This window comes from Pangasianodon hypophthalmus, chromosome 23 (genome assembly GCF_027358585.1).
Source record: "Pangasianodon hypophthalmus isolate fPanHyp1 chromosome 23, fPanHyp1.pri, whole genome shotgun sequence".
Taxonomy (NCBI): domain Eukaryota; kingdom Metazoa; phylum Chordata; class Actinopteri; order Siluriformes; family Pangasiidae; genus Pangasianodon; species Pangasianodon hypophthalmus.
In genome coordinates, this window is record NC_069732.1 from 16,198,304 (window position 1) to 16,300,789 (window position 102,486).

A 102,486-nucleotide genomic window follows, 5' to 3' on the forward strand; every position below is an offset into this window, starting at 1 on the left:
CTTATTATAATGATCTACAGTGCATCTGTCATTGGAACACATCCAAGTTGATTAAAAAATAACAACAACTAAACTCATTCAGCTCTTTTTCCCAGGTAATGATGTCGCCTTTTAGGGAAGATTTATGGGGTGATTGGTGTGGGGCAATGAATTAAAGTGAAGGACCCATATTGAGCTGCCATGTGGACCTTTATCTTTGTGTTTCCTCTGCATGATTGGCCCAGAGAATGAGTTGATGAGCCTGCATAACCTGGATTAATTTGTTTTAAAGCAATTATCGTACTCAAATATAAAAAAGAGTAACTTTTTTTTTTTTTTTTTTTTTTACAAGGTTTCGAGAATGGCATGCAGATCGATAGCCTTGAAAGTGACCACTGCCTGCAATTTCTCCTTCAGCAGTAGGGACAATTTCCTTCAAGTCATGAGATCAGCATTATATTCACTTTCTACTCATAATGCTTGTAGGGTTAGAGGACATCATATGTGCTCTCATGTCCTGATTTATTACACTTTGCACTGTTAAGGTTAATAGAGATAGGATCAAGGTTAAAGGAGCAAAAATAATGAGCATTTGTCTCTTACTGCTTAAAGGGAGATTGGAGTTAATGGCCTAGTGCAGATGGTAAAGCTGTAAAGACTGTAGGTCCACATGGGAGAAACCCTGAGTTGTAAATAAACATCACAAAATCAATGTATCAGTGTATCTTGAGATTTGGATTTTCAGTCTGAAGTGGATTTTCAGTCTAAAGTTTGGTTCATTCAGAATGTGAGCTTCTGTAATTCTTTATTACTTTTTAATTAGGCAAAAGTAAGAGTTTAAACTAAATGACCATGATTCCATGACCATATTTTTTCATTGTTGCATTTTTCATCTATATATGTGTTAATGTAATAGGTTTATTTTACTGAAATCATCCATTAAAGGTACCCCATTCATTCATTCTTCTTGAGTATTCATCTTCACGTGATCCTGGTCAGGGTCACTGTGGATTCTGGAGCTTATTTAGGGAAGATTGAACGTGAGACAGAAATACAGTCCCCTCCGAAAGTAATGGAACAGCAAAGGCCAATTCTGTTGTTTGAACCCACTCATTTTTCAAGTGATCAAAAATATTGGAATATGTGACCGAAAGATGTTTCTTGCTGCCCAGGTGTGCCGTGTTAGATTGATTGTTTAAAGAATTAATAGCTCTGAATGTCTACTCTTGGTTTGTGCCCTGGGTTTCGCGTGTGAAGACTGCATTTGTTGTTAAAAAGGATAAACCAACATGAAGACCAGAGAGCTGTCTATGGGAGAAAAGCAAGCCATTTTGAACCTGAGAAAAGAGGGAAAATCAATCAGAGCCATTGCACAAGCATTGGGCATAGCCAATACAACACTTTGGAATATCCTGAAAACGAAAGGAACAACTGGTGTACTAACAACCGGGCAACAATCCGGTCGCCAAGGAAAACAACAACAGCAGTTGATGACAGAAACATTGTGAGATCTGTGATGAAAAACCCAAAAACAACAGTCAGTGACATCACCAACAACCTCCACAGGGCAGAGGTGAAGGTATCACAATCCACCTTTTGAAGAAGATTTTGAGAGCAGAAATATAGGGGCCACACCACAAGATGCAAACCACTTATCAGCAGTAAGAATCAAAAGGCCAGATTGGAATTCGCAAAGAAATACAGAGATGAGCCACAAAAGTTCTGGTCAAGCACGGTGGAGGTAGCGGTGGAGGTAGCGTCATGGCTTAGGCTTGCATGGCTGCTTCTGGAACGAGCTCACTAATCTTTATTGGTAATGGTAGCAGGAATGAATTCAGAAGTCTACAGAAACATTCTGTCTGCCAATTTACAGAGAAATGCACCCAATCTAATTGTGAGGAACTTCATCATGCAGCAAGACAATGACCCAAAACACACTGCCAACACAACAAAGGTCTTCCTCATGGGAAAAAGTGGAAGGTTTTAGACTGGCCAAGTCAATCCCCAGACCTTAACCCAACTGAGCAGCATTTCAACTCCTGAAGAGGAGACTGAAAGGAGAAACCCCACAAAACAAACAACAAGTGAAAGAAGCTGTGCTACAAGCCTGGAAAAGCATCACAAAAGAAGAATGTAACAGTTTGGTGATGTCAGTGGGTCACCGGCTTAATGCAGTTATTGTAAGCAAGCGATATGAAGTCACATTAGCAAAATGGCTACTAATGATGTAACATTTGGCATTTGATCTTTTGTTTGCGAGCTACCTGAAAGTCATAGATTCTATTTATTTTGAAAACAATAAATGATGAAAGGGAGTCATAAAGGCTGTCAGACAGGCTGTAAAGTAAAATGGACATAATTGAAGTGAAATAAAATGGACATATTTTGTATAAAATTGCAAACAACAAGCTGAATCTACTGAGGTAAAGGAAAGTTGCACTTAGATTTAGCAAGACATTAAAACTGGCATTTGTCTTTGAGAATCACACACAGTCAAAGTCAGTTTAGACTTGTTTAACCCTTATGTTGACTACCCTATACCATCTATTGATTTTATAGCAATACTATTATAAAATCCATCCATCCATTTTCTGTACTGCTTATCCTACACAAGGTCACAGGGAGCCTATCTCAGGGGACTCGGGGCACAAGCCAGGGGGACACCCTGGACGGGGTGCCAACCCATCACAGGGCACACTCACACACACTCACAATTTGGAAATGCCAGTCAGCTTACGTCTTTGGACTGGGGGAGGAAACCAGAGCACTTTGGGAGGAAACCCCCAAAACATGGGGAGAACATTCAAACAGGGCAGAGGCGGGAATCTCCCAACCCCCGGAGGTGCAAGGCAACAGCGCTAACCACTAAGCCATCGTGCCGCTATTATGACATGTATAAATATAAAAATTGTATAAATATAAAATCCCTTCACCTGATCGTGAATCTTTCTGATGGTAGTGTGAGAAGGGGAGAATGTGGCTGGCTCTTAATTTATCACATTTTTGTTTCATAGTTTTCTTTTTCTCCTTTTCTATTGTACCATATTCACATCAAAAGTATATATTTGTATATATATTGCATTGAGATCTCCTTGGACTTCATATTGGTAGCTCCAGTGAAACAGCTGCCAAAAGCCAGCTAAATACCTGATATCAACTCCAGATCTTTTATCTGCTTCATTTGTGTTGAACCGCACCTTGTCAATTAACTTCTTGTCAGTCAATTGTCAAAATACCTTTAAGCCCCTGAAAATGGAGGTACTTTGCTTAAAATGGCTGTAATTCCTAAATGGTAAATGCCATATTTTTGTGGAACCTCTTAAAATAAAGCTGAAAGTCTACACTTCGATCACATCTTGATTATTTTATTTCAAATCCATTGTGGTGGTGTATTAAGGCAAAATCACAAAAACTCTGTCATTGTCCAAATACTTCCGGACCTGACTGTATATACATACATACCCACAAACACACACACACACACACACACACACACACACATATATATATATATGCTTCTATTTTGCATTCTTTTCTAATTTAATACAACCATTTTCATTACAAATTATATTATTGACAACAACTTGAGTGAAAAGTAGAATCTTTGAAATATTTACTATTAATATTTATCGTAAATATTTTGAATTTCAGAGTTTCTTAGTATTAGAGTTGTCCTCTTTTTGCTTTAATGACAGTGTGCACTCGAGCTGGCATGGACTCCATAATTTTGTGCAAAATCTTATGATCCATTTTAGATCAGATCCATCAGAGTGTCGTCTGAACACACGCTTCAATAGAAGAGATTAGACATGAGGGAATCTGGCCTTTTGTACAAAGCAGTTAACATGATCAATATCACACATTTGCTTACATTTAAACAGGGATCTAGAAATAGTGCAGAATCTTGAATATTAAATATTCAGGATATTGAACATTTAAATTCTGTGTTTTAGACATTTCAAAATTCTAAAACTGTCTGTTTATTTATATTTTAAATGAAAAAAAAAATCCCAGAATTTCAATGTGGTCTCGGAATTTTGGACTGTATATAGTAGAACAAAAAATTAAGTAAAAAATAATGAATTGTGTCATTTTGACCCATCAGAACTTAAGATTTCATGTCACACCATTTCATAATAAGAATCATGACAGCACATGCACTTGACATCTTCCAGATAAATGAGATGACATCATGTAGGTCCAGCATGATTTACTGTGGAAAGGGCAAACAGGTAGAGTGTATCAAAACAGAAGTGTATATCACATGTACTGTATATCACATAAATAACTTGTGGAAAGTGTTACAGAAACCAGATTGTAGTAAATTCTTTTTTAGCGTGAAGCTAAAAAATTATCCTTTGATTTCTTCAATGCAACACATTCCTTTTATTATATAATATACCTTTAAATAAAATTATAAATTCTAATTTAAATTGTTTGGGAATCTCCCTTTGGTACTATGATGGTGTTTTAGGGCTTCTGTTTAAAAAAAAACACAAAAAAAAACAAGATTTTGAGAATGGCATGCAGATCGAAAGCCTTGAAAGTGACCACTGCCTGCAATTTCTCCTTCAGCAGCAGAGACAATTTTCTTCGAGTTCATGTGGCTCTTTCTCCTAAATAAACATCATTTCTTGAACAGTCATTTCAAAGTTCTAATACTACTAATAATAATCTGGTGCTGATGTGCCAGGAGATTTGTAAAACTAAAGTATAACTTCACCAAATCCTCAATATCCCTCAGTTTCACACATAAACTTTTCTCTGATGACTTTATTATTGAAATATTATCACTTTATTCTCACAATATCAGAGATTAGGATACTTTTCTTATAATGTTATGACTTTTTACCTCAAAATATTACTTCTTTATTTTTGAAATACTATGAATTTATTCTCAAAATATTTCATTACTTACAACACATCCATTCATACCATTTACCATTATTCATTCTTTGTAACACACACACACACACACACACTATATGGCCAAATGGTTGTGGACACCCGACCATCACACCAAATGTGGTTCTTCCCCAAACTCTTGCCACAAAGTTGGAAGCGCACAATCCTATTTTATAAAACAAATACAAGACAATACAATTTTATAGAATGTTTTTGGATGGTGCAGCATTACAGTTTCCCTTCACTGGAGCTAAGCGGCTCAAATCTGTTCCAGCATGACAATGCCCCTGTGCACAAAGCGAGCTCCATGAAGACATGGTGTGTGAAGGTTGGAGTGGAAGAACTCGAGTGTCCTGCACAGAGCCCTGACCTCAACCCCACTGAACACCTTTGGGATGAACTGGAACACCGACTGAACCCCAGACCTCCTCACTTAACATCAGTGCCTGATCTCACTAATGCTCTTGTAGCTGAATGAACACAAATCCCCACAGCCACGCTCCAACATCTAGTAGAAAGCCTTCCCAGAAGAGTGGAGCTTATTATAACAGTAAAGATGGGACTAAAGCTGGAATGGGATGTTCAGCAGGCAAATATGGGTGTGATGGTCAGGTGTCCACACCTGACCAATAGTACTTTTGGCCATATAATGTATTTTGTGGACATTTAAACAAGTAATCAGATGTGTATGTTCCCACTGTAAAATGGCTCTTACTGTTGCCATTCCCAGAGATGCCACAGTCATTACTTACTAATGACTATTTTATCGCTTGTGGACAGTTGAAATTGCCTACATTGCCTCATTCACTTTGTGTAGTCAGGCAGTAGTAATTTTCTTCCCATTATTTTTTTATAAGCTGCTTAATAGGAGTTTATTTTGGCCTGTTAGTTAGTATAATAGTGAAACCACGATTACTTTAGACTGGGATATAAATGTTCAGATGGAGAAAGAGAAAATTGGTCTCTGGCTGTGCTACACTGCCACTAAAACCAAGAATTTTAGGCGGATGTCCTTCCATAGGCCCTGTAAACTTCAGTTACCATCCTATGATTGCACTGCTTTTTCTATCCATTACCCTTCAATTAGGTATTTATTCTTTGTCAATAAATTAAGGATCTGCTATGTATTTCAAAATCATAGAGAAGTGTATTTGTTGAGCTGTAAGACTCAATACAAATGCAAGATGTGCTAAATGTGATTGAGTGAACTGAAATCATAGAAACCTTAAATCTTTAATCATGCTGAAGGCTTGATTGTGCAATAAGGTTAGTGACTCGTGAGCTTGACAATTTACTGGGGCAAGATGACATATGAAACATCACTTTTATACTTGATGGATATGTGCACTGTGGGGTGCATTCTCTCTTTCTCCAAGACCAGAAATGATTGTTTTTTTCCCTGAAAAAGAAAAGGACATCTAATAAAAAGTCTAAATAGTCAAAATATGAAAGACTTATCTGCAATTTCTGAGATTGCTATTAGAAAAAAAAAGACTATTTCTTCTGATTATAATAGAATAGTCAAGATTCTGTGAGTATAATGGTTATGGAATTATAAAGCCTTCAGTGCACACACTCTAAAGCAAATTAAATTGGGTGTGATTCCCTATACAGAAATATATATTTAGCCAATTAGAGTTCTTCAATCTGTTCTTCTCCTCAATTCTTGCATGTATTAAATTAAATTCCACTACTAGTATATGGAAATTTACAAACAAAAAAGAAATTAGAAAGACCCAGGTGCCTTGAGGTTTAAAAAAATTGCCAAACTAACAATTTGACAGACAAGCCATCACTGTTTTGTTCCAACAAAACATCTTGAATCAATACCTGAGCAAGCTGCAGGCAAAAAATGTAGTGTAAGACATAAACAGCTGTCCACATCGTAAATGTAATTTCCTTAAGGGACAGAAAGAAATCAAGTCGAATACTTGTTCAACATCTGGCAGCGTCATCTGGCACCAAGGTCAGTGTTTTGACTGTGAGGAAAAACTGTCTCATAACTGTTGTAAATCTTAAAAATGTGGTGAAAGACAAATCAGAAGAGATTTTACACTGTGTTAAAGACTATAATGCATGGCACGGCAATCAGAGGCAAAATGTCTTCTGCAGTAATAAATCCAAATTTGGGATTCGTTCACAAGGTACCACTGTGTTTAAAGAGAGCTTTATCACGGCTACTGATTGCCATGAGATTAATGTAGATGGTACCACATGGATACAAATTCCACTGATAAAAACCATCTATGCCCAGGCCTCACTCCTTGTTCAGCAGATTACTTCACTTGGATATTAAAAATTTAAAGCTAAAAACTCATACTGAAGGTTGTTTTAACACACTATAAGGTCATATAAGGTATATTTCTCTCAAGGCTTCTATCTCATGTTGTCTCAGGGGGTTTTTCCTTGCCACCATCACCTCTGGCTAGCTCAAAAGGGATCTAAATCTATGTCCAGATATCTTTAAAGCTGCTTTGTGACAATGTCCATTATTAAAAACGCTTTATAAAATAGTTAGCTCCAATCCACCAATTTGATTGGTCGAACGGCGTTCCAAGAGTGCTTATAATTAGTATAACCACACTGGGACGTTTCACTGTGTGTTTCACTCCACTGGTCTGTGTTCTCTACGTAAAATTCCACTTCCTAGTTCGAAACGGTAGTGTTAGTGACATCATCAGTGAACATGGCAAAAGATGCTTTTCAAGAATATAACTTTTGACTTAAAATATGAAAGCTCGTCAGATGAAGATGAAAAGGAAGAAAGGACTCCATTTTTATGGGAAGCAATTTTATGGGAAGCACCTTTAATGGGAATGTACAAATGAATTTGAGCTAGCTAGCGAGCTAGCCGACATACTATAAAGTGAATGTGGCTTCTTTGGGATCTATTTCTGTTAGATAAAAAAAACTGAACATATGTGTATATTGTGTCTGAAATGTCACTTACTCGATATTAATTTCTTGTTTATAGAACTGTTGTATAAAAGCAATATCACACTTGTGTGGTTATACTGAATATTGGCATAGCTGTGATTAACTATGGCCGAATCACAGCCGTGTCGATATTCAGTATAACTGCACTCTCGCTCATGCGATATTGCTTAAATATAAATAACAAGTATAACTTGATGCCAATGGCATCCACAAGGAAGTCTCTGCTGCCAACAAGTTTACTCCTTTCAGACATTTGACTTTGCTGGGACCTTGAGTGTGTTTGGATTGATTCCAAAGTCTAATCAATTCATTGTGCTGGTAACAATGAGGACTCCATATAAATCTTTCTGCCACTCCTTCTTGAATTATCATGCTAATGATGGTCTCGGATGGACGGGCGGACAACCGGAACATGTAAAAGCCATAAAAATTGAATTGAGCTGGTGAGAAGTGCATTTGGTGTATGCCTGTCTGTGAAACAGTATCAAATTCAAGGAATGTTAATAATGTGAACATAAAGATTTTGGATCACTTATTCCTTGTACACTGGAGCAGGTGATTTAGACTGGAGTGTAAATAAGCAGGTGAGATGGACAAACCACGCCATGAGACAACCCAGCCAATTTATGTATCTGTTAACTACATGAATCTGACTTTTTAAGGTGTGACAGTCACCTAAATTCTGTATTTTTTTTTTTAACTCATAAGAAACATACAGGTGGAATGTTGGCACAGCAGGTGGCTTTGCTGACTCACAGCTCCAGGATCCCTGGTTCAGTCCTGACCTTGGGTTACTGTCTACTTGGATTTTCGCATATTTGTCTCATGTCTGCATCGGTTTCTTCCGGGCTCTCTGGTTTCCTCTCACCTCTTAAAAACATGTAAGTGGATTGGCTACACTAAATCACTGTGTGTGTGTGTGTGTGTGTGTGTATATGCATGGTGCTCTGTGATGTATGCCCTGTATATTCGCACCTCACACCCAGAGCTCCTGGGATAGGCTCCAGATCATCCAGGATAAAGCACTTACTGAAAATGAATGAATGAAAAACCGCTTTCAAGTTCAACTTCAAGTTTTAAGGATATGGAGCAGTTTGAACGCAGAAAATACAGCGGAAGAGCCAAAAAACTGTCCTCAACTGATTAATAATCCATTGAGAAAATCTCCTAAAGGGACAGAAGAAATTCAGTCAGATACTTTTTCACTATCTGGCACCGAGTTATTTGGCACCGGAGTCAGTGATTTCACTGTGAGAAGAAGTCTTATGAGGAATGGTCATTTATTTTGCCTCACGGTTCTGGGTTATTTTGGCTCACGGTTCTGGGTTTTGATCCTGACTCCGTATGAACGTTCTCCCCATGGTTTCCTCTCACCTCCCAAAAACAAGCCAGTAGGTTAATTGGCTACTCTAAATTGCCCCTTGATGTTTATAAGCATGCAAATGTGTGTGGGTGTTTGTGATGCTCTGTGATAGACTAGTGCACTGTCCGGGAAGTATCCCTGACCTTGCGCCCAGTATTCCTGGGATAAGCTCCAGATCTACCGTGACCCTGACCATGATAACGAGGTTATGAATGATTTTGAATTCTCAACAGCATGGCACAACAAAGGTTGAGAAGTTTAGAAATATATGGATTGACGTCTGCGGGTTTCTATGAAGCACAGCGACAGCTCAGCCATGGTTGCGGTGCAGTTCAGCCAAAGCTTTAGGATATTTAGTGAAAAAAAAAAAACGTTGAAATGATTAATGCTGTTAAATCCAAAAAGATTCATTTTGATTCATTATTCTGCACTTCTAGGAAAACAACTGATTACGATATAATGGCAATAACACAATTTCAGTTGTGCGGCCAAACAAATCTATTTTTTATATATCAGGTGGACTTTTCTTATTATTTGGCATGACACTGTAGTTCTAGGTTGTTTCCTGTTTAAAAATCCTATCATAATTCAAATGTTTGGTCAACGAGAGAAAAGGTCACAATGGTGCATTGAATACTGTCTCAAATGTCACAACAAGCTGAGTAGAAGCCCAACGATATGCAGATGGCATGATTTAAACCACTGCACTGTGTCCCACATGCACTGTTGTTGTTGTTGTGCTCTTGTGTGTGTGTGTGTGTGTGTATGTGTTGTTGAATGCTGAATGATAAATTCCTTGTGCATGCAAATGTGTTTGGTGAAATAAAGTGATTAAAGTGAAAAAGTGGTTCTGATTCTGACGCAGAAACTGTTTTAGCAAAACAGCAGGAACCCAGATCCACCTATAACCACCCTAGATCTGCTGACCTTTAACCTCGTAGATCACCTGTTTGATGCCCTGAATCACAGGTTCCGTTGCTGAACTGTTGTTTTCTTCTTGTTATTTTTTTTGTGTGTCTGTTTTTCTTCAAAGAAGGTTGGAATTTCAGAGCAATGTGTTTTTCTAACTATATATTAAACAAATACCTTTTGAAACATACTCTTGAAAGTTTGCTTTTCTTTTTTTACTAATCACAGGAATAAATAAAATGAGAATAAATCTCTCATTCAAGCTTTGTCAAGATTGCATGCATGGAATAAGCAAAGTGCATAACTGAAATGACTTAAATATCATTTAGTAATACTTCCAGTGTATGGAAAAGCAGAATACTTGCTCTGCCAGGGTCTGTACCTTCTGTCATTTTTCACATCAATAGTTTATGCAGTTTTTGCCTAAATGAGGACATATCTTGGAATTATGTTTTCCATTAGCAGGACTTTCTCTCTCTCATGCAAGCTGGTTTCATAACACTTGTGAAAAATGCACTCTTAAGTTCAATCTCTATCTAATGTGTAAACGGGGCTAAATTTAAAGTTTGCCATATAATTTAAGCAGATTCTCGTTAATAAAGACACCTAATTCTGCCCCTATGCTTTGCAAAGACAAATGTAATTAGCATTGATTATAAGCCAATCAAATCCCATTCTTCAGAAGTGCTGATATGCACTGACGGGCAAAATTTAATGAATTTATTAGCATGAATATGAGGTTTAATTGCAGCACTAGGGGGAAAAAATCTTCAACTAAAGAGAGTAAAATGTTCCTGAGAGACAAAAATCATTTCCTGTTTTTCCTCCCACAAAATGGCTGTGCTAAACGTTTGAATGAGCCCTTAAAGGGTTCAAACACATCAGTATATAATCACAGCACTCATAAAATTCTATTTTGTCGTCTTTCAGTAGTCACTGGTACTTGAGCTTTTTATATCATTTCACAATTTATATCCTCCACAATGAGTTTTCTACAAGACTGAAATCTATTGTCCTAATGTGACAAAAAAAAAAAAAAAAAGACTTTGTTGTAAGGAAAACATTGTGAGATCACTTACAAAGACTGGACTTATATAGTATTTCTTATGAGACTCACCATTGACTTTTTAAATCAACAGTTAGATACAAATTAAATTACCTTGTGCTTAATCTCCTTGTTACAGCTGCAAGGTTGAACTGGAATAAGCATGCTACACCAGATTGGCTTGAATTGTCTGACATTTCTCATTTAATATGTAAAATATGTAATCACAGTCAAGGACAATTAATTTGCACAAACAATACTATTGTAAACAGTGCAAAGTATTTTATATATTCTGATGCTGCTGCTAATATCCTGTATACGACTACGGCTGGTAAAACTACAAAAATGGATTAACTAACACTGATTCGAACATTTACATATTTTATATGAATTTCAGAAAAACATGCCCATAGTGGACAATGCAGTGTATCCATGTTGTAGCTTTTAGGATGTTTTCACCATGGATTAAATGTTGTACTATTTGCTTGCTCTCTTTTGACTAAAAATGATTAGTTATTTATGCACAGTTGTGTCCGTGGTGGCACCACAAGATGATGAGTTTAAATTACATGTCGCTAAATCATAATTCATATCCAATGCACACTGACAGTTTTCCATTTTTTGAACAACTAAAGTGTGAGAGGGGAGCAAAGTAATTATGGGTAATGCTCTTAGTTAATCATGCTCACATCAAAACCTTCCCACACATCCAGTTCCACGGCCATATTTCATTGAATGCTGACGAGCAAACTTCAGCCATGTTATACCACAGGTGATAAGTTCTCTATCGACAGGCTTTTGAGGTCAGGTGTGCTCCTAGACTCAATCCTCTCAGACAGGCTTTGAAGAGACAGCATCTGGTTGAATTCCCCCACACTTGTGTGGGAGCACCAATCTGAGAGTGTTTCCTCAGACACCTGAGCCCCAGTCTCTTGCCTCTGGCTGGATGTCGGCCGCTTAAAAAAGAGCAGTCTTGGTAGCTTGTTGGAGCTTGAAGTGCTGAGGAGAGACAGCATTCGTTGGTTGTACTTGGACTTGATTACCTTGGCAGAGCGGTGAAGATCCCCCAGGAAACAGTAGCAGATGGGGTTGAGGCTAGAATTGGTGAGACCCAGCCACTGGGCAAATGGCCGGGTCTGTAGGATCCAGTGTGGCAGATGCGTCTCATGGTCAATTAAAATATCAGTCACGTACAGGGGCAGCCAGGAGACGGCGAAGAGTAGGACCAGGGTGACCACCACCTTTGCAATCTTCTTCCGCGTCTTCAAACATGAGGCATACATCACCTGACTGTGAGGGTCAAAGTCGTTGAAATGCCGTGATGCCCTCCAGAGCTTCCGCCCCGTAAGGAAACTGATGGTCAGGTTAAAAGCCACAGGTATGCAGTAGAGCGTGATGAAGAGGAGCACGTTATAAACCTGCTTGAGCCTCATATGTGGCCACAGCTCTCTGCAGACAGGAACGGCAATGTTTATCAAACAGATCTCATCCAACTTGATCATGAAAAGAAGTGGGGAACAGATGCTGGAGCTCAGAATCCACACAACACTGATGGTAATGTAAATCTTTCGCTGGGTGAAGTAGGAGCGGGCATTCAGTGGGCTGTGGACACTGTAATACCTGTTCACGCTGATGACCGTTAGGCTGAGTACGCTGGCTGACACAGACACTGCCTGGATGAAGGGCACCGCCCTGCAGAGCAGATCCCCATACACCCAGGCTGTGTAGATGGTATGGCCCAGGGTGATGGGCATGCAGATGCAGACTACCATCAGGTCACAGACAGCCAGGTTGATGAGTAAACTCTTTGTTGCGCTGACGCTCTGCACCCTCCTGTTTCTCTGGCTGGTGAGCATGCGAATCGCCGTGAGGTTCCCCATGAAGCCAACCAAAAATGACAGCGAGTACATTACAGTCAGGGATATAGTGGTTGGCTCATGGATGGTCAATAATATCGTTCTCTCCAGTTCACTGTTCTGGTGAGGGAACAAATCACTGCTCTCCGATCTGATGAACGAGCCATTTATTGACAACATCGGACTATGGAAATTGAATTCAGAGCAATTCATCTTTAAGATTTAATCAAGCGAATCAAAATCTCCACGCATCCCCGAGTGCTCAAGCTTGTGGCAGGCTGAGACAGTACAACTGTAGATTCAGATTTTGAATTACCAACATGCCTCAGTACACGTCGCTGTTGCCTTCCATCATTTCACCTCCTGGCAGTCACAGAAGTGTACTGAAAGGAACCTTTCCACAATTTAGCCAGCTGCCCTACAATAAACCAAGATGTTAGATGGTACACTTTTAACACCTGTTTACAGAAAATGTGTGCAGTTGCATGCAATAGTGAATGGCATGCTGCCTGTGGAGTAGCATTTACTTCACAGGGGTGCTTTTCCCAGTGACCACTCATGATGCTTCAAATCAGTAGCGCATAAAGCAACAGTGTATTTCCCAGATATATAGGAGATAGAAACAAGTCTACTTTTGAAAAGCAACTTTTGCAATGCTTTCCCTCAAAGGATGTGCATCACAGTAATTAATATGATGCACAACCACTTTTAATTAAGGTGTTTGTTAGAAAAGTGAGCACGTACCATGATGACTGCGGGAAATGTTTCCAGTAAGAGGTGCATTGCTGGTTCCATTTTTCTCCATGTTTCAGTCTCCTGAGAAAGGATTAGTTCTACATGCAACCTCCGTATGGCATGGTTGAATTATGTACGCTTTCCTTCTAGAGAACACTCACTGCTGCTGAAAGTGATGCATCTGACTGTCTGCGCACACCTCTCTCTCTCTCTCTCTCTCTCTCTCTCTCTCTCTTTCTGTGTGTGTGTGTGTATGTGTGCACGGCTCAAGCTGCTAATGCGCCTGTGCGACTCACTAAACAGAAGCTCCATGAGTCATGTTTATATTCGTTTTTTTATTCATTTTGCAGGTGTTCATTGATTTTTTAATTCATTCTTTAAAAAAATGTTACTCATTTGTCTATTCTAATAATTCCACATTAAGAATTATTTCCAATTCTAATGCCAAAGATTTGACAAATGCCACAAGTAAGAAAAATCACAAGGAGCAGACTACACATAGTCAGACTACACACTACATCAAATCACACAAGCTTCTAATACGAAATGGTCGTCTGTTATCAGTTACAACAAAATCTCTAGTGTTTAATTAACTCTTATGGTGCTGAAGATACATGACCAAAGGTTTGTGGACACCAGACCATCACACCCATATGTGCCTGTTGAACATCTCATTCCAGATTTATTCCCTCTTTGCCTGTTATAATAAGTTCCACTCTTCTGGGAAGGCTTTCCACTAGATGTTGGAGCGTGGCTGTGGGGATTTGTGTTCATTCAGCTACAAGAGCATTAGTGAGATCAGGCACTGATGTTGGGTGAGGAGGTCTGGGGTGCAGTCGGTGTTCCAGTTCATCCCAAAGGTGTTCAGTGGGGTTGAGGTCAGGGCTCTGTGCAGGACACTCGAGTTCTTCCACTCCAACCTTCACACACCATGTCTTCATGGAGCTCGCTTTGTGCACAGTGGCACTGTCATGCATACTGTTTGGGCTCATTAATTCCAGGAGAAATCTCAATGCTACAGCATAAAAAGTTATTCTAGACAGTTGTGTGCTTCCAACTGTGTGGCAACAGATTCGGGAAAGTTCACATATGAGTGTAATGGTCAGGTGTCCACATACACTAAGTACTTTTGGCCATGTAGTGTGGCTGACCCTTTCATATTAGGTGCAACACTTCTAATGTTTTCAGAGCTGGGATTCTCAAAGAATCAGAGAAAAAAATTAATTTTTGTATTTAAATAAAACATTTAAGAATGGATTGTATTGATTGTCACATTTACACCTATGTCTTTCGTTAGAATTAGTGTTGTCACTTAGTGTTTATGGATCTAGGGGAAGGTGTTTGTGAATTAATATTTTATCATACATAGTGATGCGTTTCCTTTGGCAGTTCGATATCGTAATGTGTATGACGTGATATTCCCATATTGCTCTTGTGTAAATATTTTAAAGCAGCTATTTAGCACCAGTTATAATGTGTTAATTGTACTGGACATTTCTGGTTATGTCTGAGGCAATTATTATTCACACTGCCAAGAGATCAACAGGAAGAACTGGATCCAAAAGGATAATCACCATTATTCATTATATAATTCCTAAAATTATCAACACAAAACACAAGAGAGACAATAATCCACTGTAAACAAGCAAATGCTCATTTCAGTTTATGCTTCCCAGAGGGAAGATTTAAGCCTTCATTCCTCTACAATTTTAGAAAAAATGTTTCTTGATGATCTCCACAGAGGAGATGTTGATATCATTCACCACTTGGACTTTAGTGATGGTCTTCAGGTCCTTGACGCGATGCTTATACTGCATGATCTTTGTTTCATCAATGTAAACATGGAAGTTGTCATCGTCTGAGTCAATTTCGATCTGGTGGGAGGAAAATGGAGAAAAAAAACTGCACTCAGTTTCTATAAGGACCGTATGCATGTATATACGTGGTATGGTGAACGTGACAGTTTTCCTTCACCTGAAAAGGCTCATTGGTGCCAAACGGGAGGTTGGAGCATCTCTCTTCCTGCCCCCAGCGGTTTGTGAGGAAGGAGTTACAGACTATGTCTGATTCAGTAAACCGGGGGTTGAAATGAAAGGCTATTCTGTCGTCCTGATCACAGAGGAAATTGATCTCAAACCTCGGTGAATCAGAAAGACACATTAGCGGAGGGTGATTTAGGAGTCAGAGGCAATTGGATCGGGAGCAATCTGGCTGATGGGATCTGGTCAACTGTGTCAGTTTAGATATACCACCAATAATGAACCACCAGCTGCGCTTCACTTGTCCCACATTTTCCGTGTGCTCATTGACAATTTATCATGGAAGAGATTACAGGAAACAATCTTGAATTCCAGCTCTTTTTGGCTTGGCCTGTGCTTTCTATTAACATATGAAGATCTATAAAATGTACAGCATAAGGATCATTCTCAGAGGAAAGCCATTCTTCTGACATTAAATGCATTGTCACATGTATTCCTGACCTATTAGTCTCCCAAATGCAGCTTTGTAGTGATGCTTGTTTGTGTAATTGTCTTTGGGGATTTTCTACGTCTAGTGTGATGAATAGGGTCTCTCTCACCAGGCATGATGAATTATGAACTCCTCGGAGTTATTAACGTCTCATGTTCTTAAATGTATTCCCATTTTGGAAGGGAAATAGGAACTTTAGTGCATAACTTTTAGCAGGATTAAGAACTGTCTCTTTGAAATGTTGCTGCCTGTCTGCTTTGAGTTCACTTGGATTTAGACACAGGAACTGGATTTATACACATGACTTGTGTTTTTGTGTATTCTGCTTCTTTGCTCAGAATCTAGTCCTTTTATATTCCCAGTGGTATTGACAATTTTCCTATTACAGAATAAACATTTGTGGAAATAGGACAAATGAAAACACATTTCATACGTACAAATATCCTTAAAGGTTTCTGGAAAATAAATTATTTACACACTTGTGGGCACAATGCATATTGTGATGCTGGTGGTCACTTTCATCTAGTCATCCACGCAGGTCAAAGAAAAATACATTCAGCATCATAACCCCGGAAAACTAATATCTACCACCTGTGTTTTCCAAATAATATTCTACCTCTTCTCTTTCTAGATTTCTCCACAGACCCCTAGAAAGGAAGTGGTGTGTTTGCAGATTTCTCTATTATCTTATGGTCAGGACCCCTGTGCTGGACTTACTTATTGGCTTGTGAGCTAGACTGTCCTTTTACAATGATGCTCCATCCTGGACACAGACCATCAGGACAGGAAGCTTCAAACTGGAAGAATCAGGTGAAATTTTTAGATTTGGTAGATTAGTTTTTGACATAGACACAGTGTGCAGTTGTTTGAACAAAGGCAGGCTGCTATAGAGCGCGTGTCTATAGCGTTCATGGTTTAGTGTTTAATTAAAAGGTCAGAGTCAATGTAGAGGGATAAATGTGTTGAAGTTAATGTGCTTTTTAACAATTAGGAAGATGCGTCCCAGTTTTTAAAAGTTGTCGTAATGGTTTTCGATATAGTATGCTAATATGTGAAAATGTAATTAACACCTTCTTTTTTGTTTTGTAATATAATCAATGTAGTGTGATTAGTACAAGCACTAATTACATTACATCAGTTTCAGTGTAGTTCAATGAAAGAGCATATCCTTTTATTCTGAACACTAATCGAGCATATTCCTTTAGCAACTTCTGTAGACAAAATGACTGATGGAAGGGTTCATTATTTAATATCTTCTACGTCCATTCTGTCTACACATCAGTGGATGCTTTGTGCTTTTAAACCCACTACTATTCAGTAAAATCGATTCATGTTTGACACTGAAAAGCTTTAATCATTTCAGATCTTTTACACTACTCTTTTAGATCTGGATAAAATGCTGCCTGAATTTTTTTTAAATCATATTTGCACAGCAGAGGAGCAACATCAGAGCATGTGAACAAACTCAGGATCATTAACATATTAGTGATATTGTCACAGCTGTACAGAGGTGAATACGAGGTTAATGTGAGGATTTGTTGGCGTCAGTGAAATCCGAGAGAGGTGAGGCAGCTGCAGAAGTGTGATTTCTGCGTCTCCACTACCTGATACACAAAATTCAATCTAAATTCAGGTCCTTACAGAGGCTCAGCAGGCGAAGTCAAGAGCGCCTATGAATGAACTGCTGAGTACATCTCATCCAGCTCTAGACTGTTAAGCTTTCAAACTCTATTCCCTTTCAAAGTAAACGAACGAGCTCCAAATGACACTTATCTTTAAGGTGGAAAATGCAGTTAATGTGCCCCTCCCATTTCCCTCTTCAAACTGCAAATTGCAATGATCACAGGTAAACAGTCAGTAATGTTGGGCTGTAGCTAACCTTAATGAAAGCACTGCAGCTTTCTCACTATTCTCAGCGATGCTGCCTGGAACACAATTTAACATTCAGCACTGAGAGAAAGTGAGCGAGTAATGTGCAGGACATAACCACAGCACTTAAGCTCCCCTAAGAGTCCCTTCATGGTCCATCATGTGGAGAACCATCATTTCTGTAATGAATATGTATTTCATAAACATGTCCCCAGTGCATTGATTATTATCTGCATAAAGTCCAGGCGTGCTATGCGATTTGCAGGCATGCCTAATGAAGGACCTGCGCCAAGCAGGTAATTGAACTATGAACGACCAGCAAAGCTTGTAACAACAGAATGAGCTAATTTGCTTTGATTGTGTCTGCAGTCAATCTGTGTTTCTTACCCGTAATGCCATCTCATCGGTGGTGTCTTGTGGCTCTGTGTATCGATCAGCTTTCAAGCAGAAGCTGGAAAGTAGGGATGCGATTTAAAGAGAGCAGCAGCACCACGTGAGCCACAAAGTTCGCTGTGAGGTGGGCCTTTGTCTGAGCTGAGCTCTATAAAAACAAATATATGTATACACACACACACACACACGAACACACAGTTCAGAGACCACATTGTACCACAGGGCTTAGACGTGACTTGCGTCTGCTATGAATAAGCATCAGTTATGCTCATATGCAAGTTTAGAGGTAATCTGTTCCATTACAATCGTTTTATTACATTCATTTTCCCCTTATTAGATTTATTGTTAGGTATTAGATTATATTCCTGCATACATCAGAGCCCAGGAAATGGAGTAGTAGCTAGGAGCTAATGTGCCATGACTGCTCCTTAAAACAATGGTGAAAAATCACTGCAACATTCACGCAGCAGCAGCACTGTACTCCACGTTTGTTCAGGAGAAGCATGGCGTGCACCGTTACTTTACGTCGGGCAATGCAATTTTGATCAACAGCTGTCAGCTTTCTTGAAGTGAAACTGCTTACAGACAGCAAAAATGAGCTTCAACAATAGAGCTGATGGCTTGCATGCCGTCCTATTTATATGAGTGAGCTATCAGCTGCTAATCCTGGGGATTAGATGATACGTGTGGGTGTCTGTTTTGGTTTCACAGCTCATCAGATTTGCCAGCCCTTTCGAATTTCCTGCCTGCGTCTGAACACAATGGCCGGGCAGAGCTCATAAGCGCCGGGCAGAGCTGCTTCTGCTTAGGGGACAAAATGCTTCACATTTCTCCACCATCACAACAGCACATCCACCAGGTGCAGACTATAATCACAGATACCACGTTGACTTAATAAAGACGACGCTCTTCTTTTTCTATGAAGATACCAAGCACACACTATATAAGGTGAATCATCAGCACTCAGAGCCCTGGTGTGAGACTATAACAGAATATAAATCAATGAAAAGCAGGAACCTTTATCTGTGGACATGTGCTGTGGGTACAGAATGTACATTCGCTTCTCGACAGGAGATATCAGTAGGCTCTCTTTCTCTCTGTGTGCTTTTCTGTTCACTATCCAGTCTCTTATCAGTGGTACAGTCTGAGACATGGCTGGTTTCGGCTGTGTGTGGATTCACATATAGAAATCTGTTCCTCCATACGAGAAGAGATTTTATCTCATCAGAATCCAGAAACTCCAGAGATGCCACTGGGCTTCAATACCAATTATGTTAAAGCAACATGGCTGGCATATCAAGCCCAGGTAGCAAATACTGATACTGACAAAAAGCAGAAATAAAAAAAATATCTATATCCATAGTTATGGATGGGGAACGTGGTGATACAGAGTGCCACAGGGGATTATATTTCATCCACCAAAACCTGAAAATGAGCTTAAATGCATTCAATAAAAAGAAAATACAATTAGCATATAGAATAGCTACTAGTCAGAGCTGTTAGAATTCATACTTTAACCAATTCCTAGCATATGATCTGTGGACACACGTCTATAGCATAAAGCTTATAGCTATACCAAGCACATCAGATTCCTCATAATATCAGCATGAACGCTAATATCTGATTAAAAAAAAAAAAAAAAGTACTCTTAAATGTATTACAATAGCAGTTTGAATAGAATTACAGTCTATGTGTTCATATTATATTGTTTATCAGGAAACATTACACATACTTATAATAATAAATATATAATTAAGGTTGAGGTTAAGATCTATGCAAATACTGTAGCTATAAATAATTTTTTTTATGTTTTGCATGCAGTAGAGAGCTGCGCATAGGGAGAGTGAAAAAAGTGAGGATATCCAGATTGGATAATTTTTTTTTTTTAAATCAGGATTTTTATTTTTTATTATTATTTTTTTAAGGGGATGGTAATGAATGTTAAATGAACGTAAACACCACAGTAACAGAAATGAAATGACGAACTTACGACAGTCAGTAACTCGCAGCCCATCCAAGATGTGCGTAACTGCTCCATATTTAAGGTCAAATCAAATCAAATCAAATTTTATTGGTCTCACACGACATGACATGCAGTGAAATGTTTTTTTTTTATGACTGTCTGGTGACATAAAGCAGAATTTACTTACAATACATCAAAGTAGAAAAGAAAAGTATAAAAATATAGAAGATAGATGGCAGAATAATTATGAACTGTATGTGGAATAAAGTGCAGATAGGTGCAGTTATATGTGCAATGTAATGCTGTACAACACCGAGCTGAGGGAGTTGCAGTGAAAAACAATATAATAAATATTTATAAATACAGGATGTAGTATATTAACGGGAACGTTGGGTGTGTGGGTGCTGTGCAAAGAAAGGTTTAAGTCATCTTGTTGTCAAACAAAAGCCAATGCTGTAATATGCAAATTTGCCAGACTGGAGTGTTTTTTTTTTTTTTAATTTTTTTTTTACTTTAATTAGATTTTTTTAGAATTAGAGTTTTGCAATACTGCAATACTTTCAATCCTTTCTATTGGCAAAATGAACGTTCCAGTATATAAATTAAACGCCTATAAAATAATGAAATACACATAAAACCACTGTGGTCTATGCACATAAAATGGCAAAGATGTGGACTGTAATGTGAATCAGATCATTTATGCATGTATTAGCACTTCTTAAAAGATGCTTCAGTAATTTGCAGCATGACATCTGTTAGTGAAATATGTTGAAAATAAAATGCTATGCTACATGCACACACCTTCTCTGTGGCTGCAAGAGATTTGGTGTGAGGCAAGTCTTCAAACCTCAAAGTAAGAATTTGGAGTCTGATGGGTTTTTTGTGTGTCTTATTGAAAGAGACATAAATCATGACCTTAAAATGATAGGGTTCTATCTGAGTGAAGAGCCATTTTGAGATTTTTTAAAATGTTATTTTTATTTATATATTTATTTTTTTGACATTTCAGCTAGCAAAACTGCCTGGAAAGATCATGTCAAAAAAGGAGCATACAGATGTCTAAAACCTTGCCAAGTGTGCTTTTCTTACGATCTGATAAAGTTTAGATAGCCTAAAGCCATAGTCATTCAGTTTGTAAGCAGATACACTGAGAAAAAAAAAATTAAACTTGAATGAAACCCTACAGGTGTGTCATGCTGGACATCATTACGAATGTTTTTCTGAATTTATGGGATTTTCATGAATACCACATTTCTTGTGCGAACGGTCGTACAAATGATTTACAAATAAATCCGTTCGTATCCAGCTTGATAAATGAGGCCCACAGTCTTTCTAGTGCATCAGGGATCATCAATAAAGCACATCCATCCATCCATCCATCCATCCATCCATCTATCTATCTATCTATCTATCTATCTATCTATCCAACTGTCCATCCATGCATCTATCCATCAATCAATCAATCAATCAATCAGTCAGTCAATCAGTCACCCAAAGTAAAGAATGTGCACCAACTTGTTGCAGATGTTTTTTTTTTCAGTTGAGACACACTGAAAGCTTTACCTACATATGATGCCATCTTTCTAAACTTTGATCCCAGATTAATTTTTTTCAGTGTACAAGCTACCAAAATGTCCACGATGCTCCTGCTCTGTCACACCATCAGCAATAAAACAGAGAAGAGTAATAACACCCTGTGCAGACACCAAAAGCACACAACATTTAAAATTGTTTAAATAACTTAATAAAAGACATCAATAAAAGGTACTTTAGCCAGCAGAACAGAACTGACTAAATGAATCATCATTATTTCCTCACCAATGTTAGTGTGAACAGAGATCAGACGATGGAAGGAGATTTTTATCGTTTAAATGCTCGTGTTAAAACGCTGCGAGTGACTTTTACCTCAGGTGATTATCAGAGACTGGTGTGGATGATGGTGATAATTAAAGTGATAACTCAATTCCTAATGGAAACCTTGTACATTTTTTTTTTTGCCAGTGATGCTGTTTTTTTCCCCCTATGTAGATTAGATTATTCAAGTAGAGATAAGTGGATAAATGGAATTGGAAGGAATTTTTAATGTGAATTTCTCTTGCATGAGATTATTGCATGAGAACCAGTCTTTAAAATGTTAGTACTTCAGCCTGAGATACATGCAGAATAGAAACATGTTTCAGTTTTCAATATGAAGTAGACAATTGGCCAAATTTTGAAATTAGACCATTTTGAAGGCTTTTCTCAGGCCGCCACACATAGCTCTGGGTTTGATTTGTGTCCCAAACCACACACTACCGTACTAAGTGATAAGTCATTACACCAATATAGTTATTTAGGCTTCCTATCTAATGCTTAGAGGCAGTTTGAGACGCAGCCCTGAATTCTTACTGAATGCCCATTATCTTCTTATTCTTGAAGACAATTTGTTCTTCTCCTGCACAGCATAAACAACAAATTTGTACATGCTATGTACGTGAGGACAAATTCTATGATAAAACTGTGTAATCATGCAAGTCAATCATTTATCACCGTTTCTATGAATTTATTCTTCAGCTTTGACAAGAGCCCCACTTTAAATAAATAAAAAAAACAAAACGAAACATTGCATGCACTTTTAATTTCTAAGAGACAGATCCTGAGCGCCTGGCACTGTCTCATCTCCATGCATTGCTAAAGAGTGTTTCCTTAGGGGACCTTTTGCAAAATGCTGAGTGTTGTGCTGCACATTTACTTCTTGCTGATAAATTTCCTTTAGTTTCACTAGGCCTCAGGTATTACAATACCCACCATATAAACCAAATAGGACAATTTCTAGTAGCTCAAGGCACAGTACAAAAGACGTAATAAAGATCAATAAATGTGTCATACACCACATGTGGATTCTTGTCCAGGTTCTTGTCTAGATGATCTGATTATGGAATAAGAGATCCTATCATAGATTTGGTCAATGTTTTAATAATGCTCTGAAAGCAGTAGAATGCTGGCGTGTCAGTGTGAAGCCCTGCTGATCTAATCTGCCTCATTAATGAGATTTACACATCACCAGCAGAGGGCGACCTACATTCACTTTTATGCATAATGTATGTACGTATGTACTAATGAGAGAACTCAGGAAGGAAATATTCTCGCTCATACAGGCCCTATATTCAAACCTCACATCACTAAGCAGTAGAAGAGTTCTTTAGTGACAGACTCATTTTTCCTTTGTAAACTCATCCCAGAATTGTTAAATGATCTATGCAAGAGTCTTAATGGTGTGCAATTACCAGTGAAAGCTGCATTAGGCTTACAGAAAAACCTTTGCGCTTGCTGGCTTTCTTAATCTACATACAGAAGCACATCTCCGACAACACCGCCTCCCCGTTAAAATTTGCGCTTGTAGAGTTATGATAATAACAGAAGGCCAGAGAATTGTGACAGCTGACATTTCCACATGATGTAACTCCTTAGCCTCATCTCCATCAGATAGTCATTAACCCTGAGATGACACCATTACAACTCAGGCATTCTTTACATGCCAGACTCTCAGACACACAAAGTATGGATCTGATATTATTTGCTTAGGCAGTATACATCCACATCCGCCAGGCTGGTTCGGCTCTTGTTCAAACAAGCTTGGGTTTAATATGAACTCACCCATGACCTGCAGAAATGGGGAAACATGGGAGAGTGTGGATGAGGGCTGGGGGACCGGGCCGCTGATACTCCCACAGTGCCGAGTGCAAACAACATGAGCCTCTGTGAAACAGTGGTGGCTGCAACATTATATTCTACAAATAAACCTTAGATGTTGACAGATGAGTGAGAAACTAAGTATTAATCTTGCACTTCCTCATTCCTCAAACAGATTTTGAGAACACATTTTAAATTGTTTCAAACGTTTATGTCACTCAGAGAATAAGAAACTTAAGAAAGTTAAATACTACTCAAATTGTAAAAAAAAAAAATCATTCAAGACTTCATTACATGACAATACACGCTCAGTGTTATCCATGCAAGGCTAAATCTTCTTCCATCAACCTAAGATTAGTTTACATTATATGCAGGTTCTATAGCTATAGGAGTCCAGACAGGTGGCAAAACCAAACACACACTTGTGCATGCTGGGGATCTCCAGTTATAATGCTAAATTCACCAAACTGTAGTGTAATGTGTGTTATAAAAGTGTACAGTAATGAAGTTATGGCTGGACACCATGCACTCAGCATCTCCATTTGCATAATGATGCTGTGAGATGCAGCTTTCCCAGTGCCTGCTGAAAGTGTGGCCATATGGTGCAGAGCAGAAAAGCTGGCCTGCTGGTGCTCTGGCTAAATTTTCCCACGATGACCCTGACAAGGGCCACAGTGTCCTCTGTATCAAAATCAATTAGAGTCTGTGTAATTAGAGCGAGCTGTCATGTGCAAATATAAAAAGACCATGAAATAAATGGCCCTCAGTTACGAGACAAATAGAGAATATGTGGTAGTCCAAAGACATCTTATGTAATCACAAGCGTAGCTATCATAAGCTTCTATTCAAAGCATATATATATATATATATATATATATATATATATATATATATATATATATATATACAAAGCACCAAAGTCTCATTACAAATGCAACTGCATGCACTTATTTTTGGCGACATGCTGTCTTTGTTGTAAATGCAGACAGCATAAACATGCATGCACATACACATGGTCGCACGCAAACGTGCACAATGATAGAGTAAGTGTGTCCAGATGGCAGTGACTAGCCCCAGCTGCTCTGTCTGATCATGACTATGCGCTTTCCCATCAGCTGCCTCATGCTGACAGCCTACCGCATAATCAGCGCCAAGGCAACCACATACGTATGCCTTTCATTAATAACATAAGCACATATGGGCAAGGTCTACAAATAGTTCAGGTAGAATGTTTTCAACCAACAAAAGAAACATTTTCACTTAATTATCCCACCTCATTATTCATTCATCATTAGTAAGCACAAGCCGGGGTTGTGGTGGATCCAGAGCTTATCCGAGGAACACTGGGCTCACCCATATTATTACTCCCATATTTCATCGCAGAATGTACTCTGCTGCTATTAAGATGTTTGTGCTAATATACAGTTCTGTGCAAACGTCTTAGGCACATGCAAAGAAATGCTGTAGAGCAAAGATGCCTTCAAAAATAATGAAATTAAATGTTTCTAAAAAATTTAAAAAAAAACTATAAAGAGCAGTAAACAGTAATAAATGAAACAAAGTCAATATTTGGTGTCACGACCCTTTGCTTTAAAAAAAATAAGGGTAGTCTCAGGTACAATTAGTGCAGTTTTATAAGGAAATGAGCTGTAAGTGTTACTGAGTATCTTGCAGAACCAGCCACAGTTCTTCTGGAGACTTTGACTGTCGACTTGCTACTTATTTTTTTTGCAGCGAAACCCAGCAGCCTTCATTATGTTTTTTTATTTGAAAAGTGCTGTCTTACGTAATATACTGCTTTCTTTACTGACATACAAATATTTTTGTGTAACATTTAATTTTGTGCTGGAAAACTAATGATTGGAAATCGAGAATGGTTTTGTACTGAATCAATAATGTAGAAGTCATAAAATAAAAATCTATAACAAAGTTTGTACTTAAAAAAAGTCTTAGGGTGCCTAAGACTTTTGCACAGCGCTGTGCAACTGAGGATTTTGGTAATGAGCCTACACAGGATGCTCATTATCACTTTTATTACCATTCTAATCTCTTCTCTCTTCAGACAGAATCAGCCACAGTACATTAAACTGCACGCCTCTCTGCTACACTTTATACACTATATAGCCAAAAGTATGTGGACACTTGACCATCACACCCATATAAGGTTCTTCCTCAAACTGTTGTCTAGAATGTCTTTGCATGCTGTAACATTGCAATTTCCCTTCACTGGAACTAAGAGGCCCAAACCTGTTCCAGCATGACAATGCCCCTGTGCACAAAGCGAGCTCCATGAAGACATGATGTGTGAAGGTTGGAGTGGAAGAACTCGAGTGTCCTGCACAGAGCCCTGACCTCAACCCCACTGAACACCTTTGGGATGAACTGGAACACCGACTGCACCCCAGACCTCCTCACCTACTCTAACATCAGTGCCTGATCTCACTAATGCTCTTGTAGCTGAATGAACACAAATCCCTACAGCCACGCTCCAAACTGTAGTGGAAAGCCTTCCCAGAGGAGTGAAGGAAAACAGCAAATTGTGACTAAATCTGGAATGAGATGTTCAACAAGCACATGCTGTATGAACGTTATGATCAGGTGTCTGCAAACTTTTGGCCATTTAGTGCATATGAAGAACGCTGATCCTTATTGGGTCACTAACCAGAGCAGAGATGAGAATATCTCAGTGTATATCTCAGTGTATATCTCTGTGTATATCTCTGTGTTCAGCTTTATACAATGTGGAGGGGAACTCTTGTGTGAAACATAACCTCTGAAAGAACATTCTTTAATTATTCAACCATAAAAGACTAATGTGACAAATCTATGATCACAGATCAAATGAAATGCAACAGTCTTTTTGATGTGAAGCACTTAGCTGCAGGGAATTCGAGGATGATGAGAACATTGCTCATGCTTATTAAAGGCTCGAGCACGTTCACTGTGAGTGCATCATTAAACTACAGGTGGTGTATGCGGGGATAAAACCTTTTCTGTTGAGATGAACAGAAGGATGGTATGGCATCTGTATAGGGGATACATGTTATTAGTCCCTAAAATACAGGGATGGACAAAGTGCTGAGGAATTATATGTAAGTGAAAGTATAGATAAGGTTTAGTTAATCTTACGTGGCTGTATCCAAAATGTAGTCAAGGGAAAGTCAAAATGTTTCTACTTTTAAATGTACTCAAGTATTCAAAAGCAAAAAAGTAACTGATGAAATTTAAGTTGTCATGTTTTCATGCGAAAGGTCAAAAATGCCTAAAACTGTCAGAATTTTTTTTTTTTTTTACAGCAACTACACTGTTCTGCTGTTTAACTTTGCAATAATTTTATTTAATTTAATTAACACTATCTCCTGGAAGGTTAGATGCTAGTCCTGGCATTAGCAAAGAAAACAGGCTAAAATAGTTAAACATAGCCTGTTCATGTTAGCAAATTAGGCAAACTTACAGTACCTCAACATGCTTTTTTAAATTAGTTGGAGTTCATGCCTTCTAATGCCTCATTTTATCTGAGTCTTTGCTTAATCTAGCATGCTGCAACATTTTACTGAGGTAGGGCCAGGAGCGCACATCCTCAAGTTCAACACTGCAGTCTGATGGCTTATCCATCTTTTGACACAGGGCTAGCTATAGTGCTAACTACACTGTTTAGCATGAGAAGATCACCGCAGATGATCAACTCGCACTATTCATGATAGGTTTACGTTAATGAACCTGATTGGATGCTAAACTGAAATGATTAGATGCTAAATTGACATGATTGGATGCTAAACTGAAACATGTGGATGCTAAAGTGAAATGATTAGATGCTAAAGTGAAATGTTTGGATGCTAAACAAGAATGATTGGATGCTAAAGTGAAATGTTTGGATGCTAAACTGAAATGACTGGATGCTAAAGTGAAATGACTGGATGCTAAACTGGAATGATTGGATGCTAAAGTGAAATGATTAAATGCTAATTAATGATTAAGAGAAGAAACTGAGGAGATTTGTAATGAGTATTTTGAAGGTCTAAATAAAAATGTAAGAAGTGAAAAGTATTTTTTTTTTGGAAATGTATTCAAGTAAGAGTACAAGTATTCAATTTCAATAATACTCAAATAAAGTATAAATTCCCTAAAATATTTCTTAAGTAGGTCTAGTAAGTAGTAACGAAGTACAAGTGACGTACATGTGTTTTCCACTCCTGCTAAAACAGAATGATTCTCTGTGCGACTCTCCGACAGGAAATAATTGAAATGTAGAATGGGTTTTAATTCCATGACTGTGGTGTAGAATGACTATTAATCTGTGACTATGTTTACATACACATCAATATTCCGACATTAATCAGAATTTGGCGATATTCTAACTAGTCACGTAAACGCCGTAATCCGTAATCCCAATTCGGATTAAGACAATATTCTGATTCCTCAAATTTCTGATTCCCACCCCTGAAATACAGTATGCCTGTTTTAATCGGTAATTTGTTGCATGTAAACACCTTATTCAGAAAATCCATTGAAAGGTGATAAATGGCGTATGCGCAGTCCGCAAGGAATTGTGGGTGCTAACAGATGATTAGCTTAACAGATGCTCACACGACCCTTTCCATTTTGAGGCGGTGATGTCGGGTAATTTTTGATGGTGAGAAGTGTTAGAGTTGTAATTAAATTAGTGTGAAAAAGTAGTAATAAAACTATATAAAACTAATAAAACTAAACTGAGCATACTCTATAACCAATGGTAGCATCTTGAATCACCCGGGAAATAACAGCGGGAAAGGAAAAGCGCAGGTGTAGATAACATCGTATACACATCAACATCGTATTCAGAAACTGGCTGCAACCCGGATATAGACCTTAAACTGAATTTGTTGTGCATGTAAACATAGTCAGTGACTCTCTGTTGGTTTCTGTGACACTAAACCAGAATGATTCTGAATTGACTTTCACATAAAATGATTCTGATTGAGTGACTTTGAACGAGATGATTGCAGGTCTGTAACTCTTGACTCTTTTACGTGGAATAATTTGGATTCTTTGTGTAATATAGACTCTGACTGTGGTGTAGAATGACTGTGAATCTGTGACTCTCTGTTGGAGAATGATTTGGTTTCAGTGACTCTGAACCAGAATGATTCTGAATCGACTCTCATGTAAAATGATTCTGATTCTGTGAATGATTGCAATTCTGTAATTGTTGACTCTTTTACGTAGAATGATTCAGACTCTTTGACTCTGTAATGTAGAATGGGTTTTAATTCTCTGACTGTGGTTTAGAATGACTGTGAATCTGTGACTCTCTGTTGGAGAATGATTTGGTTTCAGTGACTCTGAACCAGAATGATTCTGAATCGACTCTCATGTAAAATGATTCTGATTCTGTGAATGATTGCAATTCTGTAATTGTTGACTCTTTTGCGTAGAATGATTCAGACTCTTTGACTCTGTAATGTAGAATGGGTTTTAATTCTCTGACTGTGGTTTAGAATGACTGTGAATCTGTGACTCTCTGTTGGAGAATGATTTGGTTTCAGTGACTCTGAACCAGAATGATTCTGAATTGACTCTCATGTAAAATGATTCTGATTCAATGACGTTGAACAAGAATGACTGCTGTTCTGTAACTCTTGACTCTTTTACATGGAATGATTTGGACTCTTTTGACTCTTTGTGATGTAGAATGGGTTCGATACTTTGACTCTCTGTTATATGATGATGATCCTGCAATGCAAACAGGTTCTTATTCTGAACTCTCTCTAATGTCGAATCATTCAGACTTTGTGACTCTCTAATTGTAGTATGAATGATTCTGGTGCAGGTAGAATGGTTTTGATTCAGTGACTGTCTGAGTTGGCCATTATTGCAAGAGTTTCTTAAGCTACAGACCACAGCTACTGTATTAGTGGCGATACAAAGCTCCTAATGGACCTAATGGACCTGGCTTGTAACATACATCAATCATACACATGAACACAAGGAACATTTAATGCTGCTCAATCTATCAGAGTAACCTAATAATAAAATCATTTGTCTAGCATGGGTAAAGAAATAATCAGGCGCTCTGTATATCTGTATGTTGTGTGTCCTTGTTACTCAGAATACACACGCTGGAAGCTGCACTGCTCTTATAGTACATTTTACGTGCGTATAATCATTGTCTCATTTGTGGGTGTGAGAAGTCCGTAAATTCAAGCGACGGCAAAACAGTGGGAAATGGTGTAAACTTTAACATGCATTCAAAGTAATCCGCTGAGTTTTATGAGGACTCATAAACACAGCAATGTCTCCAGTGATAAAGGACTGGCACTGGCTGGGTAGCAGACATGAAAGGAAATGAAAGCCTTTTGAGTAGAGTAGGATGCTGGGGTCTTAACTCACTGTTGTTATAATGACACTGCGTGGGCATCTGCCTATTTTAGCCATTGCAGGCTAGTGACTACGTGCAAGGAATAAAATATTTCTAAACCTGATGAACTTATTTTATGTATTCAGACAAAATGTATTATGCATTTTTGACTTATCATGCTGAGCGATATTTCTCTCTGTTGAGGCTCGCAGCAAAAAAAAATGAAGAAATATTTGATTCACATAGTGATAAACATAATGAACCATATAAACTAAACACTTGGTTACAAATCAGTTACATTTTAATGGAAACCAATGGAATGATGGCAGATTGTATAATTTATAACTCTATATATGTGAAAGTTGTTTATGTGAAAGTTCACAACACAGTAAAAGCATGAACCCTACAGCATAAGCCATTAGTGAGCTTACCGGCTGCTACACAATATTATAGATAGAAGATCTATAATAATAATTTAATAATAATTTTCCTATCTGTATCCTTTTTGTTTGGAGGATAAGGGGAATGGAGACAGGCAAAATTGGGCAGCAGATTCGTTTGTTGACTTTCAAGCCTTAAATCTCAACTAAGAAAATTCTGTCATGCTTTGCTGAGACGTTACGGATGCTTTCATCAGGAAACATCCTGCTTTTGCTGTTTGGTTGCTCAGCTGGAGAGGAGAAAATAGTGAAGAGGAGCAGGGCAGGGAGCACTGAGAGAATTTTCATGGTGTCAGGGGAGAATGTCCATCTTTGCCTTCTTAAAAAAAAAAAAAAGGAAAGAAAACATTTTCAGCAGTTCCCAAAGGGTCCAGGAGTGCATTACTGTGTCAAAGCAAAACCGATCAGTCAAAGAAGATCTTTATGTGGACTGGCTTTATCTCATGAGGTTTAAATTAGACTGCTGTCACAGGCTGGTGGAGATGACTTGGCTCAACTGCGTCTGGGCACATGATGCTAGCGTCTGGGCACATGGTGCTAGCGTCTGGGCACATGACTGTCCTGACCCAAACCCTGCGCTGCTACCACCACTCACAACACAAAACCATTTTAGCCATCACAGCACCTCTTGGCTCATACCAGTGGTCGCTTAGTGGTAGCTCAGTGGTTAAGCTGTCAGCCTACTAACCAGAAGGTTATGAGTTCAAATCCCAGCGCTGCCAAGCTTCCACTGCTGGGCCCTTGTTCAAGGCCCTTAACCCTCAACAGCTCAGTGGTTTAAATGAGATAAATTGAAGTTGCTCTGAATAAGGGTGTTTGCCAAATGCCATAAATGTAAGTGTCTGCAGGTTGCTGCGTCCATGACGTTTGCAGTCATTTTATTTAAGCTGATTTAGTGCTCTGCTGATCTATTTACAGAGTGTCTATACAGCGTGTGCTCATACGTTTGGCCCATTGATGGCATGTGCGTTAGATGACTGAGTTGTTAGTTCAGAGACGTATCTGGCCTGTTTGCTCAGCTTTTAAATGGCCATCACCAAGAGGGTAATAGCAGCAAGCAAAACAGAGGCCTTATGGTGCTCGGTGGGGTTCCAGCATGGAGTGAAGTCAGGAGTGAGCTCCCTTTCCTTCTGTTTGTTGGGAGATGTGTGCAAACTGTTTTTTTTTCACCCCCCTGACTCAGACAGTGCTGGATCTTCCAATGGTATGTACGTGCTTCCATAAACCAAAGGCTCAATGCTAGAAAACGACTGTAATGTAAACCTGCTTTTCACATTAGATTGGGGTGAACTACTACTTAAAATTCGTCACATTTTTGTCAGATTATGACCAGTGGTCTGACTAATGTACCAAATACGGTACATTTTCAATATAACTGAACAAGTGGACACTGGGACTCAAGATCAGAGCTCTGGAAGCCCTTGTTTACTGTGTGGCATCTAACACTGAATGTGTGATAGTTAACACTTCCAGGGGCGACCTGAGTGCTGCTCTGTCGTCTATTTTTATACTGCTGATAAGATTACAACCCTCTAATCCAACAGGTCAACATGTACAACGTCAGAAAACACAGCTTGTCTGTCAACTGCTGTATCACTCACCCTCATAAGCTTCTTTCTATCTATATGATGTCGAATAATGAGAGAGTTGAACAAGTAGTTATTTTTGCTGATCACGTAGAACATCAATTCTTTTATATAAGATTTCTATGAAGTAGTTCTTGTGAACATTCTCTAGAGACTCTTTTAAGACTCCATTATGCTAAGTAAGGAATAAAACATGACAGGGCATACTCTTACGGGAAGAAAAGCAACAATAAATTGGTGTAATGCTATCACTAGCCTGAAGTTGATTATTCTCCACTAATAACACATCCCCAGATGTTTTATTAAAAACTGTTTTTTTTCTCTCTCTTGAGGTTCATAAGACACAAAATGCAGCTTGTTTTACAAAGAAAAAAATCAGTTCATCCTGAAGACCTTTACAGTGAACACATTAATATATAAATCTGTGATTTGCTATTATTAATAGAAAAGTAATTAACATCTACTTACCAATCAGAAACGAGAATTCACCAGCACTGGTATAATAATTAATTAATAACAGTGTTGAAATATTTTATCAGTAATTTAGATCTGTTTTCTCACAGAAAGATGATGTTAGGTCTAAGTTCCAGCTGGTATGAGCTTATAATGCAATGCTTAATCCATAAAATACAGTAAGCTTTTAACAAATGTCTTGTCTGGGTTAAATGTGCCCTAAATGACGTTCAACCATGTTGAGCACCATGCTTTCTTGTTTACAAAGTGAGCGTAAATCTCCCTGCTAGAGGTCTTTAGGGGCTCTGAGGCCATGCTGTGGGTCAGAGTTGGGTCATCCCACACATCTGCTCAAATCATTACCCAAGCAACGTGCTCCAGCTCATCTACCATTCCTGCTGCAAATCAGCCTATCTGCTCCCTGTTCTCTCACCCCTCAACCCCCCTACCCCCCCTTATCAAAACAGTACAGTATTACTGCCAAAGACAAACACGCAGCCAAGGAGCTTTCACTCTCTGCTACGAGTGTTAATATATGAGGCAGCAGATAGAAGCTCAGGACAGGTATGGGATATATGGTGATACGGTTCAATCAGGTTATGGGTTTGTAATTAGCATCTGTGAGCATATTAGCCAAGGGCCACAGGTCAGACACTGTGGCTTAGGGTCTCTGTTACTGACAAATGCACCACATGTGCAAGCATGAGGTGAACTGCTTAAATGATTTTGAGCGATTTTGCAGATGCCTGCTGAGTTTTTTAAAGCTTCCAAGAAAAGGTGCCTAAGGGTTAACATTTATAAAGGTTGCAGGTTGAGTTTTAGAAAAAGATACCTGTAAACTAATGTAATATTTCATATTGTAGAACAGCTGCCAAATGTTTGAGGACACTTCCTGTATCTATGCTTTAAAATAGAACATGTTATAGTCTATGTTTTTTTAGCATTATATTTTTATTATATTATATTTTTTATATTTATATAAGCAGATATTCCAAGTTTTAAGTAATATATATATATACCATCAATAACAATCAATAAAAAAAGCCACCATCACCCAAAAGCCATAATTCTTCAATCTGGTGTAAATTGAAATGATTTTCTTATGAGACTACCCAACTAAATGCCTCATGCTTCTCTCAAAATTATGCTAGGAGTGTTTCATTCTGCTTGCCAGCGTGAAGATGAAAGACTCTCCTCCTTTGAAATTCTCAGACATAGCAGCAGCCTTTAATTTAATATGATTTTTCTTTGTGTCAGCTTGGAGCAATGGCCCACACGTGTGCAAAAGGGGCATCACCAATTTAACACCTTGCTGCCAGATCAAACATGTATCCAGGTCAGAGGTCTGAGCACGGTGTGTAAAAATCCATCCAGGGGCAGCGTCAAACCTGATGTGTCTCACATACCTGGCAATTTAGGCTCCAGAACTCTGAAAGCAAAGGTTAGTGCAGCTCAGTCTGTAAATCACGCTGGGTGAAAAGCATGAGAACGTACTCCATATACCAAAACTATGTCTCAGCCTTCATCATGAGCCTTGCATTAGGTAACCAACTGATCTTTATGGTGACGCCGAGCTCCCCAGCTGCTTCAAGGTGGTCTCTTTCTTCACTGACTCTAATTGCTGTTGTCCGTCCTGGTGTTAATTTTCGCAGGATTCTCGCTCCAGCTTTCACACTCTCCTGTTTTCATTCTATAATGGTTTCCTTTCTGCTGGCGTGTAGCATGCCTCTCTGTCACCTTCCTAACTAATTACTTTTGAACGAGATCATTGTTCTACCACGGTGAGGAGCTTTGAAATGGAGCAGGTAATGTAAATAATGTTTGAAGAGCATTTGCAACTCAAAAATTCTCTGTTTGACAGTGAGTGGGAAAGATAAGCTGGAGTTAAAGATCAGTCAGAAATCACATTCAGATCCTTGTTTTTAATTGCTTTAATTTATCCTTTTGTAATGCTATCTAGCTTAATTCAGGTGAGAGCTTCTTATTATGAACGAGCTGCACTTCCATCCATTTTACTTCTGTTAGACTCAGTATTCAGGTCAAAACTGGCCAAGGTACAATAATGTGCTTTTTCAACACCTATATCATTTAAATGCTTTTTTCACTTTCCATTTCTGCTGCCTTAGGCGCATATATATATATATATATATATATATATATATATATATATATATATATATATATATATATATACACAGAATCTAACTTTGCTTGTGGACAAGAATGATGATGAAAAAAAAAAATTGAGAAATTATACACCAGGCTATTTCGCACTGAAAGCATTTTTACTCGTGTCTAGCAGACATATCTCACTGAATACTCTTAATCCACACCATTTAAATCCACACCAGCTTTTTTTTTTTTTTTTAAATTTTCCAGGAATCACAGAATCATGCATGTCTTTTAAGATGTAGTTGCTATGGCTTATATTGCCTCTATACTCTCGATCAGCCTGTTAGAAAAAAAAAAAAGAAATGAAAAAGAGGAAGACTGATTAAAAGATTGATTACAATGACAGCTACGTCCAGTAGAAATGCTTCCATCATAAGGTAGTTTTCTCTAAATAAATGCACGAAATACATAACAAACTTGATATAAACTTGTTTGTGTTCATTTCTTATAGCTGCGTCCTTGAGAAACCAAAATTGATTAAATAAATGAACCATTTGAATCAGTTCCTGCTGTAAGCTATTATACAAAGATAGAAAAAATATTTTGAATGGACTACATTTTCCAAAGTGTGTCCCCAGCGCCAGTTACGCCTATGCAGAGTTCATCCAAGATGCTGTGACTGCCCAATCTGAGTACACCCCATCCAATTGGTTTACAGCTCTCATCTATGCCTCTGTTTTTGGGAAAATCCAGTGTATCTCCGGGCTGAGCAGGTGAATGAGTGTGCATTGAACAACATGGCTAGAAAGAGAAAGAGAAGGAAAAAGGGCTGAGAGTGTACGAGCAGATGGTAAGGCAGAGTCCCTGGGGGGGTAGGAGCAATGTTATACCCTGGGATCGAGATATCTAATAATGCCCTGTTGAGCTTCCCACCTGTGGTTGACTTACAGACAATGTTATCTCATCTCCCTAACCTATTGTGTGTTTCATTGGCTGTAATGACAGTACAGGGACCCACACAGCGATGCAGGCTGCTCCCTCGAGAGCCAGGCCCTGGGAATGGCTCAGCAATCAGTGCTCTAGATCTCTCAATCACACCCTATTCCAAACAATATAGAACATTGCAAACTGCTCTGGGGATTTGTGAATAAGTTAGAAGCTTTACAGACAGCCAATAAAGAGTCTAGATCAGAGACAGAGCTCATAATGCTAGTAATGCTAGATGACTCTTCTTTTCATTCAAATGACTCCTGAGTAAATGTGAAACATCCTGCTGTTTGCGTTCAGCACTAAACTTCTCCTTCACTTGTGCTACTCCTGTAAAATAAACCAGTTATTTCAGACAGAGCGTCCAGACAGCTTCATGTCAGATCCGATCATAAACATATGACAGAGAGATGTTGCATGCCTTAGCTGGTCTGATCTCTTGCTTCCCTTATCACTCCTACCATGCACACTATCCTAAATCCCTTTGCTCACCCCACACAATTTAATCCTCACGTGGAATGCAGCTGACCCTTGCCTGTTAGCTGGAATGTGCCACAATGAGGGTCAGGTCAGATGCTACAGCTCAAGTTAATGTTTCACACATACGCCTGCAAAGATAACTCCAAAAATCCAAATATATAGGTTAGAAAGTATCCCGAGAGGTTCTTACAACATGACAAGTAATTACCCTTATGTTCATACTGTATCTATTCTGCAGGGGTTTGTGTGAATTTGATGAGGCACAAGTCCTTTAGGGAGTTCTTACAGAGGACCTGAATGCATCTCCAGATCTCCTTTGCTGATGCCAGATTCTCTTACACATTGTGTTTGTGCTCTTTAATCCACAATCTGTGTTTGCCAAACAAAAGAGGACATTGTGTCAGAGGATCAAATAGTTGAAGCACACCCAGGCACTCCTGGAAATAGCTTAGGCCATGATCCCATTCCTGAGAACAAAGGAATAGAAAGAAAGAGGGGTGACGAGATAAAGAGACCTCCTCACATGCTCTCTTACACCACTGAGAGGAATCACAAAAGTCTTTATCAAATTTAGTAGTACTATTTTGATCATAACCAGCATATGTTTGAAACTTTTATCAAAATATTTTTACCCTTCATTTCCTATTCACTCTAGTTTATATATATATATATATATATATATATATATGTGTGTGTGTGTGTGTGTGTGTGTGTAAAGCCAAAAAGTGCAATTTTTGTTTTTTAAAGTTTAAAGTTTAACCACCGCCTTAGATAGCCCTCTTCCAAGCTCCTAACTTTCTCTCCAGCTTTGCTAATCCACATTTTCCCCAGGGCAAAGAAGGATAATTAATTTGTATGCTAATTATCTCTTTAAAATCCGTGCTGTCTCTCATCAATATCACTTTATTTGCTTTCTCAGCGTCCCTTCCTAACCTTCCTAGGCAGTTCTCCTGGCCTGTGTCTCGTTAGAGTCTTTAGAGCTGTTTATGCTCACAAAAATTACACTGTATTTAAACCCTTTACTCAGACAACAAATAACACTTTAATTGCAAATGAAAAGCGCTGTTTAATAAGCGTTTATATTAGGAAATCAGAATGTCAGCTTCGGTCTTATATTAAGTAAGAGTGGTAATAAGGGTCTCGGGAAATGTTTTGTTAATGTGTTGTTTTCGAGAGCCTCTTAAAATCCTTTCAACTGATTACAGCTACAAAACATCATATATTAAAGAGTATTTAACTTTTAAACATGTTTTTAAAGGCAAAGGCTAATCAAATCTACAAAATGTGCAAGAGTGGGTTATATTAAGAATGAAAATAGATTTGAAAGTTTATGAAATCTCATTAATGTAAACATTAAATGTAGTCAGTATATAATATGTTGAGTTTCATTATGGAACGGGAAGGAAACATTCCACTGCAACAAAACCACTTCCACTGTAAATATCACGAACGTATGGCATGATTATTACCTTTTATACATTTGGTATTGATTGGTATTGATTGTTTCTGATATGATCTGTATGTAAACAGTGTAAAAGGAGCTCAGGAATGTCTGGAACCACCTGCGGCTCTGTCGAACCTGCATCAGAACAGTGACAACGAGGTGTGAGTCCTGAAACCTCTACCGCGAGCAGGTCATCTCACTCCTCTCTCCACATAGTGCTGCCATGAAAAAACAAGATAAACATGCTTATCAGTCTGACTACAGAGAGATAAGAAATGCTCCATTCTTTCTCAGTGTCATAACAAACAGCCATCACTTTGAAGATAAAAATCTCTCGTATCACATTCAAACAGAAGGATGAAGTAGTTCTTCTCATATCTCTTGATATTGACATGGTGTCTCTGGGGAATGGAAAAAACTCTTATTACTTTCATGCATCATCGAAGATTTCAGAGCTAAAGCCAAAAAACATACAGCATCCACTCAGAATAATCTTAAGCACAAGCTTACAGGCAAAAAAAAGGATATCTTCAGGATAATCAACAAGGTTCCTGGCTTCTTGTGGAATTCTCAATGCCACTAGCAAACACTGGGAGAAAAAAAAACAAGAGGAGGAAATCTGTAACTGGCCCTCTGCTGTAAACTGATGAGCCGGTATTTTCAGGCAGGAAGCTAGCCTGATCCTTAAGCCTCCCTGCTCTTATCAGAGCCTGGCCAGGCGCCTGTGCCCAGTCCACCAGCGGGAGGTTGAGGGAGGAATCAGATGCATACTGTTAGCTTGTGAACCACAGTGGTCATGTGTTTACCAGCCTGCCCTAATCCTGCCACAGCAGCCATTAGTCAAGATTTACACCACTTTGTTTTCAGAGGTATGACCTGAGGACCTTTCGTCAACATTCATCTGTGACCTGAACTAAGAAGAATAGTTGGGGCTGGTCTGTAATGTATTCTGGAGACCAAAAAAAAAAAAAAAAAAAAAGCCCATCAGTGAGTAGGCCTACTGGGGAACTTTATTCAAATGAATGATTCAGATATGGTTTGGACTGAAAATCCCCAATAACAGTCAAAATGAATCATTTATAGTTGCTAAAACACAAGCCTAAAGAAAGCAGAAAATGTTTTTTTTTCTCAAACTGGCCTCAAAAACTCTTTGAAAGAAGATTAAACAAACCTAAATGATCTTTTAATTCCAGGCTGGTATCAGCATGATTAGACACAAAAGCTGTGGGATATTTATGAGGCATACCAATGGAAAAACAACAAAAACATCACCAAGATGTTCCACAGCAGCACATCCGGTGCGCTGCGGCTGTCCCTGTGTCCAGCAGCGTTGATCTGTTTGCTTTGCGGCTATCGAGTGGAAAAAGTGACTCATGGTGTGACTCGACAAGTCACAACCCGCTGCCACTGTTGGCCTCGCTCCTCAGCTGAGCCCAGCATAAACATCACTCTGTTCAGCAGCACTGGGCAGACTTCCCCTCTATGCACTGATGCACACACTTCCTGCCGGAGCAATTAGTGTCCGCTGTAGATGGAGGAGAACTCTTCGACTTTATTCGGACCATCAGTTAAAGAGGTAATGGCTGAAGGACTAGAAGAAGGAAAGGTGGTTTAATGCTTATATACACAGTAAAACTTCAAGGAGATAAACTGTGGTGAGATTTAAGCTGTCTCATCATAGCCAGATTGAGTACTATGCACCAGCAACTAGTGAAGATCGATGTTTGTTTATCAAATAGGTACACAGACTGGGTTATTCTTTCTACCTAAACAATGAGATGTGTCTATTTGGACACTTTATTAGGTTATTTGCATAGTGCTGGGTAGTTTTTGTGTAACCAAACTGCTGGGTCTCAGAGACAGTGAAGAGAATGAAGTCTCTACCTCCTCCATTGCTACCAGATACTTTTTTTTAACGTGTTTACTTATCAGTCTGCATTATACATGCTTGGGTCCTAAAATCCTGTCAAAATTCCTGTCAGAAATCCGGGCAGAAATCCTGAAATCCTGTCAGGTTAACTCATATTAGCTATCTGTCTATCCTTAGCAGTGAAGATTATAAACATTTCTGACTATATCCTAAAATTCATACACAAAATCCTGTCAAAGTGTTAGTAGAATAATGTTATAAAAGGGATAAATTATCATCTCGTGCATATGACTGATGCCAGTGTTAATTCTTTATTTTTATTTTGTATGTTAATGTTCTTAGATGCACAGAAAATTGCTTGTCATGAAGTAGTAAAAGTATTTCAAACATTGCTGCAGGTATGTGCTAATATTCATGTAAGCTTCCATTTTCAGTAGAAGAAGTGACACTGGGTTCACTGATTTGCACTTTTTTTTAGCTTAGGTTATTAGATTAGAATTTATTAGGCTACTATATTCAACATACAGTATAAAGATACATGTGAAGTTCATTCTACAGATGCTAAAGGGAAACTTCACGGGTATCCATAATGCCTGTAAAAAAGTAATAACTGATTTTTTTTTAAATATGTATATTAACTAACAGGATTGTATTCATTCCAAAGCAATGTTAATTTAAATGCATTTTCTTATATAATTGTGTAATGTTAAATTATTGTTATTGTTTTTGTATAGATTTTATTTGTGTATAATAAAGTTTTTTTTTTTTTAATTAAAATGTGTTGACAATGTATATAATATGCATTACCCAATCTTTAGTGTTTATAGATGTATACTATATGTCCAGAATAGTTGCCAAGATTTAGCTGTTAGCCTAATCAGGTGATTAACAATTGAGCAGGAATTAATGTCAAAAATAAGAAAAAAAAAAACACATACTATAAGGAAAAATTGATCCAGAATTCCAGTAAATGTGAACCAAAATTTAGCTTGAATATTCTCAGCATGAACAATATACCTGGCAAACTGTTAAATGAAGAACCCATCATTCTGGTCATTTTCCACCCAGCCATTTTTTCCCCTGCAGAAAATGCTAGCACACCTACACAACTCCAAAGCAGTCTCCTTTCTGGTGCTTTTCATTTGATTAATCAGTGCTTTTAAGCAAGTGAAGGGCTATTTTTCATTTCCTGCCTTAAGAGGTAGATTTATATCTCCCATGGCACAGACCCAGTGGAAATAACCTCAGACCACTTTCCCCTGTATTACTGCAGACATTCTATTACTGATAGAATCTGCAGACCTGAACTTTATGCAGGCCCTACCCAGAGGAAATAGTTTATTGTTGGCATTATTGGGGAACAGTGCTGATGTGTGGTAGATAGATAGTGTGCGTGATTCAAGGCAGCCCTAGCAGGAAGTGTGGAGGAGGGTGGTCAGCATCGCCAGACCCTCATCACTTTCACTCTCATCAGTGAGAGATACACCATAGGACCTCGAATTAGAGCTCTCCAGAAAGCACTGTTTGCCATTTTTCATTCTTTGATTCAGCAATCAAAGACAAACATACTGTAAATTACTGATCTGGACTCCTGAGGACTGTTTTGTTCAAATGTGATTGTCCCATGCAGAGAAATTACTGTTGGCGCTCGGGTGGGAAAGAATTGCAACATGTGTATCCATTTTTTTTTTTTTTAGGAAGCCAAGTTTAGTTAATAGCGCTTTAGGACCCAGGACAAGTTATTTCCCTTGTCAGTCATTAATGTTCAGGCACTTCATTTCAGGAAGTGGGATATTCATTACAACAAATTGGGATAATTAGCACAGGCTTTAATGCTAATATTGTGTTATAATTGTCATACAGTGTACACATGTTGCTTGGTTAGAGAACACTGAACAATACAATGATGCCTATGTGTATGTCAGACACTCAAATAACAAACAAGTGAGGGCTCAGTTCTGGCCACCGTTCAACACTTTCATCTGGCAAAGAGCATAGGCTCTGGATCCACAACGACCCTGACCAGGATAAAGAGCTTACTGAAGATGAATGAATGTATATACACTATATGACCAAAGATTTGTGGATACCTGACCATCATATGTGCTTCCTACATATATATAACTACATCTCATTCCAGATTTATTCCCCTTTCCTGCTATAATAGCCTCCACTCTTCTGGGAAGCTTTCCACTAGATTTTGGAGCGTGGCTGTGGGGATTTGTGTTCATTCAGCTACAAGAGCATTAGTGAGATCAGGCACTGATGTTACAGTAGATGAGGAGGTCTGGGGTGCAGTCGGTGTTCCAGTTCATCCCAAAGGTGTTCAGTGGGGTTGAGGTCAGGACTCTGTGCAGGACACTCGAGTTCTTCCACTCCAACCTTCACACACTATGTCTTCATGGAGCTTGCTTTGTGCACAGTGGAACAGGTTTGGGCCTCTTAGTTCCAGTGAAGGGAAATTGTAATGCCAAAGACATTCTATACAATTGTGCGCTTCCAATTTTGTGCCAACGGATTGAGGAAGACCCACATATGGGTGTGAAGTTCAGGTGTCCACAAATTTTTGACCATATAGTGTACTTTAAACAAATGATATTTGAAACAAACATAAAAACTTATGCCCTTAAATTTACCCTTTTGATTAGTGAAATGCAGGACATTGTTTTATTTGCAGGATCATCCTTTGATTTTCAGGGCTATAAATGTGAGATGGATGGTCATCCTAATCCTTTTAGTAATTTGTGGAGAAAAATTAAGCACAGTGTAATAGTACAACCAGGGACTGATGAAACAATGGCATGGTTTCCATAAGACTAACACGATGCTTGGTAAATCCAGGCTATATATTGAATATTTTGGTGGTAGAGATCTTGCAGTACTGTTGTTTTTTGTTGTTGCAAAGCTTAAGCACTGGAGAATCCAGGCTAGAACTTGCACTGCATTGCCCTTAGGTAAAGTTAGGAAGCTGGAAGATTCAGTTCTATAATGAATACTGCAGAGCGGTAAAATGGCTCCTCAAGGACACTTTTTGTACATTTGTGCCAAACAGGGTTTATGCTCCAAATGGATATGATCAAGAGTTCCATGTTGTAGGCCAAGAAGCAGCAGTGATATGATAAATAACATTCGTAATCTTGTCTAGAAAACATGAATCCACAGACAGTGGTGGGAATTGTGATCAAACTAAGAGCTTGTGTACACAAACAGATGACTGAATCAAAAAAAAAATAAGGAAAAGTTTCTAAACCGCTTAGAGCTTTACTGAGAGCTTTTGTCTTATCAGTTGATATTGTGTACAGCAAAGATCCTGGTGCATCAACGTCCCAGGTTTTTTTTTGTGGAGGAAATGAGAAAGGTGGAGCTGAACTTGACCACTGGGTATTGCTGTAATCAAGAGTCTTCCGGAGGCTCACAGGTCAGAGGAGACGTATATGGACAGGTTGATAACAAGCACACCCAGAGGATCTTCCTGTAGACGGCAAGACCTGGAGGCATTGCTTTGCTGCATGTTTCTGAATGGACAGGATGAGTTTTTTTTCTTCTAATCTTTCTCTCATAGTGGATATCCTTGCTCTGCTAAACAGACAGTTAATGAAAAAGCCTCTTCCCTAAGCATAGTGGCTTGACAATAGTATAGATAAGACCCCTTTGTTTATGCTGGCCTCAAATTAAAAACAGGAAGAAGAGGGATGAACATCGCTTCTGGGTTTCTTTTGTAATGCGCTAACATATAGGGAGGTTTATAAGCGATTTCACCATAATCTTATTCAATTTGCTTTAAATCTATCCTAGGCACTCAAAATCTCTGGATATTGCTTCATAAGCTCTGGACAAGTAATAGGAGAAGGCATGCCAGCAATGTTTTTATACTGAACTATTAAGAACCATGCATAAGCATTGAGTAAGTATTAACCCATTCAGATCGGATTTGTAATAATAATATTACAAATACTAGTTAAGCTTTTAGGTAGTATAGGCAGCCTTTTTAAAAATTTACCTTCCTGGCTACAGAGAGTAATACTCTCAGCCCACGTTTCTTAATCTAAGAATCTTCAAACATGCATCACTTTTTCCCCCAGAAAACCCACACACGTGTTATTTTCCACTGACTATGTAGGAGGAGTGAGTTTATGCTCCTCCATAAAGTCAAAGTTCATAAAATGGCCATGGAGTGTCTCATATAACAGAACCATTGGCTGCAGCTGCCACTTGGTAACTAATACAAAAGGCCCTTCTGACCTCCAGCCTATCTCTATTGTCAAGCACGCAATTTTGAGACTAGCACACAAGCTTGGAGCACGCAAGCTTATGGTCAGTGATTTGGTTGATTTTACTTCAACCAGTGGGAGCACTAGATGAATTTGCTACCTCATCAACGCTTGTGTTTCAGTTAGTCCAAGAAAACCTCAAACTCAGCCAGCCTGCCATCATAACTGGAAGGGAAATTTCAGTCTGGCGACTTTTTTGGGTAAAATATAATCCTCGTTTCCTGAAACTGAAATGAGAGAGCCTGTCTTTTTTCTCTTTATTTGAAGGCATGGCCCAAATGTATTTTATAGTTTGATTGTAAAATACAAAGTGAGTATTTTGAAGGCTCTTAATCTGCTCTGTACAGACTAAATGGCCACCCTGAAAGCCAAGTAGCCGTGCCAAAAGGCCTCCATCTACGATTTGGCATGTAAACCAAATTACATGGAAAATCAACACTATGTCATTTTCTAATCTCACCAAGCACATAAAGCTGCAGCTCATATATCCAGAGAAGATACCCGAAAGCACACAAAATATATCTAAATGAGACTGTAAAAGCATCTGTCAACAGCAGCGTGTCAGTGTGATCCAATTCCATTTGATGCTTTAGTCTCCTGAGAATGCTGATGGAGAGGAGACTGCTGGTTCAAAAAAGGTGAAGGTTTAGACTTCCCTCATCTCCTTCATTGCATCGCTCTGCAGGGCGCCATCTCAACAGCTGCAGTTCTCTCGATTTCTCTAAATGCTTCACAGCGTTCACTTTTGAGGTGGAAATCTTGAAAGTGATCCTGTTGAACTCTGGAGAAAAGACTGGTCGGCTAATTCAGGGCAAGAAGGCGTGACCTGACCCACGCTTTCACTCAGTGGCTGAAGGTCGAAACTTGCCCCCCTGCATTCGCTAGGCCTGACCAATGCTTTTCTTCACACTGTGTCCCCTTTGACCCAAGCCTGCCCGGCCACAGGGCCTCAGATAGTGCTCCTCTATCATGCACTGACAGATGCGATACAATCGGTCAGCAGTGACTGTGAGCAAGCTGCCTGCTGACCCACTGCCACAGTGACGAGACCTCTGGCAAAGTACCAAGATTCTGGACAAAGGTGGAGACTAGCTGGGGTCATCCAGATAAATACACAGACATTTTGAGACAGTGTTCTTTTCCTTTCCTTCCCAATTTAATGCCTTTCCTGAAACAACTATGACCCCCATCTCACCATCTATTTACATTCAGGGAGGACTGCTATTCTTATTTGCTTCCCTCTCCATCCTCATTCCAGGGCTAGCCTTCAAAAACAGTTTCTGAAAGCCAGTTACAGGAAATAGGACAGTTTAGCCCTTTCACAAGAGAACTACAGGTATCTCACTGTATGAGACTGTTGTAATCATTTATTCTCTTAGCCCTGTTGTGTTTATAGAATGCATACATTCACATCTTTCTCCTAATCTTTTACTGAATCTCAAGCATGGTTAAGAGTAGCAACTGTGTTTGTACCCTGAATGACACTTGTCCTCTCAGCACATTAAAACACATTCCTCACAGTGCAGTGTAACCAGTTTTACATCAATCACGTTCTATATGCTCCATCTATTCTCAATGTCCCAGCGAACACTACTAGGTTTTAAAGCAGGAATGATTAATATGCTAATTACATTCACCCCACGTCCATGCTTTTTCTCATACCGTGTTGTTCCAAGATATCCCAATAAAACATTTTGAGGTTAGCCAGGCACACGAGGCCATTCGCTCTTGATTTGTGGAAAAAAGCCAAAAGTGCTTTGCATGCTAGTTTCTGGGTAGTTCATCTTATAGATTTATAAAGGATTTCAGCAACATCAATGGCCTGTCGTCAGTTTTATTTTTGAAATATGACTGTATGGTATTGAATTATTGACAGTATTCAAAGGTATTCAACGGACTGTGTTTCCCATGGAATAATTGTTAACTCCTGCATGCACTGTTGCTGGTTTTTTGGTCACTTCCAATATAGCTCTGAGCAACTCTCATGGTCAACTCTTGCATTCCACAGAAGCCATCTTCTGGTAAACAGCCCAGACAACAAGCTGTGTCTTTCATCCTTGTCTTGTGTCTGCAGATCCCCTTAGCTTTGAAGTGAGTGCAGTTTTGTGGTGGAGTTGTCCCTGGCCAGCACATTCCACAGCCTTTCTGTCAACTGGTGCCAGTCGCTGTGCAGCATGTGCTCCTAGCCTTAGGTCAGGGAACGGCAGCAGGCTCCATGGAGCCTTGTCTCCTCCCAGATAACTCTGGCAATCTGAAGCAAAAGCAAAACAGTCTGAATATATAATAATAATAATGTATGAGCATGCCAAGGGGCTGTTAATTGGACAATGGCAATCTTTCTTGTACCAAAATTGAGTGGTCAATGTTTCATGCCCAGCAGTTATGGGCCAGAAAAAAAGAAAGAAAGAAACAAAGCTTCCAGTTTATACCTCCTCAGGGCAGTGCTATACAAAGGGTAGAACTGGAGCATTCAGGCTGTAGATACTCCATTCATTCATCCAGTGTTGCTGTCACAGCACTAAGTTACCATGGAGATAGAGTTGAGTAGATTGTGTGTGTTTTTTTGTGTGAGTCCTGCTCTATTGTATCACCCTCCCTCTAGAGCTGCGGCACACTTTTCCCTGGGGGCTTCCCTATACAACATCTGTCCTTCTCAGCCACGTCCTGAACACACTCTGGGGCCTAGAACAGGCTCCTCTTCATTAAAAACCCAGGCGCACACACACCTGCTGAGAGGGTCAGAGGTCATCCTCGAAGCACACACACACTATAGTCGCTCTACTTGACTGCAGTCACCCAGTGCCCTATCAGAGCCCAGGGGTTTGCCTTTGTCCCTTAGTTTAAAACAATATTCCCGCTCTTTTTGCAGATCCATTCCCGCACTGATTCTTTAAATTTCTCACTAGACCCCTTGGCCTCAGAGGCTCCAAAAGAAACATGATGGCTACTCTTTCGCCAGAATATCTTAAGCACTGGCAGTCATGCAAAAAATACTCACTGAGCGCACTCTGTAACTAACTGACATTAAGAACTCTCATATCCTGTACAAGGAGGCCAAGCATAAAGAGCTTAGAGAGTAAAAAAGCCGTTCTGGGGGGGGATAGTTATCTGAAACAAGTGCTGACTTTAGGTTTAAGAGGATTAATGCTTAAGTTTCTTTTATCTGAGATTGGTAGCAGAGAAAGTTCCATAGAGAGCAAGAAAAAGTGAAGTACTTGTGATCTGGGATAAGATGTTAAGGAAGCTGAAGGATAAAATACCCAACAAGGCACAGGGACATATCAATTTAAATGAAATGCATTCAGAGGCTCAGAATTTCCCGAGAGGATGCAGACTCCTGATGCACATGGTGATGTCCATGAAGGAATTGCATGGACCATCATGTGCCTAAGCATTCCTTTAGGAAGAGACACTTCAACATCTCACTGACTGTGGCAGATGGCTTGCCTTGGGCTATCCAAGCCAAGCCAAGCCCTCATTGTTTATCTCTCTCACACACACACACACACACACACACACACACACACACACGCAAACCCACATTCACACACTATCACTCATGCTCTCTCTGTCTTGCTCACACCAGGAGACAGGCCATAGGTCTTATCTCTGTGGCACCATTATATCAAAGGCTTAAGAACGTCAAGTGTTTGCAGTCTCAATGGTGCATGAACCAGAAGTGGTCAGTCTTAATGATAGCGGTTAGTTACTGATGGCTTGCAGTCGTGGAGCACGCTACGAAGAAGTGCCTTGTGAACGGCAGTATCCATGCCCTCAAGGCTGAAGTTATGAAGTCGTGAATTCGATCGGCACACACTGGTGCCAGTCTGCCCCTGACATGGAGCCAAGAATTAGTCACTGTGGTACTGTGGTGGTATTGTGAAGTAGTTGTATCCATAGCATACTCAAGGCACGATATCAATGCCGCAAATGACTCAGTGTGGAAATTAGCATAAAGCTGAAGCTGACAGGAGGCGGGCAATCCATTCACAGGACCTGGTGATGGGCAGCCTGCGCTTTCTTTAATACATCTGCCGTGTGCGTGTTTGGGCAGCCCTCAGACAGGTCTGTCTACAGCATGTCCTTTCTAAGGCCATGAATGGAGGCTCTCAGCGCTCTGATAGATGGCCTTCATTTCAATAAAAATGGCCTTCCTGCAGAATGGGGAGAAAGGAGACCCACTACACTGCATGGCACGCACCACACAAAGGCCCTCAACCTCCCCCTTTAGAGAAACTAAATCCCCCTCTTAACCAGCCTGAGACAGAGGCTAATCATATAGAGAGAGAAAAAAGGAAAGAGCTTGTGGCTGAACCTTACTTTTTATATGTGCCCTTAAAGCAGAGCCCCTTTTCTGCGTTAACACTTTGGTCTTGACACAACACTGTAAACAGCCCCAGTAAAACCTTCTAAGAAAGGGATCTCCACCCTGGCTGTTATAAACAGCTCGGTCATTTTCCGAGAGCCAACGCAAAAGAGACGAGAGCAAACTAAACAGCAGAATGAGTCTCTTAACACTAGCGTTTGATGAATGCAGTGCCAGATAACAAGGTTTGGCAGGTCCATGCTAATTCAGTTTCGCCAGGCTCTCAGTATACATACAAAGGATGATGTAAGGCAGCTGGGAAATGGATTGTGTGTTATTAAATGTGCTGGTGTAATCATTGCTGCAGGTCTAAGTTCATGGCTAATGGCTCAAAGTTACTCTGACAGATCAAAGCCCAAGCAAAACAAATGCTAAATAAACCAGTATGATTAAAAAAAATATATCCTTGAGTTTTCAGGCTAGGGATGGGAAAGATTTATTTTAGACTCCAGGAAAACAAGAATAAAAAGACACATGAGAAATTCTGTACCACAAGAAGACCTAACGATTTTTATTTGCTAGTTTATATGCTATAATTGAATGGAAGAACCGAACATTAAAGAAAATGAGTCTCCATCTTTTTTTTAAGATATTACTTTTCAAAAGATAAGGTCAAAGTGCAGCTCTCAGTATTTAAAATGTATATATTACATTAGCCAACATAGATCTGTAATGCACTGAAAAGTTGGTCACTTGCTTATTTACATTGTAGATATTATATGAACACAATGAAGTACTATTATATGGAGGAAAAATTCAAAATGGCTTTGCAGGTATGGCAAATATCAGACAAAAAACATCTGGAGAATGATACTGGACTTAGGTTATAAAATACAGAAAAGACTATATGGATTAAATCATAATATGTAAATGCTGGAACTAGGGCATTATTCTTCTAAACCACAGTAATCATGATCTTAGAAAAAGCAATCAAACTGTTGTCATAACAAAAGTACACTCGTATATGAAACATATTTTGCTTCAATCTAATTGCTTTTCCATTGGAGGAATGCAGTGCCAGTGTGGCTCCTTCCCTGTTTTATGATATAAACCAGATCTAATATTTCATATCCATAGCCAAATCCATTCAATCACTACAGCTTGTAATGGTTACCATATACCCCTAGATGTAACACAGATCAGTAAACCACTTCACAATAGTTTTAAAGCATACAGTCTCCACAAGTAGGGCTACGATTGCATGATTGAAGGGATTAAAGAAAGGAGTCTTTTGTAACACTGTCCAAAGTGTCTCATAACTTGTGCTGTGTACATGTGGCCCAGTGTCCAAACTTGGATCCCTTTCCTCTGTGTTTCAGTGGTGCTCATTAGGGACTGCCTTGCCATTGCTCCTGCATTGTCTTGCTGTCGGAGACCCGTCCTAAATCTCAATAGACAGCTCTGAAGCAACACAATAGCCTTCATTGTCGGAGCCTGAAAGGCGAGCATGTGCTTTGCTAATGCCATCCCCGCGACAGCCAACCTCCAGGACAACTTCTACATTCAGTCTTTGATTAAGGAGGCACATTTAGGCATGGATGACTTCCTCAGAGGTGCCTGGAGGTTGTGGGAAAGGGGCGCAGAGTGAGCATGGGCTTATGTAGTCCTTCTGCCACCCTCGGTGAATAGAAGCTGGAGTTATTGATACACGGATCAGTCTGGCCAATCACGAGGTGCAGCAGGAACATGTGACTGCTTTGGATAGACCACAGACGTTTTCATATTTGAGGCCATTATCTGCATTGTCCAATAAACCCATGTACATCACATGAATAGTGCAGCGCATAACGGTTTTTTAAAGAATCAAAAAAAGTATTATAACAGTTTTATTACTGTAGGACATGTTCTCACCACAGTCTCATAATTTATCTCTCGTAATCACCATGAGTGTAGACAAATCTGGCAGTAACAGTTATCTCTGAAAGCTTGAGACTAAACATTTAAAAAAGGAATAAACAAAGCTGGAGGCACAGGGGAGGTATTCCCACACATAGATATCTCATGATGTTTTATCACACTTGCATGATCTCTCGGGAACACACCCTAGTCCAGCAGCTGGCTCATAAAATTGAAAAATAAACTAAAAATAAAAAAAGCCCCTTGTGTTAAAACGTTTTCTCTGCCCAAATGGTCAGAGTGACGACATCTGAATGAAAACATTTGTGGGTTCAGGGCAGACGATGTGGTCATCAGCTATGTGTATGACAGAACACTGTACATTTTCTGCTCTGATTCATTCCACTGTACTTGTTAAAATGATGCTCAACACCTCCCAGGTGCTGGTGTATGAGCTCAAGCACGTGGGTTACTGTGTGTGGTCGGTCTTCAGACCAAGATCTGGTTAAAGTCTCTGGCTCCAGTGAGAGGCTTGATGAATACTGCTGGCTTGTTTTCAGTGCTGACAAGTTACATGGCTTTGGTTTCACAGAATCCCCATACCATCCCATTTCTCCATGAGTGTTCCCTATAAACACTCCTGACAGGGCCTGCAATCTTATCGTAGCGTCCTCACACACTAAGCTGACTCTTTGAGCCAACCAAGAGCGATTGAGGATCAACTCATGATGCGTCATGAACACACAGTATGCGTCTACATGAAAGGAAATAATTCTCTCTATCTGTAGTGGGCAGTAGTCTGAAAAAAATCAGACTACGTTGTGGGAAAATGATATTGCACTAAGTAATATGACAAAAAAAATGTCACCTAGCTGTGTCCGTACCGATAGTCGTAGACTCCATTTAAAACTATTTTGTGTGAAGAAAAGAGATGCTCGTTTTTATGCATACTGCCTTGAGAGTGCCATTTCCTTGCTTTACTTTCTTTCACTTCACTTCCAGCACTAATGTGGTCTGATTCAACACACTCAAATTGAAAAGGCCCGACTAATGTCGGACACAGCTCAAAGAATGCCATGGATACTTAACTGCATCCAATGACCAAGCGTCAGTGTGGTGTGTCAGGGCCATTAGTGTTAATCTTGCATTATTTCCTTTGGGAAAATGGCATAATGTCTGATGATGTAGAACAAGCAAAACCAGCTGGTGAGAGAGGTGTTGGTTTTCTATTCATGACTCACATGTGAAAGTGAACAGTACAAGGTGCTTCTTTGTGAGTAAAACACAATGGCATATACATCAGCAGGCATTCTATAAACAATATTAGACCTCCTGATCTCTGACAACCTTTTCATTTGTAAACCCTAAGGAGCTATTCAGTCATCTATGGAAACTGTTTACAGCTCACCTGAGTGGCTTGGCTCCATCATGTAACAGCCCCAGATGCTCACAATGCTTTCCTTAAATAGCTCCAAATGTGGAGAAAGTTAACCCACTTCTCGGTAGCTCCCCATGGGAAATCAGGATCTCTGGAACCTGAGGTAATACAGTGTTTCCCACAGTCACTGGACAAGAGTAGCCTGCTCTCATACATATGTGAGCTTACCAGCTCTCGACAGGCAACGTCAAACCTCATTATGGGGCAATATGTGAATTCTGCATTAATTATGACCCAAACCTCCATTTGAAAATTGGCCTTAGATTATTCATACAGCTCTTAATGAGAAACATAAATTTCATGAGGCTAAGCAAAAAAGAGGGGGACAAAATTGGACCTGGCTCAGGAAAGGTTTTCCCTCACACACTGTCTCTGCGAGATGGAGTGACAATGTTAAGTGGATGAATCTAAACAAGAGGGCTCCTGGTTAACTATGGGGATGGATCAGGCCCCACTTCTCTTTAAAAAATCTTTTCAGTGGCCTCAACGAAGGCTGTCAGGTCCTATTGAGCACGCTCAATGCCTGGACGGCTGCAGGGGTCCTCCCACTCAAGGCCTGTTTGAGGAGAAGATGAGCCTGCATATTTACTGCTTGCCCAGGAAATGAACCAAGATCCAAATTTGAACACCAAATAGAGCAGAAGTTTCTATCAACTAGCCAGAACGAATGTGCAGGCGTGTGTTTGTATTTGTAAGAACGGGCAAGTGCCAGACAGCAGACAGGATAAATCTATGCCTAACAGGTGGTGGCCATTTCCATGTGTTGTTTCTTGCTTGTGCATATCCCTAATTTGCTGCTGTCATGGAAAAGCTGCCTAAAGCATTCTTTATTTATAAACTAATGAGGAAGTTATTAACACACTTCATTTTCACCTCTCACAAAAACCCAAGAGTCCATTATGAGGTAAATAATACCAGAGCTAACCGACTCACTAATTTATGATCACATAAAAAGGAAAAACAGAAAACCTTAAAGCATATTCATGGCAAGTCTGAGTTTCATTTCTGGTCCTGAGTAGACAAGTGATTTTTTTTTTTTTTGGATAGGTCTGAGAGCACAGCAACTGCACGGAAACCAGGGTTGTGGTTTATTTGCTTGAAAAGTACAGCATTATAAGAATAAGTATCCAAGCCCCTTCAGAATATGGTCCTTGCATTTTGCCCAAGTGATGGAAGACAGAGAGGATTTGAGAAGCACTTCTTTGTGTTCCTGGTTCTGCTTGTCTTGTGTCCTTTCTGTTGTAAAGCCATTGAAGAACAAAGCCACCGTGTCTGCTTCATATTACAGGGATGCAATGCTGCTGGCCTCACATGGAGCATACATGTGCTTCTTTCTCCTCTACTTTCCACATATAAATTTTGTTAGTCTTGAAAACAATTTCTGTAAATACTCAGAGATGACAAACACAATGTTCTTGGAGAATTATTTTACAGGCCCCAAATGATAAGGCACTTATGTCATGACTGTTAAAGCATATAGTTTGATCTTTAAGAGATCAGGTTCTTAAACAAATCAAAATATCGATGTCCACAAAATATGTTTAAAAAAATAAATAAGCGAAAAACATCTTAGCCCTACATACAGGGCACAACCTCAGTTAACTGTCATTCTTGCAGTTTTCCATAACTACTTGTGTTTGAACTGCTTACTAGATTAAATAGACTAAAAAATGGCTAACTCACATTATTTATGCTACATTAGTATTTCTCAACCCTGGATCTAAACATTTTAGTGTTTCCCCTGCTCCAAACTCACCTGATTCAACTTTTAGAGAAAGGAAAACACCTAGCTGTGCAGGGCAGGGGTACTCCTTTTCACAGGTCACAAAATATAAGGCACTTAGTGACAATCATTTTATGTGAATTGAGCTCCAACTGAGCATCTCATCCAAAAGATGAGGCTGTCAAATATCAAAATATCACTGTCCACAACATATCAAAATGCTCAGCAAAGGAATAAAATGCAAGAATGAGACCACAGAGGGGAAAAGAAAAAAGAAAAGAAAAGGCAAAACACTGAAATAAAGCATACACAAAAGATCATATTTGTAAAGATTGCATGGAGTATTTATGAAGAATTAGTAGCACGTCCATAACTTTCTTTCTTTGTGGAGTAAAGGGGATCAAATGCATGTTTGGGTGCAGGTTGATGAGGCATATTAGTCAGTCTAGCATCACAGCCCAGGGCTTCCTGCTGTAGTGAAAACTATTGGCTCCCGAGGGGGTGGAAGTCAGGAGCTCATAGGAGCCAGAATCAGCAGGAGGTGGATCAGATATCAGGCTGGTGTGAGGCCGGGGACATTTACGATCTTGGAGGAACTATGGCAGGTCAGGCCAGTGACACAGAGGCGCCTGTAAGTGAAGGTTGACCTCAGGGCTGCTTACCTGCCAGGAGCCCAGCTATTAATACAAGGGGTTGGCTTTCAGCATGGGAAACATCGTGCATTCTGAGAAACAGGGGCTCAGCTTTGGCCCTTGACCTCATGCCGAGCTTTCTCAAAGCCTGTGATCTTTTTTCAGTGAGCAGTCTTCAGTATTAATACAAACAAAATGTGATCATGAAAGAGATATAATCCACATTGAAAAGCTTAATTTCTTTTGAAAGCAGTCTGCAATAATATTTACAGTTACTGGGATGAAGTATTGAAATTGAACTGTCATTGTGCTAAAATTAACAACAAAAATGCTCTTAGCTGGAATTCAATTTCTAAATTCTGCAGACAGTATAATGAATATACATCGAAGTACACATAGAAAATGTATATACACACACACACACAGCATAAATCCTACAGTGGACTGAGAAAGAGAAAGAATATTGAGAACAAGCAGTAAATATTTAATGGATAAAGATACTCGTGTACAGTATGTACAAGACTAGGCAAGTTTAGTTTTGCCAGACTGTCACCTGCAGTAAAGCGTTTATTATGCAAATGTCAACGGTACTGGAATGTCTGAACATGACTAGAGAGAGAAAGTAGAGACACAAGAGCAAGGACAAAACACACTACAAACAGCAGTGACTCCAATATTGGAATTTATATAATTTGGAATATATAATGTCTATTATATATATTCATATCGCATTACCAATAACCTATTTGTGATATTATATACTTGAAATACATTTGAAATAAACAGAGAAACAGAATAAAGCAGACTAAAGCCCTAAAGACAGAAATTAGTGAATTCTCCACAGACTAATATTGTTAACATATACCTTTAAGGTTTATGTGTAACCAGTAGCAATTGCTGATGATAACGTTACACAGTTCTTTGATTAGGAATAATAATAGGCTACAAGTTAGTTTTTATAAGTGTAGTTTGTAAATTTGGTTGTCAAAATATTAAAATGCTTCGAGAGCCACAACAGAGCCATTTTGAAAGCATGGTACAGTATATTTTGATAGTTTAGTAGTTCTGTGGGTTATGTTTATTTATTTAAAGTCTTTTTTTAATGTAGAAAATATCTGAAACAAAGATGCTGTACAAGTACAGATATATGTACAGATATAAAGTGTTTCTTTCAGTGTATTTGCAGAATCACACTTTTGCTGTAGAAGCATTTTTTTCAACAATACTAACTCCTAACTAAGTCCTACTATCTAACAACATTCATATTTAATATACAATGTGGAGTCGTGTGCCTTGTGTGTCACATTCAGAATGAAAAAGCCTTACAAAGTGAGGGGAAAAAAAAGCCTCAATACATCTCATTATCAGCCCCAGGAATCTCTCGTATATCTATTTTTATAAAATATTGCTTTCCCTAGGTATATATAGATGGCACAACTTCATTTAACTCTCATATTTGCTGATTTTGGAGGAAGAGGAAAAACTGTGCTTGAGTTTATTGGCAGATTGTAGGCCCGTGTTAGACGTATACATACCATATTGGTGTCCTGACTACTGTGTGCTGTACTGGTGCCACTCAGTCAGTCAAAGCACTTTCTGGAAACATTCACTCAGTTTCCACTGCAAAAGTGCCAGTTTTTCGGTTGGCAAAATCGCTTTTGTTCCAGTACCTAAATGCAGCCGGTCTGAAACCAGAAACCAGTGACTTCATCAGCTTGGAGCCTGCGCCGTTTTATAACCATGAAGACAACTGAACTGAGCAACATTTTGATGTTTTTTTTTCATGACAGCCACTAAAATAAGACATGAATGATTGTTAACCCTTTACTGCATGGTGTTGCCATATGGCAACAATTAATTTATCTCCAATTTTTTAATAGGCAATAATACAAAGAACACAATAGAATATTATAATATATATCAAACAAATATCAACATATAATTTCATTTGTAATTATACTATTTCAGCTGCACAAAGAAATGCGCTGTTCGGAATACTAATGGCACACTGATGATATGGGATATTTTTCCTGAAATGTGTCATTTGAAATGCATTTTGGTTGGTAGGTAAATTTTATATACCCCAGTCATTACAGCCTGCATGCAATCATGTATTTCTGCACGGCAGAATATTGTATACCAATATAGCTTATGGAATATCATTGTCCTCTGTTACCTCTCAAACTGTTCTTCATTGACTTTTACAGTCCATTTTATATGTGCATAATGACTCGGACACTCAGAACACGCATTTTGTATGATTAGCTAGGCTGACTCTCTGGCTAGATGACTGACTAGCGGTACGAAAGTGGTGGTTTACCCATCAGACACTACATCATGACATCACATTGCCAAGACTAATTATGTGTAATCATGGCCTGTAATGATGTGTGTGTAGATCTTGAACATGTTGACTTTGGGTGGTAAAATATCTCCTCGAAACCAACGAAACTTGTAAAATTCTCCACGTTTGTTATTATTCTAATTACGTAAATGTTTAATGTGGGTCATTTTTTTTTAAAAAGGTTCTCTGGTTCCCAGCACTGGCTCTCGCACTACCACCGGCTCCAGAGAAGTAGAAGTAAGACAAAAAGCCAAACCTTGGCTGACCCACTTTGAAGTTCCAGTAATAATGTAGAATAAAAGGTAGATGTCCTGAGAGAACTCTATGAATGGCCAGTGTGGTCTGGTATGAAGAGATAAAATAGGAAAGAGAAGCGTTTAGAATCAACAGTGTGCTCAACAGACGCCCCTATCTGTGTGTGCAGTTTTTCCCACGTCTCACACCTCTCCCTCAGTGTGTGAACTATGTGATTAACATCACACACAATAAACACACATAGTGAATCACTCAGCGTTTTCCCAGCACACTCACTCTCTGCAGCTCAGCAGTTTGGGAGAAATCCCTGTGAGATTCTCACGCACTACCGTTCCCTGTCATTCTACTCCATCATGGCCATCCTGTCTCTCTCACTGCTCTTTTTGCCAACTGTATCAGTTCCCAGTACTTCCATTCTTTCCACTGGCAAACACTGGTAAGTTATGTCTCCTGAACACCAAAAGCCCTGCGAGAGAGAGAGAGAGAGAGAGAGAGAGAGAGACTGATTAGCTATTATTAATGGCTTCTATTAAGGAAGTGTCTGGTATCACCACAAATCCTTGCCAATTATATTTGCATAAACTTAAGATAGAGTGGAGCATCCCGGCCTCCGGGATGTGCATAATCAGATGCTTCCCATAGAGAAGAAGCCACAAACAAAAAAAGGAACTATGGGAAATAGCAGGCAGGGTAGAAATAGAGCAAAGACAAAGACTCAGCCCAGTAGCAATCATGCAAATGTATTGCTTCAAATAGCAGAGCACTGCATTAATTAATGCAGATCAGTGAGCCATACTGAAATGTCCTAGTTCAGTATGGAATGCTCTGTGTGACAGGCCAACCATGTTAAATCTAAAATAAGAAGCCAACCTAAAAAAAAAAGATAAATAAATACACAATAACTAAATATACAACGTTGTTTTACTTCACTGGCCCACTGTTCTCCAGAGTCACATCATCAACATATGGCTTTCATTAGATGCAAAAATACACATGTAGAAGCAAGAGATTAAGAGTCTCTTCTAACGTTTGCTCTAGTTTATTGGTGAGTTTAAGTCTTTGAAGTTCAAGCGTGACATTCATTAAACAGGGCCGAGATTTTTCACACTCCATGCAGAGACTTTCACACCTGTGTGACTGCCTCGTGCTGCTTTCCTCACCTGCCTGAAATGAGCAATGTGTGGAAAATGACACTTCTGATCCGCACTCTAGTTTGCAGATCTAATCATACTGCCTTTCCTCACCACCCAAAGGACAGAAGACAAACTCTGTCACTGTGCGATACTAACGCTGCATTCGACTTACCTCGGAAGTGGGAAGTCGGAAATTAAGTTTTCGACATTTGTGCGTTTGGGCTACAAATGGGAAGAAACAATGGACGCTTCTATGTTCAGCTTCTGTTAGCAATGAGCTAACCAGCTAACTGTGATGAGTGATGTATATTTTCCTCATGAACTATATAGTCAGTGTTGTAGATTTAACAAGAGAATATGTCTGTATGTTGATTGATCTAAAGCAAATACTTGTACATACAGTGTAACTCATTTAAAGGTAAGAAATGCTACTGTGTTTACTGTTCATTCTGTGGGCAGCCATGTTGATTTGACATCATTTGCTGAATTCGGGGTTGAGGAATTCTGAGTTGAGGGAGCTTTTTCTTTGGTTTTTCCCAGTCAGATGTTGAAAGTTATGAGTTAGGAAACAAAGTAGCACCTCTCACCTTTAAATGAGTTATACTGTATATACAAGTATTTGCTTTAGATCAATCATCATACAGACATATTCACTTGTTAAATCTATAACACTGACTACACAGTTCACTGTATACAGTTAGCACAGTTAGCCGGCTAGCTTGTCACTAGAAAAACTAAAGTGGTGGCATCTATTGTTTTTCCCACTTTGTAGCTTGAGAACATGGAGGTTGAAAATGATGTCATTCGGAGTTCCGACTTCCCGCTTCCGAGGTAAGATGAATACAGCGTTATAAATGGTTGTAGAGAAAGACCATTTGAACCATTTGAATATGAATAGTGACTTATCCCTTAATTACAACTTCAACAGGGTGTCCACATAATGAAATCTCCTGCAGCCTCATGGATGAGCTCTCTGCATTCCTGAAAAGTCATTTCCCTCTGTAAGGGCCCTGCACCCATCCCATGTTGCTTAAGCCTAATTAGCAGTGTCTCAATTTATTGGAACAAAGATAATCATTGTACAAGTGCATTAAGAATTAATACAGCCTGTTACTATTGTGTTGGTGTTTTAGTATTTGATCATGTCCTGGCCAGGTATTTAATTAGTTGTTGGACAGTTATTAATTGAGAAATTGAGAAAGAATAAATGTGATGAATAATCTTAACCTTGTTCATTTACACCAGGGTGTGTGTGTGTGTGTGTGTATGTGTGTGTGTGTGTGTGTGAGAGAGAGAGAGAGAGCAACACTTTTGAGCCACAAAACGGATCTCGTTTACTGTTGCCATGCAGCTGCTGTTTCTAGAGGCCCATTGAGATGCACTGAGCCATTTGAATGAGAATGTGGCTCTGATGAGAGAGCGCTACAGTAGTGCTTTGGGTTTTAATGGGCTCCAGGCAGTGCAGAAGCATGGCTCAGTTTCCAATGGCTCCCCCATTGTCTAACTCAGCAAGGTAGCTTCTAAGCACAAAAGGGACTGGTATAGGTTGAAGAAAGGCTTTCTGTGGGCTTTTGGGCCAATTCATCTGCAGACAGCCAGCTTCTTGTCCAGGCTTCTCCACTCCCAGGCTTTAGAGACAAGGCCAAACTGCTACATTCCCATTGGTAAAAGCACCTCCTTTTTTTCTCAACCTGAGAAGCAGCACAAATGATCACCTGTGAACACACAGGGTTGATGAAATCTAGTGCTTCCTCTATGGCATAACTGGGTAACATCCATTTATAAACAATTTTATAAACTCTAATATATACATAATTCTTTGATAAGTTATAATCATGCAGCAATGCATTTATCCAAAGCAACTTACAACTCTGATAGGATAGCAGTTGAGGGTTAAGGGCCTTGCTCAAGGGGCCAGCAGTGGTACATGGGACAATGCTAGAAGTTAAACTTATGATAAACCAATGCCTTAATCACTCAGCTACCTCTAGCTCTGAAACCACAAACACAGAATTAGTCCAACTCACAATTCAGCACACTATCGCCAACATGCTTAACTGAAGTTTAATTCTGGCCATTCCGAAAGTTATTCTTTGTAATGAGAAAGCTTGTAGGCTGCCCTTAAAATCTGTGCCCCAGGTGAGGCTCGAACTCACAACCTCGGCATGGCTTCACTCGTACTGCTGTATAAGTACCGCGCGCTAACCGATTGCGCCACTGGAGCTCATTGTTAGTGTTTATGCAAATGCTTACACAGACTCATTAACAACTTGCAAAGACTTATGAGCACAGCTTTAATGATTTATGACTATAGGCTTCATAGGAAGTGTTACCCAACATTACCTACAAAGCTACATTTACATTAACATTTACATTTATGGCATTTGCCAGATGCCCTTATACAGAGCGACTTACACAAGTACTTTGAAGTCTCTATCAATAAATACATCCTGATACTGGTTCACTAGGTCACGGACTAAGTATACTATCAGTCTAAAATACTCTGTTGGGGAGAAAATATAGTAAGAAAAGCACACAGACAGCACAATTTTCTTTAACGTGCTAATTTAAGTACTTCAGGAAGAGGGAGGTCTTTAGACGTCGTTTGAAGACTGCCATTGACTCAGTTGTTAGGACATCTAGGGGAAGTTTGTTCCACCACCTAGATGCCAGAACAGAGAAGAGTCTTAGCTACTGAAAAAGTTCTCAAAAGGCACAAAACGTTATTGCAATACATTACAGAGTAAAGCCTAGTGGACGCTATGTAACCTTCGAAATCCAAGAATAGTTGTACTACTGCTCAAGCTTCATCAGTTGTGACCTGTCGTAGTAAAAAGTACCTGTGTGGCAGTAAAAAAGGAGCCTGAGCACAATGCAGTATTTTGCGCAGAAAATGTTTCAGGAATATGAAGGGGAAAATATCAAGGATTTTCACATTACACAACAAATCAGCTGGAGGGGAGGTTAAGAGATTGTGCAAGTTCGTTTGTGAGTGTATTGTGCACTCATCATAGTACAGGATATCCAACAGCACACACATCACACACACCAAATCAGGACATTCATGTACATAATGTGTATAGCAGATACACTTGCACATTGCAGTTTGCATTCTGATCAAATATATTTATTGTTATCTGCATTCCCATTGTTTTTTATTGTCTATGTTTATTGTTATCTACTACTATTGTTATCTATGTGTCTTATGTGTCTTTGGAATGTTTATACAGTTCAGGAACTTGTCATGAAGAATTTCACTGCAAGATTTACACACTGTATAACACTCTGTATGTGAGAAATAAAGAGCCTGAACTTGAACTAAATCTGCATCTATTATTTGATCTCAATTTTTTTTTAAAAATCTCAGGGGTTGCAATTTTAAATTGTGATTTTAAACACAGTCATTTTTGGCAACATTAATGCATGTGTTGTCTGTACTGTATACTAGATGTTCCTCTGAACTGCTGTTAAACAACTTAAGTCTGGTGTAATCCGACCACCACAGATTGGTCATCCAACCCATTACCATATTGCTCCATAATGCATTGGACATGGTAGAAACAAAGCACAAGTCACAACTTCTGCAGCTGGCACCCTCACACACACTGGGCTTCAAACATCTGCAATAAATGCTTATCAAGCCATCCACACTTCTCCAAAGCCAAAGCCATTTGGTATGCTGGTCTCTTCCACAAGCCATGACAGAATTTTTTGAAGAGGCACATGCCAGGACACATGGTTTGGTGGTAATAAGTGACCCACAAAGTGGAGAAGAAGGACAAATTTCCATGTTCTATGATCAAGTGTTTGTTAGCTGTATGAGAGAGGGCCACGGCTAATTCAACGGGGCCCTGTCAGAAGCAAATAGCTGTATTTATTCTGCCAGCATGGCTGTGCTAGCGCTGATAGGATTACAGGTCACAGCCGAAGTGAGAGCCAGGGGACCCTGCGGCCTCTCAGATGCCGCTTCATGTTCCTCTACTCGGGGCGCCACTTCAGAGGATGTTCCCCACAGGATTTATAACAGGAGAAAAGTGTTCTGATCCAAAGACAAATAAATAAAGTATGTTTTTGTTCATCCTGCTATAGTGTACAGATACTTTTTTCCATCAACTGGAATAAATTTGGGCCAGATGGGATGCAAATAGTCTTGGTGCAAACATGCTATTGTACGCCAAAAAGTCATGGACTAGACATCTAGTCTGTGGGGAGACACTACTGTCTGGAATCAGTATGTTGAATTCTTTTCATGGTCATCCCATCAGATAGAGGATAAATATTTGACAGATAGAGACAAAGAAAAAGAGGAATAGATGTTTGAGTCTTCTGAGGTCTCAGTGTTTACTCGTTACTGTTTAAAAAGAGTAACTCGGATGAATGCCAGAGCTGAAAGGTTTACCAGGCTGTGGACTTGGCAATCCTTTGTAAAGAAGAAAAAAATTGTGTGCCAATCATTTCATTTCATTTATTTTCTAGCAACTGGATAAAGTGATTACTAAAAGTGAGAGTGACTGAGAGTAAAACTGAATTGAAAAATTATGTTTGAAAGTATGCTATGGTCAATTCACAAAGCATGAGACAGACAATTGGCACCAGACAAACATAAGATTTTAAATGGTTCGCTATGTGAATTGGAATAACTTACATAGATTGTGGAGAGATATCTAAAATCAAAGGCATGCAGTGATACCCAATGTGCGGTGAGTTAATGGGAAACCGTTCAGACCTCGTTCTCTTATCCAGCTGGTGCTAGTTTAACTCGTATCTTCAGAAGCAAGGTACCAGCTGAATGGTTGGAGGGAAGAGAAAACACAAAGATGAAAAGATAAATAAGAACAGATGAAAGAAGGACATGCTCAGTTCATACATGCAGCATGCTTACCTCAGTCAACCCGCTCTAATTACCTCTACTCTACTCTACTCTCTGTGTTTACAGACCAGGGAAACCATTTAATCAGGGCCGGTACTGAGTTCCATTCTGTTTCTGAAACAGCTAAAACTGAATGGTAAGATAAGATAAGCATATCCCTGTGTGTCGAGTATGCTAGCTGAAACACTTTGCATTTAAGAGAGTGTTTAAATCTAAAGACAAACAATAGCCATGCTAAAACCGTGGGCACTCATGGCTGGCTACACTTCTATACATCAAGCCGATTTAATAAATAGCGATGGTGTAATCATCTCCAGCCCAAAGAGGGCACAAAAGCTTCCTGTACCAGCTTGGTGGGAGTGAGGTTGTGGCACTGGACATATTTATTAGCTCTCTCACTCTTTCTCTCTTTCGCTGGGCATTCTTGTGGGCAAGTGGGTGGCACACAAGCGGGATCTTTCATCCCAAAGGAATTCAGCGGTAGCATAGTGAAAGAGGAAGGATCCGGGATGTGGTGGTGGTGGTGGTTTGTGGGGAGGGGGCTGCTTTGTGGAGAAGAAAAGGAGAATGAAAGAAAGGAACTTTTTTGGTAGTCTTGTCAGAAGAGGTGGCTGATAGGGTGGGCTTGGGTACTTGAATACGGAGTCCGAGAGGAACCTTCACATTGTGCGGTTTTAGCGCCACTTTTAACCACAACCATTGTTCCGAGAGTCTAAAGAAAGGGCCCTTACCGGAGTGTCTGTGCGGCAGGGAGTGAAAGGGGCCAATGATCCAAGAGGAACAGGGGCCAAGAGGACAACCCCTCTGCCTGGTTTCTCATACTTGTTTTAATGCCCTTTTTTGTGGGCTGTATGAAGCAACGGTAAAATGGTGCTGTTTGTTGGTAGATGACAATAAAAGGTTAAACCATTTACCACCATACACCGTATAATTCTTTTCATATGGTATAGTTTAATCATACTTTCATATAATGTAAGGGAATTCATTCAAGTAAAATTAAAAAATAATTGTGATGGTATGTAAAACTTCAGGCTACTTTTGTGACTTTTATTAATGTGTCTGTTGTAAAGCATCTAGTATTAAAATCCAAATTAAATCTATCATAATGTCTGCTACTACTACTACTAAATCTATCATTATATCTACTACTACTACAACTACTAAATCTGACATTATGTCTACTATTACTACTACTACTAAATCTATCATTATATCTACTACTACTACTACTACTACTAAATCTATCATTATGTCTACTATTACTACTACACTACTACTACAACTACTAAATCTGACATTATGTCTACTACACTACTACTCTACTACTACACTACTACTACTAAGTATATCATTACGTCTACTTCTACTACTACATAGTAATACTACCACAACTCATAAATGCAGGCTACCAAACACTGGACATGTTATAGTAGTGAACTGGCAGTTGTAGATTTTGACAGGAAACAGGCATTCCATCCCCGTGTCGGCTTGTGCCAACAGCAGCTGCTGCTGTGTGCAGTCTGCAGAACTCATGCTTGGGGTCAGTCAGTATCCCACTAACCCTATGGCCTCTCTGCTAAGGAAGCGGAGCCTTGAAGAGTCATGCAGAGCACAGCAACGTTTAGTCCAAAGCAAACAACAAAGGCCAAAACCAATGAAACGTGACGTGACAGAAATGCCTCATTCCCTATAGCAAGCACTATAGATGCACGCAAGGCTGTAATGACCCCATAAGGACAGCTGGAAAGAATTGGTCACGACAAAGAATGTCTGGATTTAAATGGGCTGTGGTTAAGGAATGGCAGGAATTCGGAGCTTATATATTACAGAAAAGCAGGAAATACAGTATATAGGCCTTTAGAATGTTTTTGAAGATTGATGTTTCAAATCGAATACTTTTTGATATGAGATAAAGAAAGGCCTACATGATAGGTCCAGAGACACCTCCTGACATGGAGTCTCATTCATGAATATGAGTGAAATTAAATTTTTAAATCAAACACAGGAGCATTTACACAGGAAATGTAATATTCATGAAAATCCCTTAGTTGGGAAAAATGTTTGTATCCTGCAAGAGCTCCTGAGTTTCAGTAAATATATACATATAAAAGGAGACTTCCTAATGTAAACCTCTATAAATCAGGTACTTGGAATGAGTTATTGCAACTTATTATACAGATTATGTTGTCAAGTTAAAGTTGCTTATTCACATCAATCACACACAAAAATTAAATGAAAATGCATTACTGAAACTCGTATTAATGACTTGAAAGAAAGCAGATCAAAACAAAATAATAAATGAAGACAACTAAGACTACACATTCAATCAAGACAAAAGAAATGGCACCCTATAAAAGGAAGAAGCATTAAGGCTTTGGTGTACTTTTTACAGAGACAATGTACATGCAGCTTCATGAACAGAAAGACACAAATACCAAGAAAACAAACACCCACAGATGTCATTCAGCTCTCCGTGAGTATCAGTAAATGTAAATGAGCTTTACTTTACAGGTAATTGTCATTTATCAACATGTGTAAGTGAGTATGAAGAAAATCAGCATTACCGAAACCTTTGTAATCTTTCAGTTCAGCTCGGTCTATGAAATCGTTTACACACAACTTAACTAAAAGATAAATGAGGCCCATTGTGCACATAGGTGGTGCATGCATAGTGCAATAAATTGCTGAAATGCACCTCCTAGGCACACTTTATAACCAACTGCCAACTGGAAGTCAGGGTCCTTGGCACAGAGATTAATTTCTAAAAGGGATCTTATCACCCAGAGCACCTGTCTTCTTATCTTTCATTTTATTGAGTATGACCTGGATAAGTTTTTGATCTTTCCAACAAACATGATATTTACTAACAGACTGTTAGTGTGTAATAGACTTTACACTTAATCTAACTGACAAAATACATTCCAACTGAGTTGGTGATCCAACAAATAAAACATTGTTTATCAGTAAATATACAGTGGGGTCCAAAAGTCTGAGGCCACACTGATAATCTGGGATTTTTTTTTTTTTTTCAAAACTGGAAATAAACAGAAGGGTTTAGAATTTCGAATACTTAAAACAAAGAAAGTAAATGTTCAATATCATGAATATTTAATATTAAAGATTCTGCACTATTTCTAGGTCCCTATTAAATGTAAGCAAATGTGTGATATTGATCATATTAACTCCTTTGAACAAAAGGTCAGATTTTCCTCAGGTCTAATCTCTTCTATTCTAGTGTGTGCTCAGACGACACTCCGATGGATTTGATCTAAAATGGATCATCAGGTTTTACACAAACTTGTGGAGTCCAGGCCACTGAGTGCACACTGCCATTAAAGCAAAAAAGGGAATGAACCAAGTACTAAAAAAAAACTCTGAAATTCATGTGAATATTTCAAAGATTCTAATTTTCACTCAAGATCTTGTCGATAATATAATTTGTAATGAAAATTGTTGCATTTAATTTGAAACTAATGCAATTTAGAAGCATTTTCACTAGTGTTCACTGTATGTGCAAGATTGGGGAACCCCAGGGGTCTGAAATGATGATAGTGGAAATCACTATTGCTACAATTGTTAAAGTTTAGCTATTATCTATTTACCTACTAATGTGTCACACTAATGTGTTTCTCGTTCATGTGTCTGTTTTTTTTTATTCTGAAGCTCAACAATTGAAAAAAATAAGTACACACTATCTAGAAGATAGAAAAAAAGGGGATTTTTTTTTTTTTAATATATAATGTGGTTTGGATAAGTGGTTTGGATTTTGGGGTGAAAATAAAAATGCTGTAATGCCTCCAATGAATAAATATGAATATGATACTCATTGGAGTAATGTTCTTCATATTGCAATTATAGCTTGATTATAATAATACAGTTAGTTTCAAGTTTCGAGTTTATTGTCATGTGGATAAACAGTGCTTGAGCATCTATAAACAAGGAAATTCTTGTGCTCCAGTTGCACACTCCTTCCCAGACAGTGCAAAAATGATAAATGAACTCTTATGTAGTACAAAACAGGAGCAAACTGTAAACAATGAACACGGACAAGATTATGAATGTGCTCTAAGCAAGTAAAAATAGCAATAAACTGTAAACATTGTAAACAATGTAAATAGTCAGAAAGCCAGAAGTGGGAGATATTGCACGTACAGTACTCTAAATATTAATGTATTCAGAGCAAGTAAATATAATAATAAACTGTTAACACTGTAAACATTGTATGCAGTCAGAAAGTGACATAGTGAGAGATATTGCACATACAGTACTCTAAATATCAATGTACAATGTTTACAGATAATAATAATAATAATAATAATAATAATAATAATAAACTGCAAACACTGTAAACATTGTATGCAGTCAGAAAGTGACATAGTGAGAGATACTGCACATACAGTTCTCTAAATATTAATGTACAATGTTTACAGTTTATTATAATAATAATAATAATAATAATAATAATAATAAACTGCAAACAATGAAAACACTGGATGCAGTCGGAAAGTGACATAGTGAGAGATACTGCACATACAGTACTCTAAATATTAATGTACTTAGAGCAAGTAATAATAATAATAAACTACTATGTGTGTGTGTGTGTGTGTGTACACATATACAGATACATATACATACACACACACACATATATATATATGTATGTATATGTATATATAAAGTACATTGATGTATAGTTTTATGTAATAAATAAAAAATATTAATGTACTTAGAGCAAGTAATAATAAAAATAATAATAATAATAATAATAATAATACACTACTATATATATGTGTGTGTGTGTATATATATATATATATATATATATATATATATATATATATATATATATATATATATATACACACACACACACACACACACACACACACACACATATGTATGTATGTATATGTATATATAAAGTACATTAATGTATAGTTTTATGTAATAAATAAAAAGTTTTGGACTCTCTGCAGAAGGCTGTATTTCTTCAGGCTTTAGAGGGGTTGATTTGCCCCCAGTTGCCTCCACTGTGTGTGGGCGGGTGTCATTACAGAGTCCTTCCATTGCCAAGGACCCGCGGTACTTCCCGCTCTGCATCCGCGTAGCCCCGCCCACATGGGCGTGGCCTCCTTCACGGGCAGCGTATAAAAGAGCCCCTCGGCCGCATCGGCGAGTTTTTCCGAGCGCTTCAGTAGGGAGGTTGCTGACACCAGGCTTTATAACACCACAGCGTGTTATGCGGTGGTCATCGCAGAGGAGTGTAGCTTCGTTTTAGAGTCATATCAACATGTTAAAGAGCTCGAGCAGGAAAAGCGTGCTCTCCGCGGCAGGAGCGGCCGTCACCTGCCTGGCGCTGCTCGTGCTACTCGCTCAGCAGCGCAGGAGCGCGCACGGTGACGCGCACGGTGACGCGGAGGTGGGGATGCGCTCCCTGCAGAGCGTGGCCGACTTGGAGGTGGATGGAGGCGCGCAGAGCGACCAAGCAGCGCAGGACGGAGGAAAGAAGGGATTTTCCGCCTATTTTTCCAAACTGACGCGGAGCAGGAGAGAGGCGGAGAAACCCACCGCGGCGCTCGCGGGCGCTCCGTCCAGCGCGCCCGCTGAAGAGCTGCGCCCTGACGACCTCTTCATCGCCGTGAAGACCACCAAGAAGTTCCACCAGCCCCGGCTTGATCTGCTTCTGGAAACCTGGATTTCAAGAAACGTGCAACAGGTGAGCCTTGTCTCAAGCGTATTTCTAGTCTGTCAGGTGCCTATCAAATGATTTCTTAACCCTTCATCTGAAGAGTCTTTAACCAGAGACTAACTTATAAGGTTTAAGTGCTTAGGATTATTCAGTGATGCAGTCATCCAGTAGCATCCCTCATCTTTGGCAGTTTCACCTCATCCAATACTCTGTGAACCATCTTAACTTGCAAATAAGGACATTTTAAATTTTTCAGTATTCCCTGATTCAGTAGTTTTTTTTTTTTGTCCTGAGTGGATCAGAGACAAATACATAAAACAGTCCTCACTGCACTCCCTCCCCTTCTGCTGTTCCCTCTACCCCCCCTCCCCCAAATTGTTTGTAGTCGTCCCTGTGAATGCACAAGGCCGGAGGATGCATCACGGCTCCGGCCTCTGGGCTGTCCCCCTTTCCAGGGCTAACAAAGCGTCTTTCTGAAGGGCAAAGAAAAGCTTTCCCAGGCCTTTGCTTCCCGCTCTCCATGGGAACCAAGGAACCGAGGCAGTGGCTGGATAAGGCAAGGCTGAACGGTGGGAAAAAAAAGCAGGACTTCGTTAAGACAAAGGCTCAGGATCTATAGGAAAGTTTCAGGGATCTGAGGAGCATGCCGAGTGACGCACAGTGTGAAAACGTGATTCTGAGAAATGAGTCTCTTTATAGCGGGCCACAAAAGCTCTCTCAGCACACTTGGCAGGACCAAACCATGAACAGTCAAAGTGATTTTATCCACCACTGAGAATAGTCATGCATACTTCAGCAAAAGTCAGTTTAATTCGCCTCACACACTGTCGAAATATGCATCCTTCTCTGGTTCTTTTGAGATTTGTTTCCAAGCTCGAGGACACAGCTGCTTTGATCAGTCATTTGAATATGGTTGTCAGGGCCATAGAAATACTCTTTCTTATTCTTTTACTCTTTCAGCCTCATTCTTTATCTCATTCAGAACAAAGAGTGTTTCTAGGTTTCCAAGAGCATCAAAGTACAGACAGATTAGGCTCCCTGGGCTAGCAAGTTCTCTTTGTTGTGCGAGTAATGAGCTGAATAAAAGCACACAGGAGTTCAGATAAGAAGTCTAGCTCAGTTTTTCATGCATTCATATCCCAGCATCTGTCCATGCTCGTTCAGTGGAAGTTTCCAGGATCAGGTCAGAGAGGTGGTTTCCAAGCTGAGTCTTGATTCCCACTGATTCTGCTTAGTACAGTGAGTTGATGCAAGTTAATTTGGCAGCAGGGAGAGTTAACAGAAGGCTCCTAATGTGGACAGCTGCTAGAGAGCGCTGCAGTCATAAAAGACCAAAACAAGCCCAAATACAAGTGGGAGTTCCTAGAGAATGGGTGCCAGGTGGCCCGGCCTCAGAGAACAATAGACTGAGCGCTAATGAATCCTCACATTCCCAGTGTGTACATATGGGTGTCCGCATTAAGGTCATTTCAGTGTTGGGCCCCGCAACACCTTAGCATGTGAAATCCCAATAATTGTCATCTGAACTGTTTAGGGATTAGTCCAAGGTCTTTTCTAGCAACAATGAATGGCCAGCTCCAAACAAGTGTTTAGAGGGGGCCATGTATTGTTTGAAGTGTAGCATGGGAACTACATGGCATATGTCAGGGGAGGCTACCAGCTTGAAAAGCATGATGAACAGGGCCATGTGGGCTCGTGATTGTATCCTGAGACATATTTGGTTTTAGTGTGTGCTGTGAGCCGTCTCTGGTCACATTGTGTCATGCTTTGTGCACGACTGTATGGGTGAGGAGCAGCTCACACTGCAGCGCTGTTTACATGTAAATAATGCAGATAGATCCAATCAAGTCTTAATGTTGATACTGTACCTGTGAGTGTCCCAGGATGGCTGGGAACCAGAACTTTTTCCCAGATATGATTTGATCAATCCTACCCCGTTCTTCTTCTCAGCTGTCCTCGCTTTCAGAGATCAGATTTTTGAAAGCAGACCGCAGTTGTCAGTTTCCAAAAGCTCTTAATAAGAAAAGCTTTTACATCATTTGTCCTTTAGGTGGAACACAAAGCCCTATCAATTTTTTTTTAAACACAATGGGATAGATAATACAAGGCAATAATTTTTGATAAGTCTGATCCTCATAATAGTGTTATTCTTTTCAGTCTGATGCACTGCTGTTAGGATTGTTTCAGACCACAGCTCCTGCTTTCCGGTGTTTCTCTAAGTTTCCCCCCTGGAACAATGGAGCTTCCCTGAGCGAGTGAACTCTACAACAATAAAAAGAGAGTTTTGCCTGTACTGTGCTATCCGGTGTCCAGTTACACCCATACACACACACAGACCCTGAATTATACCTCCATTATTTAACACAAAAAGCTACCTTGACCGCACACTACTGTGCATGTGTGTCATTTTTTAAGGTAGCTATATTAGTCCACTTCTCATTTTCCTGTTCAGTTGTTTTAAATAAAGGGAAGGGGGTGGTAGTAGACTGTGATTCGCCCTGGCACAGACAGGATAGCAGCCTGTACGGGTGGCTAATGGAGGGAGGAGCGCCTATTTGTTTCCTTCCCGGGGAGCTGGAGACAGCCAGCCAGGCTCCATGCTCTCTCTGTTCAACGCCAGCTCTGGAGCTCTGGAGATCATGGCTAGAATCCACATACAACTCCAGAAACCCCCGTATGTTTTTTTTTTTTTTTTTTTTTTTTTTTTTTTATACACCTGCAATAATAAGGTGTAAAATTATATTCCAAAGTTAGAAGTCTGTATCTGTTCCCAAGAAAACAAGCAGTTGTGAATCATCACTTGGTGTCTGGCATAAAACTTCTTTAATAATTGGATAGTTCAGTTAAAGGGAGAAGCAGAGAACAAAGGGCTTGCTATGGGGAAACCCGCTTTTTTAGTTAACCACTGCAGCTGTATGCAAATGCAGCCAAACATATTTCTAGTTTCCCCAGCGAGGGCTTTAGTCATCTTGAAAACACTCTGCATTGTTCAGTGAGAGCCGGCCAGAGAATGGTACGAAAGGGAGGTGTGGGTGTTGATGGAAGTGAATTAGGGGTAAATGGCCACATAGACATGCACAAAGACAGGGGCTCACACATACTAATCAGCTCTGAGGTTTCTTTTCTGTTTTCTGGGCTGTCTGTTAGTAGCCAGTGCTGGCAGCTGCTTGTGTGATTAGCCTGGCTTTTCAGAGGAACTGAGCACAAACAGCAGTGGCCTCTGATCCTTCAGCAGCCAGCCCTCGCTGTACAAACAGAGGCAGTGGGCACTGGACTCCAGCATCTCACGCTGAACATCTGCTCAAAGTTTGCTCTGCAAACCAATCAAACACACCATGACAGCACCCAAGGTTAAAAGAAAATAAAAGCCACAGCAGAAAGGCAAATGAGTGTGTGTGTGTATGTTTGTGCAGAGCAGGACGTTTGACAAAAAGCTACCTTCTGGCATGAGTTCAGGCTGTTTCTGACAAACTGAGCACAAAGGCCAAGCAACAGTGGAGTCAATTAGGCCGCAGTTAGTGTGTGTGTGTGTGTGTGTGTGTGTGTGTTTAGGAGGCCGTGGCCAGGCAGGCCTGTTCTGACACGTGGCTGTGATAAAGCAGCAGGTGGCAGCTGCTGTCTCACCTGAGCTGCAGTGTAAACAGGTTAACGGTGGACGCTCTTTCATCAGGCTGTGTGAGGAGTGTGGCAGCGAGGCGCCTTTAGAGGCGGCCTTCCTGCCGCTGCCGAGCACCTGCTCTGTCTTATCCGCCACAAAGAGCGTCTAATCCAGCCCTTCTCCTCCCATCATCCTGTCCTATTAAAAGCGCAGGAATCACACCTCACTCTGACTGCACTGCGGCTGCATGCGTAATGGTTTCTATCTTGACCTGAGAATGAAACTCGGAAGCTGTCTGTCACTCTTCTTTATGGCTTGCAAGATATGTGGATTCATTTCACATGTGCAGCCTCTTAGAGAATTGTATGCCATTTAGACATGTGAAGTGGATAAAGGGGAGGGGGGGATCTGAGGATAGGGAATAAATTGGGGGGTATGGTTGGTGTGTAAAATGGGGTGGGGGGGTTTATGGGGGTGGGTGTGGTAGTCTGCTGTCGTCTTTGTTCTGTGTCTGGGATACTTTGGGGTTCCGGAGCAGTTGCCATGGAGAGCTTAAAAAGCAGCAACAAGGCCTCTTTTATGCAGTGGGGTAGAGCTTGGCTTGTTTAACTGACAAAGTTTTCCATGGTTTAAAACACAGACAATGACTCCCAATCAGCCTGTATGAAATAAACAGCACACAAAGACACATTTAGAGCAAGCCAGTTCCTGTTACGCGTTATCTTTGTTGTATTGATTGCATGATGGACAGCAAAAAATAGAGCTGACCACTTATGTTCTTTGTTTCCACAGACATACATCTTCACAGATGGCGAGGATGAGGAGCTGAAGAAGAAAATGGGTGAGTACAGTCTTGATATGAACGCCATGACCCCAGCGAGGGCAGGCATTCCTGGTTGTTGAAAGTTGGAATCAGTTGAAAGCAGCCATATAATCCCCATGAACATCTTGCTCTAAGCTCCAGGCCAAATGGTATCAAGAGTTACGCAGAGATGCCTGATCGCTCTTTGCCTCGAGTGATATGCATTAGTCAAGAGATAGGACTTCACGAACTGATGAATGGTTTGAGGGGTATTATGTGTGCACTGACCCACATCTGCCCTCTCCTCCATGCAGGAAACCATGTCATCAACACCAACTGCTCTTCTGCTCACAGTCGCCAGGCTCTGTCCTGCAAGATGGCCGTGGAATACGACAAGTTTATCGAATCAGGAAAAAAGTGAGTGTGGTAATGTTTTCAACACACACTTTGTCAATCTGGCAAACTCCTGTGTGCCTTTAACAACATTGTTCTTTTCTTCAGGTGGTTCTGCCATGTGGATGATGACAACTATGTGAACGTCAAGACGCTCGTCATGCTGCTGTCTCAATATCCTCACACTCAGGACTTGTACATTGGAAAACCCAGCCTGGACAGGCCCATTGAGGCTACAGAGAGACTCGGTGACAACAAAATGGTAAGTAGCTACAGATTTGTTGGGATAAATATCAGTTCAGTTTGATGTGAAGCCAAAGAATGCTCAAACTGGTCCTTTCTTTTCAGCGACCCGTTAATTTCTGGTTTGCCACTGGAGGAGCTGGTTTCTGCGTCAGCCGTGGTCTGGCTCTGAAAATGAGCCCTTGGGCAAGGTATGATAAATAACACATATCTTTTGGGTTTGCATTCATGTATATAGTTTTAAGCTTTCTGTTTTTATAAATGGCCACAAGTTGACCTGTAACTCCCGTTTCTTTTCCAGTGGTGGCCATTTCATGAACACGGCAGAGAAGATCCGTCTCCCTGACGACTGCACCATCGGCTACATCATCGAGTCAGTTCTGGGGGTTCCACTGACGCGCAGCAACCTGTTCCACTCACATCTGGAGAACCTGCAACAGGTGTCCCGATCGGAAGTACACAAACAGGTGTGTTTGTGAGACTTTTACTTTTAAGCAAAATGACCTGCGATGGTTGCACGGTTGTAATTTTTCTTATTCGTTTCCGTTTCAGATTACACTTAGTTATGGTATGTTTGAGAACAAGAGGAATATCATCAATATGAAAGGAGTTTTCCCAGTTGAGGAGGACCCATCCAGGTAAGAGTCCTTTAAATGTTGCAAAAATGAGTCACTTAGCACAAATTCATACTTATACAGGTTGAATTCAGCTTCAATTATGACCCCATGTCTCTCTTGCAGGTTTAAGTCTGTGCACTGTCTGCTCTATCCGGATACTCCGTGGTGTCCTCTTCAGGTTACCTATTAAGGCAACCAACTCCTCTCTTGTATCCTCGTCCTGACTGTGCCTCAGTATCTGAAAGGCACTAGGGACCAGTGTGGTATTGGCCCATGGGGCTGCTTTGTTTGACATTGCAGTGCAACGCGGCCTCTCGTGTTTTTTTTTTGTTTTTTTTAAACTGGGCTGCTGTGCGGCCTGCCTTTGGACACTTCCTTCCTGCCTGGTGCGTGAGCTTCCTGTCTGTGTACCAAGCAGTGGGGCCCATCAGGAAAAAAGGCTTTCAGCACCAAGCTTCACAGGCAATCAGCTGTGCTTACGTCCTTCATATTGCTTGTATCCATTGCAATTCTCATAGAATGTGTTTTTTATAATATGTCTATGCCTTTCTTTCTGCCAGCTTTACATGCTTAGTACATATAAACTCTTTTTTGTTCCAAATGCAATTCAGGATTTTTACTTCAGGTCTGAGGTGACAAGCCTGAAAGAGAGATTTATTTATATACGAGTGCTTTATTAAGTTGTAAAGGACTCCGGACGACATAATTAGATGAAGGGTAAATCCGTTGTTCGTTTCATTTTCAGTTTCAGTGTTATACTATTGTTATTACCTTTGTATAAAATGATGAGCTGATAATTTATTATATAATTTGTGCTGGCAAAAGGCAATTTCCATATGTGCCATCAGATTGTTTGCATCTGTGGTACATTAGGATGAAGCACTTTTCTCCCCTACTGTTCTGAAAATGATTGTGATGACGGGCCTCAAAGCTGTGCGATGTAAAATAAGCCCCTGTTGACCTTAAAACTGATCATATTTCTAATTCCACTTCTTGCATCCAAACAATCTTGGCATACATTTTTATGAGAATTTGATATATCTCGATTTGGTAGCTACACTCTTGAGATATATATCATGGAACGTTGCACAGCTTGGTTGAATGAACTGCTCATTGCTCTTGTAAAGTGCTTCTTGCAAATGTTTCATCGTGAGTAGACTGGATCTGCCAGCATGACCTTGGCCAATATTTTTTTATGCGCACGTGAGTCAAAATCACTTGCCAAAATCTACAGCGCGTTTGAGAATTACACGTACCTGATCTCCCCAATTGGCCTGCTCTACATTCCTCTACATTTGACTTGTGTGTCATTTAGTGGTCTCTACTTTTGAAATCATATATCAGTCATGTTAAAACTTTACATGAGCAATGGCAGTGTGCCCTATACAGAGGCTTTCTCTGTTTTTTTTTTTTCCAATGACCCACATTGGGTAGACTGTATCTTATTTTAAAGCAGTATTTATTTACTGTGCCATGTTAAAATAATTGTAAATAGTCGTTTAGATGGTATTATGCTTTCACCTGTGGATCAGACATGGTTCTGATGACTGCTTATTTTTTTTTTTTTCGTATTGCTTAGAATTGTGCTAATGGCTGTAATTTATCCTCCAGTATCTGGATTCTCCAATTGTACAAATGCCTTTCTCTCAGGGATTAACATCCTGATGGAGTTACTGTGGTACTCCACTGTGGTAACTGTGCATTAGCTTTTGAATAAAACGGTATACCCGCTGAAAAACTGTACATCTGTCTGTGTTTTACCTTGCCTCTCATTTCACACTCGATGTCTCGCTGAAACAGGAAATGAACCCGACTCTCTGGACTGACTAAAGAAAACACCGAAATGTAACCATGTATGAACCAGCATCTACATAGTAAAAAAAAGTGCTGCAAGCTGTTGGAGGTCGGGGGAAAAACATGCCATTCCTCATGTGACCACAGTTTAAATGCACAGGGCAGACCAGACTTCCTCATGCACTGTTTATTATTTCAAAGCAATTTGGGAGAGGTCTTTACAGAAGTCCGGCAAAACAAAGCCATATAAAATGACACATGAGCAAACATATAATTATTGGTAGATGTATAAAGCCATGTTTAAATAGACTTCTTTGTCAGTCTGGTCTCGTCCAAAGCAAAGTGAAAACAGCAATATTAAATCCCACCCATAATTTTTCTACTGGCAGAGGACAGATAATAAAGTCTTCAAACAAAAACTACGCCAAAAACCACAGACTGGAAATCTTGTGAGATCTTTATTTTGACAAGAAGCATATTCGCCCTTTCATGACGAGGTTTCCAGTGATGTTTTCCAGGTCATGTAGCGATAGCAAAGTTAATTCCATACCAATATTTGTTAAACTTATAAGGAGAATAGTTTTCGAGTGATGTAAGAGAAGGAATTTAGCTTTTGACATAGACATACAGTACTGTGTAAAAGTCTTTATGCACAAAAACATTTTATATTTCCAAACATTACGTTTGCAACAAAAAAATGAAATGCTACAGAAAAAAAATGTTTGTATGTCAGTAAAGAAAGCAACACATTATGTTACAGACCACTTTTCAGACAAAAAAAAAAAAAAGGTAATGAAGGCTGCTGGGTTTTGCATGCAAAGAAAAGAAACAAGTGTGACAGTAAAGGCTTGAGAAGAGAGTGGCACATTCTCTAAGGTGCTAAAACTTACCAGCTAATTTCCTTTATAAAAAAAAAAAAGTGCAACTGAGACTACTAACAAACGGTTGTCACACCAAATACTGACTTCGTTTAGTTTATTACTGTTTACTACTCTTCATAGTACTTTTTATGTAGAAATATTTAATTTCTTTATTTCTGAAGGTATCTTTGCTTTTCATGTGCCTAAGACTTCTGCACAGTACTGTATGTAAGGACACAAGCATGCTAGGTTTATTAAAAGTAACACTTTGTTTTTTAGCCATTCTTTGCTTGCATTCTCATGACTAGGACAGCAATGAGCGGGAGAATTTTTAGTCTGAAGGTGAACAGAACATCAGGCCATGTTACCTAAACAGCTACTGGTCCAAACTGTATTTCAGTACATTTTGCAGTTAGTTCCAACAGTATATTTATGGCATTTGCCAGACACCCTTATCCAGACCAACTTACATTTATCACATTTATATAACTGATCAGTTAAGGGCCTTACTCAAGGGCCCAGTAGCTTGGTGATGCTGGGATTTGAACTCATAACCTTCCCAACAGAAGTCCAACAGCTTAACCACTGAGCTAGCACCACCCTTTCAGGACTGGCGTTACGCAGGAAACACACAGTCTGCATTTTGCTGCAAACTTAGGGACTGCACAGAGGAAGTCACATGATAACAGGTTCATCTGGTAGTGACAGAGCATCAGATGTTTTCGGGTGTTAGTCTCTTCAACCACAACACAGATACGGACCAAAGTAGTGATTATGGGCTCTGCTTGGGAGTGTATCAGCTTGGCAGATCATTTTATCTAGATAACCTGGCTTGAGATAAGGTTTAACACTTTTTTTTTGGCTTGTGTGAAGCAGGCTTATGTCAGACTTACAATTTCTATAAATGGCACCTTGTCAGAGTATGTGACTCTCCTGAGACTGAAATAGGAGGTAAACTATGTACTGCTCAAACCGTTACCAGTTGAGAACAACAGGATGTCACACTCACTCACACACACACACACACACTCATATATACATAGTGGAGTGTTTAAAATGCATCACTACTGTGATGTTTAGGATAATAATGGTTTGAAGTCATTACTGTTGGTCAGTATTATGGCTACACCCTGAGAACAGCTTTCACAGAACACAGTTTGTTTTCCGTTCTCAGCCGTACTTCAAATTCTCATCTGTAATTAGGGCCTCGAGGTATGTTATGACTGCTTCTGCAGCGAAGCGTTAAAGAGTTGGACCACACAATGACTCGACAGGAGCATAGGCTGAGTCGCAGTCGGTTCCTTTATTTCACGACACACAAATATCCCTCGCTCGGCTAAACAGACGCCATTGTGGAGAAAACATAATGAATACTTTAGGAGCTTGGAAATCTAAACGTGAGCTGATTGCTCGATGCCGCGCCTTGCTTGATTAAATGTTTCTGCCTATAAGATTAATGGTAAATAATTAACATTTAGTAGAATGTAGGAAAGTAAATGGTTTCATATGTCTAGAAACTGTTGTGTTTCTTGGAAAAATTAGCTCTATTTTCATTCTGAGTCAGAACGCCCCAGGCGCCTAACACCTTTTCATTCTGTACACTTTTCAATTCCTGTTATACCTCATTATGACGAATATGCTATTTCTAAAGGAGATGGAAAGACCTCATCTTTTTAATTACATGCTAATGACAAATTACTGTCCATCAGAGGTCCATTAATAGCAGCAGAGTAGGAGATTTAAAATGAATAAGATTAACTTTGACTTCTCAGATGTGATGTCAGATAGATGGTGTGATAGATAACACCAGCTTCCTGCTACTATTCAGAAGCACCTCTAATTTTATAATTGCTCCTGCCTACACTTTAACCGGATATTCTTATAAAAATTCATAACATGTCTTTATATGCAAAATGCAAGGTTGTTGTACCTTTGTCCTGGTGTTAAATCCATCAGGCACAGACGTAGACATGGCTTGGACCCTCCTAGATCTACTAAATGGTGAGGATTAGAAAGACTAACTCCACATCTCCATGTCTACTTAACAGCCAATTTCCAAGCACCAGAGCACCATTTCGTGCTCTCCTCCAGAGACGGCATTTCCCTGAACATGTGCCACATAATCAGTCCTGCTTAATCTGCTTAATCAGATAACTTTTACTTCCCCCTAACTGTTCTGCTGTCCTTTTACAGCAAGCTTGCTGAGAGATGTTTACCAAGAACCTGCTGAGAACTGAGCGCTCATATTCAACAGATCAATTTTATACAGTTTCTTAAACATTATTAATGTAAAATAATCGAACCTTAGTTGTCTTTAGTTCTAAACCATTACTGCAAAACCCTCAACCCATTGTTACTATTCTTTCATTCTTATTACAAACTCCTTTAAACAACTTTTGCAAAACTTGAAGTCAAATGAAGTCAAAATGTCATTTTATATAGTCATTACATTTCATAAGCACAGAGCAAAGAGCATACAGGTGAGTGCAAAAAGTTTGTATACCCTTACTTCAAAAATTAAAATGTATATGTTAGGACAATAAGAATGAAAATCAGCAAAATATGAATATATTTGTGATATATTACTTTTTTTTCTCCACTTGCCTGCTTTTTGGGGTTTTTTTTGGACTGTTGTAAATACCTCCATTGGTAGTGGTATCTCAAAACACTCTGAATAATTTATTGGTGTATTTAATGTATGAATAAGTAAATGAGTAAAAGTTACATGAAAATAACAAACAGCCAAAGTAATAATGAAATAAATTTTCCTCTTACCTCAAAAGCATCCACCATGTAGATGGATTGGCTATGCTAAATTGCCCCTAGGGGTGTGTGTGTGTGTTTGTGTGTGTGTGTATACACATCGCCTTGGACTGGCCTTCTATTCAGGGCTTATTCCCGCCTTATGCCTAGTGTTCCCGGGATAAGCTCTGAATCCGCCACGACCCTGACCACAACAGAGCAGGTACTAAAGATGAATCAATGAATCAAGTTCATAATGAATCAAAAGATCAATTTCATGTCCAAAAGTCCTTTTATGAAAATAGCATTTTTCTCATAAAACATGATACAGATGCATAAAAAAAGGTTCTTTAGTGTTTGTCCTTTCTCTGATTTTCAAATGTATGTATTTTAATTCTCAGTATGTCCCAAAATAGTGAAGTATAAAGGACTGAGAGAATCAATTCCAGTGATAATGTGCCTAGGGTTTTGCACTAATGGCTTGGCCAAAAGACAAGAGCTTTTGTTATTCAGAGTCATGTGCCAGTGCCAATGTGAAATTAAAATGTGTAAACAACTATGGAAAAACACAGTACTGACATTTGTTAACTTTGTCTTCGTAATGTTAACAAGTAAAAAAAAATGAAGGTCAACACAAAAAAATACACCCACATTAATGAAAACGAATGTACTTTAAAATGACATCAAACATTTTAAAAGCATACAAGAAGAAAAATAGAAAACCTATACAGGATCTCTCCTTTATATCTGAACACAGAATTTAGTCTAAATCACTGTACAATGTTTGCTTTCATCAAACCATCATCAAACCATGGCATGATTAACAAGTTCAGGCTTACATTAGTGGTCTGTTACTTTTCTTCAATTCTATACTTTACTCTCTGTTTTCTTGTTTCCTCCACACTTCTCCCATGTACAGCAGTGTGCGAAACAACACATGAGATAAAAGAAATAAAAGGCAATAACTATTTATACCTACTTAGATATAGGTACACCATTTACCTGTGTCCAAGCCTATATGGATTGTCACTAGCCATTTCATATAATAAGCTGTTGTCTGATAAAACAAAAAAAGAGATAAAAGATATAAAAGGTAAAAACTATTTATACCTTCTTAGATATAGGTGCATCATTTATTTGTGTTCAATCCTATATGGATTGTTGGTAGCTATTTCATATAATATGCTATTGTCTTACAAAACAAAACAAAACAAGAGATAAATGATATGAAAGTCAAAAAATATTTATAGCTTCTAAGTAATAAGGACATTATTTAGTGCAAAAGCTAGCATTAAATACACTGACTAGGATTTGCTTTCTTGTATGACGCATACACCAATGGAACCAGAAAACACACACACACACACACACGCTGTGATAGGGTGTGTAGTTTATGCAGTGTGAAAGTGCATGTAATATTTGAGGAGAGTGTTTTACTTACCATTCCATTTTACTTAAAAATACATAAAGGCCGAGTGTAAACTTTTTGGGCGTGTGAGCTCTTCATTTTGGGCATTGAGATCAAGTTTCCAAAAACTGAGGAACATTTGTAATAACTAATTAACTGCCATTTCATTCAGGGTGAACTCAGTGTTCCCAGGATAGGCTCCGGACCCACCATTACCCTGATGAGGATAAAATGGTTACTGAAGATGACAGAATGAATAAATATAATAACTACACTTCATTTCTTTTTGCTGGGTCACACACAGAGAGCAGTTTTGTGTGCACTGACCTAAGATAAAAGCTAAGAGGTGTGAACATGCCATTTTTGTACATGTTTAAGCCATGATCAGGTGTTAGCAAATCGGTTTTTGTTTACCCATAAAGCTAATACATGCCTAGCATGATAAAAAGGACTGAATTCAACATTTTAGCCTACTATTGCACATTGAACATTAGCCAATACATGAAGCTTTTGAAATGCTGCTGATTGTTGCTTCTTGCTTTCAAAGCCTGGGGGTGTATTTCTGAGGAGCACAACATGTCCCAATCCCAGTGCTCTGGATAAGACAGGGCTGGAGCTGCAACTTTGCTGTTCAGAAAGAATAAATATGAGTGTAAAAGATTGTGGCAGGGCAGCGCAGTAATCCAAGAGATAGTGCTGGTGCCTTATAGCTCTGGGGTCCAGGGTTCAATCCTGAGCTCTGGTTCCTGTCTGAGCAGACGTTTGCATTTTCTCACCGTGTCCATGTGTGTTTTTTCTCCATTCTGGGTACAATTTTCTCACACCTCCCAAAACATATTAGTATGTAGACCATTGATTGTGAATACCAGTTATATAATGTTTCCCTTGAAACAGACCAGCTTCTTTAAGCCTTTTTTCTTTAAGCATTCAAACACTTACAGTGGATATAAAATTTCTACACATCTCTGTTTAACTGGCAGGTTTTTGTGATGAAAAAATGAAATGTTTTAGGAAAAAAAAACAATAACCTGGTTGCACAAGTGCGCACAGCCCTTAACTAATACTTTGTTAAAACACCTTAAAGCTTGCTTTTGCTACAGTGCTCGGTCTTTATGGGTAAGAGTCTACCAACATCTTGATTTGGCAAATTTATTCCACTCATCCTGGCAAAAAATGCTTCAGATCTATTAAATTGTGAGGGGCTCTCCTGTACACAGCCCTCTTCAAGTCATTCTACAGGTTTTCAGTAGGATTTTGGGCGTTAGGAAGTCGTTCTTTTGTTGACTCGGACTTGTCCTTTGCATTGTCATTGTGTTAGAAGGTGAAATTTTTCTTCATCTTCAGCTGTCTAATAGAGGTCTGTTTGTTTTGTACCAAAATAGATTTGGAGCGATCCATGATACCCTTTATTCTGACTAGAGCCCCAGTTCCAGCTGAAGAGAAGCATCCTCATAGCATGATGCTGCCACCACCATGCTTCACTGTGGGTATGGTGTTCCTTGGGTGATAAGCTGTCTTCTATTTGCACCAAACATATCTTTTAGAATTATACCTTTAAAATTTCTACCTTGGTCTGATCAGACCATAACACATTGTGCCATGTGGTTTGGGGTGATTTAGTGGCGCTTGGATGTTTTTTCATGAGAAAGGGCTTCTGTCTAGCCAGACTACCCCATAGCCCAGAAGTGTGAAGAATAAAAGAGATTGTTGTCACATGTTGCTGTAGGTCTCCTGGCAGCCTCCATGATGAGTTTTAAGTTTGTCCTTTCATCAATTTTGGAAGGACGTCCTGTTGTTGGTGATGTCACTGTTGTGCCCCATTTTCTCCACTTGTTGATGATGGCCTTTACGATGTTCCGTGGTACATCTAACGTTTTTAAAATCCTTTTGTGACCCTCTTCTGATCAAAGCATTTTGACAATGAGATCCTGCACATGCTTTGTAAGCTCTTTGCGGACCAAAGAAGATCAAGAAAAATCAAGAATGTGAAGAAAATCCTACAGAAACAGCTGATCTTTATTTGATGTTAATCAGAATCGCTTCACTGAGAACAGGTGTATGATAATTACTTCTGAACATGAGTTTGAATGTGATTGGCTCATTCTGAGCACAGTCACACGCCCCATTATAAAAGGGCGTGAATACTTATGCAACCAGGTTATTATAAGTGTTTTTCTTTTTCTTTTTTTCCCCTAAACCATTTCTATTTGTTTTTCATTTGAATTTTTTTGGTTGTTATCTCACATTAAACGTTGAAAAAGATCTGATCTGATCTGATTTACACTGATTTATCACAATAAGACAAAGGTCTTATTTTACATTTTACATCATATAAAGGTCTTTGATGGAAATAAGCACTATATCAAAATATATTGAGTCATTTGCGCTCATATTTACTCTTGAATGTTCTTCAAAAATTATTTCCATGAACACTCAGTCAAGCATGCAAGGTTCATTTAGTATTGTTAGTGTTTGTGGTTTGCCTGCTCTTAATACTTTCTTTCAGATTTGTCATTGTGTTTCATGATTTGCTTTGGTGGTTTTTGGATTTGACTTTTTTTTAATCCAGTTGTATTTTTCTGGGTATTTTTCTGATTTATTTTGAAAGTCAGGCCTTTCATACTGGATTGTCGTAATGTGAAACTGCAGGTATTTAGACCAAAGTGTACACAGCTTCATGTAGACTGTTACACGGGTTTGTTGTGTGGATGCTTGTGCCTGTATATATGTGAGAATGTCTTTAAGGAAAGCATTGTGATGACGTTTCACTGAGATGCAAAACAGGATGCAAATAAGCAAATAATTAGTCACATTAAAAACTGTCTTCCCAGGTGCAAAAGCCTGGCTGGTAGACTAACAGACGTATCTGCTCTCAGAAGAGTGATAGTAAGAGGATAATTGTCTGGTTGGTTCCCATCTTTCAAAATACTTTCAGTTGGGCTGAGGTATTGTTTAACGTCATGCAAATAGGCTCTTAAGAATATCAATACATTGAAAATGTATTGAGGTGTAATTGAAACAGCAAAGAATCTGCGAAAATATAGTATAAATTAGTTAAGTGTCTTTTGTAAAGGATCTCCATGATGCAGGAACTGGGACCCAACACAAAGAGTCAGATTCGGTTGCTGGAAACGGTCGCATCATTGAAGATCAGTGGTGTGAGTTAACATGGAATTATGTCTTGGTAACCTTCTCTTGTCTCTGCAGTTAAAGAGAAGACAGGGTTGTAAATCGAAACACAGAGGCTACAAAAAAGGAGCCATGACAAGTGGGATAGCCCTGAGCATAAGCAGAGTGTGATGGCTTTGAAGGAAGGGGGCATGAGGTTAGAGGCTGGAAGAATTGTATCTGCATTTGTGTGTTTGTATGTGTGTAGGTGGAGAGTGTGCATAGAAACGATGTAGAGGTGGCAGAGAAATTTCCACACACACACACTTCAGTAAAAAGTGAAAGGGGGGGGGGGGGGGGGGGGGAGCAATCATTCAGAGCCGTCTGCTCGGTCTTTCTGACGGAAGGGCGCGTTCAAAAGAGCCGCTGGCGTTTGAACAACACGTAGGCAAACACAAGCACACCCCACACACAGCTGCCCCTCTCCATGGCTCCCAGCAACAACGTGAAATGTTGCCATAAGTCTCCACTCCACCCCAAAGGTCAGGACAACACAAAGCAGTGCAGCTGCTAATGGTGTTATGCACACGGAGCAAAGCTGAGAGTTAAACCCCTCCTGTTCCATCCACGAAACAAGTGACATCTGTCAAGAAAGTACCAGAAACTGACAGATTTCACTTTTAAAGCAGATGGTGGCTGGATTTCTTTTTGTCACATCTGATCAAGATGATAATGATCCACCTGCAGTCATTCTGAATCATCATCCTCTGCGCAGATGTTTCCTAGCCTGTGTCTAATCTATAGTTTCTATCTATAGACTATGATGCTCCTGATGGCTTGGGAGAGTTGAGGTTGAGTCATTGAGTTGTTTTACCTGATTCAGTGTCCATGCTGTATTTGGTTCACCTTCTTGCCAGGGAACCAGAGTACTGAACAGGGACATATGGGCATCGTCACAAAATCGCAATCAAAATGGTGTAATAAGTTTCAGTCAGACTACTGCCATTTTGAAATACACTAGCTAACCATGATTGCTTTTCAACTGGACAATGCAGCACAGCAGTCTGGTTGGCTGCATCCACATAAAACCGCATAAAAAATGGAGATCCTCTATTGTTGCTATTATTGTTTTTTCCCCAATTTGGTCTTGCCAATTCCCCTCTACTAATTAACTCTCACCTATCACAGGACATCTACCAACCAGGGAGGGTAGGGCAAGCATATGCTTACTCTGAGACACGTTAATCCAACCACTGCATCCACTCTGAGGAAAGCGTAATCTGTCTTATTCTGCATTCATGAGCCCACAGACACCAAAGATTAGCTAGTGTCACTGTAATTGACAGTCATCCTTCCCATCCAGACTGCATGGCCAATTTTGCTTTCTTAGCTCCCAAGCCACCAACAACTATGACATCACTGGGATTCAAACTCGCAATCTCCTGACAATAGGGCGAACGCTTTTCTGTTGAATCACTCAGGAACCAGTACACGCTACACTCTAAAATTACAAAAACAGTTAAACTTATCCTTAACTTAAGGGAACCTATAAGGGGTTTAATGAAGAACCCTACTGAAACTGATTTTTTTTTTAATCAGAGAAGGTTCCACGTAAGAAGATAAAAACCCTAAACTGTCCAAAGAATTATTGAAGAACTAATGTTCCTTGTATTGGGAAATTACATGAACCTCCACACCCACCAGAGAACTCCTCCTACTTTCAGAATGAGAAATAGAAACAGATACTGGAGCGGGGTATGGATAGCTCTGGATTGGGATACGTAAATGTTCCACACAGTACTGCATTATCTGACACAAGTGAACTTGTCTTGTTTGGTATTGTCAATACAGCCCAAAAATGCACTCGAGTCTGAATAGAAGGACAGAATATAAATGATATAGGACGATCTAATAAATTAGATTTCGCATAGTAGTCATGTAGATAAGCTCCAATTTCACGTGTCTGTGTACTGACATCATACTACATACCGAGTTGCTAAAAGCCTAAAGCACAGTTCAATGTGACAAGTCGAGATTAATGCTCAGTCTAGAGGCCCGTTTTGTACTCCAGTTCAGTTTGCGCTTGAGGGTGATCATTGTTTTCCCTGTAGTCACCCGCCTTCCCGTCCCCTCTCACACACCCCCTCACATACACACAGAAAACACAAAACACAACCCTCGGGGAAGCAGCAGCTGCCAGGCGGGCTACAGGAGGAAATGTTCTATGGCGGCCCTCTGTCCTGTTTGTGACACTGACCTCCTGACTGCAGTCACCCTACTGGGGTCACCAGCACAACACAGCCTTTCTGACTCCCACTCTATGTGTAAGTATGTACTGTATGTGCAGCACATTCTTGTGTCTGTAGCAGATTAGTCCACCATACAATAACATACCACAAAAATAGGCTGCATTTTGTTTAGTCTCGATTATCAGACTGTTAATCTTTTAGATGTTTGTGTAGGTATTTAGCCTCAGCTCACAAAATCCGTTTAGAGAGATCTCAAAGCAGTCAAGACATAGCCCCAGACTCAACCTCTCCGAGGCCTCTCTGGAATAATTTGAATGATGTCATTACCTCCCACACGCTATTAGTTATCCACAGTGTCCACGGAGGCCTGAGCTCCACTAACCACAGCCATACAGAAACACGTGGGATTTCAAAATGTAGATTATGTGAAAATAATCCTTACAATGATGTTATGAGCTGTTTTTATTAATGTACCATAGATAAATATTGACACCTAGTGGTTCGGAGTATATAGTTTTTGTCGCCTGCGCTTTCTGCAGTTTCTTCCTCAGACACATCTGTGCTATGAAAATCAGTCTAGGTTGCTATGCCATTAAAACCTATTACTAAATTGTTACTATTATTGTTAGTAATAACCGAATTCACTACAACTTTCATATATTTAAATTACGTCTGCTGATTAAAAACATTGCAGGTACACAAAAAAAAAAAAAAAAATCTTAATCACTATAATAAATAATAACAAAAAAGGAGATAATATTAGGTTTAAAGTAGTTACTTTTTTCACACAACAACCAAATTTTACAACGAAAACATGTATATTCCAAAGTAGTTAATTCCTCCTACATGTAATACTATCAATAGAGAAGGTCTATTTTCTGTAACTCCAACTTGCCACATGATAATGAGCAAATGAAAAATTAGGCCTAACCTGTGAAATCAGCCAACCCTGAGCAATTGAGCAATGCATGAAAAGGGGCATAATAAGAATGAACAAACCCACAGAAAGACAGACAGGCAGATGCCTTCGTGATTTCAAAACTTTTAAAGTGTTTTTAAGGCCATAATGCTCTACTGAGTTCATGCCGTGTTTCCTCCGAATGCCAAACACGGTAAACAGAAAAGACGTAACTCTTTCGTTCAAACCAAAACACCAGTAAACTTTCGTTGTTGTTGTTCTTGGTCCTTTTGTATAACTTGTACTTTGATTGGAAAAAGTGTGCTTTAATTTCTCCTTTTTCATGTTCTTTGCATAATCAATGCTGCTGATGTGTTACATTATGAATGTGTCCACGACATGGGCTGAAAAATATCAGCCAAAATAAAGATCAAATCTAGGCTGCCTTTCACTCTGCGTAATCACCTAACAGCTGACAGTCTGAGGTAAGGAGAAATCAGGCCTGGCCTCGCTTCTTCATAACATTCTGTGCATTTGTCTCATGAACCACTAATAGCGCTGTTGCACTCGGCTCCATCCATCCATTTTCCATACTGCTTATGCTACACAGGGTCACAGGGGAGCCTGGAGCCTATTCCAGGGACCTCAGAGCACAAGGTGGGGAACACCAGTCGCAGGTCACAATCGCACACGTATTCACACACTACGGACAATTTGGAAATGCCAATCAGCCTACAACACATGTCTTGGAACTGGACTGAACCCCCAAAGCACAGGGAGAATATGCAAACACACATACACACACACACACAACCCCGCTGAAGTTCACGCTGGGCCAGTGCTCATTTAGCTGGATATCCAGTACGCATTATGTGAACTATAGTGATCACCAGCTACGCTGAACTGGTCAATGTTATTCTTTCCAACAAGGCAAGGCAACTGTAAACCTTAACATCCTCAGCCTCAAGAACATCCTCAGTCCTAACCAATGAGAATAGCACCTGGACCATATAACCTATATAAGGAGCCAAATTTACTACATTTGTCCTGCTGCCATTTATTTTCCCCTTTGAAATATTGTGAAAAACAGTAGTAGAAGTAGGGGTCACTGTAGATTAGTCCAATCATCTATAATGGAACATTACATAAAAGGCAGATTGAGAGTATTTGTCCCTTTTGTATCTGTGCCAAAATGGAGCCGTCGGTATCACAGCATGTAAAATATTTCCCTTTATTCATTTATTTTTCTTGACACACACTCTTAATTTACAAGCGTACCTGAAAGCCTCCAGCGAGCCAAGAATTTATAAACTTGCCTTAATGTAGATGTGCCTAATATATCTCTAGCTCCCGTCTGCTAGAATAGCTTTAATAGCAAATGAGCACTTTGTCTGGGTCAAACTCATGCTACTCCCACCCTCCTCAGCTGTCATGATGTCAGAATATGAACAGCTATGACATCCCGGGGGTCGCAATACTTCCTCCACTAGCTTCTTATGACAGCTTGTTTAGCTGTCTAAAGATTCAGTTAAACATATAACATCACGTCTGCCTGTTTTATAAGTCAACATTCACTCAACCCTGTTACCTGAACACATAAACTTGGGAAGGATGTTCAACTCTCATTATTATTATTATTATTTTCAAAGATATTTTGATATTGACATAGAAGGTCACTTTGCAAGTACAATGCTGTTAGTTAATGAAATTATAGATTGAATATAAGTTGTTAATTTAAAAAAAAATTACATTTTAAGTAAATCGTTAATATGTCTTTAATCTCCTCATACCATTAGCATGGATGCTAGTTAACCACATATTGTGTATGTGCTAATTCTATGCTATAAAATAACTATATTCTATAAAAAAAACTCAACCCTGTTACTCGTTTAACAGCAAAATGCAGCCATGGTTTTCAAAGAAATCCTTAAAAAAAAGACGTTGTTGCCAGGGATGGGTTTTTAGAATAGGTAAATGCACATTTTGTTAGACTCAGTGTTGAAAAATGATGGGAATAAACTGATGGGAAAATGATGGGGAAAAATTGCACTCCAATCACAGACTCATCCAGAAAGAACCACATCTTATAATAATATTAATATTTCCTCAAACTGTCACTTCTACAAAAAAATCCCCGTATATTTTGCTGACATGGTTTCTTTGTGGTGTGGTGTGGTGTGGTGTAGTACGGGTCTGTCTGACATGGTTTGCCGTCCTTTCATGCTGCACAGAGAAGTTCAGGCCAATGAATGATAAAAATGCGCCTGCACTGCCCATGCATGCTTGGGCCTGAGTGCTGTGCAAATAAAGATGATTTGCTATCAGCAGAGAGTCACAGGATATGGGAATGGCTAAGGAGAAATGCAACCATGTCATCTCTTGTGTGTTGTAAAACGTAACTCTGAAAAAAAAAAAAAAAGCACAGACCAGCATAGTGCTTGAATACTGGTGACCTATATTTGTTGTGTTGTGAATATGTCTGTTTTTTTGACCAGTTTTTGACCAGCGTATGCTGGTTTCTACTGGCCTTCCAGTATGACCATGCTTACTCACCAGCCAAACCAGCAATAAGCCCAGAACTGCCCAAATTAGGTGAAAATGGTCTTGCTGGTCACCCAGTAAGCTCATGCTGGTCAAGCTGGTCTCCCAAAATGACCTTGCTTACTCACCAGGTAAACCAGCAATAAGACCAATAAGCACAAATACAGTGTTGACCAGAAAAAAAAACAGCTTATACTAACAGCCAGCTAATACTGGTCTTTTTTCAGCAGGGAAAGACTAACAAACATCAGCTGGATTTGTTGAGGCAGATTTTGGTCAACTGGCAAATCAAGATAATCCTCTATTAAAGAAGATTGTGGGATGTGTTCAGTGAGGAGTGTCTGAGTGAGGAGCCATGCCTATGTGCATGTGATGCCTAATGAGCCAGGTAGCAGGGAGGTACTTAGTGGTTAGCATGTTTACCTCACACCTCTGAGGCTGAGGGTTTAATTCCCGCCTCTGCCCTGCATGCATGGAGCTTGTAGCTTTGGGGTTTCCTCCAGGTACTTGGGTTACCTCCTCCAGTCCAAAGACACATGTTGTAGGCTGACTGGCATTTCCGAATTGTCCATAGTGTGTGCAGTTGTGCCTTGTGAAGTGTTGGCACCCCATCCAGGGTGGGCCCTGGGTTAGGCTCCCCTGTGACCCTTTCATAAGCAGTATGAAAAAAATGGATGGATAGCAAACTGATGTTGAGCCAATGCTGAGCTGTTGGCCCATTGCGGTTGTTATGAAGAAACGCTCTTTTACTAAGTTTGGGCCAGCATGAACCTTTCGTGAAAGGTCAGCCAGTGTTGTAAAGGGAGGAACACTATACCTTTCAAATATACCTTTCAAAATACACTTCAGTACCAACATCAGTTTGCTACCTGGGGAACTTGTTTGTTCCAGATGTTTTCAAAATGATTCTTGATTCACTGTTCATTACAAATGTTAATTTCAATCTCACAGCGTAACAGTGAACTCAGGTTAGTGTGGGTATCTAACAGAAAGGGCTTTGACTTGCAACCACTGTTTCTCTTTGCTGATGCAGCTTGCATGTTTTACATTACGCTGCCATGATTTCTGAGACTGTTCCCTTAAAACATTAAGCTAATTGCATTAACTAAACATGTGAGCGAAAGGTCTAGACGCCGCTAATGAAGAACCTAATCTTCTTAGGTTCCGTCTAGTTTACATGTAACCATACTGTCCTCTAGTGTTTCTTTTCGAGTAATTACGCTGCAGTCAGCCATTTTGTCTGTCAGTGACAGGGAAGGGAAGATTTCCAGGGGAGCAGGAAGACTCAAAGCAAACATGGCTACACTGCACATATAATCCATGCTTTGTCTGTTTTTTTTTTTAAATCCTGAATGTTTATACAGAACAGAACCATATGGCACATATCTTTTTATTTCCTGTGGTATACCTTCCCACAGTGAACCACAATCCTGTCTCAAAATTGGAACCCAAAACAAACAAAGAGAGCCTAATAATTAATGTTATATTAATGATACCCAGGTGGATAAAATAAACCTGTAAATTGATTAATATCACGGACCTAATAGAGTATTAGAGTATTCTTGGAATGCTGTCAGACATCCTGAATAGTTTATGGAGGGATGTTGAATCATTCTTCAATAAGAAAATCTTCTAATTATTTGGGGGATGAAAAGATGGGGATCTGCTTTGCAGTTTCTTCTTTTGTCCTTCCATAAACTAAGTCAGAGAAGGTGCTTGACTTCATCCTGTTGTTCATCAAACCACTCAAATAATTTTAGCAATAAAGGCATTCTGGAGAACGTTTAAAAAAAAAAAAAATCAAGAAAAGGCATTTGTACCACAGGGTGTAACTGGTCCTGTAGGAACTGCCTCATGGTTTTTTGCCTGTTATACGACCTTTTATATGCAAAGCAACCATTGGACTAAATGATTTCCACATTATTACCATTATGGATCCTGTGATGTACTTAACAGTTTGCAGCAGACCTTGTGGGTTGAAGGCATCCTTTGGCTTCCTCCAAACAAATTCATCCAGATGTAGGAAATATGGGGAAATCAGATTCTCGTCATACTACTTTTTTTTCTTCCATGGCACAGGGCTCCAGGTTTTGTAGTCCTTACACTAAGCGTCTTTGCTCATTAATCTGACACAAAAGGTTTCTGAATAGTACCCCTGCCATGAATTCCAGCTCTGTGAAGCTCATTACATACAGTTTTTGTTGTGACTGAGTCACTGAGGTGCTCATTCATTCAATTCTGAGGTTTGTGGCTTTGTGGGGATTTTAGTAACTATTCTGTGAAGCCTGTCTCTCCCTGTCATGGAGCTTTGACTTGCTACCACTGTTTCTCTTTACTGATGCAGCTTGCATGTTTTGTGACTGTTCCCCTTGAAACATTAAATCATTGCAGTTTGGGCTTCCACTATTTGGCCTCTTTGGAACTGTGTTAGTCGTCTCACGTTCATTTGGAATCTCACATATTAAAATGCAAATTTTCAAACCTGATACATGCCATTAGTTAGAAATCAACCTAATGTAACTCATCTGTTTAGCTATTTTTAGTTGCAAAGTCAAGATGCTGATATTTAGTCCATCTCCTGTAGCTCACACGTTCAATTAATTCTACAGAGTAGCCAAAAAGTCAGGAACCGATAAGAGTAAAACTACATATGGTTAATTTTGTATTAATTATTTACAACATATTATAACATTATTTACACGTTCACCCTTAAGCATCTTCTCAGTTATGGAATCGTGTTTGTGTTGAATTTGCTCAATGTATTCGGATCGACATATTTGCTCAACATATTCCCATTGGTTCCTGACTTTTCGGACACCCTGTATACGAGATGATGAAAACATCGTCATCAAAACATCAAAATAAAAGATTTCTCTCCTTCATAACCTTAACTGTGCATCCAAAAGTGAACAACACTGTTAAAAACAGTTACAAATTTGTTTTACAAAACACAGTCAATATTGTACAGACGTTTCAACCCAGTGGACTGTCCAAAAAAAATGTGAGACAAAATTTGCTGTCAGTTCATGTTATTTTAATCTGAAAACACTGAGTTCAAGCTGAATAAAACCACAGGTTTAACATGTACAATATTTTAGTAAATGCCAAAAATTAAAAGGGAAAAAAGAAAAAGAAAAATCTACAGTGAAATTTAATCAAAACAATTCAATGAAATACCAAACTCAGTTATTCACATAAGACAAAAAAAAAATAAATTGTGCTTACTAATCATTCTAAAAAAAATATGCCACAATGACTAGAAAAAAAGTAAAAATGAGATGAAGTGTGACATTTTGCACTATGGTATTGCAAATTTGTCTTGCGGTTTTCTTCATTTTGCATTGTAATTATATATATAGTATATATATATACACTGTTCTAGCATTCTGAAATTAACAGAGTATGATGTAAAAAGAATAAAATATATTGCATCACTAACAAATGGTCATTCACATAGAAAAAAAAGACGATTCTTAAAACGTCAGGCTCATTTTCACAGGTGACTCTCTTAGTTGCTCAGGCTAGGCTGAGCTGTGAATGTACAAAAAGGCCCATTTAAACATGTGAAACATTTAAAAGGTATGAGAAAGATTAAAAATCATGGTTTGGTTGTTGGCACAGTCAAGGAACCTTGTCTCATTATTGATTGCAATAATAGCATAATTCAAGGAACCCAAAAAAATAAGCATCAGTAGCACATGAGAACACTTCACACTCCACATCGAAAGGGTCACCATGCCTCAGAGAAGTGAATGAACAAATGCTTACAGTCCAGAAAGCTAGAAATGTTCAGCTATGAGCTAAAAGACACAAATAACCCAGGTTCCTTTCCCCAAGTCTTTCACAATCCCTTTTGCTCCTTTTTCAATTACTATGTTCCTTCTAGTCCAGCAGGAGCTTCAATTTTGTTATGCATGATCAGTTTTAAACTGGTCCTTACACAGCATGCACGCCTCTATCCCAGGAAAGTGACGGTACATGGAACAGTTTGGTCCCTGTAGCATTTTGGGAAATGGAACTTTTTTCAGCCCCAGCCTGAGCTGGGAATGTTGAAGTGGTTTTAGTTTGGCTCGCACCACTGCGCATGACATTGCATAGCAGGGTGCAGTTCAGAAGAAGGACAGAGAAAGAGAGGAGCTGTGCGAGAAATCAGGACACTGAAGACCATCTCGCTACCCTCTGCAGGAGATCATCCATGTTCAAATCTGTGCGAGATGGTGGATCATGCATCATCTGTGTGTGGGTGTGTGTGTGTGTCTATGTGTGATCATCTGGGGAGATGCAAGTTTCCATACAGCACTTTCTCCTTGGACCAGATGTGCTGCAGTTGTTGTTGGAGTCTGTGGTAACTTAGTGGTTCTAACATTGCCGAGTCGGAGCAGAGGAGTCAGTGTGGACCTTAAATGAAGCAGCCCTGGACATTTCAGGCGATCTGATTGGCTGAGTCAGCTGTCCTTTCTCCTCTGTGAGCCCATTCTGCTTCGAAAGATGAAAAAAAAACCCAACAAAAAAAAAAAAACTAAACCTGATCAGCCATGTTTGGGTCCAAGCTTGCTCAGCAATACGTCCAGTTCATAGTTCATTTTCATGTACAGTACAGAGACGTTCTCAAGTACACAATGATAAATCCTCCTGTGGAGGAAAAACAGCTGCAAGCATGCAACACGTATGTCATAGATAACCGGAAACCTGTCATTTCCATGGCAGAGACATGTAAGACCAAAATAATAGATCTGCGGTTCCCAGAGACCCCACAGACATTAGAAAAAAATGCAGTATCTTGCTGAAGTCAGCAGTGTTATCCCAGGCCTGCTGTCTAGTGGGTATGATAATACAAAGAGAACTGAGGTGAATGGGCTCAAGTGCCCAAACCCTCATATACCATTGTGTGTGCATGTGTGGCAATCTCTGCAGAAGAGAACCTGAGCAGCTCTTACTCAGCAATGCTGCTGTTTTATATTGTGCGCAAGTCTCGTTTCGATCGCACTGGGGACCTCTGAGTGGTTATTTACACGCATGGTGAAAAAAAGGAAAGACACGCTTATACAGGGCTTTCTAAAGCTGGCCATGGCTTTAATTAACACTACTCCACCTACAAGAGAGCTGAGACTGAAATATTAAACTACAGCTAACCCCCCCAAGCCATTCATCACCCCCCAAGCCTCACTATTGCTACTTGTTTCCTTTCCATATACATAATGGCAGTATTCTTTTCAGATTTCATTAGATTAGCTAGCACCACTGAATCAGTGAATTTTAAAAATACACTTTGTTTAAACCAGTCTAATCAGCATTCATTCCTATTGCAGAAGTTGCGCTCTTCTTTTGTGACGTGATACATGTAGGTACCTGGTGTGGAGATTAAATCGCGTTACTGATCCAGCTAATCAGAGTGGATGTTACTGTTTTTGTGTTGAAAGCGTAGAGAGTCTTAACCTGTCAAATAATCCTATATACACACACACACGAGGTCACATTATAGAAGTCATGCAGGAATGTGATTTGAGGCCAGTTACCCCGACTGGCTTTGTACTTCTGGGGCTTTAGGCTCTTCTGGCAAAAGCACCACAAGAAAGCAACGGCAGCATGTACGAACAAACATGTACACACACACACAGACCTGTAAAACATACACGCACACACGCACACAAACACACACACTTGTCAGGAGTATGCCACTATTTGGAACTGTGGCCAATCGTGTAAACAAGGGGCCTCTTCAATGGTGAATGTGTTGATGTCCTTCTTGTCTGAAGTAGGATGGGTGGGCCTGGGAGTCTGTTTGTGTCACAGGAACAAGGGCACATTTGTGAGAGAGAGCGAGTGTGTGTGTGTGTGTGTGTGTGTGTGAGAGAGAGAGAGACAGAGAGTAGGGATGTTCCTGGGAGTTCTCTAGTGTGCTGCAGTGCTGCTGTTGGGATCGGGCCGGGCGTTAGCCAGGTACTTGGCCCTCATGCTGGAAGTGTACTGCAGAGACACAAACAGAGGAAAGATATTCAACACAAACATGGGTAACAAAGGACACAAGTGATTGATTAGTTACACAATAGGCCTTGAAACACATACACTATATGGCGACAAGTGTGCAGACACCTTACCATTACACCCATATGTGGTTCTTCCCCAAACTGTTGCCACAAAGTTGGAATAACTCAATTATACAGAATGTCTTTGTGTGCTGTAACATTACAATTTCCCTGGAGATAAGAGGTTCAAACCTGTTCCAGCATGACAATGCCCCTGTGCACAAAGCGAGCTCCATGAAGACATGGTGTGTGAAGGTTGGAGTGGAAGAACTCGAGTGTCCTGCACAGATCCCTGACCTCAACCCCACTGAACACCTTTGGGATGAACTGGAACACCGACTGCACCCCAGACCTCCTCACCAACATCAGCGCCTGATCTCACTAATGCTCTTGTAGCTGAATGAACACAAATCCCTACAGCCACGCTCCAAAATCTAGTGGAAAGCCTTCCCAGAAGAGTGGAGCTTATTATAAAAAGCAAAAGGGGGTTAAATCTGGAATGAGATGTTCAATAAGCACATATGACTGTGATGGTCAGGTGTCCACAAACTTTTGGCCATATACTTTATATGCACCAGGTTTTAACCAATAAATTCATTACACTTGTTCTTTCCATACAAACTTACACACGCTGTATCATGTCCTTACATGTTTTAGCCATTATTTCTTGCAACACAGCAAATCAGATTGCACCATTGTCAATTTAAAGTTTCCAGTAAATGTTGTGACAATGCACAGAATGAGTATCACTGACACCGCTCCAGTTTTCAATAGACTTGGAAACACTAGGAAGTGGGACCTCCTATTGTCAACTCTGAGTTGGTTTCGAGCTTTCAACACTATCAAAAGTGACTCAGTGCTGCACTGAGACCAAATCATGGAACAAACACATTTTGTGGTAGACATGAATTATAGAAGCTTGCTTTTATTATACAGTGGGTGGAATCTAAGGCAATGTCAATCAACAAACTAGCCGACAGGGCGTAATACAAAACAATACATAATACAGTCAGAAGAATAAACTACACAAACTGGATGTAGTGTTCTGTTAGCTAGATGGATTTATTACTACTAGATGAATGAGACTATATGACTCTTCATCTCTGTTATATTATGATCTGATACACAGCAAACATAATGTGCAGAAATTTAGTTAGGTCAGATACAAGATGTGAATGGAAAGGAGAAGTAACCTCAATCTTTTGAAAACAAGAGACGTTAATCACAGGCTGGGGTTCTACTGGTACAGGGGTTTGGCATTAGTGTGTATTGAATGATGCTTTCAGATTTTTAAAGTGAATGTTGACTTGCAGATCAAGTCTTCAGGTTGTGTATAAACCACCCCAAATCCGTGAAGATTTCTAGTGAGCCCTGGCAGGTTCTCTCTCTCTCTCTCTCTCAGAATATTAACCAAGTCACATAACTTGGGATTATCGCAAATCCTAAGATTGTAGCAATAGTGACTCATCTTCACAGCTATTTCAAGTGTTAACAAACTGTCAAATCCTAAAGTACATACACACACGAGCACACACACACACACACACACACACACACACACGCATGTGCAGACCATGGGCATCCTTAAAAAGAAAGTTGCATCTAACAAATCAACAATGTTTAATTCTCTAAGTTAAATGGCAGAGCAAGTGGACTGCCGATCTAGGTTCCAGCTCCAAGACAAGGACAGAACAAGGACAGAAAAGATTGGGGAGTACATCTCATGGCATTGTTGTTAGGAGAGTTTGCACTACTAAAAAACAACCCCAAACCACACGCTACCAAAGTATAAACAAAAGCAAACACACATTTTGCTACCTGGGAATCTAACACAATAAAACAGGACGATACACAAATCTTCTTCTTGTGCAAGGCCAAAGGTAAGCTCTTACTACTGACACTGATCAGAGAGCGCTTTTGATTACAGACGATGGAAGAAACAGCACAACACACCAAAGGAGGGAGCAACTGGCTTTGGCGAATACCAGGAGTTCAAGGGAGGGGTCTGTTTGTTGCCCTTGGTTAACTGTATATATGGTGGACAACATGACAGTGGTCAAAATGTGGAGCCAAAATGTCAGACATCCTCTAGTGGCTGCGTTTTACCAAAGGTATTAGATGATAATCAAGTGTGTGCTTAAAGAGATTAATGAGTTGCGTTAATTGAGAGCTAGATTTAAGATTACACACACTTTCTGTTAACTGACAGCTGACAGCATAGACAACAGCAAAGCATGCTTCTCCATCTTTTAACAGTATACCGAATGGCATAATGCTGCATTCGACTAAAGGTTGTAACTAAAGGAACCTCGTAATTTCCTACCTCTGACTAGGAAAAACTCGGAATTCTTACTCGGGAACTTGAGATGGTCTCCTCAACCCCAAGTTCAGCAAAGTGACCTCAAATCAACATGGCTGCTCACAGCATCAACACTAAACAAAGCGGCACTTCTTACCTTTAAGTGTTATACTATATGTTTCCTTTAGATCAATCTACATACAGAGATATTAGCTTGTTAGATCTATAAATTGAGGAGGTAAAAATACATCACTCATCACAGATGGCTGGCTAGCTTTTTGCTAACAAACATGGAGGCGTCCATGATTTTTTTGCCCTCTTTATAGCTGACCGAAATGATGCAAGTTCCGCTTTCCCACTTCCGAGGTAATTCGAATGCAGTGTAAGTCCCCATGGAACTTGAAAGCAGTTAGCGATTTAGCCATGACTTAGCTTTTTACCTCTAAATGAAATCAAGCTTTTCTAAATTAATTTATTGCTGGTGCTTTACAAAAAACTACGTTCGCTGTGTGTTGGCTTGCCAATACTTCCAGGTTGTTTGAGAGCAAGCTAGCTAACTCACCAACCATAGACAGTTTATATTAAAAGCACCCATACAAAACATAGTTATGCCATTTAATGCATCCTGCCGCTCTGTGGGGCGACATGATTGCCCCTCTCTACAGCTGTGCGATCGGTCAGTGCTGCAAATTCACTCACCTATCCTCTCTACTGTGCAGACTCATGCTTTACTTTAAATTGGCCATGATCAATTTGGCTAGCTCTCAGATATGTAATAGAACAGCTCTGTCCACCATGTACACAATCACTGATTTGAGATAGATGGAAATTAGGGGGATGGATGGGACGTGTTCAGTACCTGTGGCTTCAGTATCAATACGAGTGGAAGCCCCCTGAGGCCCTTACCTGCCTGTGGCAGTAAGCGTTTCGTCCAAGGCAGTCGGACCAGACTGCATAACGGAGGAAGGGGTTAGCAAAAACAACAACAACAACAACAACAACAAGACAAGAAAGCGTAGAGCAAATACATAAGTCAAGCTCTGTGACACTTAAATAAAAAATAAGCAAGAGCTGAATCCAGAACTTTAATCCACTAGGCAAAGCCATAGTCCCTTCCCCCATCTCTTTCTTAGATAAATCTCATTAACATCGACTGAAGCTGCAGCTCTCGCAGCATCTCAATCCTCTAAACTAAGGAACTAAGGTGTACTGCCAGGTCGGGACAGCAAGCCAGCTCTGAAAGGTCTAACGGTTCCTTTGTGTGATCCCAGCGCACTCTAACTTCACCTGACAGCCTGTCCAGAGACAGACATTTCAGCTTTCTAGCTCACACAGGCACAGAAACGCAGCACCATGCCCTTTACCAAACGCTGTTTAAAATGAACGAACTACCAGTGAAGAACCCAAAAAGAGTGCGTGTGAGTGTGTGTGTGTCTTTCGGTGTTAGGCACTTACAGAAGGGGGAGGCGACTCTCTCCCAATAAGAGGAGTGTTCTCACAGCGAGGATTTTGGAAGTTTGCATTCTGTGTCCTGTGTGATGAGAGAAAGAGGCACAAATGTGAACAAATAAACTCACCAGCATGTAGCTTACATTTATAAAGCTTCAGCATAGCCGAATTTCTAAGCAGATATAAAATAATAAAACCAGCTTCCTTATATACACAGTCTTTAAATGCGATGCCTCTAAACCCTCATGCAACTTCACAATGTGGGAAAGTTGACTTATCTCAGAGCTACCATAAATTCTCAGGACATTCTGCAGAATTAAGTTCCACTATCAAAATACAGCGGATTAAGGAATGCGTGTGAAAACGTTTTCAGAGGCGTTAACATTGCTAACAACAAAATCTGAGCAGGCGGAGAGAAAAACCCATGATAGAACATATTGGTTATTAAACTGCAATCCTGCAGGAAGGTTTGGATTTATAAGGAGCCAGCTGAGTGTATAAGTTTACTTTATGCAATTTTGTAGATATCTATAGTTTATATTGTTGATATAATATAAAAATGGGTCTTTAAACTTATTTCCACACACTTTTATTTATCATACATGTGTCAAAATAGTAATATCTACCCATAAGGTCTTATTACACCTCCCTCACTTTCACCTTATGTTGAGTGAAATAAGTGCTGAGCTGTTTTACTCCGAAATGTGATTTTACACAAAAAACAAAACAAAACAAAAAATCCAATTTACGTTGTCTTTAGAGATTACTACTAGATATTTAATTAATTCCTACATTGCTTTTTGTATCAGTGAATTATTCTTTCTGTGAAAAACTTCTATTAGTGAGTGATGTAATATTGAGTGAGAAATCTAATAAGTCAAAACTGTGACCTCTGAGACCTGGTTTATATTTCTGTGTATCCGGAAATTTTGTGATGAGGCATGGTGACATTTCTTTTGCGGGTTTTAATCAAGTCGTTTCAGAGTAATGTTGTTCAAAATACATCTCAAATACGAACAACAAAATTTGAAGCAACAAAGTGTAAACAATACGATTTCCTTTATCACATCCAGCATCCAGTATGTACCGTCTTCTCTAGTCTGTCTGTGCTCCCCAACTCCCTTTTTGAAAGCGTAGACCATTAAAACAAAATAACAACTCGCAACAAAAACTGATGAAAAAACGTTAGAAAATATCAGTTTAGACACGTTCAGTCTATTAGCTCCTCAAGCTTTAATAAAATGTCTCCTGTACGATAAAACTGTCACATGGACAGCTATAAATGAACAGGACAAGCGAGTAGGTCAGGTTTGTAGCCCTTGTGTTTCATGTTTGCTTCACACACAGTGTGAATATAATCATATTATTGTATAATGTAATTATTTACAGAAAACTTCATGCGTTATATTGTGTCCTATGTGAATATCAAGTGCAAGGCTTTATAGTGACTGTAACTCAAAGGTCAATTTAATCCTAATTTCCTGTATTCCTCTAATGGATTCCCATTAGAGACACACTAGGTCACGTAAACCAAAACAATTATTAAAAAAAAAAAAAAAAAATAGTTTAAACACTAATTAAATTGAAATGCTTTGACACATGAGCTGTTTAATACTGCTGAATAATGATGAGTGACAACGCTTCAGAAATGCTTTCGATTTTCCCCTTCTGCACCTTACAAGAGAAGAGAAACAGAACTCTGGGACTGCTTTCTGTTTCTCGCCGTCTCTCTTTCTGTAAATTCTGGTGTGGCTCATGTGACACTGCCCCCTAATGGACACACGTTATGTGCAAGTATACAGGCTGACCCTGTTTACCCTGTTTAAGTCAATATTCTCACTACTGTGTGTGTGTGTGTGTGTGTGTGAGTGACACGGTTGCAAGGGACAGATGGTGAGGACTACAAAGCAGTGAGCTTCTGCATCAAAGGCTATAAGCAAAAAAAACCCTGAGAGACTACTGTAGCACTTTATTCTGCTGTCTTGTATGGAGAGTAATTGAGTGATATATGAGCATAGACTTGGAGGTTTGCACCCGTTGCCCGACTACTGATTTAGAATTTGACTAGTCGAGTGTGTGTCGGGCAGAAAAGGGACCATGCGTAACTTACATGTACTCGGTAACAGGGGCGTTGCTGACGGTGTGTGCTGCTGCAGGGATGCTGGTCTCGCTGCCATAGCTGCTGCCACAGCTGTAAAGGCTAGGCATGTGAACCCGGTACAGGTTATCATGGTTTTGTCTTCCTCCAGAAGCAGCAGAGTCTTCCTCATTGTCTTCACTGGGCCTGTGTGCACAAACGAAAACACATGCACACATTACGGACGCTCCGCAGCCTTTAGACTGACATCAGCAGAAAGAGATGTGGCCAGCAGAGGGCACACCGCGCCTTTGCTATCACACTAAAACGTCTGCAGCACAAAATGAGCACACATGTTCCTATCTGCAGTCCTCCTCATAACCCACAATGCCACAGGCAACAACAGAAGCGTGTGTCTGCTCTCTACCTCTCTCTCTCCATTTCCTGTTTTGCAGGCTGCGGGGAAGCTCAAACACAAAACCGCTTGAAGACACATTTATTATTAAATTGGTGTTAGTCAGTATCATCTAATTAATCTATGGTAGCATTGGCTTTGCTTCAGTATTCACAGTCACGCATAATGCGGTATTTAGAGTCTCGAGGCTTGATGGATTTCAGTGCAGATGATTAAGAAGAAAAAAAAAAAAAAAAGCACAGAAATAAACATCAGCAAGTAGATGATGTCACCTTTTTAGCTCTACCTCCCCCTGCTGGTCAAAGAAGGAACAAACTTTTCTTTGCAGTATGTTGCAGCATCTGACAAGGGCACTACGGTCAGGAGAGAAACTGCTCACTGGAGCTCTTCAAATCTCAGCTATCAGCTCAGAAACACTGCATTCACCATGACTGAGAGAAACAAAGACCTAGTGTGTTTGTGAAGTTCCAGACACTGGTACACACAAAGCTTGATGTGAATCAAGTCCACCGATCTCAATAAACGTCTTTTGAATGTCTATTGCTTGTATCCTTGTCTAGTTTCATGTGCTGAATCTGAAATGTTTGATAATCTTAATATAATTAA

The 102,486-nt window shown here is 39.6% G+C and overlaps 4 protein-coding genes and 1 non-coding gene across 5 annotated transcripts in view; 1 reads left to right on the forward strand and 4 right to left on the reverse strand.

Annotated features, from left to right (window-relative positions):
* Window positions 1-11,334: 11,334 nt before the first annotated feature.
* On the reverse strand, window positions 11,335-13,915 carry LOC113536257 (neuropeptide FF receptor 2). Its single transcript, XM_026930096.3, has 2 exons — window positions 13,739-13,915; window positions 11,335-13,412 (listed from the first exon to the last, which is right to left on the reverse strand). The coding sequence occupies exon 2, from the start codon at window positions 13,205-13,207 to the stop codon at window positions 11,900-11,902; it is 1,308 nt and encodes a 435-aa protein (XP_026785897.2). The 5' UTR covers window positions 13,208-13,412; window positions 13,739-13,915; the 3' UTR covers window positions 11,335-11,899.
* A 1,384-nt stretch (window positions 13,916-15,299) lies between these two features.
* On the reverse strand, window positions 15,300-33,106 carry grifin (galectin-related inter-fiber protein). The gene is made up of 5 exons (XM_034298758.2): window positions 32,927-33,106; window positions 18,455-18,608; window positions 16,916-16,995; window positions 15,704-15,866; window positions 15,300-15,603 (listed from the first exon to the last, which is right to left on the reverse strand). Exons 2-5 carry the CDS (start codon window positions 18,464-18,466, stop codon window positions 15,439-15,441), a joined length of 420 nt encoding a protein of 139 aa, XP_034154649.1. The 5' UTR covers window positions 18,467-18,608; window positions 32,927-33,106; the 3' UTR covers window positions 15,300-15,438.
* A 26,827-nt stretch (window positions 33,107-59,933) lies between these two features.
* Window positions 59,934-60,026, reverse strand: trnai-uau (transfer RNA isoleucine (anticodon UAU)). Its single transcript is given in 2 exon segments — window positions 59,934-59,969; window positions 59,989-60,026. It is a non-coding gene; the product is annotated as a tRNA-Ile (tRNA).
* Window positions 60,027-67,841: 7,815 nt separating this feature from the next.
* On the forward strand, window positions 67,842-75,757 carry lfng (LFNG O-fucosylpeptide 3-beta-N-acetylglucosaminyltransferase). Its single transcript, XM_026929983.3, has 8 exons — window positions 67,842-68,388; window positions 72,752-72,800; window positions 73,076-73,178; window positions 73,263-73,416; window positions 73,503-73,588; window positions 73,699-73,864; window positions 73,950-74,035; window positions 74,138-75,757. Exons 1-8 carry the CDS (start codon window positions 67,963-67,965, stop codon window positions 74,202-74,204), a joined length of 1,137 nt encoding a protein of 378 aa, XP_026785784.1. The 5' UTR covers window positions 67,842-67,962; the 3' UTR covers window positions 74,205-75,757.
* Window positions 75,758-92,626: 16,869 nt separating this feature from the next.
* Window positions 92,627-102,486, reverse strand: part of ttyh3a (tweety family member 3a) — a 63,340-nt gene continuing 53,480 nt past the window's right edge. The window contains exons 12-14 of the mRNA XM_026930190.3: window positions 101,499-101,672; window positions 99,395-99,470; window positions 92,627-95,581 (exon numbers count right to left, since the gene is read on the reverse strand). Of these exons, the coding sequence (XP_026785991.2) occupies window positions 95,507-95,581; window positions 99,395-99,470; window positions 101,499-101,672 (325 nt within the window). The 3' untranslated portion in view covers window positions 92,627-95,506. The remainder of the gene's footprint in view (window positions 95,582-99,394; window positions 99,471-101,498; window positions 101,673-102,486) is intronic.

Bases quoted from the DNA above. Each gene is read 5' to 3' on its own strand.
- LOC113536257 (XM_026930096.3), bottom strand. From the start codon at position 13,207: ATGAATTGCTCTGAATTCAATTTCCATAGTCCGATGTTGTCAATAAAT.
- grifin (XM_034298758.2), bottom strand. The intron at 15,867-16,915 runs GTAAGTCCAGCA...TGATTCACCGAG, and splicing joins TCTAGCTCACAAGCCAATAA to GTTTGAGATCAATTTCCTCT. The intron at 15,604-15,703 runs GTGAAGGAAAAC...TCCTCCCACCAG, and splicing joins GCACCAATGAGCCTTTTCAG to ATCGAAATTGACTCAGACGA.
- lfng (XM_026929983.3), top strand. From the start codon at position 67,963: ATGTTAAAGAGCTCGAGCAGGAAAAGCGTGCTCTCCGCGGCAGGAGCG. The intron at 72,801-73,075 runs GTGAGTACAGTC...TCCTCCATGCAG, and splicing joins GGAGCTGAAGAAGAAAATGG to GAAACCATGTCATCAACACC. The intron at 73,179-73,262 runs GTGAGTGTGGTA...TCTTTTCTTCAG, and splicing joins TTTATCGAATCAGGAAAAAA to GTGGTTCTGCCATGTGGATG.